Raw genomic sequence first — 121896 nt, 5'->3', positions numbered from 1 at the left:
CACATGGCAGAATGTGAAAAAAGTGATTGCTAGCCCATTCTGAATGTGCTTTGAACTTTTGAAAGAGTTACTCCAAGTTAATACAAGCTCAAAGAAGTTGATTTCAATTTACACTATAAAGTGTGCAACTCCTGGGAGTCAATATTTTGAAGGACTTCTCTTCAAAAAAACATACTAATGTCATCATGAAGAAAGCATGTCAGTGCCTCCGCTTCCTCAGGAGCTTGTAGAGCTTTGATATGATATCAGAATCCTTGGCAAACTTCTATAGATGTGTAATGGAAAGTATGCTGACCTGTTGCATAACAGTCTGGTATGGGAACACCAATACCACTGAGTGGAAAGCCCTGCAAAAAGTAGTGGACACACCCCAGTACATCACAGGCAACACTTACCCTATCATCAAGATAATCTACATGGAATGCTGCAAATGGAAAGCAGCAGCAATCATTAAGAATCCACACCACCCACGATGTGCTCTGCCCACACTGATGCTATCAGAAATGAAGTATAGATGGCACAAGTCTCAAACCACCAGGTTCAGGAACAGTTGAGGTCCCTTCACCATCAATCTCCCAAACAATAGACTCAGGGATTTACTTTGCACTTAATTTATTACTGAATATTTATTTTTTAATATTTATTCTTTGTTTACATTTTTCTTGTATTAGTATCTTTACTTGAGTACAGTTTGAGTACAGTTTACTTGAATATCATTTACCCTACTGATAAGTAGAAATTCTGCCAGGCCTGCAGGAAAAAGAATCTCTAGCTGATGTCATGTATATACTCTGACAAATTTGAACTTGAATTATATTGATTCTCTTGGAATCACAAGACAGCCCAAATTGCTTTTGAAGTTTAATAACATATTGTAATGCTATAAATTCAGATGATCTTCAGCCTTTAGCTAAAGATGTGGCCTGCGAAATAATGGAAATTAAAAAGATGCATCTGGAACTCCGGAAAAAAATTCACAACAAGAGCAAAGAAAAGCCAGGAAAACTATTTGAGACGTGTAAATTAAACTTCCTTGAATTGGATAAAAGTGTTGCACAGATGGCTACAACTGCTGCTTTCAGCTTTTTTTGTTACCTCCGTGGCATTAGTATGAATTGGTAAAGTTGCAGGAGCTGAATAACTAAACAATCTGCCAAGATTCTAGATAACTGCCAGATCTTACTGTCCTGAATTAAATCAAATCTCACAAAATGATGGGAGAGGGGAGAAAGAAGAAAAAAAAACCAACTACTTTCCTACTAAATAATATATTTTTTTAGCAAAGTTGCTCATTAAACGGAGAATTTTTCAGTGCTTTAATTTCTAGACATTGAAATGCTTTGTTTGACACTAACATTGATGAAGTAAATTATTCAAATGCACTGAAATTAAATTGATATAACAACTTTGCAACTAAATAATTTTCATACATTCTGTAAAGTCTATAATAACTTGTAAAAGAACAGAAAGGATTACATTTTATTATATTCTGAGGTGTATATTAGTGATTTAGATTATGGAATGAGGGGCTTTGTGACTAAGTTTGCAGGTGATAAGAAGGTAGGTGGAAGAGCCAGGAATGTTGAGGAAATGGGGAGGGGGCAGAGGACTTAGGCACATAAGGAGAATGGTCAGAAAAGTGGCAAATGAAAAACAATGTTGGAAAGTGTATAGTCATGCACGGTGGTAGAAGAAATAAGTGGGCAGAATGGTTTTTAAATGGGGAAAATTAATTGAAAATTCTCAGATGCAAAGGGAGCAGGGTGTCCTCATGCAGGATAGCAGGAAGGTAAACCTGCAGGTGGTGAAGAAAGCAAATGCTTTTCAAGAGAAATAGAATATAAGAGCAGGGATGTTGTGTTGAGGCTTTATGGGGCACTGGTGAGACCTCACTTGGAGTATTGTGAGTAGTTTTGGGCTCTTCATTTAAGAAGGATATGCCGAAGTTGGAGAGGATTCAGAAAAAGTTCACAAGGATGATTTCAGGAATGAAAGGCTTATATAATGAGCATTTGACCCCTCTTGGCCTGTACTTGTTCAAATTTAGGAGATGAGGGGCACTCATTGAAATATTTTGAATGTTGAAAGGTATGGAGAGAGTAGATGTAGAAAGGTAATTTCTGATGGTAGAAGAGTGTAGGACAAGAGAGCACAACATCCAAGATTGAAGGGTGTCAGCTTAGAACAGAGATGTGGGGGAATTTCTTTAGCCAGAGGATAGCAAGAAATTTGTTGCCACAGGCAGTTGAGGAGGTCAAGTAATTTGGCGTATTTAAGGGAAGAATTGATAAGTTCTTGATTAGCAAGGGCATCAGTTGTTAAAGGGAGAAATGAAGGCTGAGAGTGAAAATAGATCAGCTCATGATTAAATGGTGGCCAGACTTGAAGGGCTGAATAGCCTATTTCTGCTCCTATTTCTGATGACCTGTGGTAAAATGCTGAATATTGTTTACATGATGTTGCAAGAAATCATGGTTTATGTGTGGATATCTCAGCAAAAATGTTGCATTTGATGAAAGTTTGGGAGCTGAAAATATATGCAGGCCTAAAATGTTTTGTGTACCCAAGATGGACCCAGCAGCCTGTATCACCAATCATTTTGGTCATTGACCACCCTCTCCCATTTCAAAATGTTGTTGCATCCAGGTTAAAGAATTTTGGATATAATTGGACCATCATTTGACATGTTCTTAACCAAACGGGCTGCCCAGCATTTTGTTCCAAAGCTATGTCCAGAGGGGTGGGATGGCCAGAACCTTAGAGATAATTAGATTTTGTAATGGAAGATGGTAGGGAGCCTGAAGCACTGTAATGGATGTTTGGGGAAGGAGGAGGAACAGGTAACATGGGGGCTCATTGATGGTTGGGGGAGTGAGCAGCACCAGGACCCCAAACGAGAGTTTGCTGAGACTAATTTTACAGTTCTAATGTTACCTATGTTTACCCATTCTTTTTTAAAAAAGATAGCATTTTATAATATAAAATTACACCTGCCAAGATTTTTTTGAAAATGATGCCTTGGTTTCATAATAAATATATCTGGGGAAAAGAACCAAAGTCTATGGTGGGTAAGAGGGGAAGATAATTAATTTCTTCCTTTGCAGAGTCTCCTTGGTATAGTGAGTTGCAGGGTAATTTTGAGGTGATGATTTGAAAATTTCAACACCATTTTAGAATTTTAAGTCAAGTTTATTGTCATCTGATTGTACAAGAACAACCTGACAATAGTGTTCTCCAGTCCTTGGTACAAAAACATGCAGACATACAACCAGACTTAACACTCATACAGACAAGTAACACGTATGCAGGATGCGTTATAGCCATTAAAAAATATATTGTTTTGTACAAATGAGATTCTCGGATGATTGGTGTGAGCTGTTCCTTTGGCCATTCAGCGTCCTCACTGCTTGTTCCTCAGGCTGGTGGTGCGGGCTTTGATACTCCTGTAGTCAATTTGACCAAATCATCAGATAGACACTGTATAATCTGATTTTGAATTAAATCTGGCATTTGGCAAAAGAGGATAAATTCTTTGATTTTCTGGTAAATAAAATGAATGATTTCTGTCTCTTCGTTTGGGTAAACATTGAACTATTTTTTCCTCTCACGCATATGTTAAATGTAAAGGCAGCTGCTGGTGGTTGTATGTTCCTGCTGAGCTATTCAGAACTAATATTGTGACTGTATCTTAGAACATCAGTCCAATTGAGTGGCTCTGTAATTTGTGTACTGGAGGTTCTCGTCAGTTCTCTTTTGGATTTAAAAGATTAGGTAGAGGCAGGTGATAGATTGTAACAATCAGATGGTGATGTACCAGTTCCGCCTGTAGGTGCATTGCAAAATAGAATGAAGTCCATGTGACCTAGTTTGTCCGATGGTTTGGTACTGTAAAGATTCATTGAAAATATGTGGGTTAATGTACCTCAGCCCTCTTGTAAATTTTTAATTAATGTTGATTCATTTCTAGTTAGTCAACCACAAGGAGGGAAAGTTTGATATCATTAACTTTGATTAACGGAGTCAGTTAGCTGAACTCTCTGTTTTCATGACAATTTACACATTTAAGTTTTAAGTACAAGTGCAAATTGTATTTTTTCTTACTGTTTGTAACAGTAATGGAGATGGTGAGGTCCTTGAAAGGAAAGTTGTGGAAACAAAGTAATTCAAACCTCTTGCCCTTTTAAAATATTGTTATTCCCCAAAGCCGAGTAATATTTCTGAATTTGAAACAGGTGTGTTTTTCAACATTAGAATAAATATATTCATGTATTTTTGGTTGATTTTTTTCAAACTTAAGCTTTTGATAAAATGCAAATATGTGGGTTAAATAAATAAGTAGTTTATGTTGTTTGATGCTTTTCTAGTGTTTACTGTCCAAGGACAGATATATTTCACTGGTAGCACTGAGAGTAACAATTTCTCACATAACAAACTTTCATTTCTATTGCATTGTTAACATTAGGCATTTTCAGGTGGCCAAAATACGCCGATGTAAAGCCGCATATTCTACCCCTACGTGGCAGTCAGGAGGCCACCTGAAAGAGCAGCAGGCGCCTCTGAGGCGCACTTTCTAACCCTTGTCCGAGAGGGATAATCGCCGGAGCACTGAAGTCCCCTTAGGCACCTGAATGCAGGCGCCTGAAAGTGGCTGCTAAGGGGATGGCAATCAGCTGGTGAACTCCTGACAGCCCCCCTCCCCGCTGCCCCTGCCCCCCCGGTGCGGGACATCAGAGTAGGGGCAACCAGCACGGGACATCAGGGCAGGGGTGGCTGGCCACCCCAGCCCTGACGACCCACGTCAGCTGCCCCAACCCTGGCGTCCTGTGCCGGCCACCCCTGCGGAGGGTGGGTTAGAAAGTTATCCCTCTCGAAGGAGGGTTAGAAAGTGCGCCTCAGAGGCGCCTCCTGCTCTTTCAGGTGGCCTCCCGACTGCCGCATAGGGGTAGAATATACGGCTTTATATCGGGGTATTTTGGCCACCTGAAAGTGCCTAATGTTAAGAATGCAATAGAAATGAAAGTTTGTTACATGAGAAATTCTTAATCTCAGTGTTACCAGTGAAATATATCTGTCCTTGGACAGTAAACACTAGAAAAGCATTGTACAACATAACCTACTTATTTATTTAACCCACATGTGTCCAAAAGGGACAGAAGCCGAAATGTGGTCCGAAGCGCCTCTCCTGCAGCTGTCCCTTTCAGGTGGACAGCTCAATGCTTTTAGGGCTGCCACCTGAACAACCATTCCACAGGTCTGCATCCACTTCTGCAGGTGCATTCTTGGCGGAGAACGCACCTGAAAGCGGCTATTGCAACTCACTAGATAGAATGTTAGCAGATAAATTTGACAAAAGCCTTTAATAGATGGCTCACTGATCCATTAAAGAAATAGGTTTATGGATATACTAAAGGAGATAGATGAGATCCAGGGAGGCATTTTACAAATAGGTATTTGGAGCCATGCTTACACTGGTTACCTGATGGATCACAACCCAGAATTCTTCACCAGCATATTTTTCTTGGAGAATGGATCAATTTTTGGATGCTAGGACTCTGTCAAAATATGTGTTATTCTTATTTGAGATTTTCAAAAATGTTAAATTCTTCCTTATTTTCTCCAAAATTCCAACTTTTTTTATATTGTTCTTTGAATTTTCTTGAGCAATGGGGTTCCATCCTTCTGCTTTCCATTTACCAAGGGAATTCCTGGACTTCTGACAGGTAGAGATATACATAAGTCAAATAAGTAGAGGCACGTGTGTACACACACACACAATGCACTGAAGTTAATTACATATTTTATCATATAAGTGTGTAACTCTGTAAATAGAGATATTTCTAAAAAGCCAGTTTCATCATTTGTCCAAATTTCTATTGTCCCATTCATCTGCTGTAACTTTAATGCACAGTCAGTGAATCTACAGAGAAATAAATTCTTTCTTTAATCAATTAACTCTTAAGTTTATTTACATTCAATTAATTCCCTCAATGAAGTGCCAGTTGGTGAAGTAGAGAAAGACGATGTGGTCAAACAATAATCATGGCTTTTATTAGCAGAAACTCATGGTACAATAATGAAAGACAATAGATGGATATACAGTTATATCCAAGGGGAGTGTCCTTAACAGTAGAGATAATGCACAGCCAATGTTAGTACAGCAAGGCTCGCCAGAGGGGAGACAGGCAGCTTGGCAGATATGCACCACAGTCTCCCCCTGGCAGAAGAAGGGTTAAAATCAAAAGGACAGCTGCTAGGAAAGACTGAAGCAAGCGATACATGAATACCATGTTTGGCCTTGAGAATACTATAACAGCCAAAATACACCAGTATCTAGCAAGCAATTCAAATATAATGAGATGTTTTATGAATATGTCAACTTATCAGGTTGTTTACAAATTTTGGTGCTTCATCTCACAACAGGTGGCTCCTTTGCAACCTTGGGAATTGGTACAGGTCCTGGGTCTGTAGTGTGGGAAGGATTGACTTCTGGACCTGTTCCAGAATCACCAGCGTGAGGTAATGGAGCCTCAGCATGGTCATCTGAAAGCTTACTAGGTGTCACAGGCTGGGTGGGGGGGGGGGGGGGGGGGTGAGTTCAACCTCTCAAGCTCACTCTGAGTAGGGGTGCGAGGAAGGGGCAAACCAGGCAAGGCCAGATCTCTTAGGGGTACAGTGTCAGTACTCCCAACTGGGAATTTAACATGAGCATAGTTGGGGTTAGTATGCAGTAGCTGAACTGGTTGGACTAGGGGATCTGTTTTACGCACCCAAGTATGGCCCTTCAGCAACACGGTTCCGTGCTCCGATAAACAAGCTGGCCAATCCATCATAGTTCCTGATTTCCTAGGAAAGGCAAACATACGTTCATGAGGTGTTTGATTTATTTCAGTACACAATAAAGACCGAATAGAATGTAGTGCCTCAGGCAGCACCTCCTGCCACCAGGTAACAGGGTAACTATGTGTTTTTAAAGCAAGACTAACAGTCTTCTAGACTGTAGCATTAGCCCTTTTAACCTACCCATTGCCCTGTGGGTTGTAGCTCGTGGTACGGCTGGTGGAAATCCCCTTTCATAGCAGGGCTTGCCCCAGTTCGGTGATCATGAATGCTGAGCCTCTATCGGTATGAATGTAATTGGGAAAACCAAAAATGCTAAAAATTCTGTCAAGTTACTTAATGACAGACGCTGACGAGACATCAGGGCAGGGTATCGTAAAGGGAAAGCTGGAATATTCATCAATCACAGTAAGGAAATATACATTTTTGTTGTTGGAAGGTAACGGCCCTTTAAAATCTAAGCTAATCCTCTCGAAAGGTCGGTTTGCCTTGATGAGAGTGGCCTCTGGACCTTTGAAGTATTGCGGTTTGCATTCTATGCAAACAGGACATCTTTTAGTCAATTTCCTGACTTCTTCCAGAGAGTAAGGAAGGTCGATAGCCCTTATGTAGTGGAAGAATCTCGTGACTCCTGGATGGCACAGTCAGCTATGGATCTCTTTTAGCCCCTTCAGCTGAGCACCAGCAGCAGACCGTGACAATGCGTCAGAGGGATCATTTAACCTGCCCGTTCTGTACTGGATCTCATAATTATAAGTTGAGAATTCTATTCGCCAGCGTGCCATCTTATCATTCTTGATTTTACTTTTGTGTTTAGTACTGAACATGTAGGCTACAGATTTCTGATCAGTGACAAGAGTAAATTTTCTGCTGGCTAGAAAGTGTCTCCAGTAGTGAACAGCTTCAATAATAGCCTGGGCTTCTTTTTCAATGGCAGGATGTTTATGTTCAGGTCTGCGTAATGTGCGGGAGAAGAATGCCACAGGTCTGCCCCTTTGATTAAGGGTTCCTGCCAAAGCACAATCTGAGGCATCAGTTTTCACTTGGAATGGGACATCCTCGTCAATGGATGAGAGTGCAGCTTTGGCAATATCAGCTTTAATTCTCTCGAAAGCTTTCAAGGCCATTGGAGAGAGAGGAAAAGATTTAGTGTCAAACAGACGACGTGCCTTTGTGGTGTAGTCCTGAACCCATTTGCAGTAGTAGGAAAAGAATCTCATACATCTTTTAAGGGCTTTTATTGAGTTTGAGGGTCGTAACTTCTTAAGGGGGGCCATTCTTTCTGGGTCGGGGTGGATTTCACCCTTGCAGACAATGTAGCCCAGAATGGGTAGCTCTGTCACATTGAACACACATTTGCCCTCGTTAAATGTAAGGTTGAGTTCTTTAGCTGTTGCTAAAAATTTCTTTAAATTGTTGTCATGCTCAGCCTGTGTTTTCCCACAGATTATTCAGATAATTATCATTATCCAGATAGGGAAATGTATCCTGTAACTCATACGTCCTAACAATCTTATCCATTTTCCTCTGAAACACTGTCACACTATTATTGACTCCAAAAGGTACCCTTTTCAACCGGTATATCCCCCCCATCAGCCTCAAAGGCTGTATAGGGTCTGTGGTGATATATAATTACACCACTAGGTCACCAGGGTTCATCCCAGTGACCTTGTATATAAAGCAATCCATAGCTACAATCTAGCCTCCCAGGTTCATCTTGCAGAAAGACAAGACCACTTAGTGTACATATTAGTTTATTAAAGCTGTCTTATGCTCGCACTGCTGGTGTGGTTATTGTCAGTACAATTTAATAAACTAATATGATAGCTACTAGGGTGGAAGCTGCTTCTGCTCCAATGCGCATTCCTAATGTCAGACTCTGGCTCTACCTTACCCTCAATTTAGTTTATGTGTCGTCTGAGTCCAGCGTGCTCGTTGAATAAAGTGATAGGAGAAGGTATTCGGTTCAACAGTCAATTTATTACACAGCACAAGAATAAAGGTTAACAGAGCTCTGGGTCAGTCGTTAGTTCATAGGTCACCTGCACAGTGAGCTATTCCCCAAGACTGACTCCTATTGTCCAGTTGGCTCAGTTTATATAGATCAACCTTATCATTCAGAACAAAAGTTGTCTTCCTTTGCTAGATCTCTTTGCATAAGGTTTATCACAAGTCATCTCCTGTTTTGCAGATATCTGGGGTGTAGCGCTCCCATCTTAATCCTCCAGGCCAGACTATCCTGTTGTTTTGATCAGAAATTAATTCATCCCCAGATATTTCTAATCACCATACTGTTCCTTGGTCAATTTCTGCTGTTCTCTTTAACACCTCCTCATGCCTTAATCTTCCTCCTAGACTGGTTTTCCATTCCCTTTGTTCCTTGCAGGCCATTCTTTGACTGGTCTGGCCTGTGTCTCCTGTGCTACTCACCACCTCCTTCAGTTTGAGCATTCCTCCTAAATCGTTTTATGCATTTCCTCTCCCTGTATTTGGGAGCAGACAATTTTGCTCAGCCAACTTTGCTCCATGCTGTGATTGCCACTTAATCACATTCCTTTTTCCCTGAACCATGCAGTAAATATACACTTATTAATTAATCATTTCTTTCATAATGTTTTAACCCCTAGATTCCAACACTAACCACCTGGAGATTCTTCCTGAGGAATGAAATCCGGGGACGACTAGCATGCATGTGCATCTGAGGACAGAGACGGCGAGGGACCGCTGTACTGGAATCGTGGTGGAATGCAGGGAAGACCACAGAAGTATGATAGGGCAGGTAAGAAATAGCCAAGAGCCCTGCCTGCCCATGAGTTCACCAGTATAGGCGCCGCTAATCCTAAACCCTGGTCCGATCAGAAAGGTGCCATTACAAGCGCGGGTGGAAGGATCTCCATAAGTCGTGTTCCCAATCGTCACGTATGTGCAGAATTCCCAACCACTCCAGAGCCAGGGAAAGCAGACACCGCTATCATCACTCCCCCAGCAGCAGTTTCCCCAGTACCACGGAGACCTGACGCTACAGCTGGGATCCCCTCTAAGCCCACTGCAAATGTTCCAAAGTCAGAGACTCAGCCAACAGCCCCAAGCACCCAGGTTACTCCTCCAGCAGACACAAGCTCCACAGAGGCTCTATCACCAGCTCCCAGTACCCCAGGGTCCGCCTAAGGGACCAGAGACTACGGCTTAGCCATGTGCTGCGACCAGACAGGATGGAGCTCGACCCCAGAAATCCCGGAGCCGGCATGCACTTTGGCCGCTGGCAGAGATGCTTTCTGAATTACATGGAGGGTGCTGAGGCATCGGATAAAGAGCTATTAATGCTTCTGTTAGCGCAGCTGGGCGACCACCCTTACTCCCTTATACAGGATGCCAGGTCCTACCAAGAGGCAATGAGCATTTTACAGAGGCATTACAATGAGGGGCATAGCGAACTCCACTCCCGGTACAGGCTCATGACCAGGTCACAACAAGTAGGGGAGTCTGCCAGAGACTTTATATTCTCTCTGAAAGACCTGGTGAGAGGCTGCAACTTTAAAGCAGAAACAGCTCAGGAGTCTGCGGAGGACCTCATTAGGGACAGAATTGTTGCGGGCATAAGAGACATCGATTGCTGGAGAAAGGAATGGTGGGGCTAGATGAGGCAGAGACTACTGCAGAAGCTTTAGAAAGCAGCAGGAAAGAATTGGAGGAGTACTCACAGGACCCTGGGGCTGGGACAAATGTCACACTGCTGGACTCTAGCCCCACGAAAAGAAAAGTATGCTGCCTCACAGGAATTCACAGCAGCAGCACACCTTGAGGGTCCCAAGTGCTTTTTCTGTGGTCAAAGAAAGCACCCCAGAGCCCTCTGCCCTGCCAGAGAAAATGTCTGTTCCAACTGTGGAAAACGTGGGCATTATGCAAAAGTCTGCAGAACCCCCAAGGCCACAGCCAAGGCCCATTCTCATGCTAATGAGAGGTGGGGAAAGCTCTTCTTTCTCCACAGACAAACAGAAGAAGAAGAATGCCATGTGTAGCCGGCCATCTTGGACAAATGCTACAGAGCAGAGGACACAGTCTTCAGGAGATGAATATGACACTGAGTACTATCAGATGGAAGGACACGAAGGACTTGCTTCCCTACGCATGAATCAGGCGAGTCCACACAATTTATCTGATGCCACTGTGTGCATCAAGATTAATGATGTGAAGGTAAATTGCTTAATAGATAGTGGAAGCACTGAAAGTTTTATTGACCAGGGGTTAGTCAACCGCCTTGCCCTCCCCACATGCCTGAGTGAGCACCAGATCCTGTTAGCAGCCAGCAGCCTTGCGGCTGAGGTAAAACAGTTTTGCAGGGTTACTCTAGAAATCCAGGGCACAAAGTATGAAGGGTTCAAATTACTAGTACTCCCTCACCTCTGTGCCCCGGTACTATTGGGGTTAGATTTTCAGTGCCAGTTAGAAAGCATTACAATAGTGCACAACAGGCCTCACCTCCCACTATGCCTTATGAAGAAACAACTCTGCAGCCTGTCTGTCCTGAACATAGAACCCCCTCCGCTGTTCACACACCTGATCCCAGAATGCACACCAACAGCCACAAAGAGCAGGAGGTACAGCCTGAGGGACAGAGTCTTCATTAGGACAGAGGTCCGCAGGCTACTACAGAAGGGCATCATAGAGCTGAGCACCAGCCCCTGGAGAGCCCAGGTGGTTGTAGTAAAGTCAGGAGAAAAACTGCGCATGGTAGTGGATTACAGCCAGATAATCAACAAATTTACACAACTAGATGCCTACCCCCTGCCACGCATAGCAGACATGGTCAACAACATTGCGCAGTATAAAGTGTTCTCCACCGTAGACCTGAAGGCAGCATACCACCAACTGCTCATTAGAAACAGCGATCGCATTTACATGGCATTTGAGGCAGACCGCAGGCAGTATCAATTTCTGCGTCTCCCCTTCCGTGTCACCAATGGAGTGACCCTGTTTCAGAGAGAAATGGACCGAATAGTAGATGAGTTCCAACTGAAAGCGGTGTTCCCCTACTTAGACAACGTGACAATCTGTGGCCACACTCGGAAGGATCATGACACAAATTTAAAATGCTTCTTCCAGGCAGCCGAGGAAAGGAACCTAACATACAACAGGAACAAATGAGTCTTTAGCACCAGGAAGTTGCCAATCCTGGGCTACATAGTGCAGAACGGAGAAATCAGCCCAGATCCAGCCTGTATGCGGTCTCTCCTAGACCTCTCTGTGCCACACACGCTGAAAGCACTAAAAAGGTGTTTGGGAGTGTTCGCTTATTACGGCCAATTGGTCCCCAACTACGCCGATAGGGCCCACCCACTTATAAAAGCCTCAGTTTTCCCACTGTGCCCAGCAGCCACCAGAGCATTCAGGGACATTAGGGACCATATCGCTAAAGCTACCATGCGGTCCATAGATGAGTCGATCCTGTTTCAAGTAGAAACAGATGCCAGAGCCACCCTAAACCAAGACGGACGACCAGTGGCCTTTTTCTCGCAAACCCTACAGGAGTCAGAGGTAAGACACTCAGCAGTAGAGAAGGAGGCCCTAGCTATTGTGGAAGAAATAAGGCACGGGTGACATTATCTGGCATGCAAACACTTCACCCTCGTCATGGACTAACAATATGTGGCTTTTATGTTCGATGACCAGAACAGGAGGAAGAATTAAGAACGACAAAATCCTGCACTGGCGGATAGAATTGTCTACATTTAACTACGACATTCTATACCGCCCCGGGAGACTCAACGAGCCCCCCGACACGCTGTCCAGAGGCAATTGTGCCATCCTTAACCACACGTCCCAGTTGCAGAGCTTACACAATGAGCTGGGCCACCCGGGGGTCGCTAGACTGTTTCACTTCATTAAAACCCAAAACCTCCCATTTTCGGTAAAGGAAGTGAGGTCAGTGAACAAGAGCTGCCCCATCTGTGCGGAATGCAAACTGCAATTTTACCGGCCAGACAAAGCCACGTTGATAAAAGCTACCAAACTTCTGAGCGCCTCAGCCTTGATTTTAAAGGCCCACTCCCATCCAATAATATAAATGTCTATTTCCTAAGCATAATAGATGAATATTCCCGTTTCCCCTTCACAATCCTGTGTCCTGATGTATCAGCAGCCACTGTTATAAAATGCCTCCAACCCATCTTCAGTATATTTGGGTACCCGAACTACATACACACAGACAGGGGTGTTGCATTCATGAGCGCAGAAGTACAGCAGTACCTGCACGAGAGAGGGATTGCTACCAGCCGCACTATGTTACAATCTCAGGGGGAATGGACAAGTCGAAAGGGAAAATGCCACTATCTGGAAAATGGTCCTCTTGACCTTAAAAGCAAAAGACTTGCCTGTTACTAGATGGCAAGAAGTGTTGCCAGAACCCCTACACTCTATACTTTCTTTGTTGTGTACTGCCACTAACATGACCCCACATGACTGTATCTTTTCTTTCACAAGGAAAGCCACGACGGGCACAGTGCTGACTAAATGGATGATGATACTGGGACCTATTCTCCTCTGGAAGCATTGCAGACGCCACAAAGTGGACCCGCTGGTGGATCAAGTGGACTTGAGGCACGCGAACACTCAGTATGCCTTTGTCACATTCCCAGATGGAAGAGAAGACTCGGTAGCCACCAAGGATCTCGCGCCGGCTGGATGAGTGAGCAACGCGGAGGAAACACAGATGTCTACGGATCAACAAGGAGTGCAGCAGGATCCCCAGCCCACTCAGTCACATGGCCATCTAGTACTTCCCACTCCCACACCTCCACCAAGAAAGGCTGAAAGGCAGACCGCACTCCCTACCCCTATACCAATACCGAGGAGGTCCAGAAGGCAAAGGAAGCCATGAACAATTTACAAACAACTTACAAACAAGGGAAGGAGGACGGGGTGGGGGGGGGGGGGATTAATTTTTTGGAGGAGGTGAATGTGGTGATATGTAATTAGCCAGCTCTTCAGCGCTTGACGTCCTGCTTTGCGGAAACTGCCAAAATGTTTGGCCTGGAAGTCAGCCTGAAGAAAACTGAGGTCCTCCATCAGCCAGCTCCCCACCATGATTACCAGCCCCCCCACATCTCCATCGGGCACACAAAACTCAAAACGGTCAACCAGTTTACCTATCTCGGCTGCACCATTTCATCAGATGCAAGGATCGACAATGAGATAGACAACAGACTCGCCAAGGCAAATAGCGCCTTTGGAAGACTACACAAAAGAGTCTGGAAAAACAACCAACTGAAAAACCTCACAAAGATAAGCGTATACAGAGCCGTTGTCATACCCACACTCCTGTTCAGCTCCGAATCATGGGTCCTCTACCGGCACCACCTACGGCTCCTAGAACGCTTCCACCAGCGTTGTCTTCGCTCCATCCTCAACATCCATTGGAGCGCTTACATCCCTAACGTCGAAGTACTCGAGATGGCAGAGGTCGACAGCATCGAGTCCACGCTGCTGAAGATCCAGCTGCGCTGGATGGGTCACGTCTCCAGAATGGAGGACCATCGCCTTCCCAAGATCGTGTTACATGGCGAGCTCTCCACTGGCCACCGTGACAGAGGTGCACCAAAGAAAAGGTACAAGGACTGCCTAAAGAAATCTCTTGGTGCCTGCCACATTGACCACCGCCAGTGGGCTGATATCGCCTCAAACCGTGCATCTTGGCGCCTCACAGTTTGGCGGGCAGCAACCTCCTTTGAAGAAGACCGCAGAGCCTACCTCACTGACAAAAGGCAAAGGAGGAAAAACCCAACACCCATCCCCAACCAACCAATTTTCCCCTGCAACCGCTGCAATCGTGTCTGCCTGTCCCGCATCGGACTTGTCAGCCACAAACGAGTCTGCAGCTGACGTGGACTTTTACCCCCTCCATAAATCTTCGTCCGCAAAGCCAAGCCAAAGAGACTAGGTCACCAGGGGTCACCCCGGTGACCTTGTATATAAAGCAGTCCAGAGCTACAGTCTAGCCTTCCAGGTTCGTCTTGCAGAGAGACAAGACCTCTTAGTGTACACATTAGTTTATTAAAGCTGTCTTATACTCGCACTGCTGGTGTGGTTATTGTCAGTACAGGGTCGTTCCTTTTTTTTAATGGTGATTTGGTGATAAGCTGCCTTGAGGTCAATAGTGGAGTACACTTTGTATTGCGCTATCTGATTAATCATTTCATTGATGCGTTGCAGGGGTTAGGCATCCAGGTTAGTGTAACGGTTGATTGTCTGGCTGTAGTCAATAGCCAGTCGTTTCTTAGTGTGATTTTTCACAACTACCACCTGGGCTCGCCACAGACTCTTACTGGGTTCAATTACTCCCTCTTTAAGCAATCTCTGGGTCTCAACTTTGATGTAGTTGTCGGTACTCCCTGAGTCTATTGGACAATCAAGAGTCTCACCATTTACTTTCCCTTTTATACTCGACCGTTCCAGTCCATAACATCTCCCAAGCTTTGGAGTCAATTGAGCTATCACAGGGGATTTCACCTCGCCATCACTTGAAGTCAATTCAGCCTGCTTGTCTGAAGATTCCCCCTTTTCACAGTTGTCTTCCATTCCTGCAGCTCCAGGACACATTTTCTTGGTGCTTCTCTTCTTCTTATCAGTGTGAGTACTTTTCCCCTTACACGCTTTAGCAAAGTGGCCGAGTTTCCCACAATAGCTGCAGGCAGCAAATCGAACCAGGCACTTCTGTCTGGGGTTCCAGCTCTTATCACAGAAGTAGCATTTTTCAGGAGTTCGCCCTTTTCTTTCCTTCGGGGTTCCAGCACTCCTGGATGTTTCCTTTTTGGTTTCTAGCATTTCACTGGACCGCATGGCACTTCTCAGTATTTTGGCTAGAGTGACTGCCCGGTCGTAGGTTAAGGGCTCCGTCTCGACCAGCCTCTGTCTGATGTAACTGGAGTCAATCCAGTTGACAAAAGCATCCAGCTTCAAGGTATTACGATGTTGTTGCACATTGACTGCCCTGACATTACATTCGTTTGCCAGTGAGTCGAGGGCCAGCATCACTTTCCCCGGGTTTCTGGTGTCGAGTCAGCAACTGGTGTCGAGCAAGCATCACATTTCGTGGTGCTGCAAAGTAAGCTGTCAGACATTCCCAGGCTATAGCCAGAGTGGTAGCTCCTTGCGTTAAGGTGAAAGGGACCTCACCCAGCAGAGAGTTCAGGAGGCCCCACCGTATCGCCTCATTGACCACCTTGTTTCGAGCGATGTAGTAATCGAAACAAGCAATCCAGTGGTTGAAAATTTCTCTGGCCCTCGGGGCAGACTGGTCGATTATCAGCCGCTCTGGCTTGAGTGCTGCATCCATTTCTGCTAATAAAATTGAAGTGCCAATTGGTGAAGTAGACAAAGTCGATGTGGTCAAACAATAATCATGGCTTTTATTAGCAGAAACTCATGGTACAATAATGAAAGACAATAGATGCATATACAGTTATATCCAAGGGGAGTGTCCTTAACAGTAGAGATAATGCACAGCCAATGTTAGTACAGCAAGGCTCACCAAAGCGGGGACAGGCAGCTTGGCAGACATTCACCACACTCAGAGACTCTTGGATACATCATTATAAATAAAATAATGAGGGGAAATTCATTCTCCTTCCCTGAATTTGAACATTTCCTCCAAAAGAAGGTGAATTAAACAAGGGTCATCTTGTTTATTTACTTTCAACTCTATAATATGATATAACAATAAAATTATTGTTAATTAATCAAAGTAATCTATCTCTATCAATCAAATAAAACAAAACAATCCAAGGTTACATTTTTTCTCACAATCATACTGGCTTTGAAATACATTATTAAAAAATTGAGGATCTACTTGATTGTTCTGTTGGTTCAAGTGGTTATTGAGAATAATGTAAAAGTAAGTGTTTTCAGAACAAATCTATTAAAAAAAAAGAACAAAAAAGAACCGTAAAACAAAGTCTCAATTGGAATAAAGACTTTTTCAAAGACCAAGAACCAAATTTGTTAATAAGTAATTTAATTTTGCAGTACAGGAATATTAGGTGGAACTTCAAACACCAAGGAGCAAGAATACTTTTTTAGTTTATCAAAATATATAACATTGAACCTGTTGATTTTCTATTCAATGAGCTATTGATTTGTAGGCAGATAAGTTCACCTGTTCTTTTTTAACTCTTCAACATGCAGTGACCAGGAAGCTGGGATTCATTTCAGGATGCGAATGTTGGGATAAGCTTTTCCCTGGACATTTAGAATGAATGCGACAACTCTAGCGAACAAAACTTAAATAACAGTGGTGGTGAATATTTGGGTTCTGACATAACTTTTAAGGGTTTTCTTAGAATTGGAAGAGAAGCAGAGGGATTTACACAGGAAATTCAAGAGGTAATTTGTCAAAGATGAAATGAAGAAAGTGAAATGTACAAAATAACACCTTTTATTGAGAGCTTTTGGTGGCCAGGTGGAACTGCAGAATTGGGGATGTTAAAAGTCATAAAGAAGTTTGAAAAAAGATGATAGGATGATGGGACAAGAATTGTCACTCAAACCTGAAGTGACATATCTTTCTTACAAAGAAAAACAATATACCACTGTTAGTAATTTGAAAGTCATGAATGGATTGACTTTTTGGTGATTAATTTTGTTAAGTATGAGGAAGTTTTGTAAATCTTAGGAAACCAAATAATGCAAAAAATATTTTTGTAATTTTCCCTGATTGGTTAGCTATTAGCCAATCAAGAAAGTCTTAGTCTAATTTCCAAATGGATTACAGGTGATCCCTGTGTGAGAGCAGCTTAGGTAATGGAAATCTGCCCTCAGAATTCATAAATCACTGTCAAAATATTTGTGCTCAAGGAATTTATGAACCATTTGATTCCAGTTCACACTTCTTGATGCAAAAAAATCATGATGCAAATCATTTATAGAAACACACAGCATCTCCCCCACCCCACACACCCCACCCTCAGGTGATGAAGGGCTCACTTGTACTTAGTTGTGATCAAAAACAGGAATTTTGCTTATTCTGTCCTTCCTATGTTATGAGCAATAGCATCCTTGGGTTCTATCATTTTTTTTAATTTGTATTTACTTATTTAACTAGCTGACCCACGGAGAAACCATTGCTCAAAGCAGAAAAGGTTACAGCAGGTATTTGGGGTACAAATGAATGAAAACCTACAGAAACATATTTGGGTGCTCCCGTTTCATCCAAAATATGTGAGGGTTGGTCAATTAATGTGCTTCTGTAAATTACTTCTGATGCAGGAGGCTGGTCAGAGAATCAGGGTGTCGATTGGCCTCTGAAGCAGTGAAATTAAGTGTGAGAATGTGATTGTTCTGAGACCAACAGACACTCAATGGGCAGAATGGCCTTCTTTGACACAAGGTAAAATGGAAAAAAAAAACAAAAATGTGAAAGCTGCAATTGAAACAATGCATGCAGATGTGCCTGTTGAGGTAACATTACAGCAAAGTTTCCGATCCTGTCTTAATGGTGTAAGTACTAACCTAAAATCTCCCAAGGTTCAGAACAAAGAAGCCACATAATAGAGTGTAAGCAGGGCATGCCCTTGCAATGCAAAGGTGAGTGGTTTGCGAGATGAATTGGCTTTTTAAATGTGTCTGTCATAAAGCAGAGCTAAACTAGTAACTTTTTTTTAATGGTTATGACTTTTCTTTTTAATTGGCCGTTGTTTTCAATTGATTAACTCTTGCAGCAGATCACATCACATCTGTATGGTTTCCATTGACCAGTGGTCATACATCTTCCTTATGAAGGGATGATCAATCAAGTAAGTTTAAATTGAATTTCAAGTAATTCAGTGTAATTTCTACAATACCAGGACAATTGAATCTGGGGTTATTTTAATTGACTATTGGTTCTGGTAAGATAGGTGATTAATGCTGGGAGCCTGTGCACCTGGGTTCAGAGACAATGCGATGAGCATCCTGAAAAGAGTGCAATAGTGGAACGCCACATTTTGTGCAGAAGCATGACATGGTGGAGATGGGTTGTTCCAACAAAAGAACTTTGGAACAAGTATGAAAAATACTCTGCAGCATCTTGAGGTTTGTTGTACGCTTTGACTATTTTTGCAGCCTTGGTGCAAGTGTGGATGAAAGAACTGATTCCTGAGTTGAAGCAAAGGTGACTGCCTCTGAAGTAAAGGTGGCATTTGGCCAAGAATGGCTTTGATATGCTGTGTGAAGACTGAATTAAAGGAGAATCAGAGGGAAGGCTCGCTACTGATTTGGTTGTTCAAGATCAAGCTTCTCAACCCCAGTGCATTCCCGCAGTTTCAATGTGAGTCCCACGTCTAACTCTCCTTAACTACTTTATTAATAACTTTCCTTCCATTTAAGATTAGGAGTACTGGTGTTGGATTATCACTACAGAATGTTAATTTCTGTTTGGTACTCCTTACAAAATGAAGTAGGCCATGACAGTTTACAGAAAACATGAATAACATTGAGACAAGGAATACTATTTGATATTGAGAATTCTGCCATTTAAGTGGATGACAAAGTCTCATTCACATCATAGTCCCCTCTCCCTTACAGGCCTGTAACAAATGGGGAGAGGGGCTGGGAAGAAGAGCAGGGGAGTTACCATCAAACAGAAATTAATTGGTCCAACTGTGTAAATATTTAATCGAAAAACAGATCAAAGACTGGATTTTCTGCAATGAATGATTCCCTTCCTGATCATACTCAGCCATTCTGTCAACTACAATGTAAAAGTCAAGAGTATGATTGAACGAGATTTACAAATCTGGATGAATACTGCTCCAATGAAGCTCAATAAACTATCCAGTAAAAAATAGCAGACTTGATTTACAACTGTCCATTTCTTTCAACATGTATTCTCTCATGAACAAGCACAGCATGATTTCAAAGTGTGCCATTTACAAAATGTACCGAAGTTGCTTCCTCAAACCCATAGCCACTGTCACGTGGAGGGTGACGGCTACAAGTGCATTGGACCACCATCACATTGGATGATGTCACACATCATTTTGATTTGGAAAAAGATCACTGGCCTTTCACCAATTCTGTCTCTTAAACCTTGAAGTCTGTATCCCGCAACACCAGAGTGACTGACAATATTCAAAAAGGTGACTCTCTATTTCAGTTTCACAAATTCATTTGGAGATGGGGGATTAAATCTTGGCATTGCAACCTACACCGTCATACCACAAATGAATGAATGAGCCTCAAAAATTAAAAATATCACTCTTGTATTTTCTTTATTTCAGTTCCATTCATGTAGACTTGAATTTTCAAATAAAACAATGGTAGTTTTAAAAAGTGAGATGCAGTGACTTGGTTTTAAAAAAATTCACATGCAGGCATTATTCACTTACTATGTTGGTGTGGATAGGATTGGGTTTTAATGTTGTGGCTCTTTCTATTCCCTTCAGGCTGCCTAACAGAAGTTCTGGGATTTGTTCCCACCTGCGAGTTGGAACCCCAACAAAAACCACCATAAGAGGGAGATAAATTTGAGAATAATCTCTGTATACATCCAACTCCTGAAATGGATATCTGGCTTCATTGATACAAAACATAGGAATGCTGATGTTTTGTTTTTCCACATAGATATCTATTGGCACTTGAACGGAAAATATGGTTTTTGAAGCTCACTGAGAATAATGAAAGATGAAACAGAAATTTAACCTTCTAGGCTTTAAAATCTTGACTATCTTGGTTTTGAAGGTATCCAAACGTGACACAGTCTGATGCTGTGGGTTAATGGGTAGTTATAGATGGGGAGTTTAAGGTCATAAGTTGACAGGGGTAGCTGGGGATTCATTTGGATTCCAAACTGATCAAAATCTAATTTCTGGTTTCCATAATGAACCTCACAGCTTGAGTCTCCACTGACAAAAATGTAGACTTGCTTCTTTCCCTTGATAGTTAAGATGAGTATTGACATGGGTTCACAGGAAATAAACCCATCAATATACAAAATTGATCTGTTGTATTTGATCTGGGTCTGTGATCAGGAGTTAATGATTCAATTCCCATATAGGAATGAATGTTTAATCTAAATTGGCACTCCAGTGTAATACTTTGCACTATTACTGATGCAGTCTTTCACATGTGGCATTACAACATGACAACCTAGTTTGTCTGGTGGATCTAAAACTTATAATGGCATTCTTTGTGGTCAGCAAGGGGATTTCCTTGCTCTAGTAAGGAAAATATTTATTCTCCTGACTTCCCTTGAAAAGCGCATATTGAGGTGCCTTTTGATTGTCAATGCCCTCATGGGAAATGTTATGGAGGAATTTACAGGAATAACTGATATCTTCAAATCAAAGTAGTTTGTGCCTTTATTCCTAATCCAATTTCCTGTTTCCCTATCCTTTAAAGAGGTAGAGTTACAGGTTTGAGATATGCTGCAAAAGGACACCAAGTCTTTGCCTTGCATTTCAGACTTAGTGTGCAATTGATAGACAGCCAAAATTCAGGGAGGTAAATTTTATGCCGATTAAGTGAACAGACCATTTCAAAATGAAGTCAAAGTTTTTGAAAGCTGTTGGAGTTGCATTTTTCCAAGAAACTACAAGCTATTTCAACACTCTACTGTATTGTGTAGATGGTAGATTAACTTTAGGAAGGCAGCAGATGAACCACTGACTGCAAGATGCCCATTCTCTGGCTTGTTCTTGCAGTAGCTTGGTTTGTGGTTGGAAAAGACCACAAGATCAAGAGTAGATGGTTAGAATTTTTCTGTTTGGTGTAATTCTTCACCTAGAAACCAGATGAAAAGTTATAGAGATAAATACAGGCTTGAGTAGTTCTTGTGCCAATGGACACAGGAAGATGAGAAGTTTATCTGTGCAGCTAGCTAGATGGGAATGGAGAGATATTACATTTATTTATTTGCTTTCATGGATATCACTTAATCTTAAATGACCATGTGAAGTTGAAGCAGGTTGCACAAGGCCAAAAGCAGAGTGGGCTTTTTGAACCAACTGGCTATTTCTCAACCGATGATTTCTTTTGATGATGTGTTGGTTCAAGTGTTCTTAACAGCAATCTGCTCTTTCATTGTATCAGACTTGTTCATTTTAAAATGTATGAAGGAAGATTGAGGAATTGTTATGTTGCAGTTTGATGATTCAAAATGATTGCACCTTGTAATAGAACACGGATGGAACAGCAAATACATTGATGAAAGTAAAACTATTCAGACTGTAAATCTGCCCTGCTGCCATAATACAATAATTGGCACACTGCAGAATGAATATTAGAAAAAGGAGCTAAATATAGAATGACAGTAAAAAAAAAAGAATGCATGTGTCCCTTGCAAGTGTTATTTTGAAAATGTAAAGGAGCTGAAAGCTGAATATAACACAGATTCATTTTAATATAAATTATTTAAAAAAAAAAACATGTCAAGTAGAACTAGCCATATGGTTCTTTGGTCTGGTAAAGAAGAATCTGCATATTTATGGACTAAAAGCCTTTCACCATCAAAGAGAAATTTACTTGCAAAAGGGTATGCTTGTCATTATTAGTTTCATTTAATTTCATTATCTGAGAACTTGTTCAATTAACAAGATAAATGAGACCACAGGAATAAAGACTGTGTGTCAAGGCAAGATAGATCACCCATTGTTATGGCCATTGGGTATCCCAGCCAATTTCACCAAAATCACTTATCTAATCGTCTCTTGGTTGTGATTTTGATGCATGAAATTGATTGTCATGTTTTCCTATATTAAAATAACAATAAGGCTTCAAAATATTTTGTTGGTTATGAAGCAATCTATGTGAATATGAGCTCCTTTTTATGACCACAAAATCTTGATTGGGTGAGACGCATGGGCTTAAAATTTAGGGTTTTATTTTTTTACAAAAATTGTCCCTTTGAATCCATAGTGTTAGCATCAAGTATTCCAAGATTTGGTCTCGGGAGCATTGAACGGAACATCTAAGTCCCTCTACACATCTTCAAATGCATATTAACCAGAAGTGCTTTCTTGACTGCTCCACTTTCCCAATTCAGCTTCGAGCTGCCATAGACTGAAATGACTGAGCTGTTCTATTCTAGGGGTCCCCAAAGTGGTTGATATCAACCCCCCCAGGGGTTGATAAATGCCAGAGGGGTCAAAAGGGAATGATTAACCCTGGGGGGGGGGATTGATTCAAAATAACATAGCCACCCCTCAAACCCCCCACCCCGGCTGGACGGAGGAGGCTTGCCTATCTTGAAACTTCAAACACTGTCATCAAGCTTTCCTCTCAATGTGCATGGGCGCAAGAAGATACATGGTCGTGCATGGCCTGCAGACCCTGGGATCTTGCATTTAACATGGAAGAGCCCTTTTTTTCCCCCTTAATTTGTGTAGAGCCTACACCCTCAAATGGAGGACAAATTAATTTCTGGCTCAAGGTGGCGCCAGACAGAAGCCATACTATCAGGCAAAAATCAAACTTCTGGCCACCCTCCACCACCTCCACACACCCCCTCCCCTGGTCCAGCACCCCTTCCACCCCCCACCCCCATCCAGCACCAGGATTCCATGCCTGGGGATCAATGAGGGACCATGTAGTCCCTGAAGGGGGTTGATGGTCTAAAAAGTTTGGGGACCCCTGTTCTATATCCTTACTCAATGCAGAATAGTATTTTCCTCTTCTACCCTAAATTGGGAAAATGTTGATGGAAAAATGGGTGGGGTGAGTCTTATCATGACTACTGACCACACTTTGCAACTGAGACCACCTTAAATAACCGTTCTGCCTCCTCTAATTTAAATGCCAGCTGAAGCTCAAGACCCAATAATTTCCAATAAATGGATATCACAGCATGATTTTTCCATTAAGCTGATACTAACATTATAAAAGAATCAGTAATAATTATTGGTCCACAGCAACACTTGCCACTTCCATGTATTTGGTTCTTAATGTTCCAGATGTTTGAACAACTGGACTTTTTAAAACCTTTGTAGAATTCCAATAAGCCTTTATCATTGATTGTCTGCCCAGTATAAAACTCCTCGTTCAATACTTCCCAGCTAATAGAAGCTCAACTCTTCTCTTATGCTCTTTCACGTCCCTTTAAGTATTTTTTTCAATTTAGACTACCCAATCACCTGTGGTAGAAAATTATTTTATTAAGGAAAACAGTCCAGCAAATCCCTTTAAGATATAGATGGTATGAGAATTTATTGTCATATAAACAATGTACAGAGGGATTGATATTCTTTATACAGCAAAATGGGTATGCAACTTCAATATTCTAAAATGAATGATTACAACATGCCATAAAACAGAAAAAGGATTGCTAATTAAATATTCATAGTCGTGGTTCGAGCAAAAAAATGTAACATTTCAATAATGGATACAGATGGGTTAGGTCGGTTCTTGAATAAACAATATTCTCAGATGTAGAGGTACTAGATTTTAGACTTTTCTACTTTCTGCCTGAAGGTGGCAGTGAGAACAGATTGCAGCCAGCAGATTGGGGGTCTTCTGTGTTGTCATCTGCCTTCTTGGGCAGTCCCACACAAATGTTTTGAATCAATCAAATTTAGGGCCATGCGCACTTGGTTAGATTTGCCACTTTCTTTAGCTTCTGTATTCCAGGAGAACTCCAATTTTCAAATCAGGCTATGATGCAAATAGTTTACTTCCAACACTATGGAGTAGTTCAACAACCTGCCAGACCTCCTTTGATTTCTTAGAAAGTAGAGACAATGGTGTCCCTTCTTCATCATTAACTTGGTGTGCAACTTCAGGAAAGGTTTCTGATATATGGACACCTAGAAACTTGAAAGAACTGATCTTCTTCACCACCATCCCGTCAATTAAGACAGACACATGGTCCATGAGCTCCTCCTTTGTAAAGTCCACAATAAGCTCCTTGATCTTGTTGATGGTGAGAGCAAGATTGTTATTCTAGCATCAACCAATAAGACTCTTGATCCCCATCATTTTCTGGTGGTAGATGTACTCAACCACAGACATGGGGCCCAAATTTTGCAAAGGTTTCAAAAAGTCATTACACTGCCCCTCTGGAATAACCCTCTGTAATAAAATGTCACATGCTATTTGCTTTTATTTTCTTATTCTTGCTTGAAGCACCTAATTTCAATATGGTTTGTGACCATTTAGCTCTATAATAATATATAATGCATAAATTACATTCCATAACCTCATCCAAGCTGTTGACATACATGCTATATTAGAGTTAAAAAAGCTGACCCTTGTGGTAATTTTGCTGTTTATAGCCTTCAAAACCCCCCCAAAAACTTGTTCCTATTTTCTGTTGTCTACCTGTTGAACAATTTCCAAATTCATGAGCCCTAATTTTACATGATACCACTTTTTAATACATTACACAATTTTATTAAATCATGTTGACAAAGAATTCAGTATTATCATCAAGATTGGAGGTTTAGATAAATCAAATGTTTAAAGGGAATGGTTCTGTAACAACTCTCCCCATTTTTGCCATACAGATGCATTATCTGAATGATTGTTTCAAATTCATGAGGTGAGAGGAGAATGATTTAAAAGGAACTTGAGGGGCACCTTTTTCATACAGAGAATGGTGGGTATAGGGAATGAACTGCCAGAGGAATTGCTTGAAGCAGGAACATTCAAAAGACCTTGAGAAAGGACCTGGATTGGAAAGGTTTTGAGAGTTATGGCCAAATTAGGGCAACTGGGACTCGTTTAGGTTGACAACTTGGTCGACGTGGACCATTTGGCTGAAGAGCCTGTTTCTGTGTTTTAGAGCTCTTCAAAGCAATAATACTGAATTTAATTTTTTTTTAAATCTGCCTGCTATCAAAATAATTCTCTTTCTTAAATTTGTTGACTTTTGTCTAATCTTTTTTTTTGTTAGATCTATTTTCCTATATTAGTTTTTTTGCACTGTTGTCATGCTTATTGTCGATGGTTCTTTGTGTTCTTTCTTGAATGTTTTATATATATGACTTAGAAATCTGTGGGGATCATTTTAAAACACAAGAGTTCTGGATGAAAACTTAAGCCTTTGTTATCTTTGTAAATATCTCTTAAAACTAGAGTGCGGATCACTAAATCCACAGGATTTGTCGGTTCTTAATTTTTACAGTAATATTTCTCTGATATTTCCTCACTGACATTAGGTCTTGGTTTCCCTCTGCTTCCATCATGAATTCAAACAGATGTGTGTATAAAGTCTCCACTGATTTCTGACTTTTATTTAGCTTGCATCCAACCCACAAACCTGAGCTTCCCAAATATACCAATTAACTAAATTTTTGGAGGATGAGAGGAGAAACCAGAACACGCAGATGAAACCCATAGAGTCAACGGGAGAACAAACTCCTTAAAGATAGCACCAGATTCCAACCCTGATCGTTAGCACTGTAATAGCATGGCACTAACTAAGCTGCCCAAATATGTAGACAGATCATGGAAAGTTGGAAAAGCAACAAGATTCTCATATTACAAGACTTTAACTTCCCCAACATTGACTGGGACATTGTTTGTGCCAGAGCCAGTTGGGGCAGTATATGTTAAGTGTGCCAAGGAGAGTTTCTTGAAGCAGCATGTAAATATCCCAACCAGGAAGGGCCCATTCTAGACCATATATGGGCAAATGAGCCCTGCCAGATGATAATTTCAGTTAATTATAATTATTACACTTTCTTAATTTTCAAGACACTTATGAGCAAGGATAAGCTTCTAGAAGAATACATTGGGGAGGGCAAAATAAGACAGGATTACACAGAAGCTAGTGGAAGTTAGTTGGGAATAACTGTTCCAGTTACCATCATCTCGGTGGCCAAAAGGGTGACAATAGCAGGTCTTAATTACTACCGCCCCGTGGCACTGACCTCCACTATTATGAAATGCTTTGAGCATCTGGTGATGGAACACATCAAAGCATACCTCCCACAGATGACCGATTTCAATTTGTTTATCGAAGAAACTGTTCCACTGAGGATGCTATAGCCTGGTCCTTTCACTCCGTCCTGACCCACTTGGAGAATTACACCTCATATGCCAGGTTGCTGTTCGCATTTGATACAATCATTCCCAAGAGGCTGGTAGAAAAGTTGTCCTCGAATGGGGCTCAACTGCCCTCTCTGTACTGGATTCTCAACTTCCTAATGGTAAGATCACAGCCTGTCCAGGTCAGTATCAGAATGTTGAACACCGTCATGTTGAGCATTGGTGCACCCAAGGTCTGTATGCTCAGCCTGCTTCTGTTCATACTTCTGGCTCACAACTGCTTTGCCAAATCCAGCTCCAACAGTGTCATCAAATTTGTAAATGACAAAACAATAGTTAGCCTCATCAGCAAAAGCAATGACCGGGAAGAGCTGAAAAATCTTGTGATATGCTACAAGAGTAACAACCTGAGTCTCAACATGGACAAAGCAAAGGAGATTATTGTGGACTTCAGGACGACCAGGAAAGACCATCTTCCACTAAACATGTAGTGGAGACAGTAGAGAACACCAAGTTCCTTAGAATCGACTTAACTAGTAACCTGTCATGGACACACAATATCTCCTCATTTGACAGGAAGGCAGATCAGCAAATGTACTCCCTGATAATACTGAAGAGGGCAAGGTTACCGGCCATCATGTCAATCTTCTTCAGGAGCTCTATCGAGAGTATTCTGGTCAGCTGCTTTGCAGTGTTGTACAGTTGCTGCAGAGAAATGAATCAGAGGTCAACCCACAGGACCATAAGAGTGGCAGAGAGGATCACAGGAGTCTCTCTCCCCCTATTGATGTGACCTACTGGGATCATTGTCTGAAAGGGGTGTGCAGAATCATTGATGACCCATTCCATCCTGCACATAGCATCTTTCAGCTGCTCCCATTGGGAAAGAGAAGTATCCGAGCCAGCGCCACCAGGCTGAGGAACAGCTTCTTCTCATGGGCAACCCAAAGGCTGAATAATCAAAGGAACAGCTCATTCTAACATCCAAGACTCTCATATTGAGGAAACAAAATGTATATATTTATTTGTATCTATGATTACTTGTCCTGCATCATTATTGTTTATCTGTATGTTATGTCTGACTTCATTAGGCAGAGCATTAGGTTTGAAAGTATATAAAACCTAGTTTAGAGGAGAGAGTTATGGGGAGAGATTGGACATATTTGGGTTGTTTACTTTGGACCATCAGAGACTTGGGGGAGACCCCACCAAATTATTCAGGGTTTTCTGCAAGCAGAAGCCCTGGATGAACAATGAAATCTGGAACCTGGCGGGAGCCAGATCACAGACATTTAAGTCCGGAGATCAAGAACTCTATACAAGGTGTAGGTATGACCCACATTAGGGTCATAGAAAGCCATCTCTTGGATGAAGTGGAGATTCTGGATGAGAATGGAAACAGCGAAGTTTACCTGACAGCTGTGGCAGAGTCTAAATAACATAACCTGCTATAAAAACAAAATCTGGTGAAATAGGAGACAGCAAAGCTTCACTCCCAGATGAGCGCAACGCCTTCTATGCCCAATTTGACAACCGGAACAAAGAAGAACCACATTCCTTGGTGATCTTCTAATATTATTATCTGAAGGGGATCTGCAGGCTACCTTCAGTAAATGAATCCAAAGAAAGCATCCAGTCTAGACAGAGTACCTGGCAGAGTACTGAAAACTTATGCCGGCTGATCAACTGGCGAATGTATTTACTGATATTTTCAACATCTCATTCAGACAAGGTCTGGTACCCATTCTAACAGGCTTCAATTGTACTTGTGGCCAAGAAGAGCATGGTTACCTGCCTAAATGACAATGGACCTGTGGTGAAGAGTTATGAGAGACTGGTATTACCACCTGTCTGAGTGGAAGCATGGATCCTGTCCAATTTGCCTATTGCAAAAACAGATCTATGCCAGATGCCATTTCACTGGTTCTACACAAAGCCCTGGAAGATGCATATAATAAGGATTCTCTTTATTGTTTACAGTTCAGTATTCAACACCATCATCCCCACAAAATTAATCAGCAAACTCCCAAGACCTGGGCCTCAATACCTCACTCTGCAATTGGATCCTGGATTTCCTCACCTCCAGACCCCAGATAGTTCAGATTGGAAAGAACATCTCCTCCATAATTTCCATCACCCCTGGAGCACCACAGAGCTGTATATTTAGCCTTCTGTTCTACTTGTTTTACATTTGTGACTGTGTGGCTGAGTACATCAACAAGATCATATACAAATTTATTGGTGATACCACTGTAGAGACAAAAGGGGACAATAAGTCACTCCTCAGGAGGGAGATTGGAAACTTTGCCTAATTGTTTACTAACAACAACCTCTCACTCAATGTCAACAAAGCCAAGGAGCTGATAGGAGACTTTAGGAAAGTAAAACCAGGGGTGTACAATCCAATGTTCAATGGGAAATATTTGGAGATAGTGAGCAGATTTAAATTCCTGGGTGTAACTAACTCAGAGGAACTTTCCTGGTAACATTATATTAATGAAGAAAGAACGTCAGTACCTCTACCTCCTCAGGAGGTTGTGGAGGTTTGTCATCAGAAACTTTGAAAAACTTTTAAATGTGCAGTGACAAGTGTGCTGACCGGCTGCATCATGGCATGGGAGGGGCACCAATACCTTTGAGCAGAAATCCCTTCAAAAGGTAATGGACATACCCCAGTATATCACAGTCAAAACTTACCCCACCATTGATAATGTCGACATGGAATGCTGCCATTGGAGAGCAACAGCAATCAAGGATCCACACCACCCAGGACCTGCTCAGTTCTCATTGCTGCCATCAGGAAGGAGGTACAGGTGGCACAGGACTCATATTTCCAGGTTCAGGAATAGTTGTTACCCTTCAACCATCATATCCCTGAACAGCAGACTTATTTAGAGATCCATTTGCCATATATACATATGTACCAGTCGATCCCATGTAAAAGTCGACCCCCTTTTTTGGCAAAAAAAAATCACTTGTTTTATGTATATCCCGTTTAAAATCAACCAACCAATTTTGGCCCCAGCTGTCCACACATCTAAGCTCCTGATGCCCCATATACAGATTATCATCCTGGCCACCTGCCCACTGGAGCTCCTGATGCCCTGACCACCAGCCTATCTGAGCTCCCGATGTCGCATCCACAGATCTTCCCAATGGCCGCTCCCCCTCCAGAGCTCCCAAGACCCTGACTGTGGATTCTCACCTCAGCTGCCCGCCAATCGAATTCCTGACACCCCGACAGCCAGCCCATCCAAGGTCCCAACACCATGACTGTTGTGCCCATCTGAGCTACTGAGACACTGACTGCCCACCCATCCAAGCTCCCGTTGCCTTGATTGCCTGCCCATCTGAGCTCTTGCTATTCTGACCATGAACCCTTGCATCAGCGGATTGACCCTGCCATCCAAGGTCCCGACACCTTGAATGACACTGGTACTTAACACCATCAAAGTTGTATCTATGTAAAAGTCAACCTCCACCCCCCACAAATTTGACCCAAAAAATTGGTCCCCAAAATGCGACCATTAAATGAGAATATACAGTAAATATTTTATTCATTATGTATTACTGAATATTTATTTTTCTGTATTTCCACATTGTTGACATTTCTTCTTGAGTAAATTGTACTTGATCTATAGGACAAAGAACCTTGGGGTTGCATGTGATGTCATCTATGTACTCTGACAAGACTGAACTTTGACCCAATAGAGTTCTATAAAATCACAAAAGGGATTGATAGGGAACATGGTCAGAATTGTTTTCCCAGGGTTAAAGCATCATACACTGGGGGAAAGTCATTTAAGGTGAGGGGGAAGAAGTTTAAGGTAGATGTGTGGCAAATACTAATGCAATAGTAGCTCTTAAGAGGCATTCAGATACTGTAAATGCAGGAATATGAAGGGGATAGAGGGATGTCTATCAGGTGCAAGAAGCAGCATTTTAGTTTGACTTGGACATCACATTCAGTACAGACATATGGGGAAAAGGGTCTATTCCTCTGCTGTTCTATATTATAATTCTAATATCTACCTATCAGCAGAGTTATTATTTTACTGAAAGTTTTTTATACTGCAGGAAAACAACAAGAACTTTGTAAATGGTTGAGAATAATATTATGCATTATGCTTGGTTGCACATGTCATAATCTGCTAATAAATGTCAATAACCACTGGAGTGGTAATGGTTAATGTGTTAAACAGCTTGATTAAATATGATTTGCCAGTGATTTGTCAAGTAGCAGAAAGGTTTTTCATCATGTGTATATTTAGGGAGATTCTGCACTGATGGGCAGATCTTCCCCTTTGGACAGGGATTGCAGAATGTGCTTAGAGCTATTGACAGAGCAGGTATTCTTGCACTTGCCAGGGGTCCAGAATAGCCGAAAGAATACAAGAGCTGCATTGCTTGAAAAATATTTGTGTCTTCAATCAATTGAGTGGACTTTCTTTTTGAGTTATGGTTACAAGTGATTTTAAGGACTATTGGCTATTCTTTCCAGTGAGAACTGGGCCTGATGTCCCACTCACCAAGGAAAAGTACACACATAATGCACTGCCTCTCCTTTCTCTGTGTAGTGATTGCTGCGTGGTCACTGGCATGCCACGACAAATGGCCTCGCCTACATTATTGCGTCCAACACAATACCTTCTTGTTGGTATCCCCCATTTTCACTGAGTTTGCTATGTCACGGCACAACTGAGTGTCTGGCAGTATAACTGGATGGGTAGGGTGGCTCCTTAGCCTTGGTTGTCAGCCACCCTAAGAGAAGGAAAACTGATTTCAAACCCAGGCAGATGGGGCTCATTAGTCTTGTCAGGCCATCCATCTAGGAGAAGGATCTATGACCCAAGGACCTGCTTGTCACCATTCTAGCATGGTCATGGCAGATAAACTCCGGGTATAAAAGGTGGGGCCAGTACTGCACAGACTGCACTCTAACTAAGATATCCATTGTGCAGGCCATTTTGACGATTCTCTGTGACCATTCATTAAGCCCTGCCACAGCTCATCACTCATGAATGACATCCCTCAGTCGCTGTGGATGAAGCGGGTTTACCCAAAGAGTATGAAGATATTACGGAAGGCCTTGATAACAATGGCTGTGGCCATGTCCAGGCATGGGATGGCAAAAGGGAAACTGGAGTATTCATTGATGATTGTAAGGAGAAAGAGGAGCCCTTGAAATCAATGCTTAGGTGCTTGAAGAGTCAGGTAGCTTTGATCAGGTTTATCTTGTATGGTCGGTAGAATTGTGGTTGCATTCGACATAGACCTCTCAGTTTTTAGTTATTGTCCAGAATTCCTTAACGGAGTATGGTAGGTTCCAAGCTTTGATAAAATGGAAAAATCTAGTCACACCTGGGCAACAAGGATTATATATGGGGAGTCTGCAGCCTGTCCATTTGGATACTGGCATAAGTTCGACAGGATTGAGTGTCTGGGGGCTCGTTAAGTTTGCCAGGCGGGTAGAAGATGTCATAGGTTTAAGTGGACAGTTTGATTCTCCATTTGAGCATCTTATCGTTCTTGATTTTTCCTCTCTGCTTGTTATTAAACATGAATCCAACCACTCATTCTCCATGAGGAGAGTGAATCTGGTGAGGAGGTGCCTTAAGTGGCATACTATCTCCATGATGGCCTGGGCCTCCTTCTCAACAGAGGAGTGACAGATTTCAGGGCCCTGGAGGCTGCATGAGAAAAAGGTGATGGGTCTGTCTACTTGGTTGATTGTAGCATCCAGGGCAAAGTTGGACTCATCACTTTCCACTTGGACCAGTGTGGATTCATCTATGGAATGCATGGTTGCCTTGGCGATGTCGTCCTTGATACGGTTATGCAGCTTGGGCTTCTTCCAGCAGGGGAAACGTGGTAGATTTAACCAATGAGTGAATCTTGTCCGCATAGTTGGGGACCCATTGAGTGTAATATGAGAAGAACCTGAAGCATCTCTTTAGTGCTTTGAGGGTATGTGGGAGAGCAACAGATGCATGCAGTCAGGGACTGGGTCGATGAGGCTGTTCTCGAACATTCAGCTGAGGATAGCTAGTCTGTTGTCTGGAACACACATTTGTCCTTATAAGTAAGATTCAGGGATTTTGATGCATAGAGGAATTTATGCAGATTTAGAACATTATCTTGCAGGTCAAGGCCACAGCTGCAGATGGTCACATTATCAAGGTATGGGAAGATGGCCTGCAGCTTATAGTGGTCCACCATGTGGTCCTGCTGGAAAAAGGAAACCCCATTGGTAATGTTGAAAGGGACCTGGAGGAAGTGGTAGAGGTTGCCATCTGCCTCAAATGCAATAAACTGGTGATCCTCTGGGTGGATTGGGAACTGGTGATGTGCTGACTTCAGGTCGATTGTGGAAAATACCCAATATTGTGCGATTTGGTTGACCATATCGGATATGTGGGTAAGGGGGTATGCGTCGAGGTGCATGTACCCATTTGATGGTCTAGCTGTAATCTGTGACCATCCTATTCTTTACCACAACCATCTGGGCCCTCCAAGGGCTATTGCTGGCCTCAATAATGCCCTCGCCAAACAAGCGCTGAACCTCCGACTTAATGAACACCTTTTGTCTTCCACACAGCACCACCTACTCCTGGTGGCCACTGGCTTGCAGTCGGAGGTGAGGCTGGCGAACAGTTGGGGGGGGGGGGTCAAATTTGAGGGTCGAGAGGCCACAGGTCATACGCAGAGGGCCATTTGTGAATTGTTCATTGCAAAGGGTAAGGGGGGCCCATCAAGCCCCAGCAGTAAGGGGCACAGAGTTGTGGCATGACGACCAGTCTGAAATGTTTGTAAACTATGCCTCTGATGGTCAGGGTCACTATGTCAGAATGGCTGCCATATTTGATTTGAACATGAGTGATATCTTGTGTTTGGAGGGGCCATACTTTAAGGGATAGGTGCTTAGCGGTATTGGGTTGAATAAAACTTTCTGTACACCCACTATCAACTAAACAGATCATAACATGCTCATTTACCTGGACGTTCATCATGGAGCTGGTGAGTTTGTGTGGTGCCTCTTGGTTCAGGGTGGTGGAAGCCAGTATAGACTCACTGTCTGAGACTGATGCATGCTCATGATCCCAAATGGCTGCCCTTGCTATACCCCATAGTGTTTGTCGTGTGGTCAAAAATGGCGGCCCCATGACTCACGTGTCATCACTAGTTTGTAGAGAAGATGGCGCCAATTGCACTGTCTAGAGTGGCGACTGTCCACATATGGCGCTGCTAGGTTTCACAGATGGTTTAGACAGGCAAACTTTGGCATAATGTCCCTTTTTCCTGCACTTACTGCATACCACCTTCTTGGCAAGACAGCGTTTCCTCGGGTGCTTACCTGCTGGCAGAAGTAGCAATTGGGGTGATCACCCACAACAGGGGCTGACGTCTGGTCACTACAGGTGACGGTGTGAGACAGTGTGAGTGACCAGTTGCTCACGGCTCAGGATGATTTCCCCCAATCCCAAGATAGTGTCTACTGTGGTGACCAAGAGGTGGGCAAGTAATCATCCAAGTGTCTCTGTCAGCTCAACCACCTTCTGTAGACTGTACCTTTTGTTCTAGGAGTCTCTGTCCTATCTACCTGAAGTAGATACCAACCATGTTTGTGTCCTGGATGAGGTTCTCAGCGATCTGGGTGACAGTCATGGCCTTACAGTCACATGCTCTTCATAGGTTCCAGAGGGTCCACAGGTATTCGGCACTTGACTCTTCAAGTCACTGCTTTCTGGTGGCCAAGAGGTGCCTGGGATAGACCTCATTTGCTTTCTTGTGATATTGGGCCTTCAGAATCTCCATGGTTGCCAGGTATGAGCTGGCGTCTCTGATCATTGGAAATACTTGGGGTCCAACTCCCAAGAATAGTAATCTCAGTCAGTTAGCATCCATGGTGACAATGTCCATGGCCGCTGCCAGGAAGTCTTCAAAACAGCCTAGCCTGATTTCGAACATATTTGGGGTGTCAGGCAATCAAGGGCTGATGTTGAGCTTCTCAGGTTTCAGGTACTCTTCCATGTTTTTAAAAAAAATTATAGTTAATAAAATTGATGCACCATCAATAATAACAAAAGATTGAAGTTGTGAAACTGATAGGCTTTTATTAGCTATAGATTGAAACAGCCATCAACCTCATTGACTGATCAAGGCAGAGTGGAAAGGGGAGCATGCAAGAGGCGATGGGTAAGATTAGTCTCGGGAGGCGTGTCCAGCCAGCAGCAGCCAATCATAGCATAACAGTGGCCACCCAGAACAACACACCACTCCAGTTGCACATGAACTTTCAAGATAGAATAACAACATTGCTTCTCCCAGAGGAAGGCAGCCTTCAAGAAAATAGTACTGGCTACACCCTGTACTGGTCAGACAAGCCAGAGACTGAGAGACATCTTTCTGGCATTGGCCATATGGTCAGAAACTCCATTGCCTCCAAACTTGTAAACCTGCCAATGGATCACTCTGACTGCATTATCTCCATGCCCCTCCCACTTTGAACCAAGCAGCATGCCACACTCTTCAGCATGTACGCCCCAATTTTTCAAGGAGATCCTGTAGCAAAATTTAGGTTTTACACTGATCCACGCAATCTCGTACTGAACCCCCCCCTGCAGATGACAAAGTCATCACCCTTGGCAGCTTCAATGCCAGAGTATGCCAAGATCCAGGAGTCTGAAAAGGAGTACTTAGCAAACATGGTGTTGGAAGCTGCAATGATAATGGGTACCTTCTGTCACCACCTACAACTTTTTGAGTGCTTCCACCAATGCTGCCTCCATGCTATCCTCAACATCCACTGGAGTGACTTCGTCACCAATATTGAAGTACTGAAACGGGCAGAGGTTACTAGCATTGAGACCATGAATGTTGAAGAAGCAGCTGGCTGGGCAGCTAACATCTCTAGCATGGAGGATCATTGCCAGGCCACTGTGACACAGGGGCTCCGAAAAAGAGGTACAAGGACTCTCTGAAGAAATCCTTTGGTGCCTGTCACATTGACTATTGCCAGTCTGCCTCTTTTTTCGAGAATACGCAAAGGGCGGGCTTTGAGAATAAAAGGAGATGGAGAAAGAACTGTGATACAGCAGCACCAAACCCAGAACAAAATTTTCTTTGCAGCTTCTCTGGCTGGGCATGTCTATCTCGCATTTGGCCTTGTCAGCCACCAGCGAGCTTGCAGCAGACATGGACAGCCCCCTTCCTAAATCTTCATTCGCGAAGCCAATGAAAAATGTTAGACCTGCAGACAAAAAACATAAATAGAAAGGTTGAGCATGGTGGGATAATGTTCTGAGTTGCACCTATTTCAATGCAAGGAGCATTGTGGGAAAGGCAGATGAGTTTAGAGCAGTGATTCTCAACCTTTTTCTTTCCACTCACATACCACTTTAAGTAATCCCTATGCCTCTCTGATGAGTAAGGGATTGCTTAAGGTGGTATGCAAGTGGGAAGGGAAGACGGAGAATCGCTGCTTTAGACACAATTGTTACTGAAGTATTTTGCTTGAGAAAAATTGTCATTCGAGTTATGAAACCATGCACATAACGAGTCAATTAGGTACAATTAAAACAGTGGTTTTCAAACTTTTTCTTTCCACCCACCAACCACCATTATTTTAGAGGAGCAAGTGGCAGAGAATGAAAGGGTAGTGTTGCTGGAGAAGGCAGTGCTCAGACAGAATGTACTAGAGGGCTTGTCGAAAGTTATGTAGGTGAAACTGAGGAATGAAAGGATGACCACGTAAATAGGATTTGTATTACAGACTACCCAATAATCAGTGGGAATTGAAGAGCAAATTTGTAGAGAGATGGCAGATAGTTGCAAGAAACATAAAATATTAATAGTAGGTGATTTTAGCTTTCCACGTATTTACTTAGACTCTCATACTGTAAAAGGGCTGGATGAACTAATCATTCATTTACACTTACCTGGGGTCCCCATTTGCTGTGGGGGTGTGAGAGTTGTATTTACTTTAACAGGACAAAATGTTTCTCCTTGTTGCTAATTGCTTAATTAAATAAATATATTGAGTCAGAATCATCATAAACTGGTGTTTTGCAACATTTGGCTTAAGCGTAGTTTTTCATAAAAAAAACTATATAATGGTGTTGAAACAAATTAGCAATAGGACCATCAACACTATTTTGGAGACATGAAAGACTGGTATGCTGAAATCTAGTTTTAGTTTTGCTCCTTTGATATAATATTTGATTTTCCTGCAGGTTTTCAAATTTAATTAATTGACTTGGAACTGCAGCTCTTTTAGTAACTATCTGGCAGTCATAACTGTGAATTGGTGAATCAGACATAGCGTTTTCATCCGCATATTCAACATTTATTGCGAGAGCTCGAGTGAAATGTGAAATTTGGATCAACTTACTGCTGCTTGTGAGCTCACTGACCTAATTTCCACAAAATGTCCCTTTCATTTTGTGCATTTCATTGGAGTGTGCACAGGAGTTACAAAAATACATAATGATTGAATGGGGAGTCGTGTTGAAGCGCACTATATTTCTCATTTGGTAAGATTTCTGGAGTGTTGGCTTCAATACTGGATGCAGAGTTTCAAAACATGGAGATGGAATTTTGAAGCAGAATCCTCAGGCGAGTCAATGAGCACCGTCAAGGGTCAGAGCAGGAGTGAAGCACATTGTGGCTTTGAAGTTAGATGGCAAAAGCAGGATTGATGTAACAGACACTGAGTGAAAGAGACAGTGGAAATGAAAGGTGCACAAAGGCTGATTTTAATTGTGTAGCAGGATGGAATTGGACTGAAAGTGGTGCTTGGGGGACTTTCACCATTGTTTATGATAGTAGATTAGACATTGATATCTTAGTAAGATATAGATAGTTGAACATTCTGGTTGGCTCATGCAAAGGAGGGGGCATTTTTAATGTACAGACCTATATTCTGTTATGTACTCGACACAATGATTATAATCTCGAGAGCTATGCCATAGACAGTTATCCATTTGTAGCAAACATGGAGTCGGCAAAGATCTTTACAACTATTATTTGTGCTGGTCTGTTGCTATCCTGTGCACAGCCACCTCCATGATCACTTCCTCCTTCATTCTCAAAGCTAGAAGCTTGACAAATTTGCTTCCTCCTCAAATGGGGGGTTTCATAGGTTTGATGAACAGATGCAGCTACATCTATGCAAGTTCATAATGGCCACTGCAATCATGTGCAAACTCTGAATACCACTATTTTTCTCAGAAATTTGTTGCTTGTGAGGAGTTGTAAAAGCACGATCAGCAATTTGATCTCCAGCAAGTTATTGCACTCATTTTCATTCTCATGAAATTAATAATGAGTGAGGTAAAGCACATTGGAATGGGAAGATTCCAATGGAAAATCCACTTCTATAATTTTTGTCAAAATTTCTGCCAATTCCAAAAGGATCTTGCTTTTATGCATAGCCAGGTTGAATGTATAAATGTTCCAACCACTATACCACACCTAAAACACAAGCCTGAAGATTCAGATTTTTAACTGTAATTTTTGTGGTGTAGGGTATAATTGGTGCATAAAATTGTATTGCACCAATCTATATCTGACATTAATAAATGATGTCATATTATCAGAGCACAATTTTGACCAATATTGTTTTTGAATCCTTTTCCCCAAGTCCGTCTCCAACCTTTCCCTTGGTTTGTCCAAGCCCGGATTCATCCTATTGCTCTGCAATAGGAACTGGATCTTCAATATAAATGTAGTTGTGACCCCTTTTGGAAGAAGAGCCTCCACATCACTACAGATTGGCAGGGTTCTGGATGGTCCTAAACTACACATTGGCAGGGTCATGGATGGTCCTAAACTACACATTGGCAGGGTCATGGATGGTCCTAAACTACACATTGGCAGGGTCATGGATGGTCCTAAACTACACATTGGCAGGGTCATGGATGGTCCTAAACTACACATTGGCAGGGTCATGGATGGTCCTAAACTACACATTGGCAGGGTCATGGATGGTCCTAAACTACACATTGGCAGGGTCATGGATGGTCCTAAACTACACATTGGCAGGGTCATGGATGGTCCTAAACTACACATTGGCAGGGTCATGGATGGTCCTAAACTACACATTGGCAGGGTCATGGATGGTCCTAAACTACACATTGGCAGGGTCATGGATGGTCCTAAACTCTCTCTCAAAAAGGATCTTCATTGAAGAGAGCAGAAGAAAGTTCTATTCGACAAATGCTATCTATTTTTTAGCTGTTCAAATGTCATAAATTGTCCTTGTTCATAACAATCCTCAATACACTTGATCCCTTTACAGTATCCAGGATTATATTTCCTAATGTCATTGGTATTAACTCATTTTAATACAAGGGTCTTTTTGAAGATAACCCCACTTTTATACTTTATTAATTTGTTGCCATATCCAAATTATATATTTTAGAATGTGGTTATCTGTCTTTCCAGACAATAATAATGTAATATTCCCTTTGTAAATGCACTCTTCTGCTATTTTCTCACCTCCCCCCCAACCATGTGTAGACCACTTTGAGCCCAATCTGGAATATCCCCTCCCTCAAAAAAACTATTTCTTGAGTAATTTTATGGTTCTTGGCACAAAACTATCAAAATATCAATAGTTTGTAAGGATTGCACTAGTGGTAGACAAGAAATGCATAGATATTGCATGGAAGTCTGACTCCCTCCTCCCACCCTATTTATTACTTGCTGGAATATGGAAATGCAAAGTTGTGTTCCCCTGGAAAAGATAATTTATAATCATAGAAAGGAATATGACATGTTTCTTAAAATATGGAAACCTTATTTGAATCATATTGGCTTAAAGATATAATTAACTTCCCAGAAAAGTTTTAAATAATATAGTTAGGTGAATAGCATTGAATTTTTTGAAGATCAAGATATGGAACTAATTAATGAAGGGATGCTCAAACACCCCTTCCTTTGTTTACATTAGCAGTTGGGGGGGGGGGGGTGAGATTTAGGCAATCATATGAGACTGCAATTTTAAAATACTATTTATATGATATATGTAATAGTCTTTGAAAATTAAAATATTCAAAAAAATGGGCAGACATATGGAGTTTGGCGTAGAGAAGTCAGGAATTGCCTATTGGTGGGAAAAATGAGGAGAGACAATATGGAATAAAGAATAACAAATAAAACTGTTGACACTAGAATCCAAAACAAAATTAGAAGAACTCAGCCAGTCACATCACATCTGTGGAAAGAAAAAAAACTGACAGTGACCTATCCTTTAGTTTCTCAATGCACAGATGCTGCTAGACTGCCTGCGATCTTCTTGCATTTGTTATTGGATTGAATAAAAGATTCCAAAGGGGGATGTAGGTACACAGGGAAGCAGTTCATTCTGAACTGAAAGTCATTTTGAGCCTTCATAAAATGCTGGTCTGGTCACGTACGAAGTATTGTGATCAATCCTGGTTGCATGTCACTAAAGACTTTTGAAAATTTCTACAGGTAAAATGTGGAGAGCATTTCATTTGGTTACATCACACTCTGGTATGAAGGCTCCAGTGCACAGGACAGGAAAGATCTCAAGAGTTGTTAACTCATCCAGCGCCATCATGGGCACCAGTCTTCACTCCATCGAGGACATCTACAAGAGGCAGTGCCTTAAGAGACCAGCCTCTATCCTCGAGGGCCACCACCACTCAGGCCATGCCCTCTTCACACTGCTATGATCAGGAAAAAGGTACAGGAGCCTGAAGACAAGCACCCAGTGGCACAAGGACAGCTTCTTCTCCTCTGCCATCAGATTCAAGAATGGGCAATGAACCACAACACTGCCTCACTGTATCCTATTTTCTTGAACTATTTATTTATTTATTTTGAAACGTAATTTATATCAATACTTGCACTGTAATACTGCCACAAAACTACAAATATTGTGTTATGTTCATGACAATGAATTCTGATTCTGGTAATATAATAGCATAGAAGCAGCTAAGTGATAAATATACAAAAACTAATAGGAACACCTAGATTATGTTCTGATTCAGCTTGCAGCCACTGGAATTCTACAAGGATCAATGTTCCCATTTCAGTTGTGAATATGCTAATTTAGTGAGTGAGGGGAAGGGGCCAGTTCCAATGTATTGAAATTTGGAAATCCAAAGATAGGTAGGAAATAAAGGTATGAGGAGGATGCAAAGAGTCTGCAAAAGAATATAGAAAGGTTGAGTGAGAGGGAAAAAGTTAGTAAATGAAGAATAATTTGAACAAATTAGATTATTCTCAAGGAGAAATAGAACTATAATGATTTTAGGCAAACTAAATCGTTTGGCACAGACTAGAAAGGCCAAAGAGGCCTGTTTCTGTGCTGTAGTGTGCTATGGTTCTATTTTCTAAATGGAGATTAAATTAAAACAATGTTCACAATGACCTGGGCAACTTGTACATGAATCGTAAATTCATGTACAAATGTGTTAACTTTTAGTTCAAGGGAATTGGAGAAGATTTTGGTACTACTGCACAGGCCCTTTTTGTCTAAGGAAAAATATTCTTGTTTGGTACATTACAAAATTAACATTTATTAGATTGATTTCTGTGAGAAAGGATTGGGTAGAATGTGTCTACGTTCCCTGCAGTTGAGGTTCAGGAATATGTCCCACCAAAGTCGTCATCTTTGTGTCTAACTTTGAAGATCCACTTCACACAATATAATCTCTTTGCCAGCCCTCATAAACTCCCTTCCCTGTACCACATCTTTATCTTTCTTCTGTGCCGTAAAAGAAGGATTAAGCGTTGTAGACTGACATCAAGGCAGCATTTGATCGAATATGGTATCTTGGCTCTATCAAAATTGACATCACAGGATGAATCCAAAGGGAGTTCTCACAAAGGCTGGTAACTACAAGTTGCAAGATATCACTGATAATCTTGTTTAATAATCTGTTCTCATCACAACCATCTTCTTCCAACTTGTCTGTGCACATCCTTTAGATTTAGGTCAATATTGAGATCATTTATTGACTTTGTTGTGACATTCAGCTCCTTTATTTGGTAACATACTGTTAACATCCAGCAAGGTCTTATGAAGATCCATATTTGGAGTGATTGCAGATAGTCCTTGTTGTAGTTAATGACACACTAGTACACTCGTTTACTTCCTCCTGACATTGAAAGGGGCCATTACTGAATTCCCTTGTTGCCTAATTCCTTATGGTCAGCTTTTACTGGTGGCTTTTTAAGGATATACTGCATCAACACTAGAAGCAAAGGCACATTCTGGTGAGCTCTCTGGTGTCTACTGCTCTATTCTAGAAGTTGCACAGCTTCAGTCCAAATAAATATAGGAAGTATAGGTGGACTTGCAGCAAATAGCCTACATCATCAGAAAAAGCAAATGCATTTTATTGAAACAGTCCATGACAGCAATAGATTTAGAATCCAGATGCAAAAATCATAATCCATAAAATTATAGCTCTGTGTGTCTCTTTTCATCTATGTCAAGGTGAACTATGTCATTGACGTAGTTATATACTAACTGACCTTTTGTTACTCGAGGGGGAATAGAGGTTATATTGACAAACAGATTCTTGAATGATATGAGAAACTGAAAAGTCGCAACTTGATTTCAAATTTCTGTCAGGGCAACATTACCTTTTGAAATGTCAAATTCCCACTGTTAGACTTAAGGACTCGGGAGAAATGTGATGGCACTCTCACTGGCTGCCAACACAGCAACTGTAAATTTTCATATAATTCAGCATGTTGAATATCATGTCATTAGTTTGAAACTCCTCGATCAATGTATGGTATTTGCAGGATGTAGCACCCACAAAATACTTTTCAGAGGATTTAAGTCTGAGGTTCAAATAAGCCGAATGCAAACAAAAACAACTAGTTTGGATCGATTACCTTGTCAGCATGGACAAGTTCACTGACTCAAAGATGTTACAGCAGGTTTCCTTCAGCTGAATCTCGTGGCACAACAGTATTCCCTCTTAATTGCACATTGTAACTGGAACATTAAGACAAATATTGCCATTGCTGCATCAATAGCTGGGCATTGGCCAATATCACCACCTCAGAGAAATGGCCAGCAACAGCTATGTTATATGAACAAATGAAATGAAAAAATGTTACAATCGTCCACAAAATGGGCAACTTCGACTGCTAAGTCTTGTAACTATAGTCATGTTTCAATTTGATTCTTCATTCTCAGCATTCTTAAACTACAATCGCCTAGTATTCACATTTTGTATCGACTGTACACTAATGTTCTTCAATTTTTTAGTATTTGCCCAGCAAATCTAGGACACATGAATGCAGTCAGCCAGAGAGATTAAGCTGCATAAATATAAATGTCATGATATGTAGAAAAAGATCATGAAACAGAGCAAGAAGTGTCAATTCACAGGCAACACAAATAACAGAATCTGGCACTTCACATATAAAAATAACTTCACAAAAATAATTAATGAGAAAGCTGTTATGAAATGGAGAGCTGGAAATGATAACAAACATTATACATGCATATCAGAACAAAGACCAGGAAAAAAGATGACAGATACATTGAAGCCTGGAAGTGGTCAGAAATCAGGAGAAAGCAGGTGGCAGCTAATTAAATTCCACCTACAATTCTGATCAAGCATTCCCATTCTTAGAAGGTCATTCCTTATTACTCAAGTGTGATATTTCTATCTCCAACACTAATCCACTCTAACTCTATTGGTGAGGCTGACATTTTAGTGTGAACGAGAGGCAATTTAAAGTCTATTTCCTGCTGTACATCTTGAGACTTCCTCATTTTTTTGTCTCACTAAGGACCTGCGCATGAAACAGCTCTGTCCTGTTGTCCAGAATGCCGGCTGAACAGTTGGCGTAGCAGATGGTTCGAATCCTGCACTGTCTGTAAGGAGTTTGTATGTTCTCACCATCTCTGTGCGGCTTTTTTCTGGGGGCTCCAGTTTCCTCCCACCATTCAAAATCTTACCAAGGGTGTAGGTTAATGAGGTGTAAATTGGGCGGCATGGACTCATGGGCCAAAATGGCCTATTACCATGCTGTATGTATATATGTATGTATGAAATGAGTTTCAAAGGTAAAGGAAGCCAACCATCCAACTTTTTGATGCATTTTCTACTTGATATCATTATAATGTACTGAGTAAGCTTCTGTTTCAAGAATATTATATATTTTGTGCTTTTGTGTGTCTGTAGAATATAAATTCGGGATACTGCAAAGCAAATGTTTAAGATTCTATTTTCTTTCTGAATCTGTCAATTGGCAACATCTTGTCCACAGTAAACATTTACGCCGAATTAAGGGGCTCCTTTCGGCTCAACTAAAGTTTAGGCAAAAGACATTCAGCAATGTTTGTTAAGAACATTTTGGAACAAATTAGTTTGTCCGATCAAACTTAAAATGTTGAATCAGTGAGAAAATGATTAATCTTCTATTATGTTTATTAAAATGAATATTTAGCTGATCATTTTAGTTTAATGTAAATGAAAACATTTCATTGGATTTAACGTGATACAACTACCTCATAAATCCATTGTTTATTTCTATAGAATTAAAAATGTTATTAATTTGGTGCTAGCACTGTGCCTCACACAAAAAAAAAGACGTTCTTTATCTGTGGGGATGGGGTGAAGCTAGAATTGCAGGAAATGGGGACCAGGGCAGATAATAGTGGTTGTGGAAAAAAATGTTCGACCTGCAGACAAAAAACACAAATAGAAAGGTTGAGCATGGTGGGATAATGTTCTGAGTTGCATCTATTTCAATACAAGGAGCATTGTGGGAAAGGCAGATGAGTTTAGAGCAGTGATTCTCAACCTTTTTCTTTCCACTCACATACCACTTTAAGTAATCCCTATGCCTCTCTGATGAGTAAGGGATTGCTTAAGGTGGTATGTGAGTGGGAAGGGAAGACGGAGAATCGCTGCTTTAGACACAATTGTTACTGAAATATTTTGCTTGAGAAAAATTGTCATTCGAGTTACGAAACCATGCACATAACGAGTCAATTAGGTACAATTAAAAGAGTGGTTTTCAAACTTTTTCTTTCCACCCACCAACCACCATTATTTTAGAGGAGCAAGTGGCAGAGAATGAAAGGGTGGTGTTGTTGGAGAAGGCAGTGCTCAGACAGAATGTACTAGAGGGCTTGTCGAAAGTTATGTAGGTGAAACTGAGGAATGAAAGGATGACCACGTAAATAGGATTTGTATAACAGACTACCCAATAATCAGTGGGAATTGAAGAGCAAATTTGTAGAGAGATGGCAGATAATTGCAAGAACCATAAAATATTAATAGTAGGTGATTTTAGCTTTCCACGTATTTACTTAGACTCTCATACTATAAAAGGGCTGGATGGGTTAGAGAGTCAAATGTGTTCAGTTTCCTCAATCTCAATGAGACCCCAACTAGAGAGAGAGTAATACTGGATTTCCTATAAGGGCAAGAAATAGAGCAAGTGACAGAAGTAAGGGAACACTTGGATCTAGTTATCATGCAGCCATTAAGTTTGAGAGAATTGTGGAAAAGAAGAGGTCTAGTCCTCTGGTTGAAATGATAAATGGGTGAAAGGACAATTTTGATGGAATCAGAAAGGACTTGGCAAGGGTGGATTTCGACAGGTTGGTTTCTGGCAGAAGCATGCTTGGAAAATGGGCGACTTTCAAAGGTGAAATTTTGAGAGCTCAGTGTTTGTAGGTTCCTATGAGAATTAAGGACAAGACTCACAGGTAAAGGGAACTTTGGTTTTCGAGAGAGGCTGAAGCTTTGATTAAGAAGAAGGAGTTGCATAGCAAGTATAGGCAGAAAGATAGAAATGATGTATTTGAGGTGTAAACATTTAAGGAAATCAGGAGGGCTGAATGAAGGCATCGGGTTGTTCGGGCTCATAACTGAAGGAAAGTCTCAAAGGTTTCTGCAGATATTTTAAAAACAAAAGGATAGCAAGCAAATTCATTGGTCCATTTGAGGACCTGAGTGGTCCTTGTGCATGGAACCAAAAGAGATGGGGAATATCTTTTCTTTTGCATTGTATTTGCTCAGGGAGACAGACAGAGAGTTCTTAGAAGTAAGACAAAACAGTAATGAGGTGTTTACAATCTAGAGGCAAATGAGAATAAATAAATCCCCAGGGCCTAACACAATATTCCCTCAGACCTTGAGGGAGACGAGTGCAAAATATTTTTGACCATGGTTGAGGCACTGCAGGATTGGAGAAAAACTATTCTTGTTGTTTAAGAAAGGCTTTAAGAATAATCTTAGTAATCATAGACCAGTGAGCCTGATATCAGTAGTGGTAAGTTGTTGGAAGGTATCCTAAGAGACTGGGCATAGACAGTGCCCTCCATGTTTGGGACAAAGACACCTTTTTTTCCCTTTATTTGCCCCTGTGCTCCACAGGTTTATAATTGTAATCAAACAATGTGCATGTCATTCAAATGCACATTCCAGATTTTATAAAAGGGTAATTGTATATATTTTGCATTTCACCATGTAGAAATTATCTTTCTCTCTCTTTGGCTTGGCTTCACGGATGAAGATTTATGGAGGGGGTAAAAAAGTCCACGTCAGCTGCAGGCTCGTTTGTGGCTGACCAGTCCGATGCGGGACAGGCAGACACGATTGCAGCGGTTGCAAGGGAAAATTGGTTGGTTGGGGTTGGGTGTTGGGTTTTTCCTCCTTTGCCTTTTGTAGCATCTTTTGAGGGGGAGGACGTGGAGGGGGAGGACGTGGAGGGGGAGGACGTGGAGGGGGAGGACGTGGAGGGGGAGGACGTGGAGGGGGAGGACGTGGAGGGGGAGGATGTGGAGGGGGAGGACGTGGAGGGGGAGGACGTTGAGGGGGAGGACGTGGACCTGTCCTCGGGCCTGCGCAAAGGAGCTTTTAGGTGGAGTGCAGTGCGCGCAGTACTGGCCCCACCCTTTACACCCATGGTTCGTGTGCCGTGGCCAAGCAAGCTGGGACGTGGCAGCGAGGTCCTTGGGTCGTAGGTTTTATATCGGAGTGGCCTTCTCCTATGCAGGTTTCTTACCCGGGCTGGAGGGGCCTGCCTCCCCTCCTAGGTCGGTCCATACTGCCCGGACCGGGGCCGAGGCCGCCGCAGTTCACCCTGTGCCTGGACTGGGGCCACCGCCTCCCACTCCCTGCCCGGACCGGGGCCTCCGCCTGCCTCACTCGACCGAGGCCGGGGCCGCCGTCTCCCCCTTGCTCCTGCCCGTATCGGGGCCGCCGCCGTCTACCCTTCGCCCGGACCGGGGCCGGGGCCGCTGCTGCTCTCCCTGTGCCCGGACTGGGGCCGCCGCCTCCCCCTTGCTCCTGCCCGTATCGGGGCCGCCGCCGCCGCCAGTGATGTATAGCACTTTTTTAAACATAGTCCCCTCATTTCAGGGCACCATAATATTTAGGACATAGCAATGGTATGAGTATTAAAGTCATCATGTTTACTACTTCGTTACATATATTTTGCATGCAATAGCTACTTGAAGTCTGTGATTTACAGTCATCACCAGGTGCTGAGCATCTTCTCTTGTTACCTGGACTCCCTGAATTTTTCCCAAGTCCTTCTCAAAAGCTGTCTGATACTTCTGAAGCACGTGCTTCAGCTTTGATTTCTTATCACTCCCATTTCACTACAATTTCCTTCCAATCCAGTTGGATGTGCGACAACCAATTCGTTCCAAACAAGACAGGTTCTTTTGTGTCTAAAATGTAAAGAGGTAATCCTTTCTTTTTCTGTCCCCTTAGACTCAGTGTCTACTTTAAATCTCCCTAGCACTTTGACTTTCTCTTTGGTAACCGTCTTTAACACTATGTCTAACCATTCCATTTCAAGTTTGGGCAGTAGTTTGTCTTTCAGATCTTCTGACATTAATGACCCAGCCGCCCCTGTGTCAAGTTCCATCTGGTCCGCTTCATTGTTAACTTAAATATGAACAAAAAATTCTGACCTGCAATCAACTACACTACTTATGTACTTCAGTGCCAATGCTCCGCGATCCTTGGAGTCGCTTTTGTACTCTGTCTCACTGCATGAAATGTTTGTTGTTTCCTCTAAAGTTTTTTTTTATTTTGGAAGATTATTTTTTATACTTCAATTTCTAGTTTTATTCCATCAGTCAGCCTCTTTTTCTCTATTTTCTTTCTTTCTTAGACTGACATGATGTGTCCCTCCTTGTCACATAAATAGCACTTGTCCCTTTTGTGACAACAGTTATCAGGACTGTGGTTATTCCTACCACAGCGGAAGCGTTCTCATCAGTTCATTCTCTTCACCACATGTTTCCCTTGTATATAATATCAATGTTACAATCAGCCATTTCAAAACTCCATACTCTACCAAAGGTGGATTTAATGCCCAAACTTTTCATGCTCAACTATCGTTGTTGAGCATGGAGGTCAGCCAAACCAATTACTGACATGTTTCTCAGGGCCTTGTCCAAAACATGCCCAAAACTACATGACTTCGATAACTTGCACAATTCAGCAAAAATATTGGCTCAGCGTTTTGCCTGTCTTTTGCTTTCGGGTGTAGAATTTGTATCTTTCCACGATCACCACTGGCTTTGAGGACAGATATTCTCCAACCGGGACACATAACTCTTCATAAGACTTGGTATTTGGTTTTGGTAGTGCCAATACAGTCTTGGTAAGACTGTATATTCTGCTCCCCACCTCGCTTAAAACCATTGCCTGTTTTCTACTGCGGGTTTCTGTACCCCTCACATCATGGGCAATGCAGTACATATCAAACCTATCAACATAATCATACCAGTTTTCTATTTTTTTTAATATTCTCCAATTTCTTCTGTCATTTTAGCAACTTATTATTCAGTAACAAAGTAAATCCAGAATTTATTCTCATTTTTTTCTCGTCTTCCTCTCAAGTATCTTCCCTTTTCTTTTCTTTCTGCTGCTGAGCATGTGCTTCTGACTCACTGTAGTCCAATGTCGTTCCTTTTTTTTCCACTCGATTTCCAATTCCGCCCGAAATCCTATCGATCCTGACATCTGGAGTTTGTCCTCGTCACCACTTTGTTGTTCATTTTCCCTTTGGAAATAACCTCACTCAAGAGAAGCTGTAAGCATGTCTTTATTCATTTGAAGATGGTGCCAAATTGAAACTCTCTCCACAATGCACACCATGATGTCACCCGTGCATGCACATTTTCACAACACTCCGCGCACCTGACATCAGATACGTATGCACGTTCCCATAACAATACCGAGCCACAGGTGTAAAGTGAGTAGAGCAGGGGGCTAAGAATGCAGCCCTGTGGTGCTCTGTTACTAATGGAGATTGTGGAGGAGATGTTCTTTCCATTCCTCACTGATTGAGGTTCGGACGTGAGGAAATCCAGGACCCAATTACACAGGGGGATTGGATCCCAGGTCATGGAGTTTGCTGATACACTGGAGTTGGGATGTAATGTTAAAGTTGTATAAGACATTAAAGCCAAGTCTGTCCACTTTTGGTCACCTGCCTACAGGAAAACTATCAATAAGATTGGAAGAGTGCAGAGAGAATTTGCAAGGATGTTGCCAGGACTTGAAGAGCTGAGTTGTAGGGAAAGGTTGAATAGGTTGAGACTTTATATGTGATGTGATTTATGTGCTGACAATAAATCTGATATCTGATCCTGGTTTTCTTTGAATGTTAAAACTCAACTAAATCTTAAACCTTCACTTGTGGATTATGGTCTATTTCAGCAACTTTATTTGAGAAATATCTTTTGATATTTTACATTGAAAATGTGCTTTAGTAATGTTAGTTTCTGTTATTGTTTACAGAATTTCATTTGCTTTCCCAACCTTTAATGGTCCTGGTGTAAAGTGTAAAAACTAAAATGCAAAAATTTTGTGCCTATTTTCTTTCTCCATTTCCCTGTCATCAAAATATAGAGATGAACAGAAAGCAGAGAAGACCATTTTATATTGAGTCATGTTTTTTTTTCTCTAAAATTAATACACAAACAAAAATAGGTCTTCATGTCCTAATACAGTGATATGAAAATTTGCAATATTTTTTGTCATCCAGTGAGATTATTCTTTGGAGTTTTAAGTACTGCTTAATAGTTTGTATCCCAGGTGTTTAAATAGCTGATCTGAGCATCTAGTTAAGACATTAATCTCAGTCATTCTCTCAGCTCCAGAGAACTTGATTAATGCTACTGCTGAAAGATCGCATTATTTGTGAATTTACAGCTGAGCCCTCTGTGTAAACTACATCGTTACTTATACCAGTCTGAGTTCAAGTGAACACTCACAATTCCTGGTGCCTTCTTTAAATGGCTTGCAAAGGAAACTGGTTTAAAATAAACCTGGTAAGTAGCTGGAGATAAATTCCAGTAGTTAAGAGGGGATTAATATGAAATGGATATCTTAGCAGCAAGTGCAACGCTGTAACAGTACCAGCTTCCTGGGTTTGAATCTGGAGCTATCTGCATGGGTTTCCTCTGGGAGCTCCTGTTTCCTCCTACACTTCAAAACTTATGGGGGTTGTAGGTAAATTGAGTGTAATCAGGCAGCATGGGCTTGTGGACTGGATGGCCATGATGTATGTCCAAATGTAAAATGCAAACATTCAGTTTGGTGGGATTTTTTAAACTTTTTTTTTTTAACTTCCAACATGGTAGAAGCTGATTCCCGCAAATGAAACCCATGCCAACCAATTAATCTGCAACCCCATACATTGTGGAGGGTGGGACGAAACAGGAACACCCATGTAAAATCCACCCAGATCACAGAGAGATCATCCAAACTTCTTAAATATATCGCTGGTTTAGAACTCAGTCACTGATGCTGTAATAATGTGTTTAATGATTTTTGTGGTGAAATAAGAAAGTCTGCAGATCCTGTAGTTGTAATAAATAAATAGTAATTTTGGAGAGCCTCAGCAAGTTTCACAGCCTCCATAGGAGGTAAAGCTATATTACCAATGTTTTGGCCCTTAGCCTTTCTTCAAGGTATGAGTGAAAAGCAGGGAAGCAAGCACCTGAATTGAAAGAAAGGGCAGGGGGAGGAATACAGACTAACAGACAAAAGGTGTTCATTGGATATGGATAGTATAACAGGAGAGGGGAAAGTTGAGAAATGAAAATGAATGGAGGAAGATGATGGGTTTTGGCACTTGGAATGCAGAGCAAGGGGAAAGGAGACAGGGAAAATGGAAGAGAGAGTAAGACTAAGCTAGAAGAAAGGAAACATGAACATTTTACCTAAATTTTTGTATCTTTTCCAATCTACATCAATATTCACTCCCAAATCCTTTCTTGACTCATTGGATTCAATTATATCTTCCTTCATATGGCAAGAAAAATGTCCCCACTTAAATAAAGCTCATCTTCAAAAAGCTAAAAGGAATGGTAGATTGTTGCTTCCTAATTTTAGATATTGTTTCTGGACTGTTAATATATGTAATTAGCTTCTTTTGTTAACTTCGATAATCTACTTGACCACCCTCCATGGGTAGAAATAGAACTGAATTTTACTAAAAGCAATTCTATGTTGGCAATTTTAGGGTCTTTTTTATTCTCTTTATATAAATTAACTGATAATCCAATAATTAGACCTAGTTTGAGAATATGGGCACAATTTGGAAGGTTTTTTAGATTTTTTCTCTTGCCAGCCCTATTATATCTAATCATCTTTTTCAACCTTCTTTGCAAGATGCTGTCTTTAATGACTGGAACAGATTAGGAATTAATTATTTTAAAGATCTTTGTATTCCAAACAATTTTGCTACCTTTGAACAATTGGTTGTAAAATTTAATTTACCAAACACTCATTTATTTAAATATTTACAAGTTAGACATTTGGTTCAATCTCAGATCCCTGATTTTCTGAAAATTCCTGAGGCAAACATTCTTGATACACTTTTTGATTTACAACTTTCTCATAAAGGTTTAATAACTCTTTTTTATATAAAAAAATTGCTTGATTTAAGGATAGCCTCATTAGTTAAGATCAAGAACGATTGGGAACAGGATTTGAATCTTTCATTCTCAGATCAGGTGTGGGACTATTTATTAATGCAGCCTCTTTTTGTGCATGGCATTGTTTGTTGCAATTTAAAGTGGTCCATAGAGTACATATATGTAAAGTTAAATTGTCTCATTTTTATTCAGATATAAATCCTCTATGTGGCACATGTAAATCTGGTGATGCTTCTTTTGTTCACATTTTTGGACTTGTCCTTGTTTAGAAAATTTTTGGAAAGATATTGTTCAAACTTTATCAGTGATTCTTAAGTTCAAATTAGAACCTTGCCCTTTAATTGCATTATTCAGATCATTTCAAGATGATGCTTTATTGACTCCACCTCAAAATTGAATGTTATCTTTTACTTTATTGATGGCCACATGTGTAATTTTGATTAAATGGAAAGACAATACTCCACCTACTCATACACAATGGTTAAGTAATATTGTGTCTTGTTTAAGTTTAGATATGTCATTAAAGAGTCAAATATTAACTTTCAACAGACGTAGGGCCCATTTATTGACTATTAACATGACCTATGAATTAGGGTTGTTCTGTAGCTTTAGTGCTGTGCTGTCCAGGATTTTGTCACTTGATTCTTGCATGTTAGCTTTTAACCTTGCTTAATGGTAGGAGTTTTGAATTATAAGGTTTAATTTATTTTTCTTATATTTTGAAGTGAACATTATAATATATAACTGTACTGTTCAATTTTGTATAATGTAAATTTCAATAAAAATATTTTTAAAAAGAAAGGAAAGATGAGGAGTGGGGGGGGGGGGGCTAATGGAAATTAGAGAAGTTGATGTAAATGCTATCCAGTTAGAGCATGCCCAGACAGAACATGAGGTATTATTTCTCCAATTTGCAGGTGGTGTCAGTCCGGCAGTTCATGAGACCATGGACAGACATGTTGGCAAGGGAATGGGGTGGAGAATTGAAATGGATAGTCCTTAAGAGATCCCTGCTATAGCAGGGGACAAAGCCGAGGTGCTCAACAAGGCCATCTCCCAGTCTGCATCCAGTCTCTCTGATGTAAGGAGACCACAACAGGAACACAGAGTGCAGTAGGTGACCCCTGCAGATTTACAAGTGAAGTGTTGCTTCACTTGGAAGAACTGTTTGAATGGGTGAGGGGGGAGATGTGAGCTCAAGTGCAGAACCTCCTGCAGAGACAGGAGTAGTTGCCAAGGGGGAGATTGGTGGGAAGGGAGGAGAGGATGGGGGACGATCCCTGTGGAAAATGGGAGGAGAAGAAATATCCGATGATGTGATTATGTAGTAGGTGGTGGAAATGGTGGAGGATGATATGTTGGATGCAGAGGCTGGTGGGGTGGTAGATGAGGACAAGGGGAAACTATGTCTTGTTGGACATGGGGGCAGAAGGGGCCAAGGCAGATGTCTGAGTAATGGAGGATATGCAGGTAAAGGCCAAGTTGATGGTAGTAGAGAGGAAGCCATGTTTTTTGAGGAAGGATAATATCTTGGATGATCTGGCAAGGAAGACTTTGTCCTGGGAGTTGATATGACAGAAACAAAGGAATTGTGTCCTTACAGGAGACAAAATGTGAAGAAGTATAATTGAGGTAGCTGTGGGAGTTGATGGGTTTGTAGAAGATGTCTGACAAGTTTATCTCACAAGATGGAGACACAGATGCTCGAGATGGACCAAGTGAATTTGAAGTTGGGGTGGAAGTTGGCAGAAAAGTGGATAAAGCCAATGAGCTCATCATGCTTCTTGAGGCAGCAGCAAGGTAATCATTGATGTAGCGGAGAAGTTGCCGAGCTGTCCCTGTGTAGCTTTGTTGCACAAGCTTCTCCACATAGCTAACAAAAAGGCAGGCATAGCTGGGGGCCATGCAGCTACCCATGGCTACCCCTTTGACTGGGAGAAAGTGGGATGAGTGAAAGAAGAGGTTATTGAGGGTGAGAACAAGTTCTGCCAGCTGCACTAGAGTGGTGATGGAGGGGTATTGCTTGGATCTATTGTTGAGGAAGAAATGAAGGACTTTGAGGCCTTCAGAATTGGGGATGTAAGTGTATAGTAATTGAAGTCTCAATTATTTTTGTTTCAAGAAAGAGTGATGTAAAGAATTGTTGCAGCAGTTTCTGAGCTCATTTTTTAATGTTGGAAACTAAATCAGATAATTTAGATCCATTCAGAAGGTTTGCCTCTGTCGTGCAGTTGAGTTGTCTGTTGTTGGGAGAAGTTGTAGTTGGGGACACCATGCATTAGTATGTTCAATTCTAAAGTAAATATTTCAAAACAAATATTCTTGGACATATTTATCGATGCTGATTATTCTCAATGTCACTTTTTTTGGTCTGCTACATGATATACAGGTGAGGGAGACAATTTTAGGAAGAGGTAAGATCTATGGAATAATAAATCTCTCCCTTTTGAAAGATTCATTCCATTTCCATATTCTGAAATCCTGGAGAAACTGAGCAGGTCAGTGTTTTTTATATAGCAAAATAAAGAGACAAAGCCAATGTTTTCGGCTTGAGCCCTTCATCAAAATATGATAAAATGAAGGCAGGTGCTCAAACAAAATGGTGGGGGGGGAGGGGAGAAGCACAATCCTACATGCAGGAGCTAATAGGTGGATAAGGGAGTGAGGGCACACCAGAAAACAGAGGGAGGAAGGATGGGTCTGTGAATGGTGAGGAAGGAGGTGAAGAGCTGGAAGAAAAAAGACAGAGGAAATGGAAAGGAAGAGAGCGAACAGCAAGTAGGCTAGCAGAACCAGAGAAGTCAATGTTAATGCCATCTGGTTGGAGAGTGCCCAGATGGAAAGTTAAGCATTGCTAAGGGCCGACATGGCCTGTTTCCGTGCTGTAAACGGTTATATCGTTTTCTGTGTGGTTTTAGTTTGACAGTAATGAGGCCTGGACAAACATGCCAGTAGAGAGTATGGTGGAGAATTTAATGCTTGGCCGTCGGAAGATCCCTGTCACTGATGTGGAGAGAGTGAAGGTGCTCAGCAAAGTGATTTCCTAGTTGGTGTCCAGCTTGTTTGATTTAGAGAAGACCATAACAGGAGCACCAGAAAGAGTAGATAACACCCATAGATACACGTGAAGTGTTGTTTCACTTGCAAGGACTGTTTGGGGCCGCAGAGGGTGTTTTGGGACTTTCATTGCCCGTGGTACACAGGTAGATTTGATGATGAATAAGACATATGGAATAATCATCATCTTTAGCTGTTGCATAGAAAGTAAGAGTAGGGAGGTTATGTTAGAGTTTGATGAAACATTAATAGGGCATTACTGGAACACTTCATCTCTGGTCAACGCACCACAGGAAGTATTTGTTTGTATGAAAGGCATACCAAGACATTGACTGTATTGAAGTGGCTCAGTTGACAGTAGAGATTGGATAGAGCGGGTTTTTTTTTTCTTGGTAAAGGGTAGGCTAAGGGGAGACATGAAAGAGATGTACTAAATTTCATGTGTGGACTTTTTTCTATAATAGAGGTGCAAAAAACAAAGAGAACTTGGGGATTTTTTGAGATCTGAGGAAGATTTCTTTTCACTCACAGGATGTTTGCAGCCTGGAACACCATGCCTGAGGTATTGCAGCAAGATACTAGCACAGCATTTAAGATTCTACATGAGCATTTGAATTGCCAGGATATACAGTCGCAGACCAAAAACTAATTTCTGATCAGTGGTGACCGATAGTCATGTGTTGAGAGAGGCTGAAAGGCTGGTTTTTGGCTCTGTGACTCATATTCCCACTCTTAAATTATCCAGATCCTTCCAGCTCAAGGTTCACTGTTCTTGTAATAAAGAGGAGATGAAGTCAAAAATTGGCTTGCCAAGATATTCTTCTGGAAGAGAATAAAAATTGTGAGTTTTATCAATGCAATTTGTATTTCTAAACATTATTGTTGCGAAGACTGTGAGGACTTGTATTTTCCATCATCTGATTTTAGTACCATTCCCCTTTTGTTCACAGTCAAGACAGCTAATTTGCAGCTGAATGAAGTTATAAGAATCACATTTTTCTGCTGTTTACAATAAGGTTGGGCAGCAGACTAAAATGATGTTCTATGAATATATGCACTCACTCCGAATGTATGATTTTTATTGTAACAGTTTGATAACAAAGGTCAGATTTGTGTGGGATTAATGTAGGCCAAATGCTTTATTTCATGTTTCTGTTAAGTTCTGATTTGGCCAACATTTTGTCTCTTGTGTTTGGTCATTTGTAAATTATGCTGAACGATTTTGTTTGATGGAAGTGCTCCATCTTTTTTTTTTTAAATTTTTTATTTTGAAGTGCTCCATCTTAACTGAAGACTCTGTAGCAGACTTCAGCAGGGATTTTATCTGAAGGCTACACCTGGCAATTGGAATCAGGTGATTCAGGCAGTTGATATGACAAGCAGGAAGCTGTTTGGGCAAAAGAGATCTTGTGGGTGTTTTTCATGAACTTGTAACACAGGGTGGTATTTAATTCACTTCAACTCAGCAGTTTGGAGACCGAACCATTGACCAGAGTTCCACACTGTACATGCAGCAGTGAGTAGGAAATTCACAACTAACTCATTTTTTTTCTACAACTTCATAATTTCTGATGAAAAACAGATAGTGTGCTTGGAGCATGGTTAGCTACAAATAGACAGGAAAATAATGTACCAAATATCTGAGAAATTCATTAGTCTTAATGTAATTGTAATGGTTATAATGCCTGCTCAGTTGGATGTGGTCATCAATCTGGACTCATTGTTCACTGTTATCTTGCCAGGACTTAAATTTTCCAGAAATGAATGAGATGACCACATCTTGCAAGGCAAAGTGAGCTCTAAGCTGCATCTTTGTTTCAGGCCCTGCTCTGCTGAAGCTCCATGTCCAGAAAGTTCTTTTATAATTTGCCAATATCATAGGTCTTTGATTGTTGCCTTAAGAATTTGACTGCATATTATCAAGAACAAGAATGAAGTATCAATAATTTTCTTTTCTTTAAAAAGTACCAGTCAGGCATTGGATTGAGTTTTGGGAAGCTCCAGCCTGCTTGTCACTATGTGTTTGTGAAATATAATCAAACAATCCCAATAGGGATAGAAAGCTGGAAGGAAATATTGAGTGGAATTCTGAAATTCTTTGACTCAGTAGACACTCAGCTTTGACATAAAAATCAGAACATATTTGTCATTGTAATTGCTAAACATTACAGATTCTGGAACATTTGCAGGAAATATTTAACAGATCAGTTGTCAGTTATGGTGTGAGAACCAGAGCTAACATTTCATATCTTCAATGACCTTTCCTCAACATGATGAAAAATCATTGACCTGAAATATTTAATTATCCTCCCTACAAGCAGCCTAATCCACTGAGTGTTTCCAGTATTTTTAATTACTACCTTGCTTATCTAATTGATGATTATTACCCTCTTTTGAGATCATAATTTTTGATCACAGTTCACCTTGCATTTACTTGTACTGGTCCCTCAATCTGTATCTGTTTCACATTCATCTCCCCTGTTATCAAGACATTTTATGCAGGCATGTTGATGACATCAAGTTCTAACTGTATGACCACCACCAGAGCTGAAGATTAGCAATTGCACAGAATCTTGGAGCTCAGGGTGGCACATCTGTAACTGAATAAGTATATGTTTAAAAAGGGGGAATAAGATTAGGTAGTTTAGGTCACTTTTTACAAGCTAACATCACATTACAGAAGCAGACAGTCAGAGACAAAAATTGAAACAAACAAAAAAGGGAGAGATAAAAACTGCTGCAGTTAGTGAAAGGCTGGCAAAGTGAAAAGCCTGCTAAAAGTTCCATTTCAAGACAGGTTATGAGTTCCGAGTTCAGCCTATTCAAAATCTCTGTAGTGGCTGTTGATATGTTTCTCCTGAAATAAGGGAAAAGAAGATCCCTTTGCGGTAACCTGGAAGAAGACACTTCAGTTTCTGATTGAAGGAAATCAGTTTGAATGTCCAATGAACAAAGAACATCTCTCAGCACCCACCACAGGCCTTCCTGTCTTGAGTTAAGGCTCCAGAGCCTGTTGAATGTAATGACTGTTTAATTCTGTGCACAGTACCGAAAACTGTCTGATCCCAGTGAACTTGGAGAAGTGAAGAGTAAATGACTGGACAGTGAAAAAACTCTCTCTCTCTCTCTCTCTCTCTCTCTCTCTCTCTCTCTCTCTCTCTCTCTCTCTCTCTCTCTCTCTCTCTCTCTCTCTCTCTCTCTCTCTCTCACACACACACACTTAAATATTGATCTTATTATTCTGGGTTTTTTTTATCTTGGTAAATTTCTGTTGCCTGCTGGTTTTTGAGTCCTTAGGGGGCTCATAACATGGTGAGCAATTGTGCTGCCATGGATTTCCAACAATCTAGGTTCTATCATGGCCTCAGATGTTGTCTGTGTGGAGTTTGCATGCTCTCTCTGTAACTGCCTGAGGCTTCTCTTGGTGCTTTGTTTACTCCTATATCTCCAAAATGTGTTGGTCGATAGGTTAATTAACTAGTATGTTTCCTGTTACGCCATGGGCTGTTGTGAAGTAGCCTCACGTGCAGCAACTTGTCAAAGGCCTTCTGAAAATCCAAATACACAGCACCCATTGTATCTCCTTTGTCTCGCCTGCTTATCACTCCTTCAAAGAATTTTCAAAAGCTTTGTCAAGCAAGGTTTTCCCTTAAGGGAACCATGTAGGGCTATCTTGTCACATGCCTCCATATACTCTATAACCTCATCCTTGACAATCGACTCCAACATCTTCCCAACCACAGACATCTGTAATTTTCTTCCTGCTGCTTCCTTCCCTTCTTGAATAGTGGGGTGACATTTGCGATTTTCCTGTCCTCTGGGACCAGGGTTCCTGAAAGATCTTCACGAAGTGTTACATTCCACATGTGAAAAGTAGAAGACAAGTGCAACATTGATATTGTTTACACAGCTTTTTCATAGCTCTGCTGCTCGTTACATTCTTTGTTCATGAGCACAGATGGTTCAGAAGCCAGATGGAAGACCTGGTGCTTCTCTTCAAAGGAAAATTGATTATTTAATCTAAAAATAACAGAGCCAGATTTGGAACAAAAAAATCATATCTTACCAGGAGTCAATCAGCTTTCATAAAATTAGAACTGGTAAAATTATCTCTGATATAATCTGAACCTGGAAGACAAAATGAATTTGATTTGTACGATAATGTCACTGAGGCCTATAATTTATTTGCTGTGTTAAATGCTAGTTACTGAAATTCTGAAAGCTCTATATCAGATCAGGTATTATTATAGTCTCAGCAGAGAGACTTGCAGAATGAACTGAGAATTGGCTCAAAGCTTATTTCCTTCCTTCAACACAATTGTTTTAACAAAGCTGTTTATAAACTTTGTTCAACCTAAATTGATCGCATCACAAAATGTTCTGCTTATGAACATTTCAGACCAATTGCATTGGTGTCTGAGTTTTCCTCCAAAACCCTCCATCTGTTTCTCTGCTGTCTTGAAACTCGGGCGGTAGCAGTTGCGGTTACAGCTTGAAGAGTTCACTTGATACTTTTTGTGTTGTTCACTTTGAGTAAGTCCAAACAATGAGCATCGGTAGCCTGATTACTAGTGACGAGGCAGCTGATTCAGTCATCAGTTGACCTGTGCATAGTGCGTTGATGCAGAGTGAACATAGCATTGTATTATCACTAAGAGTATTCATTAAATTCTCTTTGCTGGAACTCAATTTTTGTCTCCTTTTTCTCCCCGGAGCCAATGACTTCTGCTGTAACTCTAACTTAACTAATGTTATATTTAATGTGTTACTTCAGGACCAAAAAAAAAGAGAATTTTAATGTCTTTTAAGTGTAGGAAGCAGAACAGCTGAGCCTTCACTTGCATTACATGAATCCGCCAGAAAGATTAGAGGTTGTTTCAGAGAATCTATTATTACGAGCCCAGAGGACCCCAAAACCCAGCAGCAATTGAAATTCACCAAGACAAATGGTTACTTAAACAAAAGTAGTTTTTAATTTTCTTGAAACTTAAAAACAGGATCAAAATTTAACTTATTCTAAGTGGATAAATATGCAATGTGTATATATTCAGGAAGTTCTTTGCTTTAATAGTCCAGTCATTCACTTCTCATTTTTCCAAGTTCACTGGTATCAGGCAATTCTTATACTGTGCACAGAATTTTACATTTATGAATTTTCACCAGGCTCTGGTGCTTAAAGTTAAATGGTTACCACTCAGGAAGGTTCTCAATGGTTTCAAAGAAGGATTTGTTTCTCATTGGACACACACACACAAACTGATTTCTTCCAATCAGCTACTTCAGTCTCTTGCCGAAGAAACTTGCCCCATCATGGATTTCCAAATAATAACCTCTTCTTCCAGGTTACCGTAGAGTTCTTCTTGTTTCCCTTATTTCAGGAGAAACACTCTAGCCAGTCACTTCCTCTTGTAAGGACTACAAGGGTTTTTTTAACAGGCTTAACTCAGAACTCTCAACCTGTCTTCAAAATGGGGTTTTCAACAAGCCTTTCGGCTTACCATTTTGCAACCTCCAAAAGCTACTGCAGAATCGACTTCTCTCTTTCTCTTCAAAGATTCATGTTTTTTCTCTCTCTGTTTGCAAAACTACATGACCTCTCTTAGAACAACAAACTGCAACCAGACAGATTGCTGGCCACCTGCTGCTTTAAAGACAATAGTTCATTTATTCCCACAACATCAGTCCAATTAACACCTACTTGTGAAGGCATTTGGCATTCTCCAAAGTTTCTGTAAAGTCTCTATGGACATGAAATCTCTGCTTATGCAGAGCTCTTGGATTTCAAATTAGATGCCTTTTGTGAAATGTTAATGTCTGTTTGTGAAGTGACCTACACTAAACCACCCCCCCACCCCCATATTTCACCAATGCTTTTGTAGGTGTTACTGACCTGCGATGGAACAAAGAACAAATGTTGTTAAGCTGAGTATGGCACATTGTGTCCTTAGCTTATTAGCAGAGACTATTTACCAGTTCTGAACTAACTAATCAAAACCTGCGTCAGCCGTTGGCTGCATCTTGCACCTGACCTTGAAGTTTTCCTTGTTCCCAATGGATCCCATGTCACCAGTGGTGCCTGATGCCTACACAAAAATGTGGCAAGGACTGAGGCATCCATGGTGAACAAAAGTAAGGCATTGGACCTCTGATGGATGAGCAGAATGGTGTCAGCAAGAGTTTTCTTCATGGCATTGAAGGCCTCAACCCCATTCTCAGGTAAACACAACAGTTTCTTGGAACCTGATTTGTCCAATATTTCAAGGAGGTTGATCAATGATAAGAGGGACCCAGCAGCGTTTGGAATAATGTTGCTGTAGAAATTTATCATTCCTCAAAATTATTGTAATTAGATAAACGAAGTTGGCATGGGCAAGTTTTGAATTTCCTGCACTTTTGACTTTTCCGGCAAGATGCCATTCTCTGACACTTGTCCCAAAAAAGTGAGTTTGCTAGCACCAAACATGGGTTGGTTACAATCATGCGTTTGTAAAAACACACTGGAACAGAAATATGTGATGGTTTCTGTGCTCTGCTTCACTGTAGCTCGTTACAAGGACATTATGAATGAATGTTTACATGAAATCGAGGCTGAAGAGAATGTGGTCACTGGAATGACTGAGTTGCATTCTGCAAACCAAAAGTCATCTGTAGAAATTCAAACATGCTAAACAAAGCAATCCCAGCTGTTTTGGGAATATCTGTTGGCTCGACCAAGATTTGGTAATATGTGCACACAAGGTCAATTTTTGTGAAACCCACTTAGCATGTAGGTATGGCAAGAAATCCTCCAAATGCAGGATGCTGTATTATTCTGGGATGGTGGCTTTATTCAAGGCGAGGTAGTCTCCAGAAGAATGCCCATCTCAAGGAAATTTCTTTGGGATCATATGTAGTGGTGATGCCCAGCAACTGTCAGATCATTAGATGATCCCTTGCACCTCCTTGTTATGATTGAACTCTGTATTTGTGATGGTTACCTGATCCGGGGATAGTCTAAACACTCATGCCGAAATAGGAGGATCATGGGTCTAGATGTGTTGGGTCATTACAAGTTTGATGTGTTGTACAGGTATGAATGAGCTTGAGCAACTCGTGATATGGACAGATACTCGACTGGAGGCTAGTTAGATGTGTGATGTTCATTGTGGGACAGTGAAAACAGCTCATCTGTGCACGGGTGTGGAAGTCTATTAAGTGGTGATTCTTTAAATCCACAAGCAGGGAAAAGTATGAAAGAAAATCTATGCCTATAATGGGATTTCAAATATTTGCTCCAGTTAAAATCCACTAAAAAGCTTTCTGGAGGCTGAAATTGAGTGGAACCAACCTCTGGCCAAATGTCAGGATTGTCCACAGCAGTAAGATCACTTTCAGGGTTAGGCCCTCCTGGGAGGAGGAAGGAACAACAGATATCTCTGTGCCCAAATCAATTATATACTTTTTTATCAGAGAGGAAAAGGTGGTAGCTGGTTTGCCCAAGGGGAGCAGTTGCCTGTACTACTGGACCTTATTGTTTTCTGGATGTAAGGAGGAAGCAAGGAGGTTGATATGACCAGGATGCTGCACAATATTTCCGGTGTTGCCAGCAAATTTGTTAGGAGCTGCCTCTTTTTCATCCCACAGGATTTGAGTTGAATCGAAAACTGGAATGGCTCCACTGCCCCTTCTGTTTAAACAGGTGTCCTTCTGTTATGTGCTCCCATTTTTTTCAGTTCATTTTATTTGTGCGGGACTGTGGCATTTCTAAAGTGGATAGATTTGAAGAGAAGCAAGGCAGTGTCCCTAAAACCCAGGTGCAGGGACCATGTGACCAACAGTTTAAGACAATACAAGTTTTGCTTGTAGGCCATTTTAAGAAGGCAGCCAAGAGTGAAGAACTCTTTGGTCTTTTTGTGGGAATGAGAAACCCACTGGGCCTCATTATAAACAAACTTTCAGATTCCCTCCTGCAGTTATAGAGGGATGAGTATGTTGGCAATCTGTCTGATTTCCTTCTTTTAGTTATAGAAGAATGCAAAGACCACTTCGTGACCAAAAAGAGTGAAGGTTATTTTGTTCGACTGACCCACAAAAAGGATTCTACTGGAAGAAGAAATATCATATTGTGCTTGGATGGTGACCAGAGTGAGAGACTTTTGAGTTTGGCTGACCCACGAAAAGGGTTCTGGAAGCTTGGTGAGCACCACTTGCTTCATGTCCCTTACGCCAAAGGAGAGGGAAGTTTTGGTTGGCACTCGTCCAAAAAGGACATTTTGTTGAAAGCTTCTCAATGAGGGTTTCCTGAGTTATAAACATTCTGACACCTCCCTTCTCTTCCACCCACTTCATGAATTGCTAATTTCAACAAAAGCCTGCATGTTGCATCCACCTAAGGCCTGCGTATCTCATCCACCTTAAAGCCTGCATATCACATCAATTTCAAGCCTACGTGTCAGTTCTGAATTTCTATACCTGAACTTTGAACTGCCTTCCGTAAACTGTGCCTTAAGATGTGGTGGCTTGGTGTTATTCCACGCACCAGTAGATAAAAGCATAGTTAAGTTAATTAAGTGTAGATAAGTGAAGATAGGTTTAGATAAGTTAGTTAAATTAGACAAAATGTTATATTTTTTGTTTATTAATAATTAAAAATATTATTTTAAATATAACACTGTCTGGGCTGATTTCTATTGCTGCTGTGTGGTACATAACACCTTCTAAGCAAACATTTATTAATTCAGTATTTCAATGGAACAATAAACAAGATGTTACAGCTCTGAAAGTAGGTGCCATGGTGCTTGCTAACTCAAATTGTTATCTGTTTGTCCTTCCCTGATCTAACCCCCCCCCCCCCACTCCACCATGGTAATTTAACTAAAATATATATTAAAAATAAATATTAAGAATAACATAAGCCTGTAACAACGTTCACTTTATCATCCATTTTCTTTTCAAAATATTACTAAATATTTAAATATTATTCGAGGTAAACAAGAACATCTGCAGATGCTGTAGTCTAGTGCCATACACAAAAATGCCAGAGAAACTCAGCAGATCATGCATCATCCATGGAAAGTAAAGGGCAGTCAATGCTTTGGGCCTGAGCCCTTTTTCATGCAGCCTCCTTTTGCTTTCTATTGATGTGGCATGACCAATTGAGTTACCCCAGCACTTTTGTTTAAATATTGTGGTATTTCTAAAAAATATTTATGGCACACATTAAATTACTTTCACCAATATTAACGGTTTGTAAATGTCTGTTTGTTGGGGACTGTTAGCATCAATGACAGCCATCCCTATTTTTGTATTCCATCAAAGCCTGTCAAGGTAATTTCAGGGACAGGATTCCTTATTATGCAACCTGTTTTAATCATTACTGTCTCGCTCAAGGGAATTACAGGGCAATGAGATTAATTCTCAGCATTTGCTCCAGGTAAGTGCTGGGACTCTCAGTGGAAGTAGTGGGTAACAGGATGGTCCAGCAAATCGGGCTTACTGATTTTCTGACCTTTGGACTTGTAATTGGCAGTACAATCAAGCACTCACTGACGGGTATTTCAGCGACTAAATATCCAGCTTCAAATTCTTTAAAACAATCTTCCAAAAACTATTAATACAGCTATTTTGGGAACTTTATTTCATTATTAAAATCAATTCAATTTTCTTGCAAGTTTTTTTTCAGAACGATTCAATATTTTTCATGGACTTCATGAATAACCAAGGACTATTACCTAAATAGAAAAGTACTATTCTCTGGAGGTTTGAATAATAGTTCTAAAGACATTTGGGCAAATTAATTTCATGAAATAATGATGGCAGATAATATTGATAATTCAGTTTGATGCACAAAGAATATTATTTAGTAGATTTTCCATTTTTCAAAAACAAGTTGTTTTTGCTACTTGCTTCATTGAATATATGTATGAAACTCTTCACTGGGTCTTCTGTAACACATAGACAGATTCTGCTGCAGGAATCTGCTTTTTTGACACTATATTGTGTCATGTGTTGGTGTCATATGAACAGAAGAAAATGGATGTTAAATAACCTGTGTTGTAGTTGATCTGAATTTCCTGGTTTTCTCCATAAATGTTAGTTAGAATAGTTAGAGGAATAAGTACTGTTTCCTGCAGCCTTAGGTGACAAGCCTGAAGGTTGTATTGCCTGCCCAGTGCCACAGTTAATGAAATCTCCTTGGGACAGCCTTCATTGAAATCACTCTGGGATCAATGATCTTACAAAATGAATAACTGGAGTGTTCAAACTGGAGATAAGCCATCAAATTACTTGATTGATGGTGGTGGGTTGGAGTAATTATACTGTGGGGCGGTGGGGGGGGGGGGGGGGGTTAAAGTAAAAGGACAAGGTAAGATTACACAAGCACCAAAGTAACAATGCTAGTCAGTCTTTTGGGAAGGGACACAGCATACAAACAAGAATGTAGCTCCAAGTTTGTTTATTTTCTCATGTCCTGAGAAACAGCGGAAAAGGTTTGTTTTGCATGCCATCCTATAAGCTCAGCCAAACACAAGTGCTGTAGAATAAAACACAGGACAGGAAGTAGATTTTCAGTGATATATCAATTTGAGCAGAGTATGGGTGTTATAAGATTTGTTTGGTCATCTTATAACAGTGGGAAAGAAACGGTCCTTCATTCTAGTGGTGCGTGATTTCACAATCTTGAATCTTCCCAACAAGAGGAGTGTTGCTGGGGTGGGATGAGTCCTTTAGTATGTTGGCTGCTTTTCTATAGCTTCTGAAGCAGTAGATCTTGTCAATGGAGGATTGTGTGATGGTCTGAGGTGTGTTCACAATTCTCTTCAGTTTTTTGTGGTCTTAGGCAGAGAAGCTCCCACACCACTCAGTGATGCATCTTGACAGGAAACATTCAATGATGCATCTGGAAAAGTTGCTGGGGGGTGCCAGGGACATGCCGAATTTCCTCAGGCTCCTGGAGGCATTAGTAAAGGCATCATTGTGGTTGGTCCAGGATGGGTTGTTGGAGAGGTTTATTTACTTCTGGGAACTTAAAGCTGTCTCCTATCTCTTCTTCAGTGCATTGAGGGAGATAGATAAGTGAGCTATCCTCTTCCTGAAGTCCTTGGTCTTGTTGAGGGAGATTGAGGCAGAGCGAATAATAAAATAATTTAGAACAAAAATGCCAGTCTCTTATCTGCATGCATGCAGCAATTGCATGAAGATAAATTAATAGCACAAATAGAAATAAATCTGGATGTGGTCATCACAAGAAGTGGTTGTGAAGCGACTCAGGTTGGGAAGTAAATACTCTATTTCAAATAATTAATTTTCAGGAGGTATGGAGAAAAACAAAGAAACAATGATGGTCCTGATGATAAATAATGGGATAAAGGCAGTGAAGAGAAAGAATAATAACTCAAAAAAAGCATTTGGAATGGCATTGGCACAGTCAAATGGTGGAACTGTCTATTGTCCCTCAAACAAAAGAGGTAATGTATGCCAATTAGGAAATTAGAGGATCGTATAACAAGCATAATGCAATAATCGTTGGAGACTTCAATCTACAGTTAAACTGTTAAACCAAGCTCACAGTAATAGTGAGGAAGGTTGATTCATGGAGTATTTTAGTGATGTTTAGATCAGTATTTTGTGGAACCAAGGAAGCAAGCTATTAAAAGGAAGTTTGTACAATGTTAAATGCTTAATCAATCAGAAAGTGGAGGCCTTTGAAAGCAGAGTCTTTTGGAAAGAACAAATTAAATACAATTTTTTTTATCATGTTTGGAAGTTAGTTAGTTCTGTCTGAAAACCAGATCTTTGAAACAAAGCAAAATAAAAATGAATGAGGAAGATATTGGCTGTAGTAGATTGAGAAATACATTAAAAGCTATGACATAAAGCTACCAATGACTAGTGTTCAAAGAACTGATGCATAATTTGCAGCAAATGTATGTCTTTTTTGGGCAGAGAAATCTAACAGGTCAAAAGGAAATGAACGCAGAAGCTTTACAACAGCGGTTCTCAACCTTTTTCTTTCCCCTCACATACCACTTTAAGTAATCCCTATGCCATAAGTGCTCAGTGATTTGTACGGGATTGCTTAAGGTGAGATGTGAGTGGGAAGGGAAGGTTGAGAATCACTGCTCTAGACCCAACTGTTACTGAAATAGTTTGCTTGAAAATACTGTCATTGGCCCATTTCCTTTGGGGTTATGAACCGTGCATTAAAACAGTGGTTTTCAATCTTTTTCTTTTCCACCCACACACCACCTTAAGCAATCCCCTACTAATCACAGAGCACCTATGGCATAGGGAACATTTAAAGTGGTATGTGAGTGGGAAGAAAAAGGTTGAGAACCCTGTTTACAGTGTGAAAAATGAGTCTGAGGACTGGGCACATTTCAACATTCTGCAGAGCCAAAGTGAGGAAAGAGGAAGTTGAATACCAGAATAATCTAGTGATATCAGCATGTAGAGATTTCAATGCATATGGAAGAAAGGGAAAAGATTAGAAAATGTTAATGTGCATTGTTTAGTGACTTAAGACAGAAATTATATCGGGTCACTGGGTATATATAATAGCTTTGCACTTTGTGGTTGATAGGACTTTCATGGGCAAGTGGAATTAAGTAAGATGACGTGGTAATTGTCTGGATTATATTGCCTATTATTTGTGGCGAGAGCTTACCTGCATCCTTTAGTACCTTGCCAGGAAGGTGAAGTTGGTGTGGACGTACTGTACAACTGGAAGTAAATCATGAAAATCTGTAGCACCGTGATTGAGGCAAAAACATAAAATGCTTGAGAAACTCAGCTGGTCAGCCAGTGTTCTTTATGTACAACTGTAAACTGTTCAACTGTTTTAGTTGAGCAGGAATCCACACAATCACTAGAGCCCAAGATATAAAAGCAGAAGTAGGCCAATTGGCCCAATGAGTCTACTCCACCATTCTATCATGAGCTGATCCAACCTCCCACTCAGTGTTATGATCCTGGGCACCAATCTTCCCTCCAATGTGAAAGTGATAGAACTCAATTTAACTCATGTCTGCTGCAGTGGTGGAAATATAAATGTATCAACATTTCTAACTTGGTAGTCTGAAGCTAATACATACCCATAAATAAGGGCAGTTGGAAAATGGAATATTCTCCTCTTCCTCTTGTCCTCTGACCTCCAAATGTACGTGAGTGCTGTTTTTTCCAGCGGGCATTAGAAATCAGTGGCCACTATTTCTGCAAGTTAATTGTAACATTTTTAAAGACATTTTACATCCCTGAAAGAATCTTAAAAGCACTTAACAGGAATAATTTAATTTTTTTAAATATTGGCGTGACAGAGGAGTTTGTGTATTTTTTTGGTTCATTATACAGTTTATTGAAATGCTAAGAAGAAAACCTGTGAGATTTTTAAACCAGCATTAGCTTCAAACTGAAAGACATCAAACTAAACATGATCAAGCTGGAAAAATAGATAACTGGAAGCTACTTTCTCTTCCATAAGATGGTGAACACATAAGTATAAGAAATAACTTGATGTGCATTTCTTGTAAATAAAATTGATTGATACAAGGATAAATACAGAAGCAGGCAAGTAAATAGAGAAGAGCTGCTGATTTCATGTCAATACCACAATATAAACTAGTCTGTAATGAAGAACACAAGATATTTGGTTTACTTGTGAAATAAATTGTGGAACTGCTCGTGGAAATGGATTGAGCAATAATAATACGCTTTTTGATCAAAATTACTCATAAATGCTTTCAACCATGAATTTCTTTTCATGATTTATAAATTATTGTTTGCAAGTTTGGCAGGTATTCTGCTGCATTAATAACACACAGTGTAAGTTCATGTTTATTATTATTCAATTGCACTAGTACAACCTGACGCAGAAGAGTTCTCCAGTCCTCAATGCAAAACATGCAGGCACACAACCAGATATAATACACATATAGACAAACGATACATTCACAGGACAAATTATGCATATATAAAAATAAATACTTTAGCAAATGTTAGCATCTCGGATGGTTAGTCTGAGCAGTTCCTTTGGTCGTTCAGCATTCTCATTACCTGCAGGAAGAAGCTGTTTCTCAGCCTGCTGCTGTGGCACTGATATTCCTGTATCTCTTTACCGACAGGGGCTGTTGAAAGATGCTGTGTGCGGAGTGGTAGACATCTTTAGTAATTTTGCACAACCTCTTAAGTCAACGATTCCGGTAGATCAGGTCGATCTTAGGGGGAGGAGGGGGAAGGAGACTCTAGTGCTTCTTTCTGCCGCTCTTATGGACCTGTGGATTGACCTCTGATCGATATTTCTGCAGTAACTATACCACACTATGATGCAGCCGGCCAGGGCATTCTCAATAGAACTCCTGTAGATGGTTGACATGATGGTGCCCAGTGGCCAGTTTTCACAAAAAGTGCAGGCGCTGTTGCACTTTCCTAACAAGTGGGGAGATGTTCTGTCTCCATTATTGTTTACTTGTAAGTGGACTCCGAAGAACTTTGTGCTCTTCTCCCGCCACTACCGAGTTATTGATGTGTAGTGGTGGTGGTTATTCATGGTCCTCCTGTAGTCCACAATCCTCTCTTTCATCTTTCCACATTGAGATTTAGGTTGTTATTCTTGAACCTTTTTAAAAATAAAAAATTAAAATTAAAAATTTAGACATATAGGTCGGCAACAGGCCATTTTGGTCCTTACACCCAATCAATCTACAACCCCTGGTACATTTCAAATGGTGGGAGGAAACCCACAGACATGAGGAAAAACTACAAACTCTTTACAGACAATACAGGATTCGAACTCCAGTCCTGATCACTGACACTGTAACAGCATTGCACTAACCACTACACCAACCGTGCCATATCTCAAGATTTTCCACCTCTTCTCTGTACTGTGACTCATCATTGTTGCTAATGAGACCAATGATTGTTGTGTTATCTGCAAACGATGACTCTTCTGGAACTGCATCTGGGTCAGTCGTATGAACAGGAGTGGGCTGAGCACACAGCCCAGTGGTGCCCCCTTTGCTTAGCGTGGTGGTGCTCAATGTTCTGCTATCGACCCAGGCAGACTGTGGTCTTTCCATTAGGAAGTATAGAATCCTGTTACAGAGAAGGGTGTTGACAGCGAGGACAGCTTCTCCACCAGCCTCTGGGGAATGATTATAATAAACACCCAGCTGAAGACGATAAACAGCAGCCTGGCGTATTTTCCAGGATGATCAGAACAGGATGGAGGGACAAAGCTATAGCATCATCAGGGGGATGGTTTCTTCTATAGGCTCATTGAAATGGCTCAGCATCTCTGGGAGATTTGCTTTGATGCGTGCCATCAGCAGATACTTGAACCATTTCATTCTGGTGGAGGTCGATGGCACAGAGCAGTAGTCATTGAGGCCTGTTACTATCATCCTCTTTGGTACCAGGATGATGGTGTCTGTCTTGAAACACCAGGGGTCGATGGACAACTGCCATGTTGAAGATGTCTGTAAAAACCTCCATCAATTGGTCTGCGCAGTACCCAACCATGTATGTTGTCTGGTCTTGCTATCTTGTGTGAGTTCACCTTGGATAGACTTCTTTACACCTCAGCCGCATCTGTGCAGGGGGCCACAGAGATTTTTTCTGGTGTCATCCTACTCTTCTCATTGATCCATTAATTGCAATGAATGCTAACATTTGTTTTGAGCTTTTTGTTGAACTTTGCCAACCCTTGGTGTTTTTCTAGATGGACTTTAATGTGCACCTGATGCTTACTCAATTTTGAGTAAGCAAACATTGGTTTGCAATGGTAATGAATTTCAGGGCTGAAAGTTCTGAAGTTTGAGTGTTCTCTCAGCACAGCCTTGATGTTTCATTTTGGATTAGGGTTTAGCATCTGGCTCAGTTTCACAAGTTTTGTGCCAAACTACTAAAGCACTGTCAAATGATATAATCTAAAATCTTGTCCAATTTTTGAGTGAAATAGGCACAGTCCATCCTGGAAAAGGCTCAGATGCTAACATTTCTTCCTGTACACTGCTCAATTTCACATCTGGTTTTTAAACTGTAGGCACAATTAAAGAATGTTGCAGCTACATGGGCGATCTACAAAGAAATGTACAGGAATTAGTCAATTCTTGCACCACAATTTATCCTAATGGATCCCTTTTTGGAGCAAGCCTACAGTGTAAATTGTACTGTAAAAATTGGTTGACTGTTATCCACTCGGGTACTTGAAGTAAAAAAAAGAGGCCCAGTGTGAATGACCACATGGGCAGTCATAATGTTAATTTTTTTTTCTGCAATTTTTCCCAACACTGCAGTCTAAAAAACATAACTGTCGAACAACTTGAATATCTGTAATCTCTTAGTATTAAAGCAAAGTTCATTTCTTGTGATCTGGTTTAATTACTGGATAACAAACAAATTTATCTACATCTTTTTACTTTTGATAAAAGAGAATTTCAAATGTTACATGCAAAGTTTAATTAAGCTGGCTTGAAGATAAGGCACCAGCATAATATTTATTATCCTAATTGTCTGACGTCCTTGCTTATTCAGGGACACTGAAGTTAAAGTACTAGTCACAAAGCAATTAATGTGAAGCTTCTGTGTGTGTGTTCCTCTTTTGCTGGATCAAAGGTAGAGCCATCTTTTTGCATTACCTCATCTCTAAGATTTAATTTTCATCCATATATATTAGATTACTGATGAAATCTCTGTAGGATTTCTCCGTGACCTTTTGTTGAAAGTAAAGGTTAAGCAGAATGTGCAACACCTTTAAATATAGTCCAGCCGTGATCTTTAACAAATTGGTGTGAAAACCTGGAAGTAGTGTACACAGGACGACCTAACTACAGGAATAGAACAAAATGCAGATACTAAAAGTCGGAAATAAAAAAACTGAAAATGCTTAGAACACTCAGCAGGTCAGGCAACATCCACGGAAAGAGAAATAAGTTATCATTTCGGTTCTGATAAAAGGTACAAGACCGAAACGTTCATTTTGTCAATGACTCTAAAGACTGAGTGAGGAACGATAGGCTTTAATACACATTAGATTTTGGCTGGCCCAACTCCGTGTGCTTGAATGAATGGAGGTCGACTTTTTGGGCCAGGTCACGGGGAGGGGTTACATGGAGTTGAGTCAGCCATGAAGCCATATATTCATATATACACATATCACTACACTCTGTTTATCTTTCCACAAATTCTACCTGATCTACTGAGCATTTCCAGCCTTCTTTCTTGTTTTACGCTGACTGGGTTTGCTGCAGGCTTGGGTATTTTGAGATAGTGTATTAAAAACTTGATTGTCTATAGTGAATAATTTACTGCCTGGATGTCTTTGAAAATCACTTGCCCATTATTGAAGATTAATATTAAAATTTTTAGCAACCTTATTAAATTGGCAATGCTCAACATTTAGAAAAACCTTGTATTAAATATGATGTTAAAGAAGAATTAAAATATTAGATGTATTTAATAAACTTCCTTTAATAATCTTCCTTTCAAAGATGATACTTCCTTACAGTCATCAGTCATGGAATCGGAATTTTTTTTATTCCCCCCCCCCCGCCCCTCTAATCCAAATTCCTGATTCACAAGATCAAGTGCATAATTTTTCGGCATTTCCTGCAGTTTGACAAGTTAATTTGCTAAAGCATTATTCTCATTATAGTTCTTGCATTGATCATACAATTTATCATGTAGGTCTATAGAATTAAATATTGTGGAACATTGCATTTCTCTTGAACTGATGAATGTAGTGGATACTTGTGGAAGAGGGTCTCGAATCTTCAATTAAATTGAAATGAAAGGTTGGTTGGGGACACTAGGAATATGTAACTGCCAGTGAAATTCAATGCGTCTACAAAATTCATGTTGAAGCTATCAGATTTCTGCTGAATACCTGTGGAAATTCATGGTCCAATTCATTATTGTGACAATTACTTTCAACAACTTATGTGCAAACATTATGCTGGTTCTTCTAAACTATTCACTGTTTTCTAAAGTTTTGGTGCACTTGATTGACTTGCATGCACAGTAGAAGTTAAAAACTTGATAATGCCACCCATAGACAATCCCAAAGAGCAAACCATCAAACTTCATAGAAATAGAAGCTAGAGGCAATGGTGATTCACACAAAGCTGATCAGGTGAAACATCTTCCCTCAAGAGGATGGTTCACTGTGGAAATGCAGAGGCTCTGTTAAATCAAACTGGAGATTTCTAGTCTTCTGAACATTGAGATACGTACTTGGAGATAGTGCTGTGAAAGAGTTCTGCTCTGAATTCTTCATTCTTTCTGTCTGTTTAAAAACGAGATCTGCCACTCATCAATTATTCATGGTGAGGATTGAATTAATAAAGTACTCTGAAACCTCTTGCAGCAACAATTCACTTATTTTCTGAAGAATCTGCACCCTTTAAGTACTGCCAGAACATCATGATATTGGACCATGATGTGTTATGTGAAGTCAATGAATAGCCAAACAACACTGATTGCAGAGAGCTAACAGGCAATACTAAACATTAAAAACTATGGGTCAGTTAGTGAAATGTGATGATTGCACTTGGCCTTTAGATTACTTTTTCCAGTGTATCCATTCATGATGACAATTGGCAACAAACATTCTTCTGTTCAAAACTAACTTGGTTTATACAAGAATAAAAGAGTTTGGATCTACAACGAAATGCGTTAAGCAGATGGCTTAACGTTCATTGTAGGCAGTATTTTCATACAGTAGCAGTCCTCAAACTTTAAAATCACTTCAAAGACATTAAAATGTTTTGAGATGCCCAAAGGTGAAGAAAGACACTCAATGAAATTCCAATAAGAATTCTCTTTCCATTGTAATTTATTTTCAAACAAACCATGAAGCTTTTGGGAAGTCAGAAAGCATTAAAAATGTACAAGAGAATTATACTTCTGAGAATTTTGATTTAAGGGCTCAGTACTTTTTAATGAACTTCAGAATATGAATATTCATCTTAAATACAGTATGCTGCACACAAAATGTCTCATTTTTTTCTTCATTAAGTCAGAAGAAATGTAAGCTTTTATTTGAGATTTGATCTTCCACAAAATCATTTTACCAATGGATATGAAGTGTACAAAGCTAGTGTGTGCCAGTGCGTGACAGGACCAAACGTAATGGTATTGCTGACAAACAGTGAGTAGAAGGTGTTCCTGGTTTATCATACTTACCATATTTATCATGTCATCATGAAAGAATTCAGTTCATGTAATTCTGTTTTTTCCTCTTTGAGGTGAAGATATATACCTGGTGTCCTTTTTTTTGTATACTCCTGAAGGTTAACTTCACGAGTGAAGAGATTAGTAACTGATTAACACTTTGTTTTTCACTTAATGGGAACTCATTGTTGGTATGGATGTATTTTTTAATAATATGGATAGATTTAACATAGCTGAGGAGAAAAGATTGAACCCTGAAGCAAAATTGAATCAATGTTATTTGTGTAATAACACTGCAAAACTTTAACCAAATTTAAATATAATGAATCTTATACAAACTGAGCTCATATGCAAAGATAAGCAAGATGCTGCAAGTAACCACTAGATTCAAATGTTTCTGAAGATCTAATGGAAGGCAAATTTAAGAGTTCTGCTGGGGAGAAAATGCTGGTAACTTTGATTTATTTTAGGATACAAAGATTTCTTTATTTTTCTCATGGCATTTAGAAAAATCCTATTTGTATCTTCGGCATGCATTTAATGGATAGGAAACAAGTCCAATGTTCCATTCTCCATCAGGACATGTATTGGTGTGTATTAGGATTAATGATTTGGAGATGGAGATTCCAGAATCTATGGAAATAAAATCATGGCAGAATCATATTTTGTTCCATCTGTAGTGTGCCTTGCAAATGAAGTTAAAAGGTTTGTGCTCCAAAAAGAGATTTGAACCTCTAACCATATAGTTCAAGCTTTTGATCAGCAATGTAGAAAATTGCCAAGCTCTGTGCTATTAACTAAAAAGTCATCAAAAAGTGCTGAAAGTTGTCATTGACTGTGTATCAAGGGGAACTTGCTCACAAATAAACTATTCATTAGTTTCTACTAGGAAAACTCGACTTCAGTTCTCATGGCAACCATGATAGAAATGCTGAATTACAGAAGAGAAATGAGAATAAGTAGCCTTGATATCAAAGCACTATTTATGGAAGTGAGCAAGGGTGCCGCTGTGAAAATGGGGTCAATTGTAATTGGAAGAAATTCCCTCGTGGCTGTGATGAAAGTGCATAACAAATGAAGATGCCTCTGATTGCAAAAGATCAATTATCTCCTTCCAAGGAATTCTTCAGGGCAGGATTCAGGTACCACCTTCATAAATAATCCACCCTCTGTTGTTTTGTCAGAATTAGATATCTCTGATTGAACTACATTTCTAATTTCTTTGATAATGAAATAACTTGTTCCTTAAGCAGCAAGATCTAGTCAAGATGTCAATTTTCGATGAGTCAGACAATAACCATCCTTTGCAAAAGACAGGTTAACTACTTCTGCTTGGCATTCAACAGAATTTCCATTATAAAATCCACTCCAATTACACCCTGCAGATAACTGCAGACCAGAAAGTTAACATGACCACCTGCATTAATATTCTAAAGATCAGAAGGTTTATAAACTCTGGCAGAAGATAATTCCCTGACATCATTGACTTTCTACAATCTATCCGCTCTCCACAAGTCAAAGATATAAAGAAAGGAGTGCAGAAGCAACAACGTTCAAGAATTTCAAGCAAGAGTCTTCAAGCAAAATCAAGGAGATGATAATGGACTTCTGGAGGAAGTCAGGAGAACATGACCCAGTCCTCATTTTGAGCTCAGTCATGGAAAAGGCCAAGAACTTCAAATTCCTGGGTGTCAACATCTCAGAGGATCTGTCTTGGAGCCTCGATGTCATTGCAATCACAAAGAATGTTCGCCAGTGGCTATATTTTGTGAGGTGTTTGAGGAGATTCAGTATGTCACCAAAGACTCTCAAACTTCTACAGGTGTACGGTGGAGAGCATTCTAGCTAGTCCCATCACTGTCTGGTATAGAGGTGCAAACACTCAGGACAAGATAAATCTCCAGCGAGTTGTGAACTCAGCCAGTGACATCACAAGCATCAGACTTCACTCCATTGACGACATTTGCAAGAAGTGGTGTCTTAAGAAAGCAGCCTCTACCCTCAAGGACCCCCACCATGCAGACCATGCCCTCTCACTCTGCTGCCATCGGGGGTAAAAGGGGCCTGAAGACGAGCACTCAGCAGCACAAGGATAGCTTTTTCACCACTGCCATCGGATTCCGGAATGATCAATGAACCAAAGACCATGCCTTACTGTAGTGTGAATAAAAGCTCTCACAACTGGAGGGAGAACAAATGATTTTATTAGCTTATAACTATGGGTAGGGTCTCACAGTAGTCTTTAGAAGGTTTCTGAGTTTAGGTGGGAGCAGATGGGGGTGGAGCCAGCCATCAGCACAACACATTACCAGTGAATCCCAGTTCACTGCACTTTATCTTTTCATGCACTATTTTTATTTATTTTTGTAAGGTCGTTTATATATATTTTAGCATTGCAATGCTACCGCAAAACAACAAATTTTGTGACTTGTTCTTGACAATAAATCCTGATTCTGAATTTCATTAACATCCTGGACTAAGTAACTTGCTTACTTGGCATCATATCCACAGTTTAGCCCCAGCATCATTGATACTACAGTGACCAAACTTCATGTTTCCAACCAGCTGGGAAGCAAGCACAATGATATTTCCCTGGTAGTGTTCCAAATTGTATAAGGGTAAAAACCTTTAGGCTTGAAATGCAGTCTTTGCCAGCTGCGCCCATATTCCCAGAATGAAGAGGAATAGAAGCAAATCTGAACGACTTCAAAGAACAAACCTCTTCATATCTTTTGTTCGCTACTCCATTAAATGGCCCAGTTCTGTGAATTTTCTCTTCCAGGGAAATGAGCTGCTCTGATCCCTGAATTATTTACAGTTTATTCCCAACCATAGACCTTTGAAGTTGAAGTCAAACATGTTTTAGAGCTGTAATTACCCTTGATAAAATCTGTTTCCCACTTGTAACAAATCCTGTTTTCTCTTAATGGCAAATGACAGTCTTGAAAGTCACTGTCAATAGGCAGTGAATGTCTGAAAATATTGATATCAAACTATAAGTGAAGGCATTTGTAATAGTGTGGGTGATGGTCAGATTGTACTTGGCTTATGCAAGTAAGAGTTTGATGGAGCAAATAATACTTATTCGTATTTCCAGAACTGATCAATGATGGCTTCTTCTGTGCCAGTTCCCCAAAGCTCTTTCTTTCTTGATCTATTCAATAATTACCTCCATCTAATGATATGGTCTCATCACCCTCTGAGGCATAGAAATCAAGATTCAACGACTTTCTGAGAGACGATGTTTCTACACATGCCAGTTTTAATTTGCCTTATTTTGTAACTGTCTCCTTATTCATGACTCTCCTGCCTGCAGAAACATCTCAACATCTACCTGCTTACTGATCTTTACAAATATGAATAAGATCACCCATCGTTCTTCTAAACTGTGTAGCCTTTACTGATTAAAGCAACCCTCTCATTCAGGAATCTTCGCTGGACTGCCTCTAAAGCTGCTATTTTACTTTTTGGGTAAGGGGACCAAAATTCTGCAGAGTATTCAAAGCGGGACCCCACAACACCCTGTATAACTGTTAGAAAATCTCCTTCTTCTTAAACCCCAACTACTTTTCAAAGTTGTTCAATATATAATTTGCCACTGAAATTACCGTATATGACCTTCACCAACCATCCCACTGACACACTACTAAGCAACAGGCTTGGTTATTTAATATTTAGCCAATTCATTTCAAATAATGTAATGACAAAATACTATCCATTACCTTCCATAATATGCATCAAACATTCCCAGCTGGTGTAACATAAACATTAATGATGTCACATAGGCATTGGTTCTTTTACAAGAAGAAACAGTGTTGAATATTATTTTACCATTTACTTGAAAATGATTTAGTGGGATCCTGGCTGATTGTGTACTGTTTGCCAGCTGTTGCAAACGGCAACTGGTGTATGCTATTAGCTTTGCTGTTATTTTAAGGTATGTTAGATAGGAGGACCATTGCCTTCCCAAGATCGTGTTATATGACGAGCTCTCCACTGGCCACCGAGACAGAGGTGCACCAAAGAAGAGGTACAAGGACTGCCTAAAGAAAGCTCTTGGTGCCTGCCACATTGACCACCGCCAGTGGGCTGATATCACCTCAAACTGTGCATCTTGGCGGCTCACAGTTCGGCGGGCATCAACCTCCTTTGAAGAAGACCGCAGAGCCCACCTCACTGTCAAAAGACAAAGAAGGAAAAACCCAACACCCAACCCCAACCAACCAATTTTCCCTTGCAACCGCTCAACCGTGTCTGCTTGTCCCACATCGGACTTGTCAGCCACAAACGAGCCTGCAGCTGACGAGGACATTACCCCTACATAAATCTTCGTCTGCGAAGCCAAGCCAAAGAAATGAAAAGATAGGTTTATAACACATTTTTTTATTATTTTAATATCGCATTACTATTAATCTAGCTTCCCAAGTGCACATTTCAGAAAGAAAATATTTAGGACCGTAGGAGTTATGCAAGTGTTTTATGTTGTTCTCCATTGCCATGGGGTACACTCTAAACTACAGGATATTAAGGTCTGGATTTATACTTGGCATATAAGATGACCCCTGGTTTTGGGGTGACATATTAAGCATTCAAATTCTGTCTTATGTGCTGACATATATATGGTACTTGCTTACATGCTTATTTTATGATCAGACACTAAAGCATCCAGATCCCCTGAACTTTGCTCACTTTCAGTATCTCTCCATTTAGATGATGATCCACTTTTTAATTCAACTTGCCAAATTGCCAGGCCTCTTATTTCTCCACAGCAATCTCGATTTCACTCAATCTACTTATGTTCCATTGTTGAATCGCAGTGTCCTCATCACAACATTCTCTTCTATTTTCCTAAGGCAAATAAAAAATTTAAAAGCAAATTCAATGAAAATCAAGCCGGTCTATTCTTGAGGGAATCAGTGAATTAATTTTTTTCTAAGCAAGCAGACTGAATACGTCAGTGCCAAGTGTGTTGTATAAGATTGGCACTGGCTTTGTGGATAATACTGCTTGTAAGTATAAATGTTGTACAGCACAGGGTTCAAAATGGAATAGAGATTTGATTTGATTTTGAAACTGTGACAATAACATTCAAGGTTTAAAGAGGTATGTTTCTGTTTCTCAGCAATGTTGCATGAAAATCACCAGACTATTCGAGAAGTTCAAGGATGATGCTTGATCTCTTTCCTACATGTGAGCAGACTCATGTCTGGCAATGATCACTGAGCAAGAGGCAGATCTCTTTTTCTTAAGTGAGGAATTGGTAAGAATAGGCCCTTAGAACATAAAGAATAGAACATAAAACAATACAGCACAGTACAAGCCATTTGGCCCTCAATGTTGTGCTGACCTACATATTCCTTCCTTTAAAACGTACTAAGCACTCCCAACCCTATAACCCTCTATTTTTCTTTTATCCATGTGCCTGTCTAAGAGTCTCTTAAATGCTCCCAATGTTTCAGCTTCCAATACCATCACTAGCAAGGCATTCCAGGCACCCACAACTGTTTTCTTTTAAAAAAAAACTTACCCCTAATATCTCCCCTAAACTTCCCTCCCTTAACGTTGTACATATGAGCTGTCCTAGGAAACAGGTGCTGACTCTCCATCCTATTTATGCCTCTCATAATCTTATAGACCTCTATCAATTCTCCTCTCATCCTTCTTATTATGTTAAAGTGAAAAGTCCCAGCTACAGTTCAAGCAAATTGCAATGCTACTGTAATGGATAAATATTTGGGAGAATTTGGTAAGATTTAGAGTAGGTTACATACATACACACATTTTAAAACAGATCTTATTTGAAATACTGAAGAATTCATATTCAGTAACATTGCAGGATCTTTGGAGACTTTTCTGCACATTTCACAAGTAGGTGCTAATTGAAATGATGTCATGAAATGAAAGAACATTGTTTGTAGGAGACAAACTGGCTGTTAAAAAGTACTTACGGTGTGCTCACAGAAAGGTCACTCCTGGATTTTGTTTATCTAAGACAACAGCTTGACCAAGGGGGAGAACTCCTGTTGTTGCTGAAGAAGGTGGGGGGGTTTTGCAAGTGAGAGAGTCACATGGGTTTTCTGGCAGTCTCGGTTGGAGAGAGAGGGAGAGAAAACAAGCCCTCTCAGCTAGTGTGTGTGTGACACTGAAGAGACTGAACAGTCATGGCTGAAACAAGCCAGGAAGAGCAGGTTGGAAACAGAAAGTTCCAGATGTTACAGAGTTCTGTGCTGTGTATTATGTGCTGTGTGGTTTTATGTTAAAAAGTGACAGTTTGCCTTAGAGAGCCAAGGTGCAGGTGGACTGCTGAGAAAGTGGGAGATGGACTGAGCATGTGCAGAAAATGATCTAAAAATTTCTGGATTTGGATGATAAACCACTACTGGGTGGTGCTGTGGAGTGGAAGAAGGCCCAGAGCATGAGTCTGTAGGTCAGTTTAGAATGTTGGGATTTCAAAAAGGATGAACATTCTGAAGGCAGCCAGAAGGATCCAGACCAAGCCAGTTGTTCCTCTCTCTGCAAGCAACACAAGAAGACAACTTTGAATTTTGTGCTCTCTCTTTTAGCTTCAATTTACCAAACAAACTGAATTTTTTTTAATGATCTTTGCTTCAGTTGAGATCGAAGTTTTGTGAGTCTTGTGTCTAAGCTTTTCTGTGGGCTGGTTGGAAATATAACTTAGACTTTAATTACATATATTAGATTTAGGGTGGGGAATTTATCAGTTTTACACTGTTATAGAAATTTGCATCGCAACCAGTAGGCTTTGTTATAAAAGGGGGGATTTTGAATTAAAGTTTGAAGATGAATTTTTTGTTAATAAAATAATTGTTCATCTTTACCCCTGTGTGATATGGCTTCTTTGTGGTTTCTGGTTTGATCTTGTAACACAGAGCAGTGGATGGCTGGAAGCGCTATATGTCTGATGTTTCTCTTAAAATAAGAGGAACAGAATGGAACTCTGTGGTAGCCTGAAGAAATAAGTTACCATCTGGAAAACCCTGATGGGGCAAGTTTCATCAGTGAGACCTTGAGGTGACTAATGGTGGTACCTCAGTTGTGGAAATCCTGGAACAACATATCTCTCTCTGCAAACCCTACAAGAACCTTCCTTTTGAGCACCAAAGCCTGGTGAACTTTATAAATGTTAAATTCTGTGCACAGTATAAGAATTGCCTGCATCCAGAGAACTTGGAAGAAGGAGAAATGAGATTAAACTGTGAACCAAATAACTTTTCTTAAATTTACACACACATTACATACACGTGCACTTAGAATTAGAAGGGGGTTTCATTTGGGTTAGTTAAGTATAGAGATAAGTTAAAGTTTGATTCTGTTTTCATGTTTAAAGTTGATTAAAGACAACTTTTGTTTTAAAAACCACTTGTCTTGGTGGATGTCTGTTGCTGCTGGGTTTTGGGGTCCTTTGGGCTCGTAACACTACACACATTAAATATACAATGCTCTCCATAATGTTTGGGACAAAAGCACGTTTTCCTTTATTTGCCCCTGTGCTTCACATTTTAAAATTTGTAATCAAATAATTCACATGTGATTAAAGTGCACATTCCAGATTTTATTAAAGGGTATTTGTGTATATTTTGATTTGACAATGTAGAAATGACAGTGCTTTGTATACATAGTCCCCTCATTTCAGGGCACCATAATATTTGGGACAGAGCAATGGTATGTATATTAGTCCTGTTTAGTACTTTATTGCATATCCCTTGTATGTAATGACTAATTAATCTGATTCATAGAAATCACCAGGTGCTGAATATCTTCTCTTGTGATGCTCTGCCTGTTTTGGGGGCTTGTACCCTTATGTTTTCTCTTCAGCATATGGAAGGCATGATCAATTGGATTTAGAAGGCCATTCAAGATTTTTCCAGTTTTTAGCTTTGAAAAACTCCTTTGTTGCTTTAGCAGCATGTTTGGGGTCATTGTCTTGCTGGAGGATGAAGCACCTTCCAATGCATTTGCTCGAATTTGACCAGATAGATGCTTCTGTACATATCAGAATTCATTTTTCTACTGCCATTAGTAAGTACATCATCAATAAGGATAAGTGCCCCAGTACTTAAGGTAGCCATACATGCCCAGGCCATAACACCCCCACCACCATGTTTTACAGATGAAGTGGTATGTTTTGGATCTTGGGCAGTTCCTTTATGGCTTCATACTTTGCTCTTGCCATTGCTCTGATACAGGTTAATCTTGGTCTCATCTCTCCACAAGACCTTTTTGCAGAATCCTGCAGCCTCTTTTAAATACTTCTTGACAAACTGTAATCTAACCATATTCTGTGGCTAACTCCTGGTTTGCATCTTGCAGTGTAGCCTCTGTATTTCTGTACATTGAAGTCATTGAGACACATCCACACCTGCCTCCTAAAAATCCTCCTAATGAGAATTCTTCTGTCATCAACAATACTTTTGTGATACTAAGGTCACCAGTACACTCTTTCTTCTTAATCATGTTCCAAATAGTTGATTTTAGTAAACTTAAAGTTTGGGGGATGTCTCTCTGTTTTATTCTGGTTTTTCAGCCTCATTATGGCTTCTTTAACTTTCATTGGCACAACTCTGGTCCTCCTGTTGAAAATTGGCAACTACTGACTCCAAAAGTAATCAAAAACCTAGAAGCAAGTCACGCTCTCTTATACCTGCACCAATGAAGTGATTAAATATACCTGAGTACTCACAAACACCTGTGAAATCAAATGTCCCAAACATTATGATGCCCTGAAATGGGGAAACTATATATAAAAAGCATTGTAATTTCTACATGGTCAACCCAAAATGTACACAAATACCTTTTAATAAAATCTGGAATATGTACTTTAGTCACATGCAAATTGTTTGATTACAAATTTAAAACTATGGAGCACAAGGGCAAATAAAGGAAAAAGATGCCTTTGCCCCAAACATTATGCAGGGCACTGTATTTGGGATGCCGGAATAGCAGGATTGAATTACTGTAAATATGAGTGTATAATGTGAAAAATTTTGTACCGATATTCGAGCTCAAAGTAAGGGTTCACATTATGCATGCATATTTACGACAGGGCGAATTGAGCGAGCAAGGGGGAAGAGAGATGGCAGCGCGAATCTGGCAGGCGAGGGGGAAGAGAGATGGCAGCGTGAATCACTCGGGCAAGGGGAGGGGGTCATATTATACACGGGGATAAAAATTTTCTCCAGTTTCCCCTCAAAAATGGGGGTCGCCTTATATACACATATTTACGGTAATCATGTTCGAGGAGTATAAATGTTTTAGTCCTGTTTATTTGTTGTAAATCTGATATAATTCAAGTTCTCCCATTTGGTCACTGTGGAGTTGCAAAGAGGCTGCAAATATTTATTACCAGTGGACTGGATCAGATTTCCTGCTCTCGTCTTGTGGTTACCGCCCACGTTTACCCTATGGCCACACAGAATGTCTGCATAGCAAACTTGAAGAGGTGGTAAGGCTATAGGCAGCAGTAACTGACACCTTGCTGACAAGTTGTCAGGTGGCCCCTGGCAGCTCACATTGTCATCGCCTACCAAATTGTTTCAAAGTGTTTTTGAAGGCACTTGAAATCAATTGGAAAAAGTGAATAAATACTTAAAAATACATGGGCCTGCTTTTAATACAAGACACAAATATTGAAATATAATAAATATCATTAAAATGAATAGAAACTGACATTACTGGAAGAACAGAGGTTTTAAAATCTGAAATGTTATGTTTTTCTATCCATAGATGCTGATTGACCAACTGAGTGTTTAGAATATTTACTGTTTTTACTTCGCATATTTAGCAACTGCAGGTTTGGTTTTGTACATAACTAAAAGCATCCTTTTAAATGAAGGTCAGTGATACCAGTGAATTGAATGGGACCAGTAATGGAGTGGAGGTGAGTTGCGGGGGGTATGAGAGAATATACTGAGAGATCAGATATAAAGCATCCTTCAGCTCATAATTTATAGAGGTCAATGACTGCCACATAAAGTCAGAACATGCCACTCCCTGCTCTGTTACTGCCCAACCATTCACCACCGACCTATAATTTCACTGTCAGCTCAGTCCACTACATGGTAATTATGCTTACAATAGTTCAGTGCCTTCTATGAATAATTGATAGTAATCGAGTAGTTGAGTCTGTGAATGTAAAGCCTGAATAAAACTTGAAGGCAAATTCAGTTTAAAGGTGACCATCTCAAGAGGTGGAATGGAAGGAAACAAATCTATACACTGTTAATATGCAATAAAAGTTTGTTCAACACCTATAACTGAAAATCTTATTTTTTAGCAAATATTGCATTGGCTGAAATAAATGAATAAGATGAGCCAGTTTTTTTTTATATCATTTAGCAATACTCATAAACTTCATTTCAAAATCTGGATCACATTCATGCTGTGTTAACTGCTTAGATGTGTTATCATCTGCTTTTAACTGTTCACAATGTCAGTGAAGCAGCATTTGATATTTTTTCCCACCCTTTTTCGTTGTTGTTAGGTAAACTTAATGGGATACCAGCTTGTGAATTCCAACACTCGCTCTCAATGTTCCGAGACACGGGTGACTGCAGATGATGCACTTGTCTCATGCAGATTCCCGAAGCAGGGGCGAGATGCAAAATGTTGACAATTCCTTTGCCTCCAAAGGTGCTGCTCTACTGATTGGGTTCTCAAGCAGTTTTTTTTTTTGTTGCTCCATTTAATGCTCCACAGTAATTATTATCAAGATACATTCTTCATTCTTTCTATGAAGTCGTCAAGTTTATGGTCATCTTATTGCACAAGTACAGCCCAACAAGACAGTGTTCTCTGGTCCTTGATGGAAAAACAGACACACAACCAGACATAACACACATACAGACAAACAATACCCATGCAGGACAAGTATGGCATATGGGAGTCTTGATTGGTTAGTGTGAGCAGCATTAATTGCACCTAGAATTGCACTTGATAGCTCTGCATTAATTTTTCCAGTTCTCACTGAGGCATTTCCTATTTTTTTTTGCACTTGAGTAAATATTATAGCCTAGAAATTGCTGCATTCAATATTAACAGGAAGATGCTAAACATATTTGTGCATTTTCTGAGTTAGCTATTCTAATTAACTTACTAAGATGTTTAAAAAAGGTTAAAACTTCATTAAATTTATGTACAAACTCCTGCTTTGTGAAGAGTTAGAGGTAATGGCATTAGTGGTTTATACACTGAAATTGGATATAGTGGACTCTGATTTATGTTGCCACAATTAAGAGTCCAAGGATCAGCAAAGTGGCTTAGCCTCATTTATGTAGAGGTTGACCAAAGGGACCTGCTATTTCCCTCCCAGGATATCCTTCCTCAAGGTAGTTCCTTCCACAGATGGATTTGGAGATGCCTGATATATACATTGTGAGTAGATCATTTCTTCTTCTGCTGACAGAAGGTCTGAAGGCTCTGGCTACATGGAATTGAGGTTCTTGATATCTTCCTGAATGCTCCTTGAACACTGAATGGTCATGAACCAGAGATTTCCCCAAGTTAGAAGCCATTTTGCAATATTTGAAACTTTGATCACATCCTTGAACCATCACCTCTGCTCTCCTGGTGTGCTACTCCCACAATGGTACTTGGAAAGTCTCTCTTTTGGAGCTCAGTTGCCAGGCAAACAACTGACATGACCAGTTCAATGCAGCCAGTTGGGTGTAGCTTGGGCCTGGTGACGATGATCTGAAGAAATTTGGCAGAACCTGTAGAGATGGTGTTGGCAAAGTTTTAACAGTGCCTCAATGATCTTGCTGTCGCTGCACACCTGCACAAAGCTGGTATCTGGCACATACGGGGATTGATAAGTGGATAAGTGAATTTTCAGGTTGCTTGAGATTGCATGTTGTGTGACTGGTGAATTAACTGCTGGGGCATCAATTTTAAACTTTTGTATTTTTTTACCTATTTGTTTGCTGAATTTTTTTTTGCTGGTTGCTTGAGGTTGTCGGTTGCTTGAATTCCAGATAACGGGAATTTTACTGTATAAAGCTTAGCCAAAATGTAGTTTGTTCCCAGGCTTCATATGCAACTGTTTAACTGGGAAATCTTAATCTGATAATGTCTTACTAAGTGTACCATGAAATATCAGCTGCCGTTATTCAGCACTGATTCCTTTGGATAATACAACTAAAATGCTACTTGATATTTTAGAATAAGCATCTAAAAATTTTAGATATGTTTATGTTGCATATCACATTTCATAAACTAAATATTCCTCCAAGCTAAGTCGATCAATCCCCATCAAGTTGGCTCTGTGTTGCAATATGATTTCACTTCTTCTGGATCAGACTGAGATTTAATTCTGCAAATAATGGTGATATGTCATACTTCAGCCTTAAAAGCAAATGTTAACAATCAATCGGATATGCATATATAAGAGCTGATCACGTTTTCATTATCCATTGCCCATTTATAGCCAGAAAAAACCTAAAGGAGGCCATATGCTACATCTTCACAAAATCCATCTTAACAACTCTATTATCAGTCCGTATACCCATTGCTCTGTGTTTTTGTTCAAGTATTGGCAGCTATTACAGTCTCACTACAATTTTACTACAGGGTTTCCCTGTCAGTGATCAACAGCTGGAACCCAAACCATTGTTAGATTACCATCATTGGATAGGTGCAATCTACTTCAGAGATCCTCTTGTTAAGGTTCTAGGTCACCTGAGTGACCTCCCATCATTATAAAGACCACACCAGACTTGGGGGTTCTAGCTTAAATGTTACAATTTGCAAATATCCAAATGAATTTAAATACTTGAGAGGTGTTCCCTTGAATGTCAGAATATGACAATGCATTATGTTGATGCAGACAGAAACCTCACCTGTATGAGCAGTTTGCTAACTGTAAATAAGAATTTGTGGAGTTAATCCTTTTTATTAAATCTTGGATTAGGAAAATCCCTAGAACAAATTCATAATAAGAGCATCACCCTTTGTTCATTGCATGGTATTGATAGGGCTTAGTAGGATTATGTTATTGTTTTTCATTCAGCTGCTTGAACCATTAGCTGAGGAATTTCAATTACTTAATCTATCAATATATTTAAATATATGTGGTACAAGATTAATGTGAAACCCCTATTAGTTCACTCATGTCCTGTTGATCAAGCAAAATTTGCCATTCTTACCCAGTTTGTGGCTCCAGAGGCACCAATCTGGTCAAATGTTAACTGAACTGATCTCACAATGCAAAGAACAATAAGAAAAATGCAGTAAGTGCTGGCTATGTCTGTACCATCCATTGTCAACCAAAATATTGCTTTGGGTCTGAAAAGAGAGCCTGTGTGTTTCAGAAGTACACTAAATAAAATATTTTAAACTTAGCAGTGCGGAATCTGGCATGAATTATTTTCCTCATCCTGTCCAAGTGTAGTGATTGTAGTCTATACCAAGGGATTGAATTGAATTATTTATTGTTTATTGTTTTGAGGAGTGAGATGGAGTGGAAAACTTTGGTTTGTACATAAAGCAGGCAAGTCAACCCAAGTTACAAGTGGAAAACAAAAGTGCCAAGTATAATGTAGCAGGGAAAAAGTTCAGTTTAAACAGTGCACGGGCATTATCATTTCACAGAGAGGGTCATTTGACACTCTGATAACAGCAGAAAGAAAATGTGGTGGTGTGTGTTGTTTTATGGATCTTCTGCATGATGGGAGGAGGAAGAAGAATATGTTTGAGGCGGATTGGTTCTCTTAACTTAATGGCTGCTTTCCTAAAGCAGCAGGATGTTTCGACCAAGTCATTGGAGAGGAGGCTGGTTTGTTGATGGCCTAACCTACATTCAAAATTTAGCAAATTCTTGCAGTGTTGGGTAGAACAGTTCCTGTGTCAAGCTGTGAGGTTTGAGGATAAGGTAAAAATGGAGAATGGATCTTTGTATATTTTCACTATGCATTAAGTAACACAATACATCAAACTTAGTTTAATTTGTGATCAATAAAAGGCGAGTTAAATCGTGAAATGCTATGTGTGAGTGAGTCCTTTATTCAATTGGAATTTGTATAAAGAAATGGGTAGCCATGTGGTTGTGGAAACTGATTAAAAGTTTGGACTATATACGAAGAGGGAGATTACTCTTTTGAAGTCCCTATGGTAAAGGAGAACTGCTTTTTTCGTCATAACATCAAATGACTGCGCAAGGTGCTACGCAATATCTCAGACATTTCTCTGGATAAAAAGAAACTGGGAGTGTAAAGCTGCTTGGGAATGATGAATCACACTGGCAGAATCACTCAAGATCCAAATCAGGTTCACTGTTAGTTTAAAGAACTGTCATTTTGAGAAGCAAATGAAACAAAAACACCAACATGACTTTTACAATGTGAACAGAAAAGATTCTCACATCAGTACTGGTGTCATATTTCACTATACATCAAGCCTCTTCTCAAATGATTATTTGTGTGGCAGCCTAATTATATATAATTAATTGGATTTGGTCATGTTTGATATTGTACATTGAAGTAATTATCCCACATAAATCAATTCAAGTTAATTAAGGGAAGAGGGTCTCTATTATATTCCAACAAAGGATTGACTGAAGAACAAAAATATAACAGCATGTTGGTTCAGTTACTATAAAAACAGTCACTTTTCCTTCTTGACAATTCCCACCAACCACTTTATAATAATTGAAAGAATGATTTGCAGAAGAAAAATGAAGCTGAATTAAATTACATTGCTTATTGTCACATTTACTTAGATATAGTTGTAATGGCATGGTTGGCATAACGGTTAGCAGAGTGCCTTTACAGTGCCAGCGATCTGGACCGCGGATTGAATCCTGTGCTGTCTGTACGCAGTTTGTACATTTTCTCCGTGTCTGTATGGGTTTTCCCTGGGACCTCCAATTTCCTCCCACTGTTTGAAACATGCTGGGGGTGTAGGTTAATTGAATGTAAATTGGGCAGCATGAACTCGTGGCTGAAATGACCTGCATGTCCAAAAAAGAATAAATCTGCAGAGGATCGTGTGTGCCACAGGAGGACACCTCATTGGAGTCACATCACCTGCCAATCAAGGCCAAGCGCAGATTAGCACACACCTGACCATTGGCTCCAGCTGATTGCACGACGAAGCCCAACACGTGCGGACCATCTTTCTCTTTCTTTCTTCTTCCTCTGGGACAAACCCCAGCTCCACTCAGGTTGTGAACTGTGGACAATGCTGGAGTCATTTGTAAGGTGTGCACTGCCAAAAGGTTGGGAGCTGTAAGATTGGGTTTGTAGAAACCACTGTTGCGAGTTCAGATCAGATCCGTACCTGCATTATATGAAGGGGTGGAGAGTATTGTATTTTATTCCTTGATTGTAAAGCTATCTCTCTGCAGATGGTCATGAGTATAGGGTGTTGTTGCATCTGATGCAATTGTATTGGATGATCCTGCAAGATTGTTTGTGTGTGTGTCTTTTATCCCTGTTATGATATCACTAGGCATATGAATAAAGATCACTGTTTTAACCAGCCTGTGTTCAGATTCGCTGCACTTGGATCCCATCCAACTTGTGTTTTTTTCACATAACTACAGTAAACACTTTGTCTTGCATGTTATTCAGGCAAGTCGAATACAGCAGCTACAGCAATAATACAACAAAAGTGCAGGAAATAGTGTGACAAAAGTAGAATTTTGCAAAGATTAAGTGTAGGGTATGGGGAAAAGTATAGTTAAAAGTGCAATGAGAGGTCCATTTAAGAGTCTGATAACAGCAGGGGAAAAATATCCTTTAATCTGGAGGTTCGTGTGTTCAAGTTTGTGCATCTCCTACCTAGTGCAAGGTGGGATGGTTCTTTTCATATGTTGGCAGCATTCCTGAGACAAAAGAGGTATGGACAGAGTTGATGGAAGTGAAGTTGGTTTTTGTGATTGCTTGAGCTGCATTCTCATTGTCTTCATTTCTTGTGGACTTGAACAGAACAGGTCCTGTTGCAAGCTGCGAAGCATCCTAATTATGGTGCATGTTTCCTGATGGACACTGAGTGTTGCCAAGTCTTTTGACTGGATATCAAATCCAAGCTCTATCCTTTCCTCACCAGAATTCTAGAGCTACACATTCCAGCAGCAATTAACTTGACTATGATCAAAAGAGGAAGGTTGCACTGCATTTTCCTTTCTCAAGTGTATCTGTCAACAGTTTCCGCACTGAGTGTGTGTCCCTGATTGAACTGGACTAACTGCGTGAATGAAATATATTCTGTTGCTTGAGCTGTTTGTGCATTGCTGAATTTACAATTGAATTTTCAATCAATTCATTTCATTCTGAACTTACAAATACAGCAGTTGTCTACCTGCTTCTGCAATATTAGCAGGTCATTCACACTTTGAATGACCTGCAAATATTTAATCATTAGTAAATTTGCAGACAAATTTGAAGGTAGAGGAGAGTGAGGAATAATATCAAAGTTTACAGCAGGATCTGGATAATTTGGGAAGTTTGGCTAAGGAGTTCAATCTGACAAGTGTGAGGTGCTGCGCTTTGGCAAGTCAAACTAGCTTAGGATTTGCACAGTAAACGACGGGGTTGTTGAACAGGGAGACCTTGGATGGAGGTGCAGTTTCCTGAAAGAGGCAACTTGGGTTAGAGAAGAGATTTGGCACACTTGGGCAGAGTATAGAGTGCAAAAATTGGGCCTTATAATTCAGCTGTACAAGAGACCATACTGTGCACGATGTACAGCTTTGGTTGCATAACTATGCGAAGGATATCAATGTTGGAAAGGGTGTCGAGGAATTTCGCCAAGACGTTGATGGGAATGGAGGTCTTGAATTGTTGGGAGAGGTTAGATAGGCTGGGTGTTTATTCCCTAGAGTGTGGGAAGATGAGGGATGACCTAATATTGGGTGAACAAAAATGAAGGGCATGTATAAAGTTAATGCTTGCAAACTTTTATCTGGGATGACAACTCTAGAACCAGCAAGTATAGGTTTAAGGTGGGAGGTGGGAGGGGAGAGGTTCAAGAAGAGCCTGAGGAATAACTTTTTCACTCAAGGCATTTCATACGTGGAATGAGCTGCCAGAGGAAATTGTAGATGCAGGAATAATTTTGACATTAAAAATACATTTGTACATATTTCTGGACATAAGGGGGTGAGAAGAATATTAACCAAATGCAGGCAAATGGGACTAGCCTAGAATACCAACTTGGGCTAAAGAGCCTTTCCTGTACTGTACAACTCTAATTCCATAATATGACATCGCCTGTAATTATTTCCTCAATTAAATGTAGAGTCTGATACTTATTAAAATAAGCAAAAACTGTTTAAAATAATCAGATTGCAAATCATTTAATTAATTGATTTTGTAATTGAACAATAAATGTTTTGTGCTTTAGTTTCATTTTGATATGCTGGTCACATCATTATAATGATGTGTAGAGCCAACTTTATCAGGTTTAATAAGCATTGCCCTAGTAGTAACTGATTCATTTAGCCAGTCACACTAATTTTGTGCTAATTCTGAATTTATATTTCATTTTGTAGATCTATCTGTGCATTTGAATACTGTATTCATAATTTAATGCATTATCCTGCAACAACATATATGTTATAGAAAAGATGACTGTGTAGCCACGCGCTATTTGAAAGAAAGACACATGTGAGTACAGTCAGGTTATTCTCTTTGTTTTATTGGGGGCTCAGACCCGATTTTTATACCTCTCACGTTCCCGCCATTTTTCTCCCTTTTTACTGACGCAATGACCCGCATAAGAAAAGTGTGTTTCCTGTGTGCGGGAGCCCTCTTGCATGACAATCCCTTCTTCCCTGTGCGCTGTCCCTGTCTGTTGGCTGTGCAGCTGGGCTTGCACCATTTTGGGGTCGCTGGCCTTGTTATTCATCCGCCGGTTCACTTGCTAGGGCCAGTGCCTCTGTAGTGCAACTCATCATTGTTGATGATGAGTCCAACTAATGTTGCGTCAGCAATGCTGTCATGGGTCAGTAAGGTGAACAAGCGCAGGCTGAGCATACAGCCCTGAGGTGCACCACTGCTCCAGTCCAATGAGGAAAAAGTCAAGAGTGAAGTGGGTATGGTGAGGTTTTCTCTGTAATCTAGTTCTCAGACCAATGCTGGCTGGTCCATTTTGTATCATTCTTAGTGCAGATAGCGCAACTTGCTGGGTATTTGCAGCACAACTAGATAGCTATGGGTTTGAAGTTGTATCTCAGCCAGACCAGGAAAGGCTAACAGGTTCACTTTCTGTTATAATAATTCCGATCCTCCATGTTCAGGAAAACAAATTCAATTGTGGATGCTGGAATTTGAATCAAAAATAGAAAATGCTGGAAAAACTCTGCCAGTCAAGCAGCATTTATGGAAAGAGAAAATAGTTTACATTTCAGATCCTTGACTCAGTCTTTTCATTCAACAAGTTTCTGCTTGTCTGAGCTCTTCTAGCATTTTTGGTTTTCTTTTATTTATGGTGTAATTTAACTGTTTCTTCAACATCATCTGAACTTGGAGATAGGGTCTATCCTTGAAGCAGACACTAACTCTGCATGCACAGACTTTGTGAGGCCATTTATGTTCTATTTTCAGATGGCGCATCCCTGGGCTTCACAGGTGTCATGGCAGACAGTGGCAGGTGGCTGACATCGGTAATCAAATCATGCGACTCAAACTGCATTGCTACCTTATTCTGACATCATTTTGTGCATTTTGCACCTTTATGAAGAGCTACAAACCCTGTAGACTTACATACCTCAACCACAATAAACTGTCCCTGGGTGTGGTTCTTTTGTAAGCAAAAACCACTATGTGCATTGTATAAATGTGACCCAGAATGTGATAGAGCTGTATATAGTATTGCAGCCATGAACGTGAAATTGAGGTAGTGATAAAGCTAAAATTATGAAGTGCTATGCTCAGATTTTTCAGCCAGCCAGCTGATTGGAAACAGGTGGGCATTTTCCTCTTCAGTTCACACATATTACTTCTATTTATCATTTTTGATGAAAAGGTAAGGGAGGTGCATTTAAAAGATATTTCTATGTGAATGACACACACCATGTGAAGATGAGGAATGTATTCTAATAACAGCAAACAATCGAACCACTTGAGTCTCATTTTTAGAAAAAGGGATGAAACCAAATTTGATTCCATTCCAATTGTAGTTGAACTCGGATGACTTCCAAATAAAGTTGGAATTATAACAAGTGGTGGTTGGAGACATTTGATATGATAGCAGTTATGTGAAAATCACATTTTATAAATATGCAAAGGTATTTGTTAAAGGGCAATGAGCTGGGAAGTAAGAGTGTAATAGTTCCTTACATAGAACGATGATGAAAGATTGCTAACCCGAAACAATAATTGCATTCGTCTACACATACTATCTGAACTGCAGAGTATTTTCAGCACTTTTGTTTTGAGTCATTTGATGATTCAAAAAAACCAGTTAGTTTGTGGAAATCTTCAAATGCTATTTAGAAACGTCAAATTCCAGGAAATATACCTCCACCCTGTGAAGCCTTTCCACTGCATTAGAGTTAAATAATAACCGTTCACCTGTATAGATTTGTAATTTTTGCACATTTATTCATAATTATCAAAATTTTCAAAAGCCACTGGTGAGTAAAGGCGTGTATTTGGAGTTTTAAACAAATTTCAGATTTCTTTAGATGAACTGAATATTGGACATTGTGATATAGTTTGCTGGATGTTGCACAGGAGATTTGGCTGGAGCCCGAATGGTTAGATAGAATTGTGGAGGAATCTTTTCAGTTTAAATAAAATATCACAGGCACAATACTTTTCTGTGTGATGTGATCCAAGTTCATGAAAGATTAAAAATTATTGAAGATTGGAAACACAAAGTAAAGGATGTCCATGAGGTAGACAAGCTCGAATGCACAATGATCTGCAACAAACTCCACTGATCCATTCATTCCATAAAAATAAAGTCAGTGAAGAGAAAGCCCTGAGTATGTAATGCCCATTCAGTAGGTCCCCTGGGGCTTGCGGCATATAGAGTCTTCCATTGGTGGGAGCTATCTCAACCGAGCAATGTTCCTTTAAAAGTGCCACCTAATTTCTAGACAACCTTCTCTTCCATCAGTCATATGCTACATAGGTTCTGAGATGTCATTACCTAAAATGGGAGTCCTGTTTATTATTAAAAAGTGACTAACATCCAAAATGAGCTTATCTTGGACACTATGCAGCAGACACAGTTTAAAACGAAACCAGTTGCATTGCAATAATGAAAATTAATGGTACCACACTTTTTCGAGGCCATTATGGCAGATTGATGTCAGTAAATTGAATTTAAAAATCAATCCCAAGGATGCGGTTCTCTGATAATGTTTATATCCATTTTCGATTGATGTGTCTGCTTTCTCTTCGACTGTCTTAAAGTCACAAGAAATGACTTCCCTTGTTCTTGTACCATTCTGATGTAGCACCTCACAGATCAGAAGGCAGGAGTGAAGAAATTTACTGTGAGCTTCTCTTGCATTGATTACATCAAACAGGAAGATCCTGCCTGAAGCAGAGAAAAAAAATAAAATGGCACCAAGCAAGGCAATTTGTGTCAATCCGTGGCTTTACATGGCATGCTGTCACATCTAATTGCCAGTTTTGTAGAGTGCCATTCAGTGTTGCTGGGCCCTGAGCTTGCATTTGACTGTTGAAAAGTCTGCTCTGATGATTTGACTGACGGTCTTGAGGATGTTTTTTCAGCATTCTCCAAATGTTAGTATTTTGGGGGCAAATAGTTTGACGTGAGCTTTTGTTCCCATCCTTTTTTTCTGTTGCTAGCAAACATAAATGGCACCAATATATTTCCTCAAAAGAATTCTACTGTCTGAGGTGTTTGGGAAAGAATAATCAATGAGAAGCTAATGGGCAGGTCAAGCTGGAAGACAGGATGTCTGTGCTCACCTGTCAGCCTCTACACAGACCAAGGTCAAAGAGACAGCAGCTTGACAGATGATTATTGCATGTGGAGGCTGCAACTCTGAAGGAGACACTGATGGCACGCTGCTCTGTGAAAGCTAAACTTACTGTCACACCTGCTGCTTCCTCAAAAGGACTCTATGCACAATAAGTCATGCTTCACATGCACAACACGAAAGACGGCTTGCCAGGTAGCAATTGCCAAAATTGCACCAGCCATACCAGCAAAGAATTCCACAAGAACACATGTCGGAATGGTAATCATTCGGTCCAGGGCAGCACAAGTGAATAAGGTGGCGTTGCACCTGAAAAGACCATGAACCATGGGTTGGCCTGCTTTCAAGTCAAGTACGACCTGACAAGACTGCGTTTTCCGGTCTTCAATGCAAAACATGCAGGCACACAACCAGACATGACACACATACAGACAAACAATACATATGCAGGACAAGTATTTCATTGCTATCAATAAATAAATATTGTTTAATAAATATGAGAGTCTTGGATGATTAGTGTGACCATTTCCTTTGGTCATTCAACCAAAGGAGCTGCTCAGGCTGAGGTTTGGATCTGGTGGCATTAAGTAATGCAGGGAAATTTCACCCACTCAGCCACTGAATGATGCACCATTGGTACTTTAGCTTGAAGTATCACTGTGTCAATGAGGCCCAGGTCTTGCTTAATAGCCCTAGTGATCTCTCAGAGAAAATCAGGGCATTGTGTCATTGTTGCTGTTGCAACAAAGGAAAATGTTGACAATGACGTTATCACTTGGAGAGTCAATTCAGCCTGCCTCTTGCTCAAATCTGGAAATAAAGCAAGTGCTCAAATGTATGCTTTGCCCTTTCTGCAAAAACTGAGTTTGCACCACCCTGACAGGTTATTATAATGATGAAGAAGACTAGCTTCATGTGCTATTGGCTTGAAGTAGCATTTCGATTAAAAACCAGAATAGATTTATGCAGCTAAAAGTTCCTTCCATCGTCTTCACTCCATCATCTGGTCAGCTTGCTGGAGGTGAATGTATATTTCATCTGGTGCTTCCATAATGATGCTTCATTATGGGATAAAGTTCTCAATCATGAGATCCATTAACGCAATCTATGATAGGTAGTTTACGAGTATACCCCAGACCCCTGAAATACTAATAATGTTAGTGTTAGCTTTTTAATGACTGCACCTCACTATATCCCTTTTTATTTTGCCTCCCTGGCTGCAGCCATTCATGTTGTATTGGCCTTGATGAGAGATCTCATCTTAAACCCTAATTATTCATTGATTCTTTGTTGCTTGTACCCAAAGATTTCTGAGTGTGCCTTTGTATATGATCTGTCCATATCCATTTCTATTTACGTGTGTACAAATGTATAAAAGACTGGCTGTGCATTTGTGCATGTGTATTGTTATTTGGAAGTCTGTGGGTACAAGTTATGTATAAGGGATTTTGAATGTGAGGGTGTGTTCCTGGTGTGTGTGTGTGTAGATATACATACATGCATGCATGATAGTTATGGTGGGGTTGGTTGTGCATGTTTGTAGATGATAGTTATGGTGGATGGTTGGTTGGGTGATATTTGAATGCCCATGCAGTTTGAAGTTGAAATTTAAGTTCAAGCCTGCCTTCAGAATGAAGTATTTTTCTGCCCTGGCACTGATTCAGCTAAGGTTGAATCCTTTGATCTAATTCAGATTTTAACTAGAAGTAAATCTCATCCTTAAAAATCATGCCAAATGTACTCAGATACAGTCAAAATCCACGTAATGTAAATTGAGTGATTATCACTGGTGATCGTGATCAATAAATGCAGTAGAATATTTTTTTTTTAAATCTGTTGGTTTGTACATAAAAACTTTAAATTGGATCATAGAATTTCATGGCCCTTAAATTGTTAATGGTTATAAGTCATCAATTATGCAAATTTGGCTGAATTTTATGCAATGGACTGACATTAATTTCAATCTGCATAAATTTCTCTGTAGCCTGTGGGCCATCAAGTAGCCAGGATATAATCTTGGACCTCTAAAGAATATTCGCTTAACGCACTGCACCATCCAGGACCCCAAGAACAACAAATCACAATCACCTTTTTATGTGTGTATTCCAATGTCCATGATAGATAAAGAAGATTTCATAGAAGATTGAGATACTTCGCTTTAGAGGCTTCAGCTTTAGCTGTAGGGCATTAAATACACACAGGACTATTGATTGTGAAGTGTGTGCACTGATTCTTGCTTTTTCAAGTCAGACATTGGCACTCAAAGAATCTCATCATCTCTGGCTAAATCATTTATCTTGTCTTTGTGCGTCTTATCAAAGTGATGAAGGGCAATCTTGGGACTGAAACTCTTCAGCTGGCAAAGAGCACATCCTTGCAATTGAGACCTTGGAGTACATTAGTCAAAATGACATGACCCAAACATCCTGTGAAACTCTAATATTTAAAATCTGATAGGCAATGGCAGAACTACTTCGGAATAACACAAAGTGAAAAAAAAAGAGGAGGGATTAATAAATAAATAAATAGATAAAACATAAAAAGAAAAAGACAAGAAACGAGGGGGAACTTTGTTGCAATGTGAAGATTAAAGACTTTTTCTGGAGGGGGTTGGGTGGGAGAGAATAACAGTTACTGTGAAATCAGTTGACACTTGTGAACTGGTTCGCAGTCCAAATGGAGAGGGGAGTTGTGGTTGCCTGGCAAGGGGCAAGGGGCGACTCAGAGAGGGGGGGAGTGACACTTGGGGTTAAAGGAATTTTAGATGTGGGAATGGTTGAAATATTTTATGTTTTAGAAATGTTGTGATACAGTGCGTTCAAAAAAAAAAACTGAGAAATGGAAATGGTGGTGAGGAAGCAGAAATGAGATGTAAACAAAGTATGAAGTCGCCATGTTGAACTATATGACTATAAAGATTAATGGAATACATAACCAAATCAGATGGAAGAGGCTATTAAATCTACTGAAAAAAGAAAAAATTGATATAGCATTCGTGCAGGAAACGCATCTAACTGAAGTGGAACACAAGAAATTAAGGAGAGACTGGGTAGGGCACGTAACGGCAGCATCATATAACTTAAAAGCCAGAGGTGTAGCTATATTAATAAATAAAAATGTACCAATCAAAATAGAGGAGGAAATAATAGATCCAGCAGGGAGGTATGTAATGATAAAGTGTCAGATATATTCAGAATTCTGGAATTTGGTCAATATATATGCACCTAACGAAGAGGATCAAAAGTTTATGCAAGATATCTTTTTGAAGATTGTAGATATCCAGGGGAATATATTAATAGGAGGGGACTTTAACCTTAATTTGGATTCAAAGATGGATAAAACTCGACAAAAGACTAGCAGAAAGAACAAAGTAGCCAAATTTATGGTTAAATCAATGCAGGAAATGCGATTTTTTTGATATATGGAGGAGACAACACCCAAAGGAGAAGTAATACTCATATTATTTGAGTAGACATAAAACATACTCAAGGATTGACCTGTTCCTGTTGTCAGCCCATATCCAAGGGAGAGTTAAGAAAACGGAATATAAAGCTAGATTGTTATCGGATCACTCACCCCTGGTATTAGCAATAGAGCTGGAGGACATCCCACCAAAAACATATAGATGGAGATTAAACTCCATGCTACTTAAAAGACAGGATTTTAGAGAATTAATTGAGCGCCAAATTAAAATGTACTTTGAAATAAATACGGAATCAGTGAAAGATAAATTTATATTATGGGATACAATGAAAGCCTTCATCAGAGGGCAGATAATAAGTTATGTAACTAAGATGAAAAAGGACTACAATCGAAAATAGCTGGAACAGCTGGAAAGGGAAATAGTTAATACAGAAAAAGAACTAGCAACAAGGGAAGATACAACAAAAAGAAGAGAATTGGCGGACAAAAAAATAAAATACGAAACACTACAAACGTATAAGGTGGAGAAGAACATAATGAAGATAAAGCAGAAGTATTATGAGCTAGGAGAAAAAAACACACAAAATACTAGCTTGGCAGCTTAAAACAGAACAAGCTTAAAGAACGGTATTGGCATCAAGGAAAAAGGACAAACAAATTACATATAACCCAACAAAGATTAATTAAAACTTCAAAGAATTCTACGAGCAATTATACCGAACTGAGAATGAAGGGAAAGAAGACAAAATAGATGAGTTTCTAGCTAAAATTGAACTACAAAAATTGTAAGAAGTGGAGCAAAACAAATTGATAAAACCATTTGAAATAGAGGAAATATAGGATATATTAAAAAAGCTACCGAACAATAAAATGCCAGGAGAGGACGGACTCTCATTAGAATTCTATAAAACATTTAAAGACTTATTAATTCCTCCTCTCCTGGAAGTAATGAACCAGATTGAAGAAACACAAAACATGCCAGATTCATGTAAAACAGCAATAATTACAATAATATCAAATATGGGGAAAGATCCACTAACACCAGCATCGTATAGACCAATATCTCTACTTAACTCAGATTATCTTCTTCTCTCTCTTTGGCTTGGCTTCGCGGATGAAGATTTATGGAGGGGGTAAAAGTCCACGTCAGCTGCAGGTTCGTTTGTGGCTGACAAGTCCGATGCGGGACAGGCAGACACGGTTGCAGCGGATGCAGGGGAAAATTGGTTGGTTGGGGTTTGGTGTTGGGTTTTTCCTCCTTTGCCTTTTGTCAGTGAGGTGGGCTCTGCGGTCTTCTTCAAAGGAGGTTGCTGCCCGCCAAACTGTGAGGCGCCAAGATGCACAGTTTGAGGCGATATCAGCCCACTGGCGGTGGTCAATGTGGCAGGCACCAAGAGATTTCTTTAGGCAGTCCTTGTACCTTTTCTTTGGTGCACCTCTGTCACGGTGGCCAGTGGAGAGCTCGCCATATAACACGATCTTGGGAAGGCGATGGTCCTCCATTCTGGAGACGTGACCCACCCAGCGCAGCTGGATCTTCAGCAGCGTGGACTTGATGCTGTCGACCTCTGCCATCTCGAGTACTTCGACATTAGGGATGAAAGCGCTCCAATGGATGTTGAGGATGAAGCGGAGACAACGCTGGTGGAAGCGTTCTAGGAGCTGTAGGTGATGCCGGTAGCCTGCAAGCTCACACCAAGACACAAGAGAAACTTGTCCGTGAACTACTCTTTGCAGACGATGCCGCTTTAGTTGCCCATTCAGAGCCAGCTCTTCAGCGCTTGACGTCCTGCTTTGCGGAAACTGCCAAAATGTTTGGCCTGGAAGTCAGCCTGAAGAAAACTGAGGTCCTCCATCAGCCAGCTCCCCACCATGACTACCAGCCCCCCCACATCTCCATCGGGCACACAAAACTCAAAACGGTCAACCAGTTTACCTATCTCGGCTGCACCATTTCATCAGATGCAAGGATCGACAATGAGATGGACAACAGACTCGCCAAGGCAAATAGCGCCTTTGGAAGACTACACAAAAGAGTCTGGAAAAACAACCAACTGAAAAACCTCACAAAGATAAGCGTATACAGAGCCGTTGTCATACCCACACTCCTGTTCGGCTCCGAATCAACTCATATTATAAGATAATAGCAAAACTATTAGCAAACAGATTCGCTGACTGTGTACCAAAAATAGTAAAACTAGATCACACTGGATTTATTAAGAAAAGACGAACAACAGACAACATCTGTAAGTTCATTAACTTAATCCATGCAGTACAAAGAAATAAGATGCCAACAGTGGTGGTTGCTTTAGACGCAGAGAAAGCCTTTGACAGGGTAGAATGGAATTATTTATTCAAAGTACTACAGAGGTTCCACCTACCAGAGAAATATATTAATTGGGTTAAAGCATTATATAAGGGACCAATGGCGAAGGTGACAGTAAATGGATATATATCGAAACAATTTAAATTAAGCAGGTCAACTAGGCAGGGATGTCCACTATCTCCCTTACTGTTCGCTTTAGCTATAGAACCCTTGGCAGAACTGAGAAGAACAGAAAATAAAATAAAAGGGATAAAAATAAAAGAGAAGGAATATAAAATCAGTCTATTTGCAGATGACATCATAGTATACTTAACAGAACCAGAATTATCAATTAAAAAATTACATAAGAAATTGAAGGAATATGGAGAAATATCGGGGTACAAGATTAATGCAAATAAAAGTGAAGCGGTGCCAATGAATAATGCGGATTTCAAAGTTTAAGAAAGAATCACCATTTAAATGGCAAACACAAGCAATCCGATACCTAGGTATTAGACTAGATAATAATCTAGGCCATCTATACAAATTAAATTATCAGCCATTAATGAAGAAATCACAAGATGACTTAGAGCATTCGAAAGATTTACCACTAACACTGATAGGAAGGGTAAATTGCACTAAAATGAATATCTTTCCAAGGATACAGTATCTATTTCAATCATTACCAATTCCCTTAACAGAGAAATTCTTCAATTAGCTAAAGAAAATAATAAAGAAATTCTTATGGAAAGGGGGGAAACCGAGGATAGCGCTAGATAAATTAACAGAATTGTAAAAACAAGGGGGCTTACAGCTACCAAACTTTAAGAATTATTATAGAGCAGCACAATTAGGATATCTATCAGATTTTTATCAAACAAGGGAAAAACCAGATTGGACCAGGTTGGAGCTAGATAAAATAGGGGAGAAGGTACCAGAACATATACTTTATAAGTGGGATGAAAAACTGGTGCAACATAAAAGTTCACCAGTACTGCACTATCTGCTCAACATTTGGAAGAAGATTCACGTAGAAAGGAAAAAAACAAATTACCAACTACCAAAATTACTATTGACGCAAAATCAACTAATCCCTTTCACAATAGATAACCTTTCCTTTAGAGAATGGGAGAGAAAAAGGATTAAAAGTATCGCAAATTGCTTTTTGGGAAATAATATATTAACATTTGAACAAATTAAGTACAAATATGGAATAACTCATGGTACAATGTTTGCATACCATCAACTGAAAGCCTACTTAAAGGACAAATTGGGAAGCAGGCTGAGGTTACCAGAAGGAAGCAGCTTTGAATATGTGATTACAGACACAATGATAATTAAAAGCTTTATAACAAACATGTACATCAAGCTGCAAGAGAAAGAGAATGATGAAATAAGCTGTAAACCCAAATAAAAGTGGGAACAAGATCTAAACATAAAGATAAAAAAATGAAAAATGGGAAAAGCCATGCTCCGGAACTATGAGAAACACAATAACCACGAGGTTACGCATGATACAATATAAATGGTTACACAGGCTATATATCACGCCCCAAAAGTTAAATAAATGGGACCCAATAATATCAGATAGATGTTTTCGCTGTAAGAAGGAAACAGGAACAACAATACATGCAATTTGGGCATGTGAGAAAGTGGAAAAGTTTTGGGAAGATCTAAATCAGGTAGTAAATAAAATCACAAAAAGCAACATACCAAAAAATCCAGAGTTCTTTCTTCTAAGTAATAAAAGAAATAAAGAACTAGGCTTCAAATTGGATGAAGCACAAAAAAAAGATTTATTATGATAGCCTTAGCTGTAGCAAATAAAATGTATAATGTCAACCTGGAAATCAGAAGAGAGCCTGAGAGTACAGCAATGGTATATAGAAATGAATAAATGTATTCCATTGGAAAAAAATAACATATAATTTTAAAAATAAATTCACAGTATTCGAACAAATTTGGGAACTGTACATGGAACAGAACAGAGAAGTCCTACCGCGGACCTCCACCTCCTTAAATGATAGAATGAGAAGAAGACGAAATGAACTGACCCAGTGTGTAAAAGTAGATGAAACAATTTTCTTGTTTATTTTCATTGTGTGATGACATTGTTTAATGGGTTTATTGTATTGTAAATGTTGAACGTTTAATGGGTAGAGAGGGGAGTGGGAGGGAAAAAGGGGAGAAAATGACACTGTGTATATTCAAGAGGGAAATGTTTGTGTGTAATTTGGTTAATATGGTTCATAGTGTGAAAAATGAAAAAAAAAGAAGAATAGCACAAAGTCATAACCAAAAATGTTGGTTCACTGAAGTTGCTATATCAAATATGAATTCTCATAGGCCAATGAGGTCCAGAGGAAAGAATGCTTGTTAAAATATTTATATCCTTGAATATTTGAATAGGCCTGTGATTTGACTTCCTTGGAAAAATAAAGTATAACTAATTATTAAAAATAATATATGACTTATTTGTAAATATTTTAACAGGGGCAATAACCTCTTACCTAAACAAAAATCTGATTTGCTTTTCATACTCAGTATATCAGAGATGGGTCTGTCTATATGTACTGTATTTTTAATCCTGAACATTTCATATAGCTTCTTTATTGAGTTAATATTTGCTTTGGTGTGTGCCTTAACTGATGAAGTCTTCCCCTTGTCTCCAATGAAGTCATAGATCAGTGATACAATTATACAAAACAAGGTTCATGAGTTAGTAAAGACACTCCAAAATGCTGGAGGAACTCAGCTCGTCTTTTTCAGCATCAATAGAAGCCAAAGATTTATTGCTGACATTTCAAGCCAGAAGGAATAAGCCAGAAGCAGGAAATCTCAGAAAGTCTCAGAATTCAGACAATGCTGGCTGAGGGTTGAATCCAGACCAACAAAAGGTGGTAATTGGATATGATAAGGGATGAAGTAAGAATTTATCATGCTTGTGCGACAGGAGATGGAATGGAGAGACTTAGATGAGAAAAGCAACAGGGGAATAAGTGGGGAGGGGGGCAGTTTTAACAAAAGCCAGAGAAGTCAATATTAATGCCAACTTCTTGGAGGGTGCCCAGTTGGAAGATGAGGGGTTGTTCCTCAGTCAGGTAGTGCATGAGACCATGGACAGACATCAGCAAGGGAAATGGAATGGAGAATTGAAATGGGTGACCACTGGGTGATCCACACTATTGCAGTGGACAAAGCCGAGGTGCTCAATGAAGCAATCTCCCAGTCTGCGTCCAGTCCCTGCAATGTAGAGGAGATTAAAATGGGAATATTGGACACAGTAAATTACCCCTGCAGATACACAAGTGAAACGTTGCTTTACCTGGATGGTGGTGAGGGGGGACGTGTGGATCCAAGTGGAGCATCTTGACAAGCTCTTAAAAGATGCTGTACAATCTGTTTTCAAACCATACTCACAGACCCCAGATCTTCCCAGGATTCTAGTGTTGGCTGTCAACTGACCAGGCCAAATGTGGAGAGAGTATAGGACCATTCAAGCCTGTGTCAGCAAGAAGCTTTACATCACTTCAATACCCAAGCTGACCTTACTGTGAAGATTCATGTTGGATTTTTTTTTGCCATATCCCCACCTGCATAGTTACAGAGATAAAGGTAGCTACCTGATTTGATTTGAAAAAACTCCTGACTGCTTTTGTGTTTTGTTCAGTGGTGTAATTGTGTGAAGGTGGTATATCACTCTATATGGTCTCCTTTCTCCTAGACCAGTGGTTTTCAAACTTTTTCTTTCTTCTCACATACCACCTTAAGATGATCACTATGCCATAGATGCTCCGTGATTAGTATTTCGCTTGAGAAAAATTGTCATTGGTCCATTTCCTTTGGAGTTATGAAACTGTCCACATAATGATTAGGTACAATTAAAACAGTGGCTTTCAAACCTTTTTCTTTCCACTGACATACCATCTTAAGCAATCCCTTTAATCACAGAGCATTTATGGCATTAGGGATTGCTTAAGGTGTTATGTGAGTCTAGGAGGACATTTTGAAAACTACTAACACCTATTTGAATCTGCAAGCTTATTGATCATGTTGTTTTGGGCACAGACTTTATTTCTTTTCTCAATGAAGCTTTTGTAAGAGTGCAGCTCCAGGGTTCCTCCAAGATAAGATAGGTTTATACAGTGAATGAGATGAGCACTGCCCCAGCTAATGCCAAGCTTGTTATTCAAATTATGATTGCACAGATGGAAATCAGAAATGTTGACTTGTTCTAAGCATTGCAGAACCTGCTGGGTTTTTCTGGCATTTTCTTCTTTTTGTCTTAGCTCCTTGATCTTCCAGGTTGCTGGTATCAATAAAATTCAGTGCATTTATTGATAATATTGGAGGAAAAAAGGGTGATGAGATACTTCCTTTCACCACTCTGCTGCATTGCCAAGGACTGTGTTTTCCTCTACAATCAGCAGTTTTCCATGTGCTTGGGTCGTATGGATCATTGACTTCTCAGAGATGATTGAAAGTACTTTCTATGATTGTCAGTGTTGAGAGGGCAATACAATTCACAGCAGTGATTAGGTTTCCCTCAAAACCTCCTTTGATGTCGTGTGACTCCATGTCATCAATGGCTTTTACCATTTCATTCACTGTGATATATTCCGTGAAACTATTCCATTCTTCACATTCTTTTCATTGAAGTTTATTTTCTAACACATTGTTTGGTAATGAATGTATGGGCCTTCGGACAGCCCCCCCCCCCACACCCCCCAGTCATGCAGGCCTACTGAGTGAACTGTGAAGGCTGGATCACCATCAGTGAAAAGGTCTCCCTGAGCCACAATGTGAGCATCGTGCTGCAGCTTCCTCTTTTTAAAGTAATGAAATGTGATGCACGTCTGGAGGATTTCTGATGACTTCGCACATTCGTGCAGCTGATGTATTGCTGCCTTTCCTTAATGCATGATATGATGCAGTGTATTGCATTATTCAAATACAGTTAAAGGATGGAGAGTTATTTTCAGAGGTCATAGCATTGAGGTCCTTGCCAAATAGAACCCAATGAACCATCTGGAACCATTCCATGTTTTCATTCAAGGTCAGAGGTAAGGTAGGTAAGGTAAAAGGAAGGCCTGGATCCTAACATAAGAGAGGAATAGATTGGGCCTCATCATAGTGACTGGACGAATATAGCTATTCTCATTGTTCAAAGCTACAAATTAATTGTAAAATGGCTGGATGGAAATTGATGGACATTTTTGATAAAGAATGTCATGTATGTTACATTCTCAATGTGACAATAATGGAACCTTTACCTTTTTACTTTTGCATTGCAGACCCTGAGTAGAGAAACATATTGGACTTTAAAGATCATGTTAAGTGAGATATTTCCATTCTGATCAGAGGTTACAGATGGAACTATTTAGCTTTAGACTGAAAATAAGATAATTTGATATAAGCTTCTTTCATTCTGCATTTAGTGAGAGGGGAAACAAGATAAAATCAATGATGAAGCCTTGTTAAAATTCTGAGCTTAGTTAGACACATCTGGTTATTAATTAACATTAAATATTGCAACACAGCAGAACAGTAGGGGGTAATATATAAAGTGAAGTGATTCATGCTTCCAATACACAGGGCTGAGTATTCAGATTGGAAGAATGTATCTTGTTCATGTTTGTCAACCTTTGTGGATATACCACATAGAACATAAAGGACATTTAGTTTAACCATGCCATTCCATAATGTGTCAACTTTGATCAAATCTTGGTCTTGATAGCAGGATGAGAAAACTTTGAAAAGCCAATAGCCTTTCAGAATGTAGATCCACTTTGTAAGGCATAATTCTTGGAGTTTAATCAACTAAATTACACCAAAGGTCTTTTATGCTATATATCTGCATAAAAATTAACATTGGTACATTTATTGAAGGCCAACATTTTTACTACAATTTAATCTCCTTCCCAATTTCCATATCCCCAGTGTAAGGCATTATACTAATTTGTGCAATTTAATATTGGGGTTGTTTCAGGGTAAAAAAAAAATTGGGTTCCATGCCAGATCTTTGTATGAGTCCAAAAGATTAAAATTTCTGCCTCTCCCTTGCTCAGATTTAACCTTTACCTAGATTTAATTATGAGAGATTATAATTTGGAGGTTATAGATGGAATATCACCCTCAGATCTTTCAGAAGAAGGCCTTCATATAATTGTGAGATCTGCTTCAGTGTTACCCAAAGTAGACGTATAAACTAAGCAGGAGCTAGTTGTGCAAACAAGCACAAGGAATCCACCTTGGGAAGCCACTTTGTTAAAGAGTAAACTCCTTTTTTGTAATGGCCTTCCCTCTAGTAACAAACCTTCCTCATTCAAGTGTCCTACCTCATGACATTGGGGTCACCTGCATTCTTGGGCTGACTTTCAACCTAATGTATCTTACAGACTCCTCCGCAGCTCCGTTTCATAGAAAAGTTGCATGATTTTCCTGACAGCAATTTTATTTCAATGTACATCACTGAAAAACATATAACCTAATCATTAACACATTTTTGCTTGCGTAATTTTGCAATACAAATTGACTGATGTGTGTTGAGCTTTATTTGAAAGATATTTCATTGGCTGCCTGTTGCTTTGGGAAGTGCTGAGAGGAAGATGGGAAGTCCTGATAGTGTTGCAGGTCTTTCCATTTTTGTATTTACATGATAGTCACTTCTCAAACCATATTAGTTGAACAGGTAATGTTGCACCATTGAAAACTATCTTGCAGTTGCCACATGCCTCCTGCTGGTAAATTCACAGAAGAGCAATGATGAGATGAGGCAGGCTGAAGTTATCTCGAGAATGAAAAGAAGAAAGATTGGGAGCTTCAGAAAGGGTAAATAATGAGGCAATAAAGGACTACATTTTGTGTCACTGTATGCCTCTTCTGTTGCACAACGACTGCAGAGCTGCATTTTTACTGAATTGATCAGGCTGCAGGGGAAAAAAAAAGAGAAGCAGTTAATAATTCCTCCTGAACCATGGCTTTTCCTCTCTCATAGTTAACAAAGCCCTTGACCCCCTTGCATTATTTCCCGTATCTTTACTCTTAAAGACAGAGGAAGAACAAAGTTTCCTTGACCTCTAACTTTGGGCCCTCCAGCCTCTGCATTCAGCAGATCATTCTTTACCGCTTTCACCAGCTGCAAAGAAATTCCACCACCAGATGCATTCTCCTCTCTTCTCCTTTCAGAATTTCAAAGCCAATCCTGTCACTGTGACTTCATGGTCTATTCGTCCATCCCCACTCAGTCTTGCATCACTTTTCATGTAACTGCAGGAGCTGCAACACCTGTCCTTTCATCTCTTCCCTTCCCAGCTTTCAGAAACCCAAACAGTCTTTCTTTCTGGTGAAGTATCAGCTCACTTGCACTTCTTCTAATCCAGATCTAATTTGATCTTCACAAAATGTCCGTCCGTGCTGAAGAAACCCAAAACAGAGTGGGTGATTATTTTGAGGAGGTGGCGTTCAAAATGGAGGAGCAACCTTGAGCTTCAAGTTGCCTGCCACTTTAATTCATCATCCCAGTCCGTCTCTGATCTTCCTGATTGTGGCCTTCTGTAATGTTACCACAAGGTCCAAACTCAAGCTTGAGAGTCAGCACTTCGTTTTTTATCTGTGCATGTTGCAGCCTTTCAGACTCGATATTGAAATCTCCAACTCAGGTGACACATCTTCTTTTCCTCCCTGTATCAGAACTAGCCATTTCTGTCTTTTCACTATTTTGGTTCAGTTTTTCTTTATGGTTTGGCCTGCTGGGCATTTACCACAATCTCACCATTTACAATCCATTGCATGGACAAGGAATCACAATGTGCTTTACCTCTCCTCTAACTGCCCCCCACCAACATATTTGGTCTCATCCTATCAGAAAGATCCCAATTGTCCTGCTATTTCTTCCCACCCCATCTTCTCTTCTACTGAAAATGAACTTGTTTTCTCCCTTCCTAGTTCTGTGGGAAGTGTTGGGATCTAAAATGTTAATTGCTTCTCTTTCCATAGATCTTGTTTTTGTTTTGGATTCCCAGCATCTGCAGTTTATTTAATTTGTGAAAGGACTCTATCACATGTCCTAATTGACAGGACATCTCCTGGAATTACTACAACGGGCCAGTGTCGCAGCAGTTGCCACATGGCAGCAGGCAGACATTATTATAAATAATTTAAGTGATTAATTGTGCAAAATATTGATTTTTGAAATTAAGCCATTAAGTAATTCCCACTTTCCTGTTTATTGCAGGGACATAAGAAAAATTGGATGGGTAAACAAAAAGAATTTGCTGGTCTGTTTATTTCAGTTCACAGAGGTTGATAGCCTGTCAGCTTTCAAAATGATCCAAAGGCTTAATCTGAAGCCATATTTTCTTACAATAACTTTCTGTTACAAAGACAAAGTAACACTGTTGAAGTCACAAAAAGTGCAGATCGGAGCTCATCTGGAATATTTATGTGACATTTAAGGGCTGCAGATCCCTGATGGAATCCCCCCACATAGATCATTGCATGACAAAGTGCCACAGGAAATGTCAGACTTCATGGCATTTACATAACCGTGGCAATTCTTTCAAACCCACCTCGGGAAGAACGTTGCTCTCAAGCACTATTTAGGAGATCTCCATAAATAAGACGCTGCAGTCACCTGACTGAGTGAAGGAGGAGCTGGGACAAAACTTTGTCATTTTGCACCACACCAAAAGCAGTATCAGTTTTGGGCATCCAGCAGCAAAAGGCTTACACAAATTGTGCCAGTGTATAAGAAGCTTATCTGTATTTAAAAGCCCTAAGTAGCGATAAGCTAACCCAAAAGCTTAAACATGGATAAATAGATATCTACTGAGGTCGTGAGGTACATAAAGATCTCAGCTTCAATTTCCATAGTGCATTAGTTGGGAATTTGGAATTGCCTTTGATTCTCCAGGGGTAGGGAGAGGTAAAACTTGTTCAAATTCCTACCCCTGATCTTATCCAGACATTGTGACTAGAAATTACATATTGAATGAACAGGCAACTCGATTGACACCAATCTAATTAATTAAACTGCAGATGTTCATGGTGTGATTTTAACACTAAAACCAGTTACCTAACCCCCTGATTTCTTCAAGATTCAATTTATTGTCATATTACGTGAAATTGCCTTTTGTCTGTTGGAAGCAGACAGATTCGCCACCAGCAGAAATTGCCTGAAATGCCACTTATAGTCAGAGAAGGAGAAGCTAAAGAGAGTCCACCCCAGAGTCACTGAGTGTCTGTGGATTCACCTCCGGTGCTCCTGCAGCCATACAGAGTCCAAATCGTTGGCAACCCAAGCCCCAGATCCAAAGCTCTGACACAATTAGGAACCCTTCAATGTCCTTGGCGCCCTCTCGCATCCTGGTTCCAATACCTGGCACCCTTTAGCTAGTCTCCAGCAGCACGCAGTCAGGTGTGAGTCCCTTGACCGCAGTCACCAGCCTGCGTGGGTTCCTCTTCTCGAGTCACCAGACCCCGCAATCACGAGATTTTAAATAAAACTACTATCGGCTCTTTTAACAAGCCACTTAAAGCTGACAGTAGTCGGACTGGGTGGTTCGACCCTGCAGGAGCGCTGTGTTTCCACTCCCAGCTCTCCACAGGTCTGCGCGTGGCGGTGCTGACCTTTTCAAATTTTCGCACACAATCTACCAGGCTTCAATTGTAATCTTCTCCCAGCAGGCAAAATATAGAGTTGCAGAATCATTATGAAGGAGGCTAGTTAGACCGCTGATTAATGCTAAAGCAACCTGGCAAATTACATTTACACTCGATTTCGTAACCAATTCCAATTTCAAAGAGTGATCCCTTCCGCTGCCCCAGCAGACAGTAAATTCCAGATCACTACTGTTCTGTTTACAGTACTCCCATCATCAGATAATCTCCTATCATTTTAAAATATATTATTTGGCTCTGATGACTTCATTGACATTAAATTGCTTTGAACTGAGCCTGAAAGGGCGAGTTGAATCTATTCTTCCTGAATTGCACAGGTTCCAGTTCACCTACTCCTTTGTTTTTAAAATCCTCATCCCCTTGCTTATTTTATTCTACAACCTTGCACTTTGCCACCTCAGTAACCTTGGAGGGATTACAGCATGCATCTTATATCATGGTGTTGAATTGCTTGGATTAGATTTGTGTTTTCCTGATTATACAAGTCGTAGTTAAATATTCAGTTACAGCAGATGGCAAGTACTGGCAAGGCCAGTATTTATTGGCCAGTATTTATTGCCCAGTCATAACTGATGTACTGAGCTCAGTGGTGTACCAGTGATGTACCATTGAAGAGTGTTTTATGAGCGAATGTATATGAAGTCACATATGGACCAACAGATTTGCTTCCCCTGAAGGATGTGAGTATGTCAGGTGGGCTTTTGCACCACCAACAGCACATTCCCTCTAAACTGCAGCAGCACTGGCACGATTCATCAGATAAGGGGAAGAGTGGAGCAACTGGTAAAACTGCTGCCTCACAGTGCTGGAGACACTGTTCTCAGGAACCGAGATGCGGCCTTCACAGCGGACGACAAGGTAGCCCTAGCTATTGCAAGAGCCCATCTGTCTAAGGCCATCAGGGGAAGCCAAGTGTGCACATGCCCAGCACATTCACATTCACTTCCTGGATGTGCAACGCATGTGGAAGGGCATCCAAGACATCACCATCTACAAGACTACACCATCTGCCTGCGCTGGTGATGCCTCCCTCCCATACACAATGAACAACTTCTATGCACACTTTGAGGTGAAAAATGACATTGCAGTGAAGACTGCCTCTACTCTAAATGACCAGATTCTGTGTCTTGCAGTGGCCGAAGTATAGAGAGAGCTAAGAAAGGTCAACCCGTGGAAAGCTGCTGGACCAGATAACACTTTGACAGAGTGCTCAGGGTATGTGTGGCCACCTTTAACATCTCCTTGAGAAGTGCTATGGTCCCAAAGTGCTTCAAAGTCACCACCATTGTCCTCATGCCAAAGAGGTCGTCTGTTTCCTGCCTCGATGACTACCACCCTGTTGTACTCATATCTATCGTCATGAAATGCTTTGAGATGCTTGTCTTGGGACACGTCAAGCTCCTGCTGCCCCCATCACTTAACCCCAGCTGCTCTACAATCATTGTCATCGCTCCTGCCCTCCATCAAGCTCTCACCCATCTGGAAATCAAGGTCTCGTATGTTCGAATGCTGTTTATTGACTTCAGCTCAACATTCAACACAATCATACTTCAGTAACTGATCAGGAAGTTGAGCCTGCTAGGTCTAAACACTTCCCTCTGCAATTGGATTCTTGACTTCGGGTTGGGGAGACCTCAGGAAATCCAGTTCAGTAACAGCATCTCCAAGACCATCACACTGAGAATGGGGCACCCCAATGCTCTGTACTGAGTCTACTGCCGTTCATTCTGTTGACTCTTGACTGTGCAACTTGAACCATGTCATCAAGTTCGCTGACGACACGACTGTGGTGGGCCTTATCAGTAAGAATGATGAGTCAGCGTACAGAGATGAGATGTATTCGCTAACAAACTGGTGCAGATCCAACAGCCTGTATTTGAATATTTTAACAAAACCAAAAGAGATGGCGATTGACTTCAAGAGGGCCCAGTGGGGGGACCACGCTCCGCTGATCATTGATGCCTCCACATTGAGGTCGTCAAGAGTATCAAGTTCCTTTTAGTGCACTTGGCGGAGAACCTCACGTGGTCCCTTAACACAAGCTCCATAACTATGAAACACTAGCAGCACCTCTTCTTCCTGCAAAGGCTGAGGAAAGTTCACCTCACACCATCCATCCTCACTATATTCTACAGAGGATGCATCAAGCGCATCCTGTGCTATTGCTTCACCTGGTTTGGAAGCTGTACCACCTCGGGCTGCAAGAACCTGCAGAGGATAGTGAAGTCAGCAGAAAAGATCTCTGGGGGCTCTCTTCCTACCATGAAGGAAATCTACAACACTCAATGGAGGCAAAAGGCAATAAACATTGTGAAGGAGTCCACACACCCCACACCCCAGGCAAAGCAATTAAGGCAGGTAGAGGCAGCTTCCTCTAAGGAAGGGTAATTACATGTATCAGAGGGACTAGGAGATGTGGGACAAAAGCAGGAGGGCATGTTGTTTGGCATGGACAAACTGAGCATGTGGACCTGTTGCTGTGCTATAAGACTCTACAACTCAAGATGAAGACAAAATGCAGATGAACCACAATCTAAATAAATTTTAAAAAGGGATTTAAGGGGCTGAATAGCTGACTGATTCACACCTTCCCACCCCCACCATTCCTGGTTTCCTGGTATAATCTCCTTCAGCAAATAACCCTCCAATAATAGTTTGTGAAAATCCCCTAACGATTTCCATTGCCCCAACAATAATGGCCATACATTCTATTGGCCAGACCAGAACTTTGGAATTCATTCCTCATGTTTTTCCACTTTTCATCTTGTATTTCTTTCTATTTATACCAAAGATTCACCCGTGATACTTGATCTTTTACTTCAGAATCGTGTTTTGGATGATTACACTGCTATAAGCTACCGTTTGACATTTTACCATTGATCTCACTACATAAAGAAAGATGTTTGCATAACTTTCTCTGAACACATTTCCTTCAAGACTTGTATGATGTGGCCTAGACTCGGCACAGATTGGGAGATCCCTTCACTGAGCACCTTCACTCTGTCCGCACAAGTGACAGAAACCTCCCAATAGCCAATCATTTCAGTATCACACTCCCATATTCACATGTCTGTCCATGGCCTTATGTACTATCTCATCCTGACCACCTGCAAATTGGAGGAATAATACCTTATTTTCTGTCTGGGCACTCTCCAGCCAGATGACATTTACACTGGCTTTTCTAATTTCTGCTAAAATGCTCTCCTCTCACCCTTTTCAGTTCTTCTCTCTCCCTTCCCCCTCTATTCAACTAGCCTTCCCTCCTCCCCTTGATCTCTGCTGTCCCCTCCCTCCCCCACCTGTCACCTCCTGCCTTTGTGATCACATCTCCCCCCCCCCGACTCTTTTGTTCAGATACCTGTCTACATTTTTCCATGCCTTGATGAAGGGCTCAAGCCCAAAACATTGGTTATGTATTTTGCTTGACCTGCTGAGTTTCTCCAGCTTTGTGTTTTTACTTGTAATGGTGTGGCTGCTGACCAATACCTTCACTGGACTGGATCTTTGGTAGAGGTGATTCAGTGTTGTTCAATCCCTGCGGAATGGCCAGAGAAGAAGGTAAGGTTTATTTGACATTACTATTCGAAGGATGGGAAGTTTAACTCCTCTCTGGGAATCTCATCTTGTACATAATAACACAGAAAGATGCATTAGACTGATTCGGGTACCATGCCAACTCCTGTAAGAGCAATCTCAATTGTTCCATTCCACCTCTCTCTATTTCATTGGCTCATCAAGAGATATAGCATGGAATCATGCTCTTCAGCCACTGTCCATGCCAACAATTAACCACCCATTTATAATCATGCCATGATTTTTATTCTTGTTACATTGTCATCAACTTATCCTGGATCCTATTCTCATCTACATACTTGGGGCAATTTACAGCAGGCAATGAACTTACCAGCCCATACATTGTTGGACTGTGGAAGGAAACCAGGGCAACCTGAGGAAACCTGGAAGAATTGGCAGACTCCCATTCAGGTCAGGATTGGACTTGCATCCCTGGCATAGTGAGGCAGCATTTTGACTTGACTGTGCTCCCCTTTCAACTTGCTCCTTCTCACACATGCTCACCAACATCCCTTTGACCTTTTTAGCCATTAATCTATACCAGTGGCTTTCAAACTTTTTCTTTCCACTCACTTACGTAATCCCTTACTAATCATGGAGCACCTATGGCATAGGGATTACTTAAAGTGGTATGTGTGTGGGAAGAAAAAAGTTTGAAGACCACTGATCAAGACCAAGAACTGATTTACTGTGGCCAATTAATGTTCTTGGAATGTGGGATAAAACCATAAATCTTGAAGGAAACTTGCATGGTCACATGGAGAATGCAAGGTCCCTGGAACTTGTATCACTGTGCTGCCCACAAGAGACTCAGGAAGCCAATATTCTATCTACAGTGCACTGTATAATGTTTGGGACAAAAACATTTTTTTTCTTTTATTTGACCCTGTGTTCCACATTTAAAAAATTTTAATCAAACAATTCACATTTGAATAAAGTGCGCATTCCAGATGTTCATCAAGGTTATTTGTACACATTTTGATTTGACCATGTAGAAATTACAACCCTTTTTATTCATAGTTCCCTCATTTCAGACCACCATAATCATGGGCATTTGATGCATAGTGGTTAGTGCAAAGGTGTAACAGCACCAGCAATCAGGACAGGGGTTCAAATCCAGTGCTGTCTGTAAGGAGTTGGTACATTTTCTCCATCTCTACGTGGGTTTCCTCCGGGGGCTCTGGTTTCCTCCCATTTTTCATGACATATCGGGCATTGTTAGTTAATTGGCTGTAATTGGGCAGGGTGGCTCATTAGCCAAAATGACCTGTTACTGTACTGTACGTCTAACAAAAAATAATGTTTGGGACATTTACCTTCACACGTGTTTGTGATTACTCAGGTATGTTTAACTGAAGCAGGTATAAGAGAGTTAGGCTTGCCTCCAAGCTTTTGATCACCTTTAGAGACTGTAGTTGCCATTTTTCAACATGAAGACCAGAGTAGTCCAGTGTTATCAAACAATAGAATATAAATGTATAAATGAAGACTGCATTTCCTAAAAAAAATGTTAATTGGTTTCTTATTTTCAAAAATTAAAAATATTTACAAACACAAAATACTGCAAAACTTTTATCAGCCATGAAAATGAGAAACAAAGATATTGACAATACTCATTAAAAATATTTAAACACAATAATTCTGGTAATATTGACAAGAAGAGGCCATCAACGAGCCATAGAAAACATGTTTGGGATTTGTAGATGTAGTACCTTTATTTTAGATGATGATTTCCTCAATCTCAAGAGTACATATTCACCCCAAGGTCCGACTGGACCTTCAAGACAGTTGCCCAGACTATTATTGATGAAGACTCAAACCTGAAACGTTGTTTAGGTATTTTTACCGTTGCTGTATAAAGGACACTGTTTGACCTGCTGAGTTTCTCCAGCTTTGTATTTTTACTTCAATCACGGTGTCTGCAGATTTTCATGTTTTACTTCTTCCTGGATTGCTAAATTCTACAAAAACATGACAAGGAACTTTTTCACATCCAACCTGTAATTGACAAAAATAGAAAGGTGGTTTTTATGTCTTTGAAACACAATGGAGAAAAAAAAATGTTTGTAGATAAAAGGGAAAAGAAAATATGGCTGAAAACCTAAAATAAATGGGTTGACATTTCTAAATTTTGAGCGCATTGGTTGAAGGTGAGAGGGGAGCAATTTAAGATAGACTTGAATGGTAACTTCCTCTGCTCAGAGAGTTATTTGTATGCGGAACCAGAAGCCAGGAGCAACTAGAAATAGACACAATTTGGCATGTAAAAGACTTTTGGGCAGGTGCATGGAAGGGAAGGGCTGAGAAGGATATGAACCAAATGCAGAAAATTGAATGCCAACTTGATTGGCATGGACGAGTTGGGCAGAAGGGCCTGCCCCATTACTCTGTGACCCTTAACTAAACGGTCAATTCCAGATGTAAAAAATACTTTTTATTGGCTCCTCAAAAAGAAAAAAAATCAAATGTTTTTCATATCAATAAACATTCTTCAATAAACATTTGAAGCCACTTATTAATTTAAACCCTGATGCAAACTAAAACATGGAAGCGTGCTCATTTTTTCACAGCGGATCTAAAATCATCTTTAATTGCACAAGTTTTTACAATATTCATTCAATGTTTTTGCATTGTATTCCAGCTGACTTGGACAACGAAAATTCTGAAATGAGTGAGAAGGGTTTGATGCATTCAGAATTGTCAGAGGCTGATACGATTCAGTATTTTAAAATGCATTCTCATATTTTGACGATGTATCAGGTCATTATACCCTCAGCAGCTTTGTTTTCCAGCTCATATTTCTTGATGCACTTGTGTTAAGCTTCTGCCTTTCCGTTCTGTACTTCCCTGACTTCCTGGGTTCTGGTAGATCGATGGCCTGCTGGACTTAACTCGTTGCACTCATTGCAATTAATCCAACAAATTCTTTAGAAATCCTTAGGAACTGCAGGTGGTCTTTATATTGTGTTGTCTAGCTTCAACAGATATTTACCACTCTTGACATTTTAATCAGGTTTTGTTCATTTAATGTGAAAACAGAAACTGAATGGACACGTTAATTTTACATTGTGAAAGCTAGCTTTTAAGCTCTCTTTATAATATTTGCAGTAGAGGAGGCCATTGAACCCATCAAGTTTGTGCTGGCTCTTCATTCCTATTCTTTCACTTATTCCCTATAACATACTCTCTCAAATGTTCGTCAATACCCATCAATTTATAAGAGATGTTAATTACAGTTGCCAGGTTACTCACAAACCAGAACACTAGGTAAAACAAATGAGATGAAAGGGAGATCATGCAAACTCCACACAGGCAACAGAAAAACCAACAGAACCCTGGTTGGCAAAGCTGTGAGACAGCAGCACTATCTGTGCTCCTTTGTGCCCAATCTTTTTCCCCATTAAGTAGTGATGACACATTGGTGCCATAAATTAGCTTGATGGAAGCTCTATGCAAATACTTTGTCATATTAAACTACAATCTTAACTGCCAATTTAGGTGGGTGAAAGATTCCCACAGATGAACCTTTGTATTTGCCACAATGTCGACTTTAAGTAACACGACAAATGTTTTTTTTCTTCAACTTCCATCACTGTTTGGTTGACCAATAATGTGGCCATAAAGTGATTTAATTTGGAGAGATAAGAAGGTCCTTGCCCCAAGCAAGATAGCTCTCTACTCCAGTTGCTCAGTTTTCATCTAACAGGAATCTGTTTCCAGTGAGGAAGTGTTGCAGCATATTTATCTTGGTCTCAGATATACACTTTTCTATTAAATAATGCACTGTGAGTGAGGTATTCTCTATTTACTCTATATAGATCTCTTATGTTCAATTTCCTCTGCAACATTTAGCTAGGAGGGAGGAGGCTAACTGCTCTCTGCATAATCTGATTATTTTTGCTCTGAGTAAAAAAAATGTGCATATTCCTTTCTCAAATCTGTACCTGTTAATCATCATGTTAAAAACCATTAGTTTTATTGGCTGCCTGATCAACATTTCTTGTGTGAGTTGACTAAGATAAATCTTATGAATGCTTCATGTTTTTAATCAACAACATTTGTACTTCAGCATCCTAGATTTGCAAATCCAAATTTGTTTCAAAACCCTTTACTGATCTCTAAATGTTCATGTTTATCTTTCCAGAGACATAAGAGAATACTTCAAAAAGTAAACGTGCAATACTTGGAAATACTAACCGGATTTGAAGTCGGAAGGAAGTTTGGTGAGGCCATAAATCTTTCTTTACCGCATTGATGTCAATACAGTATAGACAAGCAAAATATTAATAAGCATGGTTTGCAGATTCAGGAGTGGCACTATATCATTGTGAACTAGGCATCTTAATCAACTAGATTGACAAAAGTTATGCCATTGTCCAGAACCAACAGGGTCCCATAAGCCTTCATAATAATCACACTCTTCAAAACCAGAATTTATTCATGACCATGTCACAAATTTTGTTGTATTGTGGCGGCATCACAGTGCCAAATAGTGCTATAAAATACATTTAAAAATACTTAAATTGGAGCAAAAATAAGAGTAAATGAGATATACAAGGTAAGAGAAAGAAAGAAATTGGGAAACACATACAATTCCTAAGAATAACTCCAGGATTGACATCCTAGCTCTTGCCCTGCTGCTTTAATACTGAGGCGCCTGCAAGCTCACACCAAGACACAAGAGAAACTTGTCCGTGAACTACTCTTTGCAGACGATGCCGCTTTAGTTGCCCATTCAGAGCCAGCTCTTCAGCGCTTGACGTCCTGCTTTGCAGAAACTGCCAAAGTGTTTGGCCTGGAAGTCAGCCTGAAGAAAACTGAGGTCCTCCATCAGCCAGCTCCCCACCATGACTACCAGCCCCCCCACATCTCCATCGGGCACACAAAACTCAAAACGGTCAACCAGTTTACCTATCTCAGCTGCACCATTTCATCAGATGCAAGGATCGACAATGAGATAGACAACAGACTCGCCAAGGCAAATAGCGCCTTTGGAAGACTACACAAAAGAGTCTGGAAAAACAACCAACTGAAAAACCTCACAAAGATAAGCGTATACAGAGCCGTTGTCATACCCACACTCCTGTTCGGCTCCGAATCATGGGTCCTCTACCGGCATCACCTACGGCTCCTAGAACGCTTCCACCAGCGTTGTCTCCGCTCCATCCTCAACATCCATTGGAGCGCTTTCATCCCTAACGTCGAAATACTCGAGATGGCAGAGGTCGACAGCATCGAGTCCACGCTGCTGAAGATCCAGCTGCGCTGGGTGGGTCACGTCTCCAGAATGGAGGACCATCGCCTTCCCAAGATCGTGTTATATGGCGAGCTCTCCACTGGCCACCGTGACAGAGGTGCACCGAAGAAAAGGTACAAGGACTGCCTAAAGAAATCTCTTGGTGCCTGCCACATTGACCACCGCCAGTGGGCTGATATCGCCTCAAACTGTGCATCTTGGCGCCTCACAGTTCGGCGGGCAGCAACCTCCTTTGAAGAAGACCGCAGAGCCCACCTCACTGACAAAAGGCAAAGGAGGAAAAACCCAACACCCAACCCCAACCAACCAATTTTCCCCTGCAGCCGCTGCAACCGTGTCTGCCTGTCCCGCATCGGACTTGTCAGCCACAAACGAGCCTGCAGCTGACGTGGACTTTTACCCCTCCATAAATCTTCGTCCGCGAAGCCAAGCCAAAGAAGAAGAAAGAATTCTATTAATAGAATGACAGATCCAATGTTAAATTCTCCTGAATAAGCAAAGGGATTCTACCATTATACACTAAATAGCAGGACAAAAATAGGAATATGGTGTAATGGAATAAATCTCCTGAGCCATATCGTATCACTCAGCACAGCTGGAGACCATTCAGCCCCACATGCATATGTCAACTCTTTGAGAGAGTAATCTTGATCCCCCACTCCTACCCAATATATTTTTTTCCCAATTTCAGGCACATAAGTAATTTCTTTTCTATATTTCGATTGAATCTCCCAAGTAAGGGATTACTTAAGGTGGTATGTGAGTAGAAAAAAAATTGATTGATTAATGCCACTTCCAGCATTTATCCGAATGTAGAATGGTCTCTCTGCCTTCTTTTTTAATGGAGCAGGAAAAATAGGCATGGTGTCTTGCCATATAGGCTGTAATTAGTCAGACTATATATACCCTGCATTTCATTGACAGGAAATACCACAGCTGGATGAAATTGAGACACACAACTGTTAATACATCCAGTGCAGGTAAACATTTAATGCAGAATGAATTAAGTTGATAGAAGTTTGACACTTTTTACATTGACAATCTCAAGAGGAGATCAAACAGGATCAGAGACAACATTTTTGATTGAAGATGACATTCCACCTTAATACATGCTATCATTACAGATCACATGTTCATGGATACTCATCTTACTATTGGTAACTGAATTGCCTATTCTTCATAATAATAAGTGTTAGGCGTCCAAAGCTACACCCTGATCAGCGAGCTGAATGATCTCACCAATCTTCCCATGGAAAATGTGGCTGCTATTTTTAATAGATGGGATCCTGCACTGCAGATATTCCAAATGATCGCCTCATTTTCAAATGAACCTTGTGATGTTTCTGCTCCATAAATCAGCTTTTCCGAAAGCCAAGGTTGAACAGCGGGGTGATAATTGTAGATTGACCTAGATGCCTGACCAAAGGATACAGATTCCAGAGAAGGATGGCTTTATCCTGTGGATATCCATGGTTGATCATTAATCTCTCTAGTTTCTTTGCTCGATCTGTTCAGTTTTTCATTTAGCATGGTAGCGGTGGCATGCACCTTGGGTTGTACATTTGTATTGTATTGCTTATGCTCAACATACATTAATTACATCAAGTGAATAAACTCAGTGATTTTGGAATGGGATTTTAATATGCAGCTGCATTAGTGATTGAGTTTGAATTTCTAGGCATGGTCTCCACATGGGCCATGTGCCGGTCGCTCCCTCCAATATTGGGTAGAGACAAATCTGATTGGCTGAATCGTGGCCATGGGTTTTTACTTTGCGTTGCTTCCTTCATCAGCTACTGTAAGTTTGATCCAACAATTATTTCCTTGTGTGACACTGCAGAGTCACCGTTTAGGACGGTTATAAATGCTCACCACTGTGGCCTGCCTTTGTCCCTTTTATCTTAGCTCTTCTTCCATGTTGTTTACACTTTCTGGGAACTTTCCAAACCTGTAGGAATGAAACAAGCTACTACATGTGCTGCTGCTCAGTGCTGATAGACTTGCTCACTAAAGACTACAATTTAATGCGTTATGAAAGAAATGACCTTTCAATCTCATCAGGACTATTAACAAACCAAGTTGAATAGGCAGAAGACTTGCTATTCGGTCTCATTTAAAGTCAGAAAGAATGATGACCAAACAAAAAATGATTTGTCATTTCCCAATTTATTTCTGATTTTTGGTACATAGGAACATAGGAAGTAGGAACAGGAGTAGGCAAAAAATGGCCCATCAAGCCTGCTCTGCCATTCAATAAGATCATGGCTGATCTAATTTATGACCTAACTCCACCTACCTGCCTTCTCCCCATATCCCCTAATTCCTCTATTATGTAAAAATTTATCTAATCGAATTTTAAAAATGTTAAATGAAGCAGCCTCAACTACTTCCCTGGATAGAGAATTCCAAACATTCACTACTCTCTGGGAAAAACTATTTTTCCTCATCTCTGTCCTAAATCTACTCCCCCGAATCTTGAGACTGTGTCCTCTCATTTTAGTTTCCCCAGCCAGCTCAAAAAATCTTCCTACATCTATCCTATCCATACCCTTCATAATCCTATTTGTTTCTAAGATCTCCTCTCATTCTTCTGAAATCAAGTGAATACAATCCTAGATGATTTCTTTTTCTTTGGCTCTTTTCTTTGGCTTGGCTTCGCGGACGAAGATTTATGGAGGGGGTAAAAAGTCCACGTCAGCTGCAGGCTCGTTTGTGGCTGACAAGTCCGATGCGGGACAGGCAGACACGATTGCAGCAGTTGCAAGGGAAAATTGGTTGGTTGGGGTTGGGTGTTGGGTTTTTCCTCCTTTGCCTTTTGTCAGTGAGGTGGG

General features: G+C 40.3%; 2 long non-coding RNA genes across 4 annotated transcripts; both read right to left on the bottom strand.

The window, feature by feature from the left end:
• Window positions 1-5430: 5430 nt before the first annotated feature.
• On the bottom strand, window positions 5431-27060 carry LOC138751476 (uncharacterized). Its single transcript, XR_011349970.1, has 3 exons — window positions 26728-27060; window positions 6768-6843; window positions 5431-5713 (listed from the first exon to the last, which is right to left on the bottom strand). It is a non-coding gene; the product is annotated as an uncharacterized lncRNA (long non-coding RNA).
• Window positions 27061-34959: 7899 nt separating this feature from the next.
• LOC138751464 (uncharacterized) lies at window positions 34960-80305 on the bottom strand. Of its 3 annotated transcripts, none has more exons than XR_011349962.1 (4): window positions 79861-80305; window positions 78602-78760; window positions 67840-67957; window positions 34960-36040 (listed from the first exon to the last, which is right to left on the bottom strand). It is a non-coding gene; the product is annotated as an uncharacterized lncRNA (long non-coding RNA). The 3 variants fall into 3 exon arrangements; XR_011349965.1 differs by lacking the exon at window positions 34960-36040 and adding an exon at window positions 55211-55588; XR_011349967.1 differs by lacking the exon at window positions 34960-36040 and adding an exon at window positions 58842-58894.
• Between the last annotated feature and the right edge of the window lie 41591 nt (window positions 80306-121896).

The sequence above is a fragment of the Narcine bancroftii genome, chromosome 1, assembly GCF_036971445.1.
Source record: "Narcine bancroftii isolate sNarBan1 chromosome 1, sNarBan1.hap1, whole genome shotgun sequence".
NCBI lineage: Eukaryota > Metazoa > Chordata > Chondrichthyes > Torpediniformes > Narcinidae > Narcine > Narcine bancroftii.
The sequence above is the reverse complement of the archived record's forward strand: the minus strand, read 5'-3'. Positions and strand labels throughout refer to the sequence as shown.